This window comes from Phasianus colchicus, chromosome 19 (assembly GCF_987193195.1).
Source record: "Phasianus colchicus chromosome 19, bPhaCol1.hap1.1, whole genome shotgun sequence".
In the NCBI taxonomy this organism is placed as follows: domain Eukaryota; kingdom Metazoa; phylum Chordata; class Aves; order Galliformes; family Phasianidae; genus Phasianus; species Phasianus colchicus.
In genome coordinates, this window is record NC_143454.1 from 12,134,524 (window position 1) to 12,259,516 (window position 124,993).

At 49.9% G+C, this 124,993-nt stretch overlaps 1 protein-coding gene and 3 long non-coding RNA genes across 17 annotated transcripts; 3 read left to right on the forward strand and 1 right to left on the reverse strand.

The window, feature by feature from the left end:
• Positions 1 to 9,046: 9,046 nt before the first annotated feature.
• LOC149915473 (uncharacterized) lies at positions 9,047 to 17,235 on the forward strand. Its single transcript, XR_016458845.1, has 3 exons — positions 9,047 to 9,851; positions 10,763 to 10,898; positions 16,501 to 17,235. It is a non-coding gene; the product is annotated as an uncharacterized LOC149915473 (long non-coding RNA).
• Positions 17,236 to 38,525: 21,290 nt separating this feature from the next.
• MVB12B (multivesicular body subunit 12B) lies at positions 38,526 to 89,016 on the forward strand. 12 transcript variants are annotated; one of them, XM_090121668.1, is made up of 11 exons: positions 38,538 to 38,648; positions 43,166 to 43,249; positions 44,246 to 44,368; positions 48,626 to 48,733; positions 50,753 to 50,849; positions 53,816 to 53,945; positions 54,341 to 54,460; positions 65,691 to 65,788; positions 80,432 to 80,487; positions 82,179 to 82,238; positions 84,723 to 89,016. In XM_090121668.1, the coding sequence occupies exons 3-11, from the start codon at positions 44,258 to 44,260 to the stop codon at positions 84,807 to 84,809; spliced, it is 867 nt and encodes a 288-aa protein (XP_089977794.1). In that variant the 5' UTR covers positions 38,538 to 38,648; positions 43,166 to 43,249; positions 44,246 to 44,257; the 3' UTR covers positions 84,810 to 89,016. The 12 variants fall into 12 exon arrangements, with proteins under 12 accessions (XP_089977798.1, XP_089977794.1, XP_089977797.1 ...); XM_090121667.1 differs by lacking the exon at positions 38,538 to 38,648 and adding an exon at positions 38,830 to 38,893; XM_031602009.2 differs by lacking the exon at positions 38,538 to 38,648 and adding an exon at positions 39,099 to 39,154 and having other exon boundaries at positions 84,723 to 89,015.
• Positions 89,017 to 96,434: 7,418 nt separating this feature from the next.
• Positions 96,435 to 102,038, forward strand: LOC116234405 (uncharacterized). 2 transcript variants are annotated; one of them, XR_004168121.2, is made up of 4 exons: positions 96,596 to 97,905; positions 98,056 to 98,126; positions 98,640 to 98,749; positions 99,330 to 102,038. It is a non-coding gene; the product is annotated as an uncharacterized LOC116234405 (long non-coding RNA). The 2 variants fall into 2 exon arrangements; XR_004168120.2 differs by lacking the exons at positions 96,596 to 97,905; positions 98,056 to 98,126 and adding an exon at positions 96,435 to 96,523.
• A 12,691-nt stretch (positions 102,039 to 114,729) lies between these two features.
• On the reverse strand, positions 114,730 to 121,322 carry LOC149915474 (uncharacterized). 2 transcript variants are annotated; one of them, XR_016458836.1, is made up of 5 exons: positions 120,916 to 121,322; positions 119,637 to 119,688; positions 117,849 to 118,019; positions 117,325 to 117,457; positions 114,730 to 116,051 (listed from the first exon to the last, which is right to left on the reverse strand). It is a non-coding gene; the product is annotated as an uncharacterized LOC149915474 (long non-coding RNA). The 2 variants fall into 2 exon arrangements; XR_016458835.1 differs by lacking the exon at positions 120,916 to 121,322 and having other exon boundaries at positions 119,637 to 120,043.
• Between the last annotated feature and the right edge of the window lie 3,671 nt (positions 121,323 to 124,993).

Sequence of the window (124,993 nt, forward strand, 5' to 3'; positions counted from 1 at the left end):
CTCCATGGGAGGCAGAGCCCTGCTGATGCTGCCAAGCGTGCTGTGCTGCTGTCCCCGCTCCCTTCCCTCTGGACAGGATGGGGCCTTCAGCTGCCCGGGGTGTGCTCTGGGGTAGCCCCACACTGGCAGGGGCTCAGAAGAAATGGGGCCATGCACACGTCCCATCCAGAGGGAGCAGCCAGGGCTGGGCCAGGTGAGCTGCAGATAGTCATTATTAAGATTAATCTTCCCATCACACCTCCTGGAGCATGACAGGGGACTCTCCAGGCAGCCGGGGCTGTGATGGACGTGGCTGCCTCAGCTCTCCGCAGCGCCCGGTGCAGCTGCACCTGCAGCTGTGGGTCAGTGGTGGGGTGAGTGTGGGGGCTGCCCCGTCCTGTAGTAGGTGTCGCGCATGGGCCCCTGGAGGGACTGCGGAGGATGCTACGTGATGGTTGGATTCACTGCTGCCTCTCTGCCAGAGGATGGGGTCTGCCTGCTGAGATCAGTTCTGGCAGCCAGGCAGACTCGGCTGGGCAGGAGTGTCACAATGTCTGAGGCAGTTGTGTGGTGCCTGTGGCCCAGTTTGTGCTCGAGACATCCTGGATACAGGTACCTAGAAGATGATCTGCTGTGGGGTTGGAGCCCCTGCAAACAACCAGACCCGGCAGCTCTTGTCCCAGGGGTGTCAGCAAGTGGGGGTGAAGGGGCTGCTGCTTATGCCCACTGGGTGGGTCTCTGCATGGACAGCTGACTGCCTGTGTTTGGCTTGGGGCCACAGCAGTTTGTTCTTCAGAGCAAGGCTTAGCAAACATGGGAGGTTTTTATTTAATTAAGAGCAAGAGAGGAATTTAAAGATTGGGTTTTCTTCATCCGGTGATAAATTAACCTCCTCCTTGTGCAGAAGGACAGGCAAGCACTTGAGATCAATGATCTCGCTGATGCTTGGCCTCTTCCTTGTTTGGAGGGGAAAAAAGAACAAAGTGTGTCAGCCCCTGCCCCGCTGCTGCCCTGGGGGGCAGTGAGCAGAGTGACTGTGGGTAATGATGATGAATGGCACGATTCATACCGAAACTTGGGCCTAAAGCTGGAATTTTAGACCTATTCATAGAATAGCACAGCTGCTGTTGTGCTGCCTGGTGGAACTCGTGGTGCAGCCAACGGCTCTGGGGTTCTCCAGGCAAACCACCCCGAGGCAGGGCTGGCGTTGTGCTGCTCGCTCATGCCTGCATTCAGAGGACTCAGGGGCTCAGGCTTCTGTGCCAGGCCCACCTCGGAGCCTTGGGCAGGAGCGGCAGCTCCGTGCTGCCTGCATTGTGCAGCAGTGCTGGAGCCACGCGTGATGCTCCGAGCAGAGCCCGGCTCGTGGCTGTCCCTGCTGGCCCGGGGGGCTCCCGCAGGCCGCCCGTGCTGCTGGAGCGCTGTCAGGAGCGTGGTGCCAGGAGGAGGCAGCAGCCGGCACGGGGCTGTGCACCGCAATCCGGAGCAGCTCCAGCTCTGCGGGAACGGCTGGTGTTGTTCCTGCTGGCCACAAGAAAGCCGCTAATTTTATTTTGCACTAGCACTAATCATCAGGAGCGGGATTAGCTAAACTGCATCCAACAAAACACCGCTTTGGAACAGCGTGTAATAATGGCAGTCTGCAAAACACTGATTTGAGCACGAGGGAGCTGGCACGGCTGTGTGCTGCTCCAGTGAGAGCCGCGGATGGGGCAGCAGCCATTGCTGCAGACCTGCTTCCAGGGCGTGCACCCTGAGATCTGCATCCTGAGCCCGACCCCATGGGCACCTTGTGCTGCTCCTGAGTGGGGCTGTGCCTGGCACCGTGCCTTGGGTGCTGGGCAGGATCTGGCACTGCCCTGACACCTGGAGCTCTACGGGTGTGTGTGGAATCTGTGCTGGGCTTGTGTCTGGGCGTGAGACCACTTTGCAGGAGCCATGTCTGCAAAAAACACCCTTACCTCAAATGTGTAAACCATCACATGGCAGTTCTACCCTGCGTCCTTTTGCTAGAGGAAAGCCTGACACAAAGTAAGTCTCTGATTCTCACCTTTAAATTTTTGAGCATTTAAAATAGAATTGCAGTGTTGTAAGTTTCTCAGAAATTGCTACTTGTGTATTGCAACATATGCTGCTGTGTCCAAACAATGTCAGTCCTGAGCTGTAGTTTTTGCTTTTCTGAACTCCTTCTTTAAATGTATTTTTATACAGCAGCGTTGACCTTTTCCGGCAGCCCCTGCGGAGTGAGGTTGTATCTTGTGTAAAAGTCATATCAAATGGGCCACAAAAAATCACTCTCCCCTGATTAAAATGAATAGTCTGGCTGATGTGCGTGTTTTCCTTCTGTGCCATTAGCTTTGCGCAAGAGCTTGCAGCCATCAGGGTGTTTCTGGGAGAAATACAGCTACAGGTACAGGCTGCTTTCGTGGATAATTTGTGGATACACTCCTTGTAAGGACAGATTTGCAAAGAAAATTTCTACTGCCTCAAGGACCAACAGTTGCGCAAATCATATTATTGTGCATAGGGAAACTGGTAACACTTTGTGAAATGGTTCATTTATAAATACTTTACTATTTATTAAATTAAATGGTCCTTATCACTGTCGTTTTCCTAAGTTAAACTACAGTAAGTGGGACGGTTCCTTTTCCTGCTGTTTCCATGTTGTGATGCAGGCTGTGAGGTTTTGGTTTGCACCACCTGTTGGGATTTCATCATCTGTGCGTTCTGTGACGCCGCGCTGTGCTGAAGGCCAGGGCAGCAGCCAGCTTCAGCTTCAGCACGCCTCTCTCTTCCCTTCATATGCTTCTGACATCTGAAAATAGAAAAATTCTGAGCTGCCACCTCTGAGCACGAGGTTTTCATATCCGATGTGGAAATTCCCCCATTCTCTTATTGCTGTTGTGCGTTTTAGCCTGAGAAATCTGGAAAGGAGGATTGCATGTGGGGCATGTGGGGCAGCCGTGCCTGTCCTGAGCTCTGCGGGGACACTGCAGCGTTTGTCCCCTCTCTCAGTAATTGGCACACATTAGTCCCGCTCGTTAACGACGCCGTGGCTGCACTCCCTGTCCGCTCCTGCTCTCAGAACAAGGAATTGACCTTGCCTTCTGAAATTCTCGTCCACTCTGGAAAACAAGCAGACAAGACATCTTTACTGAGCTAGAAATTTCTCTTGAATGTTCCCTCTTTAATTTATGTTCCCTCTCACTTCATTGCCTGCAGCAAAACCCATTAATGGTGGCAGTTTGTGACACAACTGAAGGCTCCTCTAATGGGCAGCTCTCCCGCAATTCCGCTGCTCTCTTGCTTCAGAGGAATTTGCAGGCGTTGTGGTGCACAGCTTCTCCCCCTCCATTTCCCAGGCTCCAGAGACCAATCCTTCCTTCCGTCGGTTTTGCTGCTACTATGGCAATATTTTCTCCCCCATAGTGGTAATCATACAATGGTCTCTGAGAACAGCGGGAGAAGCGGTGCCTGTTAGATGCATAAAAGGTAAGATGAACTACGTGTCATAAAACTTTTAAAAGTTCCTTTTTTGTGTTTGTGCGGGGGTTATTTTATATGGCTTTTGATATGAAGCTAAAATTGCACATCAAAAAGGATAATGCATCTTTAAGCTGTTACAATGACTTCTAAATTTTTCATTTAATGTCAGTGAGGAAAAAACCCCCTCAGTCGGCTGAGCTACGTCGGTGAGATGGCTGTTTCATTCCATAAAGTGTCTGCGGTGGATTTGAACAGTAGGAAATCCAAGGGTGATAAATAGCTATTTCTAAGTAAATTTCATGCAATTGCCCTTTGGTTAAAGTCTTTCCTCTCAGCACTTTCCTGTGCACATAGCCCAACTAATAATATTCAGGAGCAAGTGCTTTCCAGTGTGACAACTGATTGCACTTTGAAGCAGTAAATGGCTGATTTCATAATTGGTATAATTTTTCACAAGTACCTGAATGTCATATACAGAAAGAATAAGCAACCTGGACTTAATACGGGAGCTTTTTCAATTCTCCTAAAAATCAATAATGTATTAAACCCCTCTAACTGATTAAAATAATGTGAACTCTGAGTGGGTTTGTGAGGAAGGCAGGTTTCTTCAAGGGTGGCAGATTTATGGCAAAAGGGTTAATACATGGGGAGAGCAGGGATCAGTTACAGATGGAGGCGGTTTTCCTAATTAAACTTTTATCAAGATTTCCCCGGTCTGAATTGTTTCGCTCAGCGCCGCGGAAAGGAGCGCGGTGCCGCACAGCCCTGCGAGCCCCGCAGCAGTGCTCAGCGCGGCTCCCATGTGCGGGCGCACATGAGGGGCGTTGTGCCCGCGGTGCTCAGCCGCTCCGGACCGCCGGAGTGGGACGTGGCACAGCCATTGCCGCAGCGCTGGGCTGCGGGCCTCTTTGCGTAGGAAAGTTCAGTTGGAGTCAGGGTGACACAGACGTTATTAACACCGCTACAGAAGGAGGAGCCGATCTGCCAGGAGATAGGCAGAAGTTACCGTTACTTCTTTCCCAGGGTTCGGAGATTGCTCGAAGCCCTTCCAGGAGGACTGTAGTGGAAAGATGTTTGAAGATCTCTTGGGAAAACATCTGTCACAAGAAAAGCTGCGCTGGGGTCTGGCAGCGGCAGGGTGAGCCAGGAGGGAGCACAGCCCACCCGGACAGGCGGAGACACACACTGCGATGGAGGGATCCGCTCAGACCTCGCTTCTCAAATCAGACATCTTAACTCTGTTTTATCCGTGTTTGTCTATTGTTTCTAACTCATTTCCTATTTTCCAGCTGAGGAACTCTGCCAGAAGCACTCTTTGCCAGAGATTAAAACAATTTAGGAAGCAGACACCCAATTCCTTTCCTGGTAGGCATGGTAGGCAAATTGGATATCTGTGAGAAGTAACAAATTTTATTATCAACAGATAGTTTGCTACTTAACTACCCTTAAGAATCCCCAAATATTTGCAGGCTGGAGCCCTGTTGCTGGGTTGGGGCTGTGCTGCGGGGACAGCGCTGAGCATGAGGGACTGAAATGGCAGTGAGAGGACGGAGGAAACCATCAGAACCCAGGGCCAAGTCTGATGGGTGGCTGTGAGCTCCTTTTGTGGTGTCTCTGCTCCGCTCGAGGCCCACTGCTCTACGCACAACAGAAGTGCTTTGTTCTGGCTTTGTTGGAGGCGCTGTGCCATTATTCTGATGCAGTTTGTGCTCTGAATCTCCGTGTCTGTTCGTAATGAGGCCAAGGGACACGTGAAATAGCATTTATGTCATTAGCCATGGCTCTCATTGATTTGTATCAAAATAGCTGTTTTAAATGTAATTACCACTAATTTGTGAAAATGCACCATTAGATATGTAAATTCATTGCCTAAGAGATGCATGAGGCAGGCTACAGCAAATGGGATGACGTGGGATAATGACATCAGCATCATTTCTCAGTGTGCTAAGCAGGTTCCTGGGATCTGTGCGCGGCCCTCCCCGCCTGTGGGGCCGGGGCTGTGGGATGCCCCATGGCAGCAGCAGTTCCTTTGGCCCCGCCGTGACTGCGGCACCGGGGCTCAGCCATGGGACCTGCCAGGTTGTGGGAAGACAAAGGGGGATGGCTCTTAACAATTTACACAGAGATCAAAAAAAATCATGGGATCATTCATCAGGATTGCTGTAGTTCTTGACCACATAGTAAATGATTTATTTAATCTTAATATATTCCATAAAGAGTCCCCATATTTCCATAAATATGTCATATCTACCTAATACATAGTAATGAACCTGCTCCAAGGGTAAATAAATAAGATCTAAGCTCAGCAAGCCAATGTTTATCAAAGGGAGATATACAGATATTGAGTCCTTTAAAGTACCATTCTTCACAGCAATCACGGCCAAGTTAGGCAATTTATAACGTGTCACGTCAATTAGAAGTCCCGCGGGCGCAGCGTGGGCTGGGCGTGGAGAGGGGAACCCGCAGGGCGGGCTGCAGTGCCCTGCTGTCCCTCATGTGGGACCTTCTTGTCCTCCTGCATAGGAAAAAGCCTTTGTCTTTTTGAACATGTTTAGCCTAAAACAATTGAGATGATAGTTTCAAGCTAAATTTGATTGTGCTGGTTGTTCTTATGCCATTATTTCACGGAATTATACGTAGCGGTGCATAACACAGCGTAACATACCAGTGGAATCTTTGTTTTTATACAAACGTGGTAAAATACAATTGCAAGTGGAAGCAACTACTAATTTCTAGAAGTTGCACCTTTTAATCTTATTTTCTGTATCAAAGCATTTCCTGTCTGTGTTGTAATTAGTTTGACAAAGTCAATAATAATAGAATATTCTGATTATGTCAATATGACATGTAATATTATGCACTTCTGCTACCATTATGCATATTATGACATGACTTGACATGATATGACAGGTCACATTATGCACTATTACTGATGTCATAAAATAATGTAAAAGTAAGGAAAACAAATTTTGAAATGAAAAATTTTGAAAGGAATTTGTGACTTTTTCTAGGGACAAATCCTGAGCAAATCTTCTTTGTTTCCAGTTCTAAAAACCATTTCTTTTGTTTCCGTTCAGAAGGTGAATGGGCTCAGCCGTGCAGCTCTTCCCACACACAGGGACCCCATGGCTTCTGCCCACAGACCCACTGCAGCCTCAGCACAGAGCTCACCTGTGGTCCTCGCGACCACCCCCAGCCAGCACGTGCTGTGGACCTGTCAGCATGGCCCTGTGAGCACACGATGTGCTCCCCTGTGGTGCTGGCTTTCCATGGGTGAGTTGCTGGGGGTGAATAGCGCTGAAAGGTCTCTGTCCCAGGGCACAGCCACTGGGGTCTGCACGGCCCTTCCTGCCCTGTTGGCTGCCCGCCTGCTCTGTGCAGAAGGCGGCTGTGTCCTGGTGGCCCTGAGATGTGTGATGGAGACTCACTGACATCAGCATGGCAAACGGTTTATCTGTGAGCTTCTTAACGGGAACTGTGCTCCTATTTTTACTGACTGAATTTTTATATTCATTTTTACTGAGATGCAATGATAATTCTCTCCTCCCAGAGACACAAACGAGTTTGGAAAACATTTATAATGAGTTGTTAGCAAGCTGGATGCTTAAGTTCTTAGAACATCCTGATTTTGTGTACACTATGCTTCTGAAGGTGTGGATTCCCTCTGCAAATCATTATGAAGAATTGGCACTTGCTGGCAGGTAGGTGGGAGTCTTAGTGGCCGGGAGATTTAAGCAGGAATCAGATATGGACACTGGGGAGTACAGAGTGTGCTCGGTGTTCTCCTGCTGATGAGCCAGGCAGACACCGCGAGGGCTGGAGTTTGGATTCATTTTTAATGAAACGTGTTTTGCAACAATCCTACAGCAGCCCCAAATGGCGGCAGATCAGAGGGCTGCCAGGTGTGAGCCGCTGCCTCCGCGCCTCTCTGTGCGCAGTGCTGGGGGCTGCAGACCCACCTCCCCGCCACGTCCCGCGGTGCCTGCTGGGCTCTGCCCTTGGTGCGCAGGACGGGCAGCGTGCTGACAACTGCTCCTAGGCGTGAGGAGCCCTGGTGGTAAAGAAAGGTCGTCCAGGGACCTCACCAGTGTCTTTTTCAAATGGAAATGTCATTTATTATTATTTAGTGCTGATAGAGTGCTCAGAATAAAGGCATCGTGGCTGGGGGAGCTCCGGCTCTGACAGGCTCTGCCCTCTGCTCCCAGCCCATCTCCTGCGAGCAGCATGGAGCTCCCCAGAGCCACCCTCTGGCAGCACGGCCTCCCTGAAAGCAGAGCCAACCAGAGAGGGGCTGCACGGTCCCCATGTCACGTCCCTGTGCTGGGGACAGTCGGGGTACTTTGCCAGGTGGGTGCCTGCACACCAGCACCCAGGTGAAGGAGGCCCAGCATCACCGGTGCCCTGCCGAGTCTGCGGGAGGGAGGGACCCAAGAAGGACCCCCAGCATTGGCTGCAGGGGCAGAGGCTCAGCTGTGGTCCCGCGATGCCAGCTTTGTGTCCTGGGGTGCAAGGACAGGGGCTCTGTGGGACACAACTGTGCAGCATCCTCTGTCCCCACAGAGTGGAGGACAGAGCCCAGGTCCCTGCAGTGCAGCAGCGGTTTTGAACACTTCGCCTGCAGTGCCCACGGCTGTAGCTGTGGATCCCGAGGTCGGGCAGGGCTGCATGCACAGCGGCCCATGAGAGCTGCTTGCAGTTCTGTGAGGCGGTGAGGCTCCTTGGAAGCCAGGGGATGCCAGCAGGTGCTGGGGCAGACCAGGTGTTCTGGTCCCAGTGGCCCATAAAGCTGTGCCAGTGGTGAAAGGGCTGAAGCCACAGCAGTGACACCAGGCTGCTGCCAGGCCCAGCTCCATCCTGCATTCTCAAGGCTCTGGGTATGCGGGGATGGGAGTCCTGTGACCGCAGCTCTGCAGCATCCACCTCTGGGTTGGAGGACAGCACTGGCTGCCACACGCAGCAGCGCTCTGCCCTCCCACCTCCTGCACTGCCAGGTGGGAGCTGCGGGTGCTCGCAGGAGTGCCACTGCCACCTCCGTGAAAGCAAATGAAAGGATTTTGATCCAAATTGCGTTTCCCCTCGTAGTCTGGAGGATGTCAGTACATTACAGCCTACAATATTCCACTGCTGCTCTTTTGCATGATTTTTTAATTAAAAAACTATGGAGTGAACAAACATTCTGCTCTGGAGTAGCCCTGCGGAGACCCATCGATAGGCACATTTACATCCCTACACTTTTTCAAGAAAGTTTATATCTTAACAAAAAAAAAAAAAAAAGCAATAATAATATCACCCACCCAAACAGTCAGCATTGGGTAAAAGTTTGAAGTGAAAGGCAGCTGGCAACCTTCTCCAGCCCGTGAAATGATATTAACATTTTATTATTCTAAGGTGAGCTTTTTGAAACGGAATTTTAAATGTTACCCTGCTGTTCCAGAACACAAAAACCTTTAATTTTATGCAAATGAACAGCGAGGAGCTGAGCGCTTAATGTAAACGAACACTTTCTTTGTAGGAGAGGTTGGAAGAGAAAAAAAAATTCCCAGGGATTCTTTAATTGCTGTCTGAAATTATGTAAATCCCACCGCTAGGCAGAACACAATTATCCCGTGCCCCTCTCTGCCAGCATTGCTAATGTCTAACAAAATATCGGTGGGTGACATTTAGTCGAGGTAATGCAAATGAGAATTAATTTTTTTCCAAGACAAAGGGCAGCGAAAAGATCACCTCATCCATATACAGCAGAGGGGTGCGGGGAGGCAGAGCGGGGGTGCGGAGCCGGGCAGTGCTGGCTGCAGGGTGGGACGCAGCCCTGGCCTTCTGGGTGCTTTCTTTTTTGCAGGAGCGAGGCTCGGGCGGGGGCAGGCTGTTTGTTTTTCATTTTAATTCATGGTCATCCTGACAAGGGGGTAGGGTGGGAAATGTGATTGAAACCCCCTAATGGCTCTGCCTTGTGTTGTGTAAAGACTGCTTGTAATTTATCACCTAGTTGTGCTGATAACTAGCAATAATTCTATTAAATATTCAGAGTGAGGCTTTTGCAACACAATTATCAAACGAGATTTGTTAGAGCAGAAATCCTTCACGAGCACAAAAAGGTGCTGTGGTGCAGCGCTGGGTCCTGCAGTGCTGGGGGGCTGCTGTGCTGTGCAGCACCGATCAGCAGAGCTGTGCAGGGATTTTCATTCTCTTCTCTGCTTTCCTTTTTGATTTTTATTTTTGGTGCTTGAGTTTCAGCTATCCTTGCTCCGAGGTCCGCTCTAAGAGCTTACAACTCTGCTTACCTTTGGAAGAGAAAAGGAAGCCCCAGTGGGAGATGGTGCGAGGCAGGGGCAGGTATATGTGAGGAATGATGAAGTACATAGATGCTCAGAAGACTCCAGATCAGGGTAAGGAGTGCTGCTGGAATTATCCTTTGAAATGTACACTCTCTGCAGGGAGACCCCAGGGATCATCCTTGCTGGAGGAGATGGGCTGAGTTGCACCATCTGCTTGGGATTTAGGACAGGCAGATCTGCGAAAATATGAATTAAAAATACAGAGTAGCAGGAAATAATTTCCTCCTGCCCTGTCTTTTGAAATTACACCAAGCAAACCTGGGTGGCTGCTGCCACCTGTGTGCCACGGTGTTCTCGTGGCAAGGCCAGCTCTGCTGCACAGCACTGAGCTTGCGCCTCTGCTGCGAGGGAGCACAGCTCGGTGCCCAACACTGGCTCACAGCTTGTGGTTGGCACTGCTGTGCAGTGACACTGCTGTGCAGGTGACCTGGTGTGTAGTGACTGGATGTGCAGTGACATCGGTGTCCAGAGCTTCCCACAGCCACTCTCCTGCTCCCTGCCTTCCTGCAGCAGTGCTGGGATGGGATGGCAAGGTGTAACAGCAGCGAGAGGCTGCCCCCCATCTGCAGGGCACCTCTGTGCAGACAGGGCTGTCCTTGTCCTCCTAAAATTTATAATCTTTATAATCGAAGGTTTAGACTCCTCAAAGCTTTATGCCTGTCTTTAACCTGTAGCACATGCATAGTCTCAGTGGGATTTCTCATCTGCTAAGAGTTAAGCATGTGCATAAATCTTTGCAGGCCTGGGGCCTAAGGCATTCCTGTTCGCACATGCACACACATTCCTGTGTGCACGAGTCATGGAACGGCCGCCGTGCAAATCCCCACCGCGAGGAGCGACGGGGCAGGAGGCAGCCATTCTCACACCAACCACCAGAGCGTTTCTCGAGCAGTTTGGATGCCCTGGGGGTGCTGAACTTCTGACACCATCTTTAGCAAATCCCTGTTCTCTTCCCTCTCCAGAAGGCTGTCAGGCTGTCAGCAGGCAGTGACTGTGCTGGAGGTGAACACAAGCAAGCAGAAATCAAGTATGGCTGCTGACGGCATTTGGGGCAGATTGGAAACCAGGAATAGCTGAGGAAGAGCACTGGCACTCCAGGTATGTGGGAAGGAAAGGGAAGCATGTGCTCTGGGCTGCACGCTCACAGCCACAGCTGGGGCGGGCTGGCTCTGCCCAGTGCAACCTTTGGCATCAAACTCTGTTGTGAAGATATTTTAGTGGGCTCTATTGCATCAGCTCTGCTTTTATCAATGCAGGATGGCCCAGAGTGAAATCCAGGTAAGAAACCAGCACAGATTGTTTTGGACTGGCAGAAGTGAGCACAGCACAGCACAGTGGCCCTGTGCTCATGGGCTGTTTCCCAGGAGCCTGTATTTGGCAGCACAGCATTTACAGAGGCTGAGATGTCACTGCATGAACCTCTGACCTTTCCTTTCCATGGAGCAGACCTCATCATCAAATTATGAAAAAAGAAGCTATACGCTTCACGTTTAAAATCATGACCATGAAACTCTTCTTTCTGCCCTTGCGCAATGCTGTTTTAGTCAGATAACATGAACTTTGATGAAATCACTCTTTTCACTTCGTATCTTGTGTTGGCAATGTGACTGGATACGGTCTCTTTAATTTAGGGTTAGAAAATGCAGGCAGAGCCATCAGGTGAGAAGTGGCATTTCATAAATGTCGTGTTTCCTGCAGCGTTCAATTTATTAAGGACAAAATCACATTCTTTTCCCTAAAACATCCCCCACGTACTACTCAGTCCCTTCCTTCAGTGCAGGGTGGCAGAGCAGTGTGCAGTGATGGCTGAGCTCTGTGGCTGCAGCCCTCTCCCACTCTGCAGCCCCGCAGTCACTCAGGTCAACTGCTGTTTGTCAGCAGGAGCCACAGCCGCACCCCAGGCACAGTGCTGAGCACACAGCGCCCACTGAGCCGGCCCGGGTGCTCAGCCCTTCCTGCGAAACATTCACAGAAAGGTCAGCAAATGCGTTGTGACAAGATGCCAGCACATCCCTGCCCACTCCCGGCTCAGCCTGGCCCTTGCCTCCTGTTCCAGGGACTGAGCAGTGGAGCAGAGGCCCAACCTCAGCGTCTGACCCCTTCCTCAGTGCTGTGCAAAGACCTCCACATGCCACCAGCACGGGATCAGGGGGCAGTGCCGTGCTGCACCGGACAGGCAGACAGACAGACAGACAGGCATGCAGGCAGGCAGAGAGGCAGGCAGAGCAGCAGGAAACAATCACCCTGAACAGATTTAGCACATAGAAAAGGTCCGTGCAAGAAAACAGAGCTGTGAGGGGCAGCGGTCATGGGGAAGAAGCAGGCTTAGCACTCTGAGCCCCTGCCCTGAGATGGCCCGGGCTGTAAGCAGCTCAGGGGCAAAGCCTCCCACTGCCGGGTAATTCTGCCTCTCCCCTATAAGCCTGTAACCCCATTAGCAGCAAGTCTGGCACAGAGGGAGCAGTGCTGGGAAAGCGCTGCACCTCCGCATGCACAGCAGATTAAAAAGGACTTAATCACAGTGCAGCCAAAAAGTGCACTACATGGCATTATTCCTCTGAAATAAAATTTTACATATGGCCTATCTGAGAGCAGTACAAAATAAATACTTTTAAAATCTATGATTACTTTAGGGTTATTTTTTTTTTTTAATTTTATATTGGTGGCTGAGTTCTGCTCTTGCTCCGAAGGATTAGAGGGATAATTCCATTACAATTTAGTAACAAGATTATAAGAGCCAGTTATCCATTTACGGGGGTCTGTGGAAATGAGCAGTGGCTTCTGGAGGTCTCGGGATCTGGGTAAGTATCACTCACATCTCAGACACGTCCAAATCAGGTTAGGGAGCAGGCAGGACATGCGTGAGGTGAAAAGGTCTTGGGGCCGCCTGTCCTCCCATCGGCACGAGAAGTGCTCGGGGCTCACGGGGCAGAAAGGACACAGGTAAGGAGACCCCTGATGAGAACAGCTGCAGGAGAAAGGCAGGGAGAGCAAGAAGCGCCCTGGAAATAAAACAGCACGATGTGCAGCAGTACTGCTGAGCACCAGTGTGAGGAACCATCCTGTATGAGCGCTGACACCGGGCACCGGGCAGGCAGCACCCACAGCACAGCACAGTGCCCACCGCACAGCACAGCACCCACAGCACAGCACAGCACAGCACAGCACAGCACAGCACCCACAGCACAGCACAGCACAGCACAGCACCCACAGCACAGCACAGCACAGCACAGCACCCACAGCACAGCACAGCGCCCAGAATGGCAGGAGGGACCCCGTGCCCACCCAGCACTGCTCTGAGACCCCCCGGCTGCAGGGCGCTGTGTGATGGCCGTGGGCTCCTGGCCCTGCGGTGCTGCTGAGCACTGAGCTGTGCAGGATGTGGTCTGCTCCTCACTGCTCCCACCTTGCTCAGGAAATAGTGAGGGCACAGCACTGTGTGTGTCTGAACGGCCGTGTCACACTGATGGTCAGTGATGCCATTACAGGGGATTTGAGCACTGGAGTTTGAGATGTGCTTTTCAGGAGCATTACTAATTTTCAGTCGCAAGGACACCAGCTGGAGGTGAGCGCCACAGAAGAGTCCCACATGAGTGGTGGGAAGGAACGGAGTTACTTGGCTCTGCTCATGAGTGCGCGCACAAAGCTCTGTGGTGCACATCACAATGTCAGAAACTCCCTTGCAAAAAGTGACAACAAGTCAAGCTGCACACATGCAAATGGCACAGAACATTCAGAGTTAGAAACTGGCCATCACTGACATCGTTATGTGTATCCTCTGTACTGATTAACTGATTAATTGATATTTAATTGATTGCACGGTCAGAGTAGGACTTTAGCATGTGCTGATTGCACAACTGTTTTCTGACTGTTGCTAGCAGGTCTGCAGAACAGTCGGTGTAAATCCACAGGAGCTGTACATAGGATAGGAACAGAGACTGCTTTGTGGCAGCAGAGAGCAGAGCTCATGGCGCACAGTGCTGCCATCACATACGGCTGGGAAGCTCTTTCTTCTTGTTTTTAAAAATGATGCTTTAGATAAATGTAAATTTGGCTGCTCGTGGGGTAAGAGCTGCCCCAGCAGGCAGCCCCAGACACCCTGTGCCCCCTGCTCGGCTCTGCTGGCCCTGCAGACTCACAGCCCAAAGCGATCTGCGCTCCTCAAACCAACCTCCAAGTTGTTCTCACAAAGTTTGTGGGTTCTTGGGTGAAGCATTAGAAAACCTTGCATCAAAATGTAGAATGCCTTTTGCAGCCTGAGCCGAGGGCTGTGGCAGGTGCTGGCTGCTGAGACACAGCTCTGAGCAGCACTCCCTTCTCAGCACCAGGGTCCATTGGGTGCAGGGCCGCTCACCCCCTGCACTGCACAGACACACAGGGTGTCAGGGACAGCCTTTAAAAGCTGCATAAATAGGTGTGGTGGTAAAGCCCAGAGCTCGGTGGAGAACAAAGCTGGCTGAGAAACAACTCTAAATGTGGTATGAGAATTTGAAACGACCAATAGGTTGCAGATGAGCCACCAGACAATTGTAACCATGTAGTCCTGCTGTATTAGTTTAATGTCCACTTGAATCACTGACCTTAAGGTCTGAAAAGGACTAAATCCAGAAACAGATGATTTTTTCCATGCAACATGACAGGGGGGCTGTGGTCGCTTCTAAATGCAATTTTACGTTCACTTATGGAAATGCATTGTTTCTTGGCTACTTTAAAAAAGAAACCAATATATGTTCTCCTGAAAGGGGTTAGACCTCAATTATTTCAAAGGCATTGTGCGCGCGGCGGTGACAGAGCCGCAGCGCTGTACCAATGCTACCCCCTGGTGACCAGAGCTGACGGCTGGCGTGTGCCGGGCGGCACCGAGCGGGGCTGTGCGGGACAACGAGGGACAGGCACGGGGCAGGTTCTGCAGGACAGGCGCTGCGGTCACAGCCTGCAGAGGGGCAGGGTGCTAGGAGAGCAGTGTCTGTTGGCGCTTCCTCAGAATTCTCATAGCAGTGACAAATTGATTCAGTTTGAATACCATTCCCTGTTATTTCCCGCTGGGCTAGGTGGAGATTCCGAGCACTGCACTGCATGCTGCAGCAGAGCAGGAGAAGCCAGGGCACGCTGCTCTCAGTGCCTTTGGATCCCATGGCAAAGGCATGAGCCGCAGCTGGGCCAGCCCCAGGCACCCCACTACCACGTGCACACAGCAGCGGGGTCCAGTGCTGCCTGACGCTGGCTGCAGTGGGAGCTGTGCCCTGGTAGGGTCATCCCTGGCACCTCCTGCAGCAGCTGCCGTGGGCTCAGCACAGCCGCAGCAGCAATGCAGCCTGGCCTGGTGTTGGCGCAGCCCCAATCGCACATCTCTCTGTGTTATGCTGCTCACTCTTTGCATCTTGTTAATGAAAAGCGTGGATGTAATTTCAATTAAAGATAATTACATATTTAAACTTAACATTAAATTCTAAACAAAATTACATGAAATCTCAGTGTGCAGCCGTGCTGCAAGGCAGCATGTGAAGCAAGCGGAGGAAGGAAATACTATTATGCAAAGTGAGCTGATCCTTCCCACAGGTGTCCCTGCCTGCACAGTACTTCCCTGTCCGGTGAGGTAATTCCCATCCACTCCCACATCACAGCACAGCACCCACAGCCCACCCCCAGCTGCAGCCCTGGCACACTGTGCAGTGCTGTGGCAAAGCAGAGGCACTGCGGCACCAGCGCACCTTACAGAGAGAGGTTTTTGTTTAATAAAACATGAAAATTATTCATTGTGTGATTTAATTTGATAGGAAATTCCTGCTGCTCCTGTAATAATTACTATCATTATTGATTATTGCATGTGGCTGAGTCCCGCAGTGCGCGGTGTGCCGCTCTGTGCGGCCGGAGCGGAGGGCAGCGCGCACGGAGGGGCGGCTCTGTGCAGGAAGTGGGCTGCGCAGTGCAGGGGAGTTTGAGGATCCACAGCGGAGGAGATGCAATGCCCAGAGCAGCACGGGTCACCTCGTGTGACTGTCACCAAGTGCCCCTGCAGAGCTGTCGGCAGCAGCTGTCCCCTGCAGGGCCACAGAGCCGCAGGGCTGTGGGGCTGAGGGTTGTGTGTGGGCACCCAGCACTGCGCGCAGCCCGGACGCTGTGTGCAGCACTGGGGCTGCTCCTGCACGACATGACTGCAGTGATCAAGCACTGACAGGTGGCAGTAACATTTCTGAGCCAGCATAAAGTTTTATTTAAGGGATGGTCAGAGATTTAGTGGGCTCTGTAAGTCCTTGCCTTGCCTGCCCGTGTCCCCTCCAGTGGATGGGCACAGCCCCACGTTGGGGAGGATGGGGGGAGGGAGGTGCAGGGATCCCCAGCTGCTGCCCCCTGATGCCTCTGTCCCCCAGCACTGGCCAGCCCTGCCACAGCACTTCCATTCATCACTGGCGATCGTGAAACATGCTACACACCGGCCTCCCTAATGGCTTGCCATGCACTAAATCCCCTTCATGTTATTCAACTTATAAACGCAAGGAATATCCCAAATCAAAGTGACTTCATGTCACACTCAGCCCATCTCACAGAGCCCAGAATTAACATCCTCGCCTGCTCGGCAGTGCGGCTGCACTGAGCCACCGCTCCGTGCTCATTAATATTTATGATGGGGAGAGAAAGTTGCATAAATCCTGGATGATACTTAATTAAACCCCACTTCTTCTGATTTCTTCTCTTTCAGCTTCGCTTAGTCAGGAGGGTGCAGCGGTCAGACACCCTGCAGCGTGCATGGGGACACGCGGCACTGCCTGCAGCAGCATCACTGCCCTCCTGCGCTCCGCCCCGGGGCCGCCGTGTGCCGCCGGGATGCGGGGACTTCGGGTTTGAGGGCCCAGCAGGGTGATGCAGCTGGGAAAGCATGAACCCCGCTTTGGCTTTTTTGCTCTGTTTATCTGTTCCTTGAGTCTGATCCTCACATGATCCATAAGAGAACAGTTAACACGCGGCTGACAGATCTTTGATACGGCGCTCATTCACAGGAAGCAGTTTGACCCCTGAAGGTTCTGCGTGCGGCAGGATTGACACTTCACATTGACTTTGCTTCAGGCTTATCAACAAATCTCAGCCAATTTTATTAAAGAGCCGCGCGCGGTGTGCGGAGCACACCAGTCAGAGACAACTTCATTTGTGGACCGAGTGCTTGGCTGGTTTTCTTCTCATTCATGTTTTCACTTTGGTGGCAAATTTAACTTTAGAAAAATCCATTGCATGTTCCAGTGAAGGATGGAGAACAGTAAAACCCCTCAGTGTTTCCTGGCCCTGTACTAAGAACAGGAAGAGAGTGAGTAGATTCCTGTTTAAGGGCAATGAGGTCTGTCAATGAGTAAGTGGCAGCTGGGGAGAAATGCAGAGCGCGGCGGCTGCGGTCTGCCCGGGCTGAGCAGGGCTGTAAATCAGCTGAGGCAGCACAGGGGGATCTGAGCCACACGGATCCCTGGGCAGGCGTTGTCCTGGTTTGCTGCCAGCAGATGTTGGCAAAGCCCTTCCTGCATGGCAGTGCAACAGAAGAGTGCTGGGCACACGGCTGGGGTGGGGGCCTGGCCCTGCACCCTGACAGCCCCAGCACCCCCACACCACGGTTACCTGCACCCCAGCACCTGCACTGCACGACAGGCCCGTTCTGCACAGGTCACATGGGCAGCACTGACTGTTCTAAGCAGGTTTACCTATTTTCTGCCTAATATTTTACTCAATTCAACATGCACGTGGTATTTTCAGCACTCTGGGAGGACTGGAGCTGGGTCCCCCAGCATCGGAGTGGGGCAGAGGGCCGCCAACAGGATCCACTGCTCTGAGGCATCCGTTGGTAATTATGTCTCTTTTTACTCATGCAAATTTTATCAATATTATTTATTTATTCAAATCCACTTATAAATAATATATACATTTGTGCTAAGGTAATTGCCTCAACTAGATTATTTGTCCCAGTTTTTATTGTCTATCCAGACACTGAATACAAAACCCTTTTTCTTGCTCGCCCTGTGACCAGGAGTTGGCTGCTGCATCACGGGAGCAGCTCTGCACCCATCCCTGCAGGGAGCGGGGAGGAGCGGAGGGTGGCTCTGGTGGGACCATGGGGCAGGGAGAGGTGCAGGAGGGGGTGGGTTGGGCACAGTGTTGCTGTCCCATCCCAGTGCTGTCACCCCGCTGCAGTGCTGCCATCCAATCCCATTGCAATGCCGGGGCCCTGGGCTCCAGGAGGGGCACAGTGCTGCGTGCGTCCTCCCTCCTTCTCACTTACCAAAACCCGACATCACAATGAAAAAAGATCAGGAGCACTGACAGGCCTGCAAAGGTGACAGCTACAAAGAAATATGGAGCAATCACGTTGTCAGAGTGCCTATTAGGAACCTAAAAAACCTCGGCTCTCCTGCACAGGAAAAACTGATTTATTGCACAGCACAGTTCATGAACTCATCAGTGGTTTTGCATGGAGAAGAGATGGATTTTCTTTCAGATGTTTATGGTGTGAGCAGACTATCCTGAAAGTTATTGTTTGGCTTAATAAGGTCGGTACTGCTTGCTGGGGCAGAATTGCTGCTGCACCTCCACCCAAACCATGCACCAGGTCCTGTCCCACAGCCTGAGCAGCTCCATGCATTCCCAAGGAATTCCTTGGGCATTACCGGTGTTCCTGCTCTTCTCCCCACCTGTGCTGAGGGCTGTGGGCCTTCTCCCAGGAAAGCTGAACTATGTGACTAAACCATGGCTCACCCAAATAAAGTGGAGCTTCCCCCTGCGTCAGTGCAGCATGTGCCATGCCAGCGGGCCTCCCTGCTGCCACAAGTGCAGCTGCAGCCCTGGGGGCTGCGGGATGCTCACAGCGCGGTGCCCACAGCAGCCGCCAGCACTGCTGCTGAAACATTTCTTTGCAGGAGGGAGCTTTAAAGGTGTGTCATGCAGAAGCAGCGTTGGCTTTCTGACAATGTTGTACTGCTGTTAACATGTAAATGTTTCCTTCTCCTGCTTTGGATTATGCTTCAGATGCCCTGGGAACAGCTGTGGTTTATGTAGATTTTAAAGGTGAACTTTCATGCTCAGTGAAACTTTAAAAGCTGCTGATTTACACCTGAACCCATTTCTGCGAGTGTTGGTGTGGCTGTTTCTCTTCCTTAATGGTGTGTGCGTGCAGGGCCGTGCTGGAGCAGGTTTGTGCCAGGAGCCTGCAATGGGCTGGGGGGCACATCCCATGTGTGGCCTAAGGTGCAGACATGGAGTGAGTCCTGCACAGCCCCGCACAGCCCTGCACAGCCCCACACAGCCCCGCACAGCCCCGCACAGCCCCATATAGCCCCGCACAGCCCCGCACAGCCTCACACAGCCCCGCACAGCCCTGCACAGCCCCACACAGCCCCGCACAGCCCCGCACAGCCGCTCTCCCCGCTGGGCCCCAGCCCCTTGGCTACGCCAGCGCCATCTCCATGACCCTTTAAAGATGCTCTCTCTTTTTCCTTTAAAAACACAAAATTTAAATGGCTTTGAATAAAATAAAAGAGAATAACTGAGCTGTGAAGGGTGATGATTGTATTTCTTTCACTTGTAAGAGAGACCTTTATAACTCTCTTGGGAGGAAAAAAACAATAATGGTCCTTCATGGATGAAGTGCGCTAAATATGGTGTATATTTTTTAAAATACCAGTTCTACAGTTATTGAAACAAATTATTGTTAAATGCATTTACAGCATAATAACTGTGCTAATTTGCTGATAAAAAGCATCCAGCGTTAAAGCCCCCATACATTATTTTGTCATTAGCATTTGTTAGCTCCTCTTAGGTACGTTCAGACAGAAGGCTTTGTTCTGTATTTAGCACAGGGCCCCGCATTCCTCACTCTCCCCTCCCTTTGGGATTTGCTTGTGCGCAGAACTGCAGCTTTTTTTTAGAACTTCATGTTTAAAAATGGAAAATTTATTTCATTTCATTAATGGGCAAAGGGAGGGGAAGGAAGTAGGGAGGTGGGTGCGTGACTTGACGAGGGCGTGCCACACACCAGGCAGTGCTCGCAGCAGCTGTGCAGACGTGAGCGGCGCCCAGGGGGCGTGGGGCCGTGCAGACCCCCGGCACCACTCAGCCACAGCTGTGTGCAGACACAACTGCACCGTGCTGGGGAGCCCCGCGCTGCTCCTGCCCACTGGGGCACTGCCAGCGCTGCGGGCATCCCATGAGCAGCACCTGTGCAAGGGGCACGCACAGCTGTGGGAATGGGATGGTGATGGGAATGGAGAACCTGGGCATGGCCATGCCGCACGCGGATGGGGCAGGCAATGGGCCGTGGTGCCGTGGGGTGAACATCCCACCGTGCCCTGCCGCAGCCGGGCTCCATCCCCCCGGGGGGCAGGTGGGCACTGCCGGCCCCGGTCCATTCCCGCAGCCGTGTCCCCATGGGCGGGGTTTTCTGGAGCCGTGGTTGCCATGGCGACCGTGCTGTGATCAGATCATCACCAAAGGGGAAAAAAAAAAGAAAAAAGCAGCTTTATTATCAACACATCTTCCCAAATTAACCCCTCGCACACCCAATGAGCACAACGTGGGCTCAGGCCAGCAGGAACTGATGCTCTCCCCGCGTGCTGCCCAGTCCCCACTCGGTACAAAGCCCCACTCCCACACCCAGCAGTCAGCTGTGGAACTTCTCTCGGGGAAGCCCGTGGCCGGGGCTGCTCAGAGTGACCAGACTGGGACTGGGGCAGCCGCAGGGGCAGCGTGGAGCTGTGCTGTGTGCTGCAGGTCAGGCCTCACTTCGCTCCCTGCTGTTCCGCCAGGTGCTGACACGTGGTGACCCTGTCACCAAATTTCAGTTTGGATGAAAGCCTAGAGAAAAGCTCCGATTGGCACAGGGCACCTCTGGCTGCGAGGTGGGTGCACTGCACATTTGCCTTCCTATCCACAAACGCTCGGGGCCCTCTGCCTTTTGGAACATTCCTGTGCCCACGTCCTTGGGTGCAGTGCAAGCATGTTGGCTGTCCTTCGCAGCCACAACCGCGTGCTGTGCGCCGTGTCACCACCAGGACTGGCTGGAGCAGCATCAATACCAACATAGTGCTGTGAAATATTTCCCTGTGTACTGCAGTGCTCGGGGCCCAGCCCACCTACCCCTCCCAGCTCCACGTACAATTGGAGACACACATTTCCTCCCAAAGCCTGAAATATCATGCTAACTCATGTAATGAATGTTCCTTGACCCTTCCTGCCATCTCCAGGTGCAGCTGTACCACAGATAAATAAAGTGAAGTCATGAGGAGGGATCAGTGCCAGCACAGAGCCATGACAGCGATGGAGCGCAGCACAGCGGTGTAAGGGCCCAGCCTCAGCGTCCTGGCAGCACCGCCCGTCCCCTGTGTCACACGTGTCCCACGAGCCCTGTGCAACCTGTGCATCCCATGCACCATGTCAGTTCCACACGCTGACAACGCCACGCTTCCCCCAGCGCCCCCAGAACTGCTGTGCTGCAGAGTGAAGGCCTCAGACAAATGAATTAAGATAGCTACTGTATATTGATTAATATCCTGAGCTATAAAAATATAATTGATTACTTGAAGAAGAGCAGAGGTAATGTACAGAGAACCTGTCTGAGAAGTGATCAATACTCACATTCAGGAAACTCACCCAGGAGTATAATTGGACAAAGCAGAATTTGGGCCAAGCCAAGCACCAGGAAAATAATTTTGCTAACAACAAGCCATTAGGAAGCGGCTGGACTGACTGCCATCCATCTCAGGCGTGGTTTATGGCCACAACAGCTGCAGTAACATTTTTATTTTCATTCCTTTGGTGAAGAAATTGAGCCCGTGGGACCCAACGCTGCTCCTGATGCCGCAGCTCTGCAGGGCTGTGCCATGGCAGTTTCCCTGCTCCAGGGGATACCAGGAGCCGTGCCCTGCCCTCCCCCCCAGTGGGTGCTGCAGCCCTGGGGGTGCTGCTGGGGGGGGGACGGCTTCAGGACCCCTCTGGTCACCAGCTCAGGCCATGCAGCCACTCAGCACCAGCACTGCATTGGGAAACACCAGGTGTGAGGGTGTGAAGTGGGTGCCAGGTTTGTTTCACTTGCAGCAGGGCAGGGCAATTAGCAAGGCGTGCTGCAAGATTACAGAATGCAATGAAATACTTAAAATCTACTCTCCAGACTAAAGTAAATCAGACATGACTTTGACAAGGTGAAACCAAAGTGATGAAACCAATCCATTGTGCTTGGGGAATCGATCTCCCCGGCAGGACGCGGAGAGGCCATCGATTCACAGCCTCAGCAGTCAGCAGTGTCAAGCTGCCTGATCTAAATTTCTATATGCATCACCCCCGATTAGATGATGGAAGAGCACTGTGTGCAGGCGTCCACCTGCCTGGCCGTGTCCAGGGGCAGTGGGAGGGCTGTGGGGTGCGGCCAGCCCTGAGCAGTGATACACAGGCTGGGCTGACCTGGGCTGGGGGGCCCAACTGGGTGGAGGGCACCCACGGCAGGGTACACGGAGCAGCCAGGTGTCCGTGCCCTGCCCAGCACCAGGAGAGCACGTGAGTTACGGCCTCGCCATGGATCTGAAACCCGCTGTAGTAATTAAGATTTCATTCTTAAAAATTAAATATTTATCTGCAGAGACGAGCTGTGCTGGCAGCAGGAAGGCTGCGGCCGCGCGCAGGACGGGGCAGCAGCCAGGCAGGCCGTGGTCAGGGCGCTTCGCGCGTGGCAGCGCGCTGGTGGGGCAGACGCAATGCGCTGCTTTGTCACTGTCATACCGAGAGAGGCCATTAGTTTTGTCAGTGTGAGAATAAAGAGCCGTCTCTGGGGACAGATGGAAAAACTCGATCCAGCTCCCAGCAGCCCTGAGGGGGTTGTGTTCTACCATTTCTTTATGACTTACCAGCTGGAACAAGAGCAGACTTAGCAGTCACGAGTGGCAGGAGCATTTTCTGCTTCCAGCTCCCACGGGGAGTTTGTGACAGAATAGCAGGGACTTGTGGTGGGAAGCTGAAACGCCGGAGAACAGATTGGGGAAGGGAGGGAAGAGGGAGCTCAGTTGTGCCAGATCTGAGAAGCTTCTGGCGCCTGCTCGGCCCATCCCAGCCCCGACGGGCACTGGGGGATGGGGTGCCGGTGTGGCCCTGCATTGAGACTGCTCTCGTTAAGTGATGGTATCCCGTGATGTGTTTGGCCATTTTGGCACAACGTGACTAACAGAGACGATGAGAGAGCACACAACGAATGGCTGAGGGTGCCCCTGCCCCCTGTCCCCCCGATAAGCTGCAGCACGTCCCGCCGGCCGCCACGCAGTCCCGTCTCTGCTTCTGCCGCTTCTGTTTCGTGCAGCAGACGCCTGGACGCCGAGGGGGGAGAATCGCGGCCCCGGGGGGCACGGAGCCCGCAGCCCTCCGGAGGACCGCGATGTAGGCGGGGAGCCGGGGGGGTCCGTCAGATGATCCCTCGCAGGTGGTGAAAGGATCAGCTGCTGCTGGAGGCGGGCAGGGGTTTCCTGCAGCGGATCTATCGCTGCTGGGGGGCGGCCGTCCCAAATCAAGGGCTCCTTCTGAGCTAACGCGCAGCTCCGTCACCCGCGGCCCCAAAGCCGCCACGCGGAGCTGAGCGCAGCGCTCCTCGCCCCGCATCGCCCCGCATCGCCGCCATCCCGCGTGGCCCCGCGCTCCGCTCCCTCGCAGCTCTGAGCGCGCGGCGCGATGGGAGCAAAGGGAGCGGCGCCGCCGCAGCCCCGCCTGCGGTGCGAGCCTGAGGTCCGCAGGTTGTGCTGCTTCGAGGAACGCGTGAGGGCTCATAATTTATTTGCTTCTTTTTTAACCTCGTAGAACCCGTTTGCAATGATCTGTTGCAATTCCAAGTGAAACAAGCAACCTAAAAAACACCACCGAAGAAAGGGAATGTTCTGCAACCTAACAATTGCTTGTGCAAAACAAACAGTCCCTGCCGATGTTTGGCGTTGGTGTACATCTCTGCTGATAGTACTTCGGTTCCGTTCTCTCTTCTGTATGTGTCACTGTATCTGTATCTGCCGTGGTGGCTACGAAGCACCCCTTGCACCCACGCCCGTCCCACTGCTCCCAGCACAAGCTGTGCAGCTGCCTGAGGTCTGCCTGCAGGATTTCATGGCTGTAGTTACAGGCTAAATAATATTAAATGGTATTAAACTTGAAAGATTTGTTTCTGAGTCGCAAATGGATTTCCCATATTATTCTTTACTGTAAGTAGTTGTTGTTATATCTTATTCATCTGGAAAATAATTTCAAACAGCCATGAAAATAGCGGATTTCTCTCTGTTAAAATGATCGGCGGTGCCCGGGCCGCTGACATGTAGTAACATGATTCACTTGGACAGTTACTGACTGCACATCCAATTCATTTCTTCTCCGGAGCACCAAGTTATTATCTGAAATGCACAAGGTGTCTGGGGGTAACGTATGATCAGCCGGGGACGCTTTTGACGGCTTGAAGAGCAATCAATAAAAATTGTCTCCAGCAGTTTTGTAGAGGATGGAAGTTGGTGGTGAAATGAAGTGATGGAGATTAACTAGTGGAAGTCAGTGCCCCGGTGCTGTGAACCCTGATTTTTAATTAAAGATCCAAAGCGGTTTTTCACTTGAATGGGGCTTTTCCCTCCTCCCAAATTCCGTGCTGAGGACACTACATGTCAGCCTCAGTGAGTGGCAGCTGTGCCTGCAGCCCAGCTCCCCGCTGCCCCGAGCTGCTGAGGACGCTTTGCCACTGTGGGCATCACAGTTTCTCACCCTTTGGAAGTGCACTGGAAGGGTAATCTCGGAAATGCTGATGCCCAAGTTGATGCTCTCACTCCATCACACAGCCATGTGGTCCGTGGACAGCTGATGGTTCGTTCACCAAAAAGGACCTCCTGCATGCCAGTCTTACACAACGATTATTCCATTTAGGTCTCGTGTTCATGAGTCCACATGTATTCTAAAGTCAGTGCAAGTTTTTCAGTGAACATTAATAGTGGGCTGTATTCTCCTTGCAATGATGGACATCTGTTTTGTGGGCGAGCACGCAGTGCGAAGGCTGTTCCTTGCTGCTCATCTGCGTGGCGCGGGGGCTGATGTCACTGCAATGGGGCACGGCAGTGCCAATGGACGCACGTCCCCATCCAGGAACAGCAGTGACCCCATCCCTCAGTGCTGAGGAAACCCATTTGCCTTTATAGCACTTCTTACTGAAGGAGAATTGCCTCTTTTTAGAGCACTTTCTTCCGTGAAATGCAGAACATAGCTATAGGTTTTTCATGGTGACGTACTAACAAACACACAAGGACGTGTTTACAAGAAATAATGAATGTTTGCTAAATAGACTTCATGGAAAGCAGCAGAGCTGCAGGGTTGATGCAGAACCGCAGTGCCCCCAGGGCAGCAGCCTCCAGGCAGTGCGTGCTCTGCTCCTCGCGTATCCATCACCGTATCCTTCACCAGGGCTCAGCACCAACCACAACCATAGCCCTCTTCCATGCGGGGCCGCTGCCGCCTGGCTGCACAGAGCTGTGGGGAGCAGAGCTGCACTGCCCAGCCCCACGCAGCCCCTACCCCGCACGGGACGGCCGTGTGCGTCCCAACTGCGCCGCTCGGCTTAATAAGAAATGTATAAAAATAATAAAAATGGAAAGTCGTGGATATTATTTGTCAAGTGTGTGCCTAGCAACTCCCTGTTATTTCACATATCGTTCTAGTGGGAACATAAGTAAAACACATTAGCAGTAATTTAAAGTTGCTGTGTGCATTGATTATTTATACCCCCACATAAAGCCCCGTCTCTCCGTGCCGCGCACCAGCCTTGATAAACTGTGTATGTTAAATCACAATCTCCAAATATGTGGACAGAATCTCCAGACGAATATTGCAGGTTTTTTTAATATATATAGAGAGAGATAGATCCTCTCTTTGGTAGCGACTTGTTTGGTTCAAGTGCATCTCTAAATCACACCATACATATAAATAATAAATAAGGGAGGCTCATATCCTTAATATTATTCTCATGTCTTATTAAACTAATATTTCAAAAACTTTTATTTTTCTGTTAGTTCGGGTCACTGCTAAAGTTAAAAAAATATTACAATCCGGCTCTGATGCTTCCCAGGAAGAATGCGGGAGTCCCCGGTACGGCTCAGGCATGAATGATTATTCTAATTGCCTGGAGATGCCTTCCGAGAGACGGAATAATTAAGCGCCGCAATGATTGAGACCTTCGGCACCTTTGTCTCAGTTCCCTCCTACCCCCTCTTGGCACCGAGAAGAAAAGGACATTTTCTGGAAGCGTGTTTTATTTTTCACTTCATCACCATGAGCACTTTATTTGATTTCTTGCCACAGAAACCTTTCCCCGCCGTTCCTCACGGCCTTTGTGCGCAGTGTGGCTGCCGGAGGGGAGCGGAGCGGCGGCGCTGGTGGGGACGGCAGGGCCAGGAGAGCCAACAGAGCGTGGTGGGACTGCAGGCTGCCATGCGCCCTCTCCCACCACGTGCCCTCACCCCAACACTGCACTGGGATCGCTCCCGGTGACGCTCCATGCAGCGTTGCCATGCTGGTGAAGCGCTGCACCCACCGGCGTGCCAGGCAGCGGGCAGCAGGCAGACACACACCCCCAGACCTGGGGGGTTCCTGGCGGCAGGATGCGGCTGTGCCAGCAGAGCTGTGAGTTGCTCAGGGCGACGCATGGGGGAACCGGGAGGGATGAGCCCGGCTCTGCAGTCAGACCCGCAGTAAATGCAATGCATCAACATTTGTGAGCAAATCCTGCACCGCCGCAGGGCAGAGGGCGGCCGGCACAGAGCTGCCACCGCAGAGCCTGCAGGGCTGCTGAGCGCCCAGCCCTGCGCTGCACCGCTGGAAAATGCCAGTTGTCAGCAGGAAGATGTTCTGCAGGAATGCGCTGTGCTGCCTCTGACAAAAATTTGTTTCGAAAGAAAAATTGAGGGTGTGGGGGGAAGTTTCCCTGATAAGGTCAAAGCATTCAGCTTCAACCTTTTCAGAGCAGAACGTTTCAATTTGCTACTCCAGACTGATGTTTCATTTCAATTTTGTACCAGAAATGTGAGCAAAATCAAAAGTTGGAATAAACACTCAGATTTTCCTGAAGGAAGCCACTCCTCCTGACTTGAAATCAGGCTTTTTACAAAATGTTTATTTCCTGGGAGAGTGCAAAGCGATGTCACCTGCTGCCATCGGGAAGCAGCTTCCATGCAGCCCAGCTGCAGTTGCTCTCTGCATGGGGAGGTTTGGCTCTCTTCTTCACCGTTTTACTACCTGTAGAAGGAGTCTCCTATTTCCCACAAGGGTTGCAGATTTTATTGTAATATTGGCAACAACACTGACAAAAATCCATGGTAATACTACTGTGAGACACACAAGCTCTGCAGAGGCTGCCAGCCCATCAGTGGTTTGCATGTGGACAGGCCCCTATCATTTTGTGGTAAAAAATCACTAGTTGTTTCTCAGCCAGGAACCCCAGGGAGCGGGAGCCACGTCCACTCCTGAGCAGTTCCACATCCATAAATCTCCACACACAGTGAGAGGAGTTCGCAGCCACCAGAGCCACTGCCTGCCCCGGTGCTGCCACAGGACCACAGGCACAGTGCCTGCCCTCCTGCAGCCTCAGTTCTCAGCCTCTCAGCACTGTGGGGCTGCACTCAGTGCTTCTGGGGCCGTGCACTCCATCATCACCGAGCACTGCCCGCTCCAGCTCCGCTCTCTGCCCTCCTCACGGCTGTCACGGCGCTGACACGAGAACAATACTTTATGTAAATAACTTCCAAGTGCAGTTGCTCATTATTAATACAGACAGTTCTGAAGGCAAAAGCAAACGGCGTTTGGCAGCGAGAACTTTTAATGAGAATGCCATTAAGGAGCTCAGACAGCGAGGCACGGCGACGCTGGAGCTCCTGGCTGAATTCTGCCTTCCTGCTCCTCTGCCATCCACCAAACAGAAAGATGCCGTTTGTTTCTGTAACCCTGGCGTCCCGCTCCCCCTCTCCCTTTATTAACCAATCTATTAGTGGGACAAGCGCAGCCAGCCGGCGTCGGAGGGCATTGGCCTGTGGACCCTTTTTTTGCACCCGCCCCAATTATTTACGGCTATCAGACATCGGCGTTACTATAAATCACGCCCTCTCTTCCCATCGCTGCCCCGTGGGTTTAAATCAATACCGTGCGTCTCACATCATGAACAATAATTAATAAGCAATGGGCTGAGATCACTGCAAGGCGCTGCTCTGCGGGTGGGGCCAGGGGGGCCGACGGGGCTGGGGGCTCAGGGCTGTGTCAGCACCGGGACCAGTGGGAAACTGGGGGCTGCAGGGTGCGGGGCACAGCGCTTCTGGTCTGCGGGGCGTTCCGGCCATCAGAGATACCTTTTCCTCTGGAACTGTACGAATAGTCACCGTAGAACAGGAGGAAAAGAACCATAAACTAAATTTAGAGGCGTCTGAGCCACCTTCTTATGACATCAAGTTGTTTCATTGTGTAGGAAAATGTATTATCAGACACAATGTGCTACCTATTATAATGCTATATAAATATTTAATGTTATATGCAATTTTAAGCAAAAGTAATTGAAGTAAGAAGAGAAAATATTTTTAATATTCTACCTTATCAAATCAAAATTTTCAAACCAAATATAAAAAGGAAAAAAAAATTGTTTAATCTTTCTCACATCAAATGTGTCATAAGAACTGACATCCCGTGGGTATTTCCATCTCTGGGAAAATGCACTCCATAGTGGAAGGAAGGCAAAAGTTGCACTCAGCAGCACTGCCAGCCTCACTCTGCACAGTGCCAACCACTCTCCGCTGCCCACAGCCGCCTTGTCCTGTAGGAACTCAGCGTGTGAGCACGGGGCAGAGACCTGCAAGGCTGACCCTGCAGCCAGGACTGTGCGGCTGCACAGGGAAAGGCATCGCCTGCTGCAGGGGCTGCAGGGGCACCTTCATTCCTCCCTCCCTTCCCCCTTTTCTTTCTTCTTTCCTACATTTTTGTCTTTCTCCTTTTGTCGCCTCCTTTCTATTTCTTCTCTTCTCTTTTTTTTTTCCCTTCAGTTGAGATTAATTAATGGGTCATTTCTTCCAGGGAATCTGAAGGCTCTCTTCCAGCCATCACTTGGGCTGGTGCCAGTGCTTCATTGTGGCCATTCTGTAACTCCCATCTGTAGCATGAGAAAGGAGAGAAAAGCACCGGTTTGAAACACTCTGAGATTTACCCCTGAAATGAATTGCACCGTCTTTTCAAGGACGTCTTCGTGGCCACCGTTATTAGCACAAATACCACATGCAAATGGAGCCGGAGCCTCCCAGCTCCATGGCAGCGCTGCTCTTGCTGTGCAGTGCCATGAGATCACTGCTGGGAGGGCCCCGCATTCAGAGAGCAGTCGGAAAAACAACTTTTTCTTGTTAAAAATAATTATATCTTGTCAAGTACAGTGGCATCTGCAAAATATCTGTTAATCTAAATTACATGATACTTATAGAGCAGAACTAGAAGCTGCACTGATGGTAATTTTTTCCTCCTACACTTTCAGAAATTCAATTAATGTGCTCATATGGTCTGTGCACCACTCAGGAAGTTAGTTACAGGAGCTATAGGAGCTGTAAGAGCCATAGGAGCTATAGGAGTTATAGGGTCTCCCTGGCTCTCTTCCCTTCTGCTGCTGCCAATCAGAGAGAGCCTGTGTGTTTGAGGGAGGCCGGGGCGCCTGGAGCGTGAAGGCACTGATGGGAACAGGGATGGCTGAGATGCCTGGTGCTGAAGCACGGGTCCTGCCAAGCTGGTGCACGTGTGCCAGCAAAGGAGCTGGGAAGGGCCAAATGGAGGAACGCGGCTACGGGCAGCTTAGAAGCACAGAGCTGTACAGCCACCAGCACTGCAGCCCACCAGCAGCAGCACGTCCCAGCAGCACAATGGGCACTGCTGTGGGAGCCTGGAGCCCCGCGCCCCGGCTCTGTGCTCACACACGTCGGTGCTGACTGGGGACAGCCACGGCTCACAGCTGCTGCCCTGCTCTGCCCGCTGCCAGCAGCAGGGACAGGAAGGAGCTCTGCCCAGACTGATGGTGAGGAGCTCTCAGTGCCGGATGGCTCTCGGCACAGCGCTCAGGCAGAGCTGTGCAGTGCCAGAGCCGGAGAGGTGCGGGCAGCAGGGGCCTTGGCTGCAGCACAGCTCTCATTATCAAAACCTGTGAGACATTTGTTAGCTCATTAGCACTCCCAGCTCTGGATGGCTGCTTGTGGGCTGGCAGAGGCTGTGCTGAGCACCACGGGGCCGGGCACCCGCAGGCCTGTGCTCCAGGGGCAGCCCACGGCAGCTTGAATCCCCACCTCTGCGCTCTGACACTCAGCACCCCCTGCTTCATGGAAAGGACACTGCAGAGTTTGGGTCCTTGCCCTGAGGGTGCACAGCACAAAGCAGACTCTGCGTGCTGCTGCCCACAGGGCCTTATGCCCACCTGGTGCCACCTCATCCTTTCTCCGTCTTTGTGCAGCCTTGAGGCAGGCTGCCCTCGGGGCACAAACCAAGGTGCCAGCAGCTGAAAGGGATACAGAAGCCAAACTCGCAGGCGTGATGCAAACGTCCTGAGGTAAAGGCATCTGTGGTTACAGAACCACAGAGCGCTCTCCGGTGCTGCTGTCAGTGTGCATTGCAGGGCAGCCGTGGCCACGCCATCTCCAGCAGCACCCAGCGGCACCGCCACCCTCAGCCCGCATGAGAGAGCACGCAGGGCAGCGGAGCAGAGGCAGGGCGCGTTCCCAGCAGTGCTGGCAGCCAGGTTCAGAGTGGGGCAGGACAAGGAGCGCGGCAGGGCACAGGAGGGCTGGCGGGCGCAGGGCCGGCTGTGCGGGAGCCCCGCTGCGCTCTGCCATGCACTGCTGCTTCGCCCCGCGCCCGCAAGACGTGAGTGACAGCGCGAGGCCGCGCACAGCGCCAGGCAGAGCAGCCCCTGACAAACACTCACTGGAAAATAATAAAGTGGCAAAATAATTCTGCATCGGACACACTTACCAGAGCATAAAGAGTCTGAAAAGGAGACAACATCTTGTATCATCTATCTTCCTTAAATACCCAAGCTGTGACAAAGTGGAAAGCAAAATTATGATGAATGATCGGACATATTTAGTCTGTACCTGTGCTCTTTAACTAGGCCTGGTGAAATGGGTGCTAATGAAAAGCAGAACACCTACCAAAAAGAGGAGATTTCATTGAAAACAAGTCTTTATTACAAATTGGCACTTCGTTTTCATAAAGTGCATAATGAAGGTGCATATTGTGACATAAATTAAAACAGGCAAGTGATGGGTCAGCACTGCAAAACATTACACAAAGACAAATCACCAGTGAGCCCTCGACAATGGCTGTATCTCATTTACAATTTTTCGAGTACATTTTCAGATTGTGCGGGAACATGGCGAGGTTTTGTTCATAAGCGGCATGCCATCATTTATTTTACTGCCTCATTTGAATATGATGAATACTGTAGCCCTTTATTTGTTCACAACAACCAAATAATTGTAGATCCGTGGGTTTCTGGGCAATTAATCACATTTTTTTCCTCCAACAATCCACTATAAACATGACATTGAACAATAAAGTACATTAACCTCTGCTTTGCACAAAAACTTTCCTGATTTAAGCAGCGCAAGAGTATTGCTCCCACTCTCCTCCAGGACACAGTGGATGTGCTGCATGCACAGAGCCACTACCTGCCATGCTCCAGCACTGCTCCCATTGCTGCATGGCCGGTGCAGCTCCTTGGCATGGTGTAGTGACTGGGCTGCTGCTGGAGGGATGCAGAGAGTCCCTGAGAGCCCCCACAGTGTGCTTCCCCAGCAGCGGGACAGCCACTGCCACTGCAGGTATGGCACGGCACAGCACAGTTTGACACATCACGGCACCGCAGGCTTAGAATGGCTCAGCACGGCTTGGCACGGCACAGCTCGGTTCAGCACAGCTCAGCACAGCTGCACGTGGCTCAGCTCAGCTCGTCTTGGCACACGTGGCACAGCACAGCTCAGCTCAGCGCGGCTTGGCACAGCTCAGCACAGCAGTGGTGGTGTGATTCTTCTCTGCTAGAGTGATGAAGACAGTTCCTTCAGCTGTGATGTTAATTATGGGCAGGACCACTTCAGTGAATTTCCTGACTCCAAAGGAGGTGGCCAAAAGTTAGTCAGTGATTCAGATCCTCAGTTTTCCAGTGGAAAATGTTCCTGAAAGGAACCCTCTTGGTGCACACCACGGCTCCTGCAGCCCCAGCTGCGAGGTGGAGGCCAATGTATTTTTCCTCCATGTTTGCTGTTAGTCTGAACATTTTGAAAAATCTTTCTGTGTTTTTTTAAAATCTTCAAGCAGGGATAGAGCCTACCTGGAAAAATGTGAGTGCAGCCACTGCTAAGTCATGTGAAACAGCGACCGGACCGCTATCTAACACTGTTGTAAGGTTACTATTTATCTAGAGCAACTGAAGTTGGCACTCACATCTGGCGCCTGGTACTTAGTGCAATTATTTATGATTTCCACCAAGATTTAAAAGCTCATCGCCGGCCTTGTAATGCAGTAACTGATTGCACTGCTAATGTAATTAAGAAAAGATTATGATGTCCACGTGGCACACCAGATGGTGGCATTCATAGCAATCGGCACACACAACTGGCAGACAACTGCACAAGGGCAGTGCGGCTCAGGCAGCTGGAGCACTGTGCTCCGTGCCACGCTCTGAGGAGGGGTTCTGGCCATGGCCCCAGGCCCATCTCCACAACCCCACTGTGGGTGGCTCCGAGCCTGGCACCACAGGGCTGCATGGGGCTCACTCGTCTCCTGACCCCTGCAGGTGCTGTGTGCCCACCCCATGTCAGGCAGAATGCGGGTGGTGGGCAGGGACACCAGGAGCTGCACCCCCTCAGTGCTGCGGGTGACCCCTGGGGTGAGCAGTGCCTGGCACAAGGACTCCGTTCAGCTCCGTAAGCACCGTGCACCCTTAGTGGGACTCTGTGTGCCCATAGGCACTGGGCACGATGCCCAGGATTGATGCCTGCACAAGTGCTGGAGCTTCAGTTGTGCAAATACTGCTGCAGTTCTGAGATGCTCCCAGCAGGCTGGTGGAGGAAGCAGGGCCGTGCTCAGATGGAGCACCATGGTTTGCTCCCGGAAGCAGCAGAGTAGCACTGCGCTGCATCCCATAACTCCCACGCAGCACCATAGAGCGCCTGTCCTTGCAACCACACATGGATTTAACAACACAACTCTGACTCCTTCTCCCTCAGTGCTGCAGCTGACAAAAGTAAAAGTGCAGGCTGCAACCTCGCTGGAGATTTTATACCATCTGTATTTACAACATGAATATTTCAGTGAATGTGACATTTTGGAGACTTCTGTCCTCCAGGTTTGGTGATGACACATATCTGGGTCAGGAGAGCCGCAGGTCCGCCAGCAGCATCCTGTCAATAACTCACTGCTCTGAGTGCTGAGCGGCGCTCGCAGGACACGCTCCGGCACTGCGGGGTTTGTTGGCTCATTGAGCTGACACCATTCTGAAGCAACATAAAAACAGGTTTTGATCTCTGGCTGCTAGCCTCTGTCTGAAAAACACAGAGCAGGAGGCAGCCCCGTGGTGGCCATTCCACTAATGTCACTGTAATGCAGGCACTGTTTTACTGTCACTTATCAAAGGCAAACAGGAACAGGGCAGGGTGAGCGGAGGCCCTTCTCAGCCTCTCTGCCAGGTGCCCTGGGCACCACCCACAGCACCTCCTGCTGAGAGTAGTGCAGCCCGTCACACCTGTGGGACCACAGCACCTGCTGCTGTCAGCCCTGGCCAGCCCCACCTGCCCCACACCGCCCACAGAGCGCATTTAAGCACAGCTCTGGGTCCCCCTCTGTTCCTGCTGAGCTCTGCTATGGGTCTCTGCTCACCTGGCCTCTGCCCTGTGGGTTGGTGGCTTGGCCTCTGTTCTGTCGCATCCTGAGTTGTTGCACTGAAGAGACAGAGAACAGCATCCTCCAAGCAAGCCTTTGAAGAAGTTTTGGGAATGGGTGTTTCTGTTAAACCAGGTGAGATTTTTCTTTCCTTTTATGAAACGTCACTCTTAAAATATTTTCATTGCAAAAATGCTCCACTTTGCCTACAAAAGCTGTGCTTGGCATGAGCCTCCTTCCACCAGGAAGGTGCTGAGGAGCCCTTCTTCCCCTGGTGCTAGGCACTATCATGCTGTTGGGGCCCGGTGCTGTGTGTCCTGGCGGTGGCTCTGTATGTGGCAGCTTCAAAGTGGGGTGTGAGGGCCTCCACCACTCCTGCTGGCAGCTTAGTGAGAAGCCCTTCCTGCTCTCTCAGTGATGCTGTCACTGTCTGGTTACGGCGGCTGCTGGCATTGCTCTGCCCTGAATGCTGTCAGGCAGCCGAGCAGCGCGCTGGGGTGCTAAGCGGCACAAGCTGCAGCAGCCAAGGAGCCGGGCAGCAGTGCAGTGCTGCCAGCTGGCCTGGGAGCTGTGACGGGGAGCCAGCCTGCCCTGAGCGGGGGGATGGCCCTTGGTGGCACACAGCACCGCTGTGCTCCTGCACACAAAGGCGTGAGGCTGGAGGCAGCTCGGGGCTGCACCAGGGGGCAGCAATCCTTTGGCTGCAGCGCTGATGGCAATGTGCGTGCATTATTTTGTTGGTTTTAGGAAGAACAAAGAATACTGAGACTGCTCTGGTGAATCTGAAACTCACAGCTGTAGTTTCTGGGGCCTTGTGAAGTGGAATGAAGAGGGGGCTGCACCTAGGGAATGCCTCACAGAGCCAGCTGGACTGTGAGCAATGCCAGCGCTGTCAAATGGTCACTGCATGAATTATTGACAATGTTCCTCTGTGCAAACACCAGGTCACCTGTGCGCCGCTGCCTGGCAGCGTGTTCCTGGGGCAGCAGTGCTACATCCATAACTGCTGTCGACTGTGCTGCACGCCTTCCCAGGGAGAACATGCAGCAGCGCAGTGCATGTGGGGCACCTCAGCCTGTGTGGGTGGGCCCTGGGCAGTGTGCAGCAGTGCCTGACAGCAGATGGAGGGCAGGGCAGTGTGTGCTGCACGGGGAGCCCCACGGTGCCCATCCTCAGCAGGAAAGTGAGGTGAGCACCACCCCTTCACCACAGGGCTTGCAGAGAAAACGTTATTTCCCCAAATGTGTTCATCATTCAAAATCATTCAAGCAAAAGTCTCCATCTTACTGTAGCTATTACTCATAATCGGAGATCCTGGGTATGCGCAGCCCTGGGTAATTAAGCATGTGCTTTTTCTGCCCTCTGTTTGGGTAGAAGGGCAGCTACAGTTCAGCTCCAGGCTGTCCTGCAGAACAGACAGGGTTGCTCCCGGTGGGGCATGGATGACCCCTCTCCACTGCAGAGCTGTGGCAGCACCTTGGGCAAGCTGCTCCCTTCCACCTTGTGATGCTTTGAGCCTGGCTTGCAGGGGGGGCTGATGGGAGCCCTGGGCTGCCCCTTCCTGTGAGGAATGCCTCCACCTGTTCTGCAGCACGAGCGCGGTTGGCTGTTGGCTGTGGCTGTCTCTCTTGGTGCTCTGTGACTCACAGCTGTCATCAGCAGCGCTGCTGTATGCTGGTGTTCCTTACGCCATAACTGAACTGGGCTACAATATGTAGGCTGTTCTGGAAGTAATGCCTCCTATTTTTTCCATGGAAACTATAATACATAGGCCAGCTGTGCAGCTCTGAGCCCGACCTTAGGCACAGGCATTGCCCCAGCCCTGGACCTGCACCCCGAGGGCTTTGCACACTGTGTGTGGGCTGTGCCGCTGCGATGAGCAGAACTGCTGTCCCTGCGGGGCTGCACAGAGTAACTGACCTCACAGCCTTTCCTTTAGTTCAGTGAACTGTTTAAGCATGTGCTTAAAATGGTACATACGTTTTAGTGCTTTGCTGACCTGGGGCTAAGTGAGGAACTGATAACACAAGCATAGTGTTTCCTTTTGTGTTCAGGCTCCTGCATGAACTGCAGCTTTGCCTGGGGAGTTGCAAAACCAGCACAAATGTGCAGGATGACTTCGAGCTGCTCACTGCTATGCTGTGGCACAGCACCCAGTGTGAGGCTGTGGGCTGTGGCCAGGCGGGCAGGGACTGGCTCTGTGGTGCTGCTGGGGCTGGTGGTGAGCAGGACTGGCTGCCCCACCGTGATCCAGTCCAAGGAACCCTGGTGAGTGGGCAGCAGCAGCATGCAGGCAGCTCAGTGCAGCATTACCACCTTTGTCCTTGTGTTCTGCCCTTGATTTGTTCAGTAAAGGTTAATGTTGCTCATGGCTGTAGGCAGTTTCCAGCTGGAGGGCACAGCACATTCCTTTGCCTTTCCCACCTATCAGTGCTCTCACCTTGAGACCCTAGAGAGCTGTCCTCCCACTCAGTGTGCAGGAGGTGCCGTGTGTTCAAGGTAAGACACCATTGGCCTGGTCTGCCCAGCTGTGTGCTCCCCAGCAGAGGGGATGGCTCTGGTCCCTGTCCCCACACAGTGCCCAGCGCCAGGCCTCAGGGAGCAGCGCCACAGTTGTGCTGTTGAGAAATTCATGGACAATTCATAAATGTGTTTTACAGACAGCTGTTAGCATGTGCTGAGCAGAGCTCATTTTGTCAAGGAAAGCCTGTTACAGGATTATAGCAGGGCTGCTTAAATATTATGATCCATAACATATAAATAGTGGGCTGAGCGCTGCGCACACAGCACCGTGCGCTCTGCCCAGGCTCTCACAGGAAGATCAAACTTGCAGTAAAATGAAATGCAAAAAGTGCTGTGGGACCTGGTGGGCGGTCTGGAGGTTTTGACTCCCAAAATATCACTGCTGTTCAAGATCGTGTCACTACCTGAAGAGCTCCGGGATCCCCCCATTGAAGAGCAACCCACGCACATTCTGGGAGGCAGCAGGTGGTGCCCCGCAGCAACTCGAGAGCCTGTCCGCAGTGCTGCTTTGCTGTAGCTCAGACACTTTTAAGAAATGGTGTTTAGCTGCTGATCTGCCAGGGCAGTGCAGTGCCCAAGCCTGTGCTGCCCTGAGGATGGGGATATGTGGGAACTGCCTCAGCTTCTGAGAAGGAGTACCTGGAGCCCTTTGGGGCGCACTCAGCCCATGCACATCCCTCCTTCTGCCCACTGCAGTCTGCCTGTGTGTCTGTGCCTGGGACGTGTGCTGGCAGCTGCACTCTTCCCATGCCTGGACTGAAACCTCCACAGAGATACCAGGATATTTCTACTTTTAGAAAGCTATCCTGGGAGCCAGAGCCCAGCTGATGTGGACAGTGCATGTGGCAGGAGAACTTGTGAGAAAAGGCACTGTCTGAATAAAAAACAAATGTACCCTTGGAAAAGAAATACATGCAAAGTATTCAGGGGATAACATTGTACTTGCAAATAGTTATGCTTTTGAGGAACTTTATCTGGTAGATGGACCAACTGCAGTATGGTTAGTCACGTACTTAGTGCTATGGGAATAAGTATGTGCTGATTCAGAGCCTGTGCTCGTGCCCTGTGGAGGAGCAGCACTGTGCCCATCTCAGCCCTGCGTACAGCAGCTCTGTGTGCCCTGAGCAGTGCCAGCACCGGGCAGCTCCTCCAGGGGCAGAGCAGCAGCAGCTGAGCTGTGCTGGGAGCGATGGCAGCTCATGCCAGGCACACAGGGGTGTATGTTTGCAGTGTATGGTGGAATGTTTTGTGGATGCTAAGCAGCAATTAAAGTCTTCCTTTGGAATAGATTCATTTCACACTGCCATGGTAGCAGGGAGGATCTTATTGAAACTGTAGGATTTTTAATATTATTACGCTAAAGACTCTCTCAGTATTGGTGTCTCCGTAGAGGGTCATTAGTGCACTGTAATGGGTAACAACTTCTCCAGTTCAGGAAATCTTGTTGTATTTGTAATGGGACGTCTGGGGCATATATTATGTATGGGACATATATTTCTCATTTCCACCAGGCATCATCTTTCCTTTTCTCTAAATTATTCTCTGAATCAAAATATATATATATATCTTTCCCCTCAAAAAAAGACGTATTCCTTATCTCTCTATTTTATTTTAATCTTTGAACCCAGAAACCACTACGACCAGGGCTGTACATGCTGTACAGAGGAGTGCTCAGCCATGCAGTGAGGGAAGGCCATGGGGCCCAGCTGTGCTGGAGCCAGAGTGCCATGTTGTGGGGTACACAGCACAGCCCCAGAACACTGCTGCCTGCCTTGTTATAAAGGTTCTCACTACATCTTCACAGAACTTTTCTTACTGCACTTCATACCCACTGCTCCCAGACCAGACTGAGGACAAGAACCGGTTGCTGCCCTCCTCTTTGATTCTCCTCCAGCTTAATGCTTTCCTCTGTACTGCACTTTGCTTCTCACCTCTGCTTGTTTTTGTTTCATTCTTTCTTTCCTCTAATTTTTTCATTGCTGTACTAAAGGCTGTAGATGTTGGCCTTACACTGGCGTTCTACTCTGTGGGTTATTACCCCCGCAAGCACGGCGCCCAAACCTGGGTGCAGGACAGCTGCAGCGTTACCCTATGGCTGCCGGTGTAAGCTGTGCCGTGGTTTGCATCAGCCGCTAACTCGGTGCGTTCTCAGTGCCATCGCCGGAACGTGACAGCACGGAGCCCGGCGGAGCTCCGCGGCAGCTCAGGTCAGGGTGTCTCCGCGCTGCGGGGCCGCGTGCCCCGTTCGGTTGCAGGCGGCGGCGGGCGCCGGGCGGATCGCTGAGGTCGGATCGGCCCGCAGCTGTTCGCAACGCCGCCATCGGCCCGGCGAAGCACGAGGGCACCGCGCACCTCAGCGCCGCTCCTCCCGGCAGCAGCCGCGCGCGGAGCCCGAAGGCTGCATCCCGTGTCGGGGTGAGGACGTGGGCGAAGCGATTCTGAGACCCCGACCCGAGCGGCAGTCAGCGGCCGCATCGTTCTCTTTAGAAAGTTTATTTTTGGGCACCGCTGAACTCCCGGCTTCCCGGGCCGGCGGAGCACGGCCCCCAGCCGGGCCGCAGCGGACCCCACGCGCCAGGGTTCCTGTGGGTGGGGCGGCCGTCGTTTCGGCGGCGCGCCGGTCCGGCTCCGCGCGGGGGAAGCAGCGCCGCACGGCCGCGGTGAGTGCGGGCGGCTGGAGCGGGCGCGGGGCCGGGGCGGGGGGCGCGGATCGGGGCGCGCCGGAGCCGCGCGGCGCGGAGGAGCCGCTCCCAGGGCCGGCCCGGGCCGCCGGTGTGGCCCTGCCCGCCGCCCCCCGCGCTAGGCCGCTCCCCCGCCCCGCCGCTCCTCCCGCCGCGCCGCCCCCGCCCCGCCGGGCGATGAGGAGCTGCTTCTGCCTGCGCCGAGGGAGCCGCGAGCCGCCGCCCGCCGCGCGGGGAACAGTTAAGTGTCCCCGGCCCCGCCGCCCTCGGCCGGCCGCGCTCCGCGAGGGAAGGAAGGAGGGTAGGAGGGCCGGGCCTGCGAACGCTCGCGGCTCCGCGCGAGGCCGGGCCGGGGCACGGGGGAGCGGAGCCGAGCCGAGCCGAGCCGTCCGCGGCCCTCGGGGAGGCGCGGCCCGGGGCCGCAACCGCAGCCGCGGCGCCCCCCGCGCGGGGCCGGGCCCGCGGGACGCCGCCGTGCTGCTCGGCGCCGGGCGCGGCCTGCTGCGAGGCTCGGCCCGAGCCGGGCTGCCGCTGCGCGGAGCGGGGCTGCGGGTGGGACGCCGGCCCGGCGTGCTGGGGAGTTCGCTGCGAATTTTGTTCTCGGCCGCTTAGAGAGAATTGCAGCAGCGCTGCATTATGTGGTCTTTCGCTGCAAGCGTTTACGGCACGGATTTGCTTGACTGTTGTTTTTTTTTTTCACCTGTTCGCAGAGGTTTCTGCACAGCTGGAGGTGATCAGCGCGTGGTGTCTCCTTGCCGTCCCAGCCGGGACGGGGTGCTGAGCTGCCCACGCTCTGTTTGCTCCCCTCCTGCATTCCCAGCACTCAGCGTCTCCCTGTGGTGCCCAGGAAGGGTCACAAGGACCCTCTGAGCTTCACCCCCTCCCATGCGTCCTCAGAGCCAGGACAGTCACAGCTGGGTTATGATAGTGCAGGTCCTAGGAGGTGTTCAGTGCCCGGGCCGACAGCCGTGTACCTGCGTCCTGTATTTATCAGGCATCGCTGTGCCCAGCTTTGTGGTTCAATGTTGTGCCTGCAGCTCCTGGCTGAGGTGGCCTTACCCATGAGGTGTTCTGGGATGAAGCCTCAGTTTGAGCTCTTGAAGGTGTAAGATAAATACAAAATGTTCCGGTTTGTGACATGTGCTTCCCTAAGTGAGTCCCAGGCTTCAGGCCTTGCAGCCCCCAGGTGCAGAGATGGAAATAAATGACCCAAGTGTCACTGGAACCCTGGGGAAGGTCATCTGTGTGTGGAAATCTATTTTGGGTTGAAACAGGATACTTCACAAATGGGTGTCCCCAGTTAGAACTGCCGCGCAGCAACTCAAGAGCTCTGTTTTGATCAGTCCTGGACTTCTGTTCCATTCAGGTCCATCGCAGCGAATGGGGCTCTCGCAGCTGGTGCAGGGACGGCTGTGTGGAGAGTGGGTGTGCGGGTGACTGCTGGCGAACCTTTGTTTGCAAGAAAGATGACCTTGAATCTGTCTGCTTGTAACTAATGTGTGACCAGGTCCCTAGCCATGTGTTCTGCTGTTGGCTCCTAATTTCTTTGACCCAAATGTCAGTTGTCTGTGCAAGCAGCCATGCTGTGCCTTGTGATCAGAGTGATGGAGCAGAACTGTGGACGAGTTTCCAGCAGCACCTGCTCTGGTTTGTTGGACTCTCTCCTGCGCAGTACAGGAACATACTGAGATAGGTGGTGTTTTGTTTGTTTTTTCCAGTTTTGCCTTAGCTCATGCTTTTGATGCCAGCAAGCTGACTTGTGCAGTTGACACAATAGAAGGGAGGGATGCCATCCAGAGGGTCCTGGACACGCTCATAAAGTGGGCATACAAGAATCTAATGAATTTTAACAAGGCCAAGTGCAAGGTGTTGCATTTGAGTCAGGACAATCCCAGATACGAGTACTGACTGAGAGAAAAGCTCCTTGAGAGCAGTCCTGTGGAGGAGGAGTTGTGGTTCTGGTGGAATAAAAGCTGACATGAGCCAAGTGTGTGTGTGTGCGGCCCAGAAGGCCAGCAGTATCCTGAGCTGCATCAGCAGAGGGGTGGCAGTTGGGTAAGGGAGGCGATTGTCCCTCTCTGCTCTGCTCTTGTGAGGCCCCATCTGGAGTACTGCATCCAGGCCTGTGACCCTCCGTACAGGAGGGATGCAGAGCTGTTGGAGCGAGTCCAGAGGAGGGCCACAGAGATGATCAGAGGGCTGGAGTACCTCTCCTATGACGACGGGTTGAGAAAGTTGGGCTTGTTTAGCTTTGAGAAAAGAAGGCTCCAGGGAGACCTCATTGTGATCTCACCAACTTTCTACAGTCTGATCATGATAGGACAAAGGGGAATGGCCTTGAACTAAAATAAGATAGGTTTAGGTTAGATGTTAGGAAGGAATGTTTTTACTCAGTGAGCTTCTGGAACAGTTTGCTCAGAAAAGTTATAGATGCCCCACCTCTGGGAGCATTCGAGGCCAAGGTGGATGGGATCCTGTGCAGTCTGATCTAATGGTTGGCAACCCTGCCCATGGCAGGAGAGTTGGAATTAGATGATCTTTAAGGTCTCCGTTCTGTGATTTTCTTCTCTGTAGGACAAGCAGGTTGGTGCCAAAGCACAGGGCTTACAGTTGTGGGAAGAACCAATGAGCTGCTTCTTTCTCCTGACTCCCTCTATTTAGCCACAGAATCTGGCCTGCCTCCCTGCAGTGTGAGGCTTCTACAGCACATACATCAGGCACTGGCTACTCACCTGCCACCCACTCTTGGTCTTGGTTCTTGAAAAAGAGCACTGAGAAGGAGAGCACTCCGTGAGTTCAGCGTAATGTGTGGATTTCTGGAGCTGCACTTCTGTGTGTGTCCCAGCCGTGATGCAGCAGTGCGGGCGGTTGGGTCACCGGGGCACAGTGCTCCACTCCAAGTAGATAGTGAGGCCAGCAGGAAAGCATGCCTGGGATCATCAGAGATGAGCAAGCAAGGAAACAATTGAGAGAGAGCACAAAGTAGATGTAAAGGGAGAGCTCAGGCACTACGGCACAGTGAGCCCTGGCTCCGAGTACAGACTGTGCTGGGGGCTTCCTGTATTACATGGCGCTGTGCCTGCAGGTCATGGCCTCCAGTCTGTGACTGTGGGGCTGGGCAGGAAGCCGCCATGGGTGCATGCAGCAGTCTTTGTTCTGTGGCTGGAGTGGAGCATCCTTGCACACAGACTGCAGGGAGCTGGGGTGGCTGCCCCATGTGGAGCCTGCCTGATGTGGGCTGCCTGTGGAGCCATGGTTGAAGCTTTTGGGGTTGAAGCTTTGCTGCTGAGGAGCTAGGGGTGTTTTGCTGCTTTTCAGGAAGGTCAGCTTCTGGTGTTCCTGAGGCCACTCCAGAGCAGGAATCTCTCTGTGCCCCAGGCCAGTACTGCACTGAGTGAGTGGGGCTGAGCTGGGCCTCTTCCTGTCCAGGACTGCGTCCGACTTCCCCAGGCTGGGAGCAGGAAGTGCCCTGCTGCTGGGAACAGCCTCCAGGGAATGTGCTTCGAGCAGTGCAAAAAATGCTGTGATTGTTTGGTTCCCAGATTTACCCTGCAGGGGGGTGGTGGGGCTTTGGGGAGCACCAGGCCGTCCTTGGTCATCAGCCGAGTCCTCAGGCACTGCCACACTGTAGGCAGGTCAGCGGTGTGGTGTTTGAAGAGAACTTCTCTGAAACAACAAGCTATCTAATGGATGTATTTATAGAATCTTGTTCCTTAATTTAATCTGCTCTTTCACTGTTTGTTTTTTATTTTTAAGTTCAAAGGTGTGATAGCAAAGAAACTAAACTTTGCAGGCGCCCGAGGGGGAGTTGAAATGTAACTCCTGGTCTGCATCAGCCCGAAGCTCTGCTCTGACCTGTTCCGAGTTCAGAAAAACATTTACCAAGCACGCAGGCCAGTTCTGCTGCTCTGCACCAGCTCCAGCTCATCCCAGTGCCCCGCGGGTGAGAGCTGCCCCGCCGTGCCGCACAGCCTGGGGTCAGCCGGGTGCCATCCTGCAGGGTGCCATGCTGGGTGGTAGCACCACCAGCAGGAGGCTTCGTGTGGGCCCTGACCAAGTGTGTGTTGGTGTGTGTGTTGGTGCGCGTGCTGGGTGCTCACCCAGGTGCTGGGGTAGAGCTCTGTTGGTGGTGGTCTTTTTACCACGCGCTTGTTCCCGCTGCTTTGTAGGCTTTAGGCAGTCTGGTTTGGTTGTTTGTGTGGCATTGTTATTTACATAGGCCCCAGATTTGCTCTTTTTTGTTGCCTGCAGCACCGTGTTGGTTCAGACTGGGCACTGTGAAGTGTAACCCTGGTCCTGCTGGCACCAGCACTCACCTCTGCCTTTTTAGAAGCAGTAAGTAACCTGCCATCTCTGCAGCCTCAGTGCTGGGCTTGGTCCCCCTGAGGAGACCCTGCCTGCAGTTTGTCTGCCTGCCCGCCTACAGCAGCGCTTGTGCCAGGTGCTGCCGTTGGATCTGCAGTGCTGGGGTGTCCTGGGGCAGTCCTGTCTGAGCCAAGGGCCCTGCCCTGCTGCCGCTGCAGGAAGATGTGCCAGGGCAGGGGCACCTCTCCTCTCCCATGAGCTCTTTGGACAGCTTTCCTCTCCTCCTGCTTCCAGCAACAGCATCTCTCCAAGATGGGTTGGTTTCACCTGCTTCTCTCCCTCTTTGTGTCATTCTCTGCCCTAAAGTATTCGGTGCTGTTCTGCCTTGCTCATGGGAGATGCTTGGGCTCCTTGAAGGCCTCTGTCTGCTTTGCATCAGACCATCCTGTGCTGCTTCGTCTGTGTTCCCCTGGCACTCCGCCACAGGCACAGTTTTGCATACAGACACATTTGTGCTGCTATGTGGCCGTGGCTTGGTTCAGGGGTGTGTGGTGGGGCTGAAGCCTCGCAAGAGTCCTCATCGTGCCCAGTGCCTGTCATGGGTGGGAGCCTTAAGCTGAAGCCATGGGGAGCAGATTTCTTGCCGCTTAAAATAGCAGAACAGCTTCAGCCAGCCTTAGTCAAGGATGGAATTTGTTCTTATTTGGGAGGGAAAGGATGAGTTTGGGTTTTCCCATCGTTGCTAGATGGAGACCAGCCCATGCAAAATATGCTGGAAATGATAAAATTAATCTCAGAAGAGGCTGTTGACCCAAATTCCAAACCTGTTGGGCATTGCACAAGTGTGTTGTCTGATCAAAAACAAACAAAAGCACAGAAGGTGTGTCTACCTGATCCTGCATTTGACTTGGCAGCCCATGGTTTTCGGGCACAGGCTCTGTGGCATGCATGTGGGCTTCCAGTGCTCTGTTCCTCCAGGGAGTGCATGCTCCCAGGCAGCCCCTTAACTCTGCTGCTTTCTTTCAGGATCAGTCCACAATGCCTGAAGTGCGAGATCTCTCCGATGCCTTGCCTGATGTGCCAATGGATCCCATCACAGGGGTTGGCGTGGTTGCGTCCCGGAGCCGCGCACCGACAGGCTATGATGTAGTAAGTAGAGCTAGTTCAGCTGCTGTTGCAAATGCTTTGGTTCTGCATTAATGAAACTTTGCTGGGAATAGTATCTCTTCCAGCCAGGATTTGCCATCAGACATTGTTGTAAGAAGTAATTTGGTGTCTGTATGCCCACCTTGCAGCCCAGGGCACTCAGCAGTGCTTTCCCTGGATGGAGGTCTGTAGGTGCAGTTGCGCAACTTTGTGCTTCTCCTCCAGAGCATAATTACCTGGAGGAGGGGCTCTGAGAAACAGCTGGCTGCTGTGGCATGCAAATTTAATAATCCTAGTAACTGCCATCCTGAAGGATTCCTAAGTATCGCACAAATTACATCTCCAAATAAATGGATCCCACATCAGCTGTTTAATCCCACATATCAGCACTGCATAATAATGATGAGAAGCTCCAGATTGGGAAGCAAAGAGTTTCACAACCAGCTGAAATTGTAAGGGCGATTTTGATGGACAGAATGCAAACCTCTAAATTAAGCTTTGGCAGGAGGCTGGGCAGCAGGAAAAGGCAGCTGGATCCAGTGGAGATGAATATGTGAATGGATAGATGGAGGTCTTTGTTTAACAGCTGCTTGTTCCCTGGATTAGTTGCTGTATAACCAACAAGGTGATTTTATTTGCCTATAGATGAGTGAGTGTCCTAGGTAGCAGAACGTCACGAAGTACTGACTTTGCAGAGCAGTGTAGGGAAGGTTTGGCCTATAGCTCATCTTTCTGTGTGTCCTGCGCCAACTATGCTGCATTGCATCTTGGGTTTCAGTCACACAGCTCGTGTAGCTCACATCCTCACAGCCCTGGGTTGCAGTGTGCCCCGTGCTGCTGTGTGAGAAGGAAGGAAATGGGTCGGGCTGCAGTAGGGAGGGGTGAATTGTGAAAAGGCTTCTGAAAGGCAGAAGGTTTTTTGCATTTACTGCATTTTTCTGAGCACTGATTGCCTGTGTGAGCCAGGCTGTGTAATTAGCTGCTTGCCCTGATAAAGGAGCATGGGGCAGTGTGAGAGACATGATAACAGAATAGCATTCAGCCTAAATGACTGGGCAGAGACCTCACTTGCCCCAGATAGCATGTGTGGAGTTTAATGGGGGCTGCAGCCCTAACACTGTTTAAACTAAACAAGATAAAAGATTTTTCCTGGGGCTTAATCCAATTATAGTAGTGTTGCAATAATGCTTGAGAATGTGGGTCGCTCTCTCCTAGGGGGCATGGGGAGGAGTCTGCCGTGCTTCTGATTTTTGTCTCACTTTGTGTTTACAAGAAGCTCTCCTCTGACTCTGGGGCCAACAGCTTCTGCTGTAGGCACTGAGGTGTCTGCTGCCTGCAGCAGCTCTGCCCATGGTCTGTGCATGCAGCAGGGTACCTCTGCACAGGGTCACAGCTGGTGTCCCACTATGCAGTACCTGTGGTGGTGTGGCCTTATCCACCATGGATGGGTGCACTCAGGGCAGCACTTCCCTCAACCTCCAGAATCCGGGCTGTAGTGTCTCAAAGCAGGAAGCCAAGCACGCCCTGACCGCAGGTAGCTTTGGGATGGTTTTGCAGCTCCCTGGGGGATGGATCTCTTTGCCCCTTGCCACAGCATCCTGTAGCACTCTGTTCCAACACTGGGCTCAGCACTGTGGGAATGCTTTTCCTCTTAGCAGTAATGAATTGGTCATTGTGTCATTTTGTTGGTGGGTTTGAATTCTGTGATGGCATAATAACCAGTTCTTTTTTTCTGAGCCAGATGTATTATATGTAGGCTTTATCTAGTTTTCCCTTCATCTGTGCACTGTTCACAACACGCAGCCATCTACTTCCCCCTCTTCTGCCCAATGGAGGGCAGTGCCTGGGGTGCTGCCCGCCCAGGTGGCGGTGGCAGGGACTGGGGGGATCTGAGATATTTTTTTTCATCCTTTATTTTTTTTTCTTTCAGTAGTTTTCTTAATTATTCAAACAACTCATTTCCCTTTCTGTCTGCTTAGGAAACAGCTGCTGGCACTTTGGCCAGATCTTTTAGTAGCTGGAGCACTAAAGAACGCATTTTGCCATAACATACAGAGTGTGTCTGAACTCAAATTTCTGAAAATCCACCCCAACTGGCACTGCTGAGTGCAGAGGTGGGCAGGAAGGGTGAGTGGGGAGCTTTGCAGCATGGCACAGGCTGCAAGCAGCACAGACTGTGCTTTGCTGCTGCCTCTCTGGGTGTCTATAGAGCTGTGAGTGGGAGTCCCTCCTGTTGGGTTTCAGTCCATTCTGGGGTGGGAAGGCATGAAGAGCAGCTGAGCTGACCCATGCCCCTGCCCCCTCGGTAAGGTCAAGGTGGGTGTGCTGGGCACCCATTACCAGGCACCTGCTCTTGTCCCCTGTGTTCAGCCTGGACAGGGGGACATGGCTGGGGCTGCTTGGGGCCACAGCCCTTCCTCATCCCTTCTCCTCAGTGCAGCCCCCACGGCCATGCCCTCGTGCACAGTGCTGCTTGGGTGCAGCTCCACTCCAAGGTGCTGGGATCCTCCCCACCTGCTGGTGCCCAGAAGATGATGCAAGAACTTTCTCATTTGTGTTACTCTGTTTTCTTTCCCTGTGAGTTTTCTGACAAGTTAATGCATGCTTATATCTAAGCTTAGAAAAAGGATTCACCAGGACGATGTGAAGCCACAGCACTCAGGATTAATTGCTGGGGATGGTGCCTGCAACTGCTGCATTTCAGCAGAAACAAGAAGGGTTCTCTTGGCTTGCCCTGCCCATGGGCACTGGGAGCCAGTAAGACCTGGTTTCCTGCTCTCAGTTCTGCAGCGCTATGGGAGGCGGTTGGGCTGTGAGGGGCGATGGGGGCATCGAGGCAGTGCAGGAGGGAAGTGGAGCCTGATGGGCCAAGAGCTTGTCTTGATGACTCGCTGGTAAACTAGCTTCAGCTGCTGCATGTGGTAACTGTGGAGTTAGAATTGCAGGGTACTTCCCTAAAAGGGTTTGTGGTGTGGCTTTGCTGTTGTTTTATTGTTGCTTTTTGAGGGCTTTTTTTCATCGCTGAGTCAGGGTGGGACACTGCTGGGCTCTGCTGCTTGGGGCAGGCGCTGGTGGCAGCTCACAGTCCGCAGTGGGAGCTGTTACCATGTCCTGTACCTAGGAATGAGCTCAGCAGGGATTTGTGAGCAGAAGATGCTGAAATGTGAAGAGCAACCCATGCACTGTGTTGCCTTTATGTTAGACGCACATTTCTCTCCTGCTCTTTGGATAATGGGAGGGTGAGCATGCACCTTGCCTCCTGCACTCTGCACAGAGCCTCTGCCCTACAAAATATGGGTGCAGACAGTACCAAAAGATACCAGCTTCTTTGTTTTCAGGCTGCACAGGAGCCAAGGTCTTGCTTAGTTCGGTGTGATCATGGCTTAAGAAACTGCAGAGGGGAGGTTTGCTCCTTCTGCTGTGCTTACTGTCCTGTGCGACTCCTGGTGGGAGCTGTCAGTGGGATGTTAGGGGAGTGTATGACTTGTTTGCTGTCCCCTCTGCTTAGTGAGCATGCCCTCTGGGCAGGGCTTTCTGCCCCCCCGCTGCTGGCACAGGCCTGCTCTGGCCCCCAGTGCCCCTTATGCTGTGCCCTGAGCCACTGCGAATGACATCTGCTGCTGCCTGCCTTCCTGTGTGCATTTGTCTCTTCCATGCAGAACCTGTGGTGTTTCCCTCACCCTCCAGTTTGCTACTGATTGTACTGAATGCAGTCACTGTCACAGCTCCACAACTCATTTGATGTGATGCTTTAATCTGGTTGAAATCATGTGTAAAATCACAAGGAAAGACAATGATTTTTGCAGGAGTGCTGTTCTTCCAGCTTCGTTCTGTCAGAAGTGGCCCCATGGCTCCAGGGCAGCCTTGGAGCTGTCACTTTGCGGATAGCTCTCCAGTGCTTTGTCAAAATGGACCCCCCCTTGCAGCTTGCACAGTGTGTGTATAGTGTAATGAATGCCTCAGTATGCTGACTTGTCCAAACTATTGTTTGGAGACTGCACCAGAGTTGCTGTTTCCTCATTAGAATAGTTTTTGTCAGAGTGTCTTTAATCAATGGACTCCCCAGAGACAGCATTTTTAGAACTTTATAATACCTCTTCTTGGAAGTTCTCTGCACTGCACCTTCTGAAGAAACTAACGAGATGCTGTGAGAGTTTGGACTACCGTTAATTAGAAGAGATCTGAGGAAGAGGTACTGCACACACATTAATGTTATCTTGGCTTACACATCTCCTCTATCCCTCTGTCTCTTCTTTCCAGGTTGCACAAACAGCAGATGGCCTGGATGCTGACCTCTGGAAGGATGGCCTATTTAAATCCAAGGTCACACGATACCTGTGCTTCACAAGATCATTTTCAAAAGAAAATGTAAGTCTGTTTGCTAAGTGTCTGCATGATTTGCATTTGTGCCTGGTGTGTTCTTACCTATATAATGATTAAGGTTGTGGAGCCCATTATAATTCAAGCAAGTGTTTAGCTGAACTGAGGTGACCAAGAAGGCAAACTGCAATGGCCAGATACTTTATGCTTTGTCTGTATTCTTTGGGGAAGGAAATCACTGGCAAAATCTGTAATAAAGGCAGTGAAAAAGTGCATGTTTGCATTTCAGCAGCTCCTTTCCGCGAGCATTTTCTCTTAAAATGGGAGCTGCATGCTCCAAGTGATGATGAACCTCTAGCTCTGATCACTTGGAGAATTATGTAATAGTAACAAAGTAAATGCTAGTTGCTGAATCCAGGGGCAGCATACATGTTTTCTTCCAGGATTACCTTTTTTTCTTTTCTTTTTTTTTTTTTTTTTTTGGTGCCAATTCTTCAAAATCTGCCCACACTGTGCATACACTGCCCTGTACTTGTAATCTTCCAGTATGGCTATGAAACACTAGGCTTATTGTCGATTGGTGGCAGCTGTGTGCTCACATCTCCCGTGGAAGGGAGGAGGCCATATGCAGTGAGAGCCTGATGCCTTCTGCTGTGTTCACTTAATTTTTCAGCTGAGGGTAGTGTGAAAACTTTCTGCTTTCCAGAAGAAACTGTTCAATTGTACAATGAATGCACTCCATCTAGTGGGTAATTTTGCTTTTCTTGGTGTTTTAGATATTCTCAGGGACTGAATTCTCAAGGGTATAGTGATATCATTTTGTACTTGAGTCTTTCCTAATAATAGAAAAGCAACTGTGACTTTGGAGGTTGGTTGATCACAGATCTTGAAATGAAAACCAAGGGCCTGTCAATTCCCAGCTTTTGACCTTTATTCCGTCCACTTTCCTGCTGTCCTCCAGATTAAAATAAAGCTCTAAAGCTATGCTTCCTGGGGTCGACAGACAATAATTGTGCAATACATCCTTGAGTAGCTGCAGTAGCAGGAATAATAGCCCAGAATAGGTAGGGAGGATACTAAACAGAAAGATTTGTGATTATTTGGTATTAAGTTTATCTGTGGCTACCTTAAATGCAAGGTTGTCAGAAATAATTACAGGATAGTAGCAACTACTGGCTATCAGAGACAGTGTAAATCCCCTCAGTCAGTGTCTGTTGGGCTTTGGCATGATTCATCTGCTCAGCATGGTTTGGGAATGCATTCCTCATATTTATGAGGAATGAATTAAAGCAAATGTAGCAGGAGGGCTGCGGGGGTCTCAGCTGTGCAGCAGACGGAGGTGCGAGGAGCAGCACAGGCACGGTGCCCCACGCTGGGGCTGTGAGGCAGCCTGTTGGGGTGCTGGGCTGGGGCACCGCTGGGCAGCTGCTGCACTGAGCCGTGCTCCCACGCCTGATGGCTGGCGAGGAGCTCCCTCTCTTTGGAGGCCCGATTTCCCGAGGGTGGTCAGCCTGCTCGCACCTGCAGGGATTCCCTCCTGAGGCTGCTCCTCCGTCCAAGCTGAACAGAAGGTGCAGAAGATGGCTTAGGATGAAATTTTACTTTTTTCTGTATTGTCTTCATGTTTATAAAGACTGCATAGTAACTAAAGTATAGAGTGGGTTTTTTTTACATACATGAGTGTAGATTGCTGGCAGCAGTGTTGGCTTTAATGAGAACAGCAAAGAAAATCTGGTCTCAATTGTGGAGGTTGTCATTCTGAATTGTGTTTTTAGCTCTTCAAGCCTTGATTAATAGGACAAGGCATCAGTTCAGAATTCATATGGACTCAAATGAAGTTCTTTGTTCCAGATGGCCTGCTTTTCTGGAGCACAGCTTTGTTTGGAGCTAGAACTGTCTTTATTCAGTACTAATTAGCTAACGCATGTAATAACTTTGGCTGTGTCTGCGTGAACCATTTTCTTGTAATGCTTTCTGCCATTGTTGTCACAGAAGCGTTGTGTTGTTCTTTTAGAAGCAGTGAGGGCACTAAGGTTACCTGATTAACTGTTTATTTTCTCTCTTCAGAGTCACTTAGGAAACGTCTTGGTTGACATGAAGCTCATTGACATCAAGGACACTTTACCTGTGGGCTTCATCCCCATTCAAGAGACTGTTGACACACGTAAGTTGAGGCTGTTTCTTCAGTCCCGTGCCCTGGTGCCTGTTGGTAGGCCATGTCCTGGGCAGAGGGATGCTCTGAGTGTGTCTGCTCTGTGAGGCACAGGCACATTTCAGGGCAGCTCTTCCTGTATTCCCCAAACTCATTAGTACTGCCTGGCTGCCATTGGCCTGCTTGCATGAGTGGAAAGGAAGAACTTGTCCTTCAATCTTGCAGGGTTGGACTGGGCCAGTAAGGGACAGAGCTGCCATGCTGGGAGATATTCACAGGCATGTGCTGAAAGCACAGGGTTTGTGCACAGTGCTGTGTACCACCTGTACACAGCTTTGTACCACCTGCACAAACACAGGCACAGGCCTCAGCACAGAGTGCTGAGATGTTTGAGCTTGCTGAGAGAATCCAGGAAAAATATTGTCCTCACTTCTGCAAGGCATTAGTGACTTTCTCACAGTGTTTAAGAGAGCAGTTCCTAAGCAGTGTCTTCTGATCCCCTGAGCCTTGTGGCAGCTGCTGATGCTGTGCTGGGTTGAGACAGCCTGGCCTGCAGCAGGCACCGAGTGCTCCTTGCTTCCAGTGCAAAGGGACCAGGGGAGCAGCCCAGGGCAGAAGGCTGGAAGGGTTGCAGGGCACGGGGTGTGACTACACAGGGACTACACTGGGTGCACACTGCTGGCACCTGTCCATGTCAGTAATGAGATCCAGACCTGTTATAGACAGGAAGGAGGCATGTGAACCTGCTCTGCAGGGAATCATTCATTCAGGTCTGCAGCAAATTATGACTTTTTTAGTCCCTGCTGAACTGGTTCTGATTTGAACACGTAACCTAGAAGTGAAAAGTTCTGCAACCTGGTACTGGGTGCCTGAGCTGTCCCCCTTCCCTGGAGAATTCCCAGTGATTCCTGTGCACCCCTGGGAGTGTGGGGTAATTGTCGGCTGCTGGTGCAGCATTTGTAGCAGTGCTGGTAGAAAGGTGAGAGGAGAATTTGTCCTTAATTTAAAATGCATTGGATTTGCAGCCCATATAGAGGCACTGTCTGTATTAATGAAGTGGTGCATATCCCTGTCTCCATTAGCATGACTGAACACATTTCGATTGACTGTTTATAATATGTTTACTTAAAATTAACTCAGGTTAAGCATGAGTAATTAATGGATTCTGCTCCTAAACCAAGTTTGCTGCAGACTCTAGCCAAGTGTGGAAGAGATTGAAGATGAAAGCAAACACTTGGCTTTGTACTTGCTGTAAAAGTCGAATAACAAGCATGAGTTTTCTTTAAAACTGAATGTTTTAGTTACGTGAGTTTCTGTGTTCTCCTCTAAGGGACACTTGACTTACAGTAAATAGGTATAATATTCCCTAGTGGTCTTGACAAAATTTTCAGATGTGAAAGCCTTAAACCCTGAAACAGTATCCTAAAATCATTTTTAGACATGCCAAATAAAGGCCTTATTTTTTCAAAGCAGGAGTGGACTAGAATTTAGGGATATAGATACTGAACATCTATAAAAAGCAGCACTGTGAATGCAAAGGTGAGTGCACAGCTGCTGTACTGTGACACACCTCACTGCCTGTACACTTGTTGGTACTGGACAGCAGGTTTCCAAGGCCAGAATGGATTGCTTTCTCTGAGATACAGATTATGAAACAGGAGGAGCCTACACAGATAGGACTGCTTGCCATCTGGTAAAGTGAGGGCATATTTTTATTCTGGAGGATATTTATTCATATTAAATGGGAGAGGTTTTATTTTCCAGGTGCTTTCAGATTTTTCATTCATTGTCTGCACTTTCCATTTTTCACTTTATCTGTAAACTTCTGTCATGTCTTTTAAGTGTCTGCATGCACAAATGGATACCTCACCTTGCTGACATTGAGGCCCGCAGATTATTTAGGAAGAGGTGGAGCAGATCTGTATCTGTGTACCAGTACCATGTATTATCCTGCAACTGACCCATAACTGGATGTGGATTATCTGCATGCAGACAGACAGCAGCCTTATTATACATCATGTCATGCTACAGATAAACCTGAACTTTGATGGGCTTGACTTATTCATAGTGGATAACATGGAAACAAGTAAAATTTCCCTCTGATGCAGCATATGGAAGGGCTTGCAGGAGACGCTTCTATCCTTTGCATACAGCTCAGCCCAGTTCTCCTGTTGGGGTCCCAGCAGTTACTGCTTTGCAAATCTGATTTTAACCTTACAAAGATGCCACAGCATTTGCAGTGGGAGTATCACTTCAGTGCTAACTGACAGTCAGGCCAGGTTGTAAGCACTTAAAATGTGTGAGAGTTGGACAGGTGAGGTTTATTACTAGCTACTGTACATGGCAGCATGTTTTCTGCTGCTCCTCAGTGTAGTTTGATTGGCTGTCTGGAAGCACTTGGCAAAACAAACTGCCTGGTTGCTTCAGCAGATACTGAGTCTGCTGAGTCAAATCCTACCTTAGAAAGAGGAACTGAATATGAGAATTATATCATAGAATGGCTTTGGTTGGAAAGGACCATAACGATCACCCAGTTCCAACCCCCTGCCATGAGCTAGTTCCCACCCAATGGATCAGAGTGCCCAGAGGTCCATCTAGCCGGGGCTTGGTATAGAGAAGTATAAAAACCACTTGCCACTTCTTTTCTGGGTGCAGTGTGCTATTCTATGTGTGATGTCTTGTCTTCTCTGCAGAGGGAAGTAGGAAGTGTTGGTTTATCACAGTGCCCAGTAACAAATCTCACATAGTATACAGAGAATTCCTGATAGAAAATTTCCTCAGTCATCACATGGCACTGTACTGGTTTGCTGACATACATCTGTTTTTTGGCTCCATTTCCTGCTGTGATGATCTGCCTAATATCTGGAGAGACAATAAATAACATTTGTACACTGATCTTGCATTAAAAAAACAAAACAAAAAACAAAACAAAACAAAAAAAAACAACCAAACACCTCTGTCCTGGATTGTTTTTGCAGAAGAAATAGCTTTCAGAAAGAAGAGGCTGTGCATTAAATTTATCCCTCGAGATTCTACAGAGGCAGCCATCTGTGATATCCGAATCCTGGGAAGATCTAAGCAAGCCCCTCCTCAGTACACGTTCATAGGGTAAGTAGCACTACTCCTGAAGCTGATCCCATATTTTCAGTTGTAGCAAGGCTAAGTGCCTTGTCTTCCTGTAATTACTAAGTGGGTGTTTGTAAGAACTGGGAAGGTCCGTGTGATTACAAGTGTTACTGATTGTGATGTGTGACCTGGAGTCACTGAGCCTGGAGGAACGTTTAGACATTATATTGAAGGACATGGTTTGGTGAGAGCTATTGGTGATAGGTGGATGGTTGGACTGGATGATCTTGTAGGTCTTTTCTAGCCTTGGTGATTCTATGATTTTGTTGTTACTTTTTCAATAAGACTAGAACTTGGCAGAGCTGTTTATGAAATTTAACCATGCTTGATAGTTGTGCATGTATGTGGCATTAATGTCTTCTGTGTTGACTACCCAGGGAGTTGAACAACATGGGCATTTGGTATCGGATGGGCAGAGTTCCCCGCAACCATGAATCTTCACAGCCTGCTGCTCCTTCCCAAGCTCCATCTCCAACACCAGCTCCCAACCTGCCAAGGTGAGTTTTCTGCTTTCCAGCTCTTTCTGCTTTGTGCAACATGGCATGGTGGAATCAAGACCAGGGGCACTGCCTCACTATGAATAACTGTGTGGTATATTTTGTAGTTTCAGTGTACGTGTGAGTTACCCTGGAGGAGGGGCCAGAACTGTAGTCAAGCTGATTTGTCCTTGACTAAAGAGAAGTATGCATACAATCTTTAATGGGTAGGGAGACAAGTTCTGCTCTTTCTTCAAAATCAGTCCACTCATGCTTTGAAGTAGTAGCCCTTTTTTGGTTGTTTTTTGGACCCAACGACTGTGCTTCAGGTTTTCAGTTGACATTGTGTATGCAGAGCAGACTGTTCACTTTGCAGTGAATGACAAAAGCAGCAATTTCAGGCAGACACTGGCATGGCGTCTGTCCAGGTTGTTTTCCCTGTTATATGGTGTCTGTGTGTGTACAAATGTATGCACAAGTATATTTAACGTATAATAGTAGTCCTGTAATGACAGCTTACTTGCTGCATTTCTCTGGAGAAAACAGTGTTGTTAAGCAACAAACCAACCTAGACAGATGTTAAACTGAGCGATTTATACTCCTAGATTTGATGCAAAAGCACAGCCATGTAAGATAGACTTCAGCAAGGCCTTTGACACTGTCTCCCACAGTATTCTCCTGCAGAAGCTGGCAGCCCGTGGCTTGGACAGGTACACTCTTGGCTGGGTAAGGAACTGGCTGGAGGGTCGAGCCCAGAGAGTGGTGGTCAATGGAGCTAAATCCAGCTGGCGACCGGTCACGAGTGGTGTTCCCCAGGGGTCGGTGCTGGGGCCTGTCCTTTTCAATATCTTTATTGATGACCTGGATGAGGGCATTGAGTGCACCCTCAGTAAGTTTGCAGATGACACCAAGTTGGCTGGAAGTGTCGATCTGCCTGGGGGTAGCGAGGCCCTACAGAGAGATCTGGACAGGCTGGAGAGCTGGGCTGAAGCCAATGGGATGAGGTTTAATAAGACCAAATGCCGGGTTCTACACTTTGGCCACAGCAACCCCAAGCAACGCTACAGGCTTGGGGTGGAATGGCTTGAAGACTGTGTAGAGGAAATGGACCTGGGGGTGTTGGTTGACGCTCGGCTAAACATGAGCCAGCAGTGTGCCCGGGTGGCCAAGAAGGCCAATGGCATTCTGGCTTGTATCAGAAGCAGTGTGACCAGCAGGAGTAGGGAAGTAATTGTTCCCCTGTACTCAGCTCTGGTGAGGCCGCACCTTGAGTATTGTGTCCAGTTCTGGGCCCCTCACTGCAAGAAAGACATTGAGGCCCTGGAGCGTGTTCAAAGAAGGGCAACAAAGCTGGTGAGGGGTCTGGAGCACAGGCCTTATGAGGAGCGGCTGAGGGAGCTGGGATTGTTCAGTCTGGAGAAGAGGAGGCTCAGGGGAGACCTTATTGCTCTCTATAACTACCTGAAGGGAGGTTGTAACGAGCTGGGGGTCGGCCTCTTCTCTCGTGTAACTGGTGATAGGACTAGAGGGAATGGTTTCAAGCTTCGCCAGGGAAGATTCAGGCTGGATATTAGGAAATACTACTTCTCTGAAAGGGTGGTCAGGCACTGGAATGGGCTGCCCAGGGAGGTGGTGGAGTCACCGACCCTGGAGGTGTTCAAAGAACGTTTGGATGTTGTGTTGAGGGATATGGTTTAATGAGAACCATTGGTGACAGGTGGATGGTTGGACTGGATGATCTTATAGGTCTTTTCCAACCTTAGTGATTCTGTGATTCTGTGATTCTACTGGTGAGTCTGGTCACACCCAGCCATTGCCAAGGGTCAGCATGTTTTCAACAGATCCCTTTGTTTTTTTGCTTAGTAGAGCAAAATACATATTTTTGCATTAGGCATTTGGTGTACTGCAAGTATATTTACAGTATGACAGTAACTGTTGAAAGCTGAAACATCAAAGGAGTCAACAAAGAGTAATTCCAGAGAAGTTGTATACCAAGGTCACAATCATTCCAGAGAATGATGCTTTTAAACTGCTTTGAACTGTCCCTGAAAAACCTATTGAGTATATTTATAAAGCAGGTGTGTATATTAGAGCCCTCACCTGCACCCCAGACTTAAATCTGCTGTCTTATGGTATCTCTTTGACTTCTCCAAAGAGTTTGGGTGCTTTTTTTCACCAAGACGTTTGCTCAGTCACCGGCTGTGCCTCGGCCCCCTGCTTGCTGTCCTTCCTTGCCAGGTGCTGTGCATGCAGAGGTGCTGTGCAAGCAGAGGTGCTTCCATGTTTCTTGAACAGAAATGGAGGCAGAAGAGGTGAAAAGTCATCAGGCTTCTGAAAGCGTTTTCCTGTGTCACCAGGAGTTATTGCATTGTTTTGAAACACCACTGGCCATAAGGTGTGTGTTGGTGAGGGCCTTGCATGATCAGAGGGAGAGATGTTCTGATTTTAGAGCACAGCTCTTCATTTTCTGCCTGCAGAAAATTCCAGCCTGGGCAAATTTCCACAATAAAGAGAAAAATTATCATAGAGAGAGAACGTCAATGGCAGTCCTTAATCACCAAGTGTGGAAGGGTCACTTTATAGCTGAGCAGGGAAGGCTGCAGAACAGCTTCAGAGCTATTGGGAACAGGGCCAAAATTAGAGCTCAGAGCATCAGCAACAGTCTGAAAAGAAGTGTTTACAAGGCTTATATATTTTATAACCTCTTGTTGTACAGTTTATGGTTTACAATGGCTGCAAGGAAATTGGATCGGTTTTGTTTTACTTGCCAAATAAAGCAAATGTCAAAATAGTCAATATAAAATGTATTCTAATTTGGCTGAGTTAAAACAGCCAGTATGCAGTGGAATAATTGAATGTTACATTAATGCCTCCTAGTAAAAACCACCTGTCTGTTGCCAGCTCTGTTCCCATGCCCACCATGTGATTTAGAGATAACTTTTACATCACCAGCCTGATCATTCAAAGAATCTTTCACGTCTGTTTTTTACTCTGATTATTTATTATTCAATATATTTTTTAAGAAATAGAAATATATATAAGAGTGCACCCTGGAAATATTTCATTATTACGGGAAATGCATGCTACTCGAGAAGCCTTTTCTAATACTATATCAGCAATGTAGTAAGTTACTCAAGTATAATGTTTGTGGAAGACTGTAGTCACAAGTAACCTCTTATTTTTACATCACCGTAGAGAGATGCGATTACAGCTGTAGCCAGTTTGCCATTTTATTCTGTGTGGATGAATTCTGACAGGAGCAGCAATGAGTTGCTCTGCTGCTGTGAGTGCTAAGATCAAACTGGTGAGCAGTGCAGAATGGAGCTCTGTGGAGATCTGGCTCTTAGGCTGGTCAGGTATTTATGCTGTTCTCTTCAGTTGCTGGCTAGCTTTATAAAACAACTTTAAATCAAAATGTTGTGCTTGAGTCCTTCTGAGCAATTGTTAACTCTGAATGTAAACTAAACATGTGTAAACTAAACATGAAAAACACGGCACTGAGCTTCTGTACAGCAAATGTGTCTGCTGGGGAGAGCTCCTTACAGCAGGAGGTTTTAGTTTTTATACCGGCAGTGTTTGCTCTGCTGGTCCTTGATGCAGATTGCTGATGGCCGTCAATGGAGGCTCATCAGAGCTTTGTTCTTTGTCAGAAGTTTGACCTCTGCAGCTTGTTACTTGGCAGAACATTGCTTCCTTTCTGTGCTGAGGGATATTATGGCTCACATCAGAGCTGCACAAGGGGGGGCTTTGTTTGATATTCTTACTAGACTGCATGCATTACTTTCTGGCCACTTTTTGGTGTTCCATTCTGCAGGCATCTGTCTTATTGGTCCCTAATGGCTGCAGCAGCGCATCCCAGCAAGGGTGGCACACTGTGCTGTTTTGAGAGGCATCGAGCTCCCTTACTGCCTTTTCTGTCCAAATCCTGTGACAGGCCCTTGGCATTAATGGCAGCCTGGAGAAATGCCTTTGCGGACTTCTGTCCTGGAAAGCTGCTTCTAAAGAGCCATTCCTGTTTACTTAAGTCAGCAGTGAGTACTCAGTGCGAGTACCCTCAGTTCCTCGCACTGTGATGCCTGCAGCCTCCAGTACTAATAGTGCCAGTTCTGCATGTGACTGCATTTTGGTACAGTGGGTAATGCTCCCACAGGAGAGGTGCCAATTCAGCTGGCCTTTGGCATGCTTCTGTTTCATCCAGCCTGCAAGTCAGTGACTGCAGTGTGCGTGTTGGGGCACTGCAGGAATGCACATCAGCAGCATGTAAGCAGTGTCTCAGGGCTCAGACCCTCTCTGGCTCGGGCTCTGCCTGGACTGGCAGGGGCTGCTGTGCAATATCCCCTTCTTCTCCAGTCCACTTGCAGCTGGGTCACTCCTGTGAGCCCGGCGCTGACCTCCCCTTGCTTTGCCCCACGACTCCCGTGGCAGCTGCAGCTCCTGCGCCGTGTGCAGCCCTCCGGGAGCTGCTGAGCACCACCAGCACCGCCGGGCTGCGGCCGTTTGTCAGCTGCGAGCAGATGTCAGTCAGCGCTGCTGAAGGGTGCTTTGCAGTGACAGACATAATTGCACTTAACTTCGTGTGTGGATGTTATCAATCTGTGACAAATACTTTGGGAAATGGAGCACTGTGATTGCGGATGATGTGTCACAGGCGTTCAATCTTCCTCTTGGAGAGACTGGGATTCAGTCACAACTTTTGCTTGTTGATGTCAGGTTTTGAAGATGTCGATTGTCACTGACCCTGGAGCCGCTCCATCACGCCGAGCGCAGGGCTGTCAGCTGCGGCTGGGAGGAGGGAGAGGCGTCTTTGTGCCGGGTGGCCATGGCGGGGCCTGGGCTGCTCCTGGCCTGCAGGGTGAGCCCGCAGCGAGGGGCTGGGCAGCTGCTGCTGGGGCCCAAAGTCTCCATCACCAAGCAGAGAAGTCAGATTTTCAAATTGATTTATTCATGGTGTTTGAACTTTGTCCTGCGGGCTTGGAAAGCGATCAGCGTGTGGCTGCCTGCTGCAGGATGATGATGTGCAAGAGGCGGCAGCTAATAAAGCAGCCGTGTGCCCTGGCTTAGTGGCGCAGCAGCCCCGCTCTGTGCAGTGGGGGAACTGCAGGCAAGGAAGCCTCTGCTTTCCCTGGTTTGTAAGTAGCAACAATAATATTTAGAAGTAACAGTGTTAACTTTTTCTTGAAGCCATTTAGAAGGGTTTTCTTGGAGACTCTGTAGAGAAGAAGGTTCTGAGGTTTCAGCGCTTGCCTGTTCCAGTGAGGAGCACAGCCAGGACTTCAGGAAGCTGCCATTGAGCAAGGACAGCCCCCGCTGGCAGCCTGGTAGCCGGGGTCTGCCTCCGATCCCTCATCTGAATGAAGCACTGCCGCACACAGAGCGCTCTGGGGTAGATGGCTTCGATTTGACTGGAAGCCATTCAGAAACTGCCTGAGAGCTCTGTCAGTCCAGGCCCTCTACAAAGTCTTTCTTTCTGGGTGGAGGTACATTTTTCTGTCAAGTTCTACTCTAGAGCTCTTTTGATGAAACTAATTTGCAGTTAATAAAATATGTTCTTTGATTTGAATGCTCAGATCACTTGAATCATGAAATGGAGACAAATATTCTCATTTTTAAATTATTTACCCTGTTACAGACCAAGGATGGCATCGCAGGCTGTGGATAAAAAGCAGTGAGGCAGGTGTTCAGTTGAACCTTGGAGGAAGTGCCTTGCACAGACCCGCTGCCATAGCAGCAGTGAGAAGCAAACTTGAAGGCAGAAGTGTGTGATGTGTGTATGCTGTGCCTCGTTTGACTGGGTGAGCAGCACTGGCATACACTGATCCAATGTCTGCTCCCCATAAGGAATTTGCTGTGAAGCTACGCTGACCATATGGCTTGCATCCAACTCAGCTGGATGAAGATGTGCAAAAATTGGTTGCAGTCCAATATGTTTTAGTGGCAGAAAACGATGATTAGGAAAAAATGTTTAAACAATATGAGTGGTTTCCAGGCACAAGATTCCCTTGCAGCACTTGAGAAAGAAGAACATGTTCTGCAGTTGGGAGAAGTATGATTAATTTAGCTGATTTTGAGGATGCATTGAAAAATTTTGGGGAGTGCTCTGGGTGAAGAGGCTTCAATATCCTTAGAATCATTTTTCTTTATAAAGCTCTGCTCCTGGTATAGTAATATTCCTGAAGGCATGTTTTCTTTAGGGTGTAGCGTAGGGTCATTAAATATGAACCAAAGGTATTCATTCAAAGAAGCTGTGTTCTCAGTTGTTAAATAACCCCAATGGGGGAAGTGAGCATTTTTTTCCCCTAAAACTTGTATGTTGTTTCCTATTTAATATGATCTCTGCCACTGTTGATTTGTAATCTGTGCTTTCACCCCGAAGTGCATGTGGTTGTGTTCAGATATTTCCTTCTTTAAATCAATCACTTTCACCATTTTCAAAAACATTTTTCGAGTTTATTGCTTTTAGGAAAGTGTTTGGACTGTCATTATTTATTACTGGCAAAGTGCTGACAATGTGCTCTTCCCAGACGAGTCTTTACAAGGGTATTTGCTGGGCACAATGCGGGGCTGCATGCTGGTGGTGCGGGGCAGCGTGGGATTGGCTTGGCGCGGTCCCGGGCTCCGCTCTGATTAATTTGGTGGAATTTCAAGCCCTAGCCCGGAAAACCTGTGCTGCACATAATGTATCTTTTTGGAGAATTTCTGCTGCTTTGCAATTCTACCCTACTGCTTCATTACCAAAGAGCTCATGGCCCTGGGGAGCACGGTGAGGGCTGCAGAAGGCTGTGCTGCTCTGCCCGGAGCGCCGCTGCATGAGCTGCAGCTGGAGGGCTGAGAGCTTGGTGCCGTCCTCTGCCGTAACAGTTTAATGGGCTACAGATCAGACTTTCAAGCAGCATAAATTAAACTTGTTGGTCTTTTTCTATTGTTTGGCAGCTGTTCCATCCTGGTTGCTTATATTCTCTGATCTAAGTTAATCTCCGTGCAGAGGAGCTGCAGCAGCTTCATTCTGTCGAGCCGTACATCCTGGCTGCTGGTCTGCAGGTCGCGCTCCGGTGCGGCTCCATGCAGCCCTGGGGCTGTGGCTGTGGCTGTGGCTGTGGCTGTGGCAGGGCACGGGGCGCCGAGCCCTGCAGTCCCAGGGTGCGGGCATGCAGTGTGCAGCGCTGCCTTGGGCAGGGCAGGACGGGCCTCCTCCTCACTGCTGAGAAAATGAAGTGCTTGAATGTGAAAGTGGAAAGAATCGCTTGCTCCCTTTTTCATTCTCTCACGCGCTCGGGCTTTTATAAAATTTTAATCTGGCTCCACCAGTTCTCATTGATTTTTGGGAAACAGGATATTTTAGTAGTTTGGAATGAGATGAAATGCTTGCAAAGCCCATATGGTGCTTGTTTGAGGCAAAGGGTCAGCAAGGTTTTAGAAAGTATTTAAATATTTGGTTTACACGATTAGAATAGATTGTCTGGAATGGAGTCCATTACCCGAGGTGGTTCCTGCCGCACAGTTTTGTTTTTCACTGCAGTTCTTTGGGGTATGAGGTAGGTGTTCTGGCAGTGCAGGGCCTGAGCACAGTAAAAGTTAAGGGCTGTGAAGAAATGCTGTAGATGGGGTTCTGGACACTGCCAGAGCCATAGGTGTCTGTTGTGGTGGTTTTTGTGAGGCACAGTTTGGAAAATCCATTCTGGTCAAGTGAGCAGTGGTGCAGATGGCCTCCGACCCTGCAGTGAAGCACCCACAGTGCGTTGCGTAGAGGTGGGCTTTTCCTCTACCCACAGGCAGGGCTTTCAAATGGGATTGTGTGTCTTGAGAAGTACAGCCCGACACTAATCACTTGTAGGTGTGTTTTTGTCTTCAGCTTTGTATGTACTTAATCTTTCTGTCCTCGATTTTTCTTGATCTTTGCATAATCCATCCGTTAGGGAAGATGAGCTTTTTAATTTGGGCTATTCCTGTGGGGCTTTGCAGTCCCTGCAGCGCCGTTCTCAGGTTCGCCCAGAAGGCCTTGCCTGAGAGATGGGCATCAGCACGCAGTGCAGATCCGGGTCTGGGGCTGCAGCGTGTGCTCTGTGCAGGTGATGCGGGGCGGCTTCCGAGCTGCTGCCTGATGCCTCTGCTTCATCTCGTCCGGTTGGAGACCAAACGCCTACCACTGTTCTTTTGCTACGTGTTGTCGATATTTTTATACGAATTATGGAGCATCCTTTGATATCTGGAATTTCCCTTTATGCTCTTTTGTTACTTTTTATGAGTACTTTCTCCCTAACTTCAAAAGCCGTTCATCACCTCCGCGCAGACAGTCCCTGATCGCTGGTTTGGAGCTGTTGGCCATTCCTGGGCCTGTTTTATGTGTTTCTCCCTAGAAACATTAAAAAAGGGCCATGATGTATGCAGACCTCAGACCTCCTCTGCTTGCATCCAAGGAGCCTCTCATCGTGTGCTGCTTCTGGTGCTGCTGCATGTAGTTGCTTTCTATTGGTTTAAAAAATAAAAGAAAAACTAAAAGTAAGAGAGCAGTTAAATCTAACCTGGCCTGAATTGTGGTGGTGTGGCTGTTTCTTCCTAAATAATCTGGAAATTATACACAGTGGGAAGGACACATATTTTTAATCCCTCTCTTAACCTGTGCAGGAGCACTGTGCATTCCTGCAGCAGGCACTGCCTGCCCTCCTCTCCTCCTCCTCCTGCTGCTGTGGGACAGCAGCTCCGCTCCCCCTGCTTTTGTGCAAGGGGAGGGCAGAAATCACTTTTTTGGTAGTCCAAAACAAAAAGTAATTGGCACTGGGGTAGTTCACGTGAGTTGCCATTCCTTGACATCAGAGATTCCACTGAAGTACTCATAATTGCTGTTAATATCTTTCAGTGGAAACTTTCTCAGGGAGCGAGCACTGGCGAAGCAGTATTTAACGGCGTGCTGCTGGCATGATAAGAATGCAAATAAGCGTTATTAGCCTAATGATTCTGCTGTCACCATGGCTGTGCAGCAGCAGTGTTGTGAATATGTCATGCAGCACCCGTGAATTTGGAAAGTGTGTCAAAACACAACTTCAATTAGTTTGCTCTAATTATGGCTCTAGAGAGTTCATAACTATATTGCTTCTCATTAAAAGGGGTTTTCTTATATGGACACACACAGCACGTGAAGGGCCGGTGTGGGAGGCAGGAGGGAGCCGGGGCTCCAGGAGCATCCCGGCACCCCGCAGCGCACAGCCCTGCCAGGGGCTCTGGGCACAGCCTTCCAAGAAACCGCCTTGGAGCATCCCTTGGTGCTGAGATGGAGAGCTGGGGAAGGTTTGCTCCGACAAAGGAGCACGGTGGGTGGAGCCCTGCGGTGCACAGGGGCAGCCATGGTGCCGTGGGCTCTGTCCCTGTGTGGCGTGAGCGCGATCCGGCTCTGCAGCACTGGGGAGATGCTCTTGTGCTCGTAGGTGAGCAGCTGGTGAGGGGTTAAAGCAGTAATTGTTTAAATCTTTCAGGCTTTCCTCCCAGTTCTGTGGTAATTTGATGAAGAACTTCACCCTAATTAAATATTCAAATTAGGAATAAGTGTCAATATGGCTTCCCATTGCCTGGAATGATGATTAATTGTATTCAAAACTCTAGTGGCCGCTGTAATCTAAACCAAACCGTTGTTCTTGATTATTTCTGCAACGCATTTACCATGTTTTTGTTTTAAAATTTAAACTAGTAATTGATTTGCCATATGCCGCAGAGCTGCACATACTTTCACAATATGTGTTTAGGAACTTGGGGACTCTGTAATTGGGATTTTCTTGCTTTTCAATGGCAGCCTCTCCTTTTCCTTTTTTTTTTTTTTTTTTTGTCTTCTACAATGCAAAATGATTTGGCTTTCACAGTGCATAAGGAAAATGCATTATGCAGTCAACTTACTGGGTAGTAGAAGTTATATCGATCTTGGCCAAAGTTTGCATTAATTTAAAATAAATTAGATTTTGTTTCCCGTTTTTTCCCTACAATGTCATGCTTTTACAGAAGAGGAGAGGGAGAAAACGAATCTCATTGCAGCAGTCCTTACCTCTGTCTCTCGGCCATGGCCCCACAAGCACAGCCAGGGAGAGGCAATGAAACACCGCAGTGCTGCCTCGGCTCGGAGCGCAGCACTGCAGCTGAGCACCCACACGGTGCTCACATGGTTGTGGCTCTGGGCCGGCAGCAGTGCTGGGCTCGGCACTCGGAGCTGGTTGGCCAGCAGGAGCTGCACATGCAGAAGGGTGGAGCCTCTTGCAGCAGGTGCTGGGATGAACTTCTAAAATACTCTGCTCAGAAATTGACCTTTTCCAAATAGATCTGCTTTGCTTACGTACAGAGTGTTTCCTACTGCTTTGTTTAGTTATGACGAAACCCATCCTCAGTACCAGCAAGAGAATTTCAGAAGATCTTTCTGTTGGCTGTTCTGATGCCTCAGAAAGTGTTTTTGGATACTGCTATTAAAAGAAAAACAAAACGAACAAAAAACCCGAACAAATGAGGAGCCTGCAGTGCCCGCAGGCAGCACTCTTCTGGTTTATAGCACGTCCATGACAAACTGCCTCTGCTGGCAGAGCCCCGTACGGATTCTGTTTTAACAGAATACTGTTAGCCAAATTTGAAAATATTTTCACACCATCTTTTTTGTTAGAATTAGTTCTGGGAAGAACAGCAAATTCAAACTGATCTTTGCTTTTTCTTATTTAATCCACGCTGTTCACCGTCAGCCACATAAAGATCTAAAAATATGTGGTTCTTCACAAAATCTGCTTTCTTAGTAAGGCAGACAGTTTCCAGATGATTTGCTCAAAAGATAAAACCCGCTGACTGAGAACATGGGTCTGATTCCTCCTGGACAATATCCAGAGCTCCTGCAGCTGCGGCACAGAGAGCGGGGTTCCCTGGCAGTGGGCAGTGCTGGGCACCCTGCAGGTGGGCAGCTCTGCTGGTGAGGTGATGGCCACTGCCTTTGCATTTGTGCCAGACTGAGCCCTGCTATGAGCATTGTCATTGCCTGTGGCAATGTGATCCAGAAGATGAATGATAATGTTTTATAAAAATTCACGTGGACCTGAGATCAGTATTAGAAAAATACAGGTTTGAGTTTCAGGGCACACTCGCTGCTGCCTTCAGTAAGGGTGATGGGTAGCATCTGGCCGCTCTGCAGAGGGACAGGGAGAAGGCAGCCCACCTGGGGCACCTTGGGAGCCATGTCGGCCAATGGGGGCATCTTCTGCTCTGCAGTAATTTTGTCTCCCTTTCTCTTCTTCAGGCATATCTCACTGACGCTTCCTGCTAGCTTTCGAGGCAAAAGTCACAGCAGCCGCCTGGACTTGGAGCACCAGCACTCAAACCTGTATGCCATATCAGGTAAGCTGGCGCACGCTGTGGTTTCTCTGCTTCTCAGTAACCAGAAGGTTAACCAAGTTAAAGCAGACTTGTTTGCATGAATGGCAGGTGGGTGGTGTCTGTGAAATGCACCCCAGATCTGTGCAGGTGCCATTTAAGCATTGAGCACCAGGAATGCAGAGAGACCACAAAACACCTGGGCAGGAGTGTTGTTAGTAGTGAGCATTACAGACTGAGGAGATGGCAGCCATCAGGGAGGGATGCAGCTGCCCAAGGTGGCTCCAGGTGAGAGCGCTGGTGAAAGCAGCACTGGCTCAAACCTTGCTTCTCAGCTTTTTCATGACCTTCACTGGTGAGTTGTGTCAGACATCTCAGCACATGTCCTGGGAGGCTCATCCTGCATTGCAAGGATGAGTTTTCATTCATGCAGTTCTTTGCTATGTGCAGCATACTTGTTAAAAACAAGTGATGTTAGGGCAAATTTGAAATCAGATGTGGAGATGAAGTTTGATGAAACTAGAATGAAATTAGAATACAGGTTGTTCTACTTTACTTTTAAGAACTATGTGCTCTCTCTAGCTGTGACACTCTCCATTTGCTAATCCAGGCTGGTATGCTAATGCTGGAGCTGGTGATAGCTTCCAGATGCTGATGTGGAACTGCCTATGAATATTCTTGCTGGTTTTTATTTTTACGTAGTCTGTAGGGAAGATGTGTGTTTAAATAGCGTGCTGAGGCTCAAGCCCAAACCTCTGCGTATGTGGATGTAGGTAATTTTTTACTGTGCTTCAGGACCACATGGTGGGTTTGTTTTGGAACTAAGGTCCCCTTTGAGCTGTCCCTGACAGCTCTGCTCTTCTGAAAAGGTTCTGCCTTGAAGTGCATGATTCCTTGGAAGATGAGAATGCTGAGAAGGACTGCAGCATGCTGCTGGGGCCCAGCACAAAAAGGCAGGGATACTCTACAGAGCTGCACTTCAGAGTCTCTCACTCCTGCAAGTGCTGAGAGCTCTGCACTCTGGAAGCTATTCACAAAGCGCAGCAAAAGGACTTTGGGCTCTGCAGACTAAAGAAGAGTGTTACGTGCAGCTGTTGCACAGGAGTACGTTTCACCTGCCTGTCCTCTTATGGGGCAATCTTTTACTCTAGTTCAGCTCAGCAGTGCAGGAGATTTTTCCTCAAAATTCATTATTTTTGAGGACTGTTACACCTGAACAAATATTGTTATAGCCACAGTAGAAACACACTTAGTAGCAGTTTTCTCTTTGTTACAACATTTTGCAAGGGGAGAAAAATACTTGCTTTAGACCTGACTGTCAAAATCTAATGAAAGCGAGCTCCATTCACCTGGCTGGAGTGGATTCTCAGGAAAGCTTGGAAACCTAGAAGCAGCAGCAGTGGATTTGGTGGGCTGTACAGTAAGTACTGCTTGTGCGTGATCATAGAAGAGATGGTGGCAAAAATGTTCCATTCACAGGTCCTTTCCATTAATAGTGAGTGACACTTCTTACATGGGAACATGGCACTAATTCATGTACCATAATCAAAGGGTTATTTAAGAGGTAATCTCTGACTGAAACTGCAGCTTCAGGTTCCTAAATAGACAGAATGTAACAGTGGCATAATTCTTGTCAGTACTAGTTTTTCTTGTTACTTTCCTGCCCTAATAGATTTAGAAATGTAAGGGTAAGCACGTTCTGTTCTCATGCTCACGAGGCCATCCTGCACAGAGGATGGCAGAGCTGTGTTTTGTCTTCTGATACAGCATCAAAAGCACTGGTGGAGGCAGCACTTCCGCTTGAGAGTTGCTGGGCATGACTCTGCCTCTGGGACTGCCTCTGCTTGCAGATGAGCAGCCTGGAAAAACAACCCGTTCTGCAAATATCCGGAATGTCTTACAGGATGGTTACAGGCAAAGCATAAAAAAGACCTACAAAACTAGGCATGGCAACAGTGCTCTGGATTTGCAAAGACATTTCACTCAAAGTGTATGGCTGGGTGTGTTCCCCCACACTGCACTTCTCCCCGGGCGTGCTGTTACACAGGTTGTTGTGCATACCGTGGTGTAATGGCTATTGCAGCTGGGGGACAATTCTGAAGAAACGCTTTTGTCATGCGAAACATCCTTTGTGTTGGCAGGGATCTTAGTTTGCACCTCCTGATCGCTGCAGCCTTGTCAGCAGCTGTGATGAGGTGCTGGGACAATTCCCTCTGCGGACTTAAACCATACCGAGGCAGATTAACCCCAAGGCATGTAGTGGAAACCATTCAGAAGTTTCCTGTTGTGTAGGAGCAGTTCTCAGCCAGTCCCTTTTATCCGTGCTGCAGTGTTGGTGTCTCACTGCAGTGCCATGGCAACAGGAAATTGATGAGCACTTCCACACTGCTGCCCTGAGTGCTGCCAGGCCAGGGTTTGGGGGCTACCTGGCGTGCAGGGAGGTGGTGGGGGGAGTGGTGGGGAGCAGACCTTGCTGATGTGCACCCGAGCTGCTGGCTCCCCCTCTTGGCTCCTGGCAAAATGGAAGGCTCCTGGTTCTGGCTGAAGGAAACAAAAGCCTTTATGGGCAGCCTTTTATCTCCTAGTTCTGGTGTTGCCTTGGTCTGAATTGTGCTAAGAAGGGGATAGGATATCTAGAGAAAGAGCTGCAGAGGAGCTGAAGGTCTGTGCTGTGGGCTCAGCATTGTCCTGGCATGTGACACTGGAGAGGACTCGGCCTGTTGTGGTGAGTGAGGGGAGCAGCCTGTCCTGTGTCTCAACATACGTGTTGGTAGAAATTGCCATATCCCCACTGGAACCGTCCTGTGCTCCTCTGTGCATGTAATGTGATTACTATTGCAAAGTTGGAGTCAAGGAAATAATGGTCCTGAAAGCAGTAATTACAGCTTTTGGCCATCCCGGTGTCATTTCCAGTCTTGGCAACTGGGTGACCAGGGGATGTCCTGACTGCACCGCAGATGATGAGCCTGCCCTTGGCAGGATGCTGAGGCGAGACCCACACCTCCAAGCCTGCAATGCAGAACTGCTGCAGGAGGAGCTGCAATAGACCTGATGCTGCTGGGATCGTGGTGCTGCAAGAGCGCAGTGCTGAGGGCTGACAGGTGTAATATGCATGTTCCAATGGGCAGCAACTGGAAGAAGAATATCCTGCTCTAGGCAGTCCTATCAGCAGGCATTGCTTGGTATTTCACAGGACAGACTTTCTTCATGGCCTTCAGCTTAATTAAGATGTTGTTGTGACTACATACTGCCTTCATTTCAGGCTGCTTGCTGCTTTGCCTTATTGGAGCCACAAGGATGAAGGGAGAAGGGAGCACTCACAGGCAGCTGCTGATGTTAACACATAGGGAAAATTCCTGAATGAAGTGAAAAATTATTTATAATAATGGTACTCAAATAGAAGGGAAATAAGTCACTTTAAGGGTATATAAATTTTTATGATAGTATATAAACAGCCATAGCTTGCCTTGTCTCCCATCTATCCCTGCAGAGAATGAGGGCAACATCTAGCATAAAGAAAAATATAATAAGAAAACAAAGAAATGAATGGGAAGAGCTAGAGGATTGATTGCTTGGTGTATTTGTATATCCTGATGTAAGAGGTGCTGCTGACAGGTGGCCAGGTTTCTTCTGTACAGAACCATGTGTGCGCTGTCAGGGCGGTGCGAGCAGCCTTGTTCCGATTGATGAATTGCCTGCTTTCTTGATTAAACCTTCCGTCACTTAAGAAACAAAAAGGCTGTGTTTGGATGGCAGAGTGGGACACGTCAAAAAAATCTGTCTGCTTTACCTTTGTGCAGATGTTGGGCACAGACTGTAACATGTATTATTAAAATGAATGTGGCATTTACTGTGCATTATTTCTTTCCTGGGAGAAAGGACCTGTAAATTATATGCTAATAATCAGCTTTAACCCTTTCAGAAACCAAGAGATGGCAGTGTGAATATTCTTGCAGGCCTTGCTAATTGGATGGTCCTTAGTGCCAGTGCAGCTCTCTGAAGTTAATCACAGTGTGTGTCAGGGCAGGATGCCACTGCATTGTGAGTCTCACCTGCAGGAAGTGCTGTGCTGTGTGAGTGCCAGCGAGCAAAGCCTGGCGGTGGATGTTGAGCTGCCAGGGCTGTGCTGGGGGCAGCGATGCAGGCCTGCTGGCGGGGCAGGCTGTGACTGCAGCTCCCAACTTCCTGCACCACTCCAGGTTTGGTTTTACTTGAGTTGCTCTGACCTGCAAGCTGGGCATACGTGACCAAGTTGCCATCTCGAGAAAAGAATTAGGGATGGAGCAAGGCCTTAGCATTCCTTTTGGAGCACGTGGCAGGATGTTGTTGGACAACTAGTTGCTGAGCTTGCAGAATGAGGTTTCCACCTGCTCAGCCATGGGCTCTGTCTGGCACCGTGCCTCCTGCTCTGCAGTTCCTTGCTCATGGGGGGATGAGGCCCCTGCTGGCACCACGCATGCCCTGCTGGCAGCGCCCCGGCTCTGCTGTGAGGCTTTCTGCTGCTGGCTCCTGAGTCCTGCTGCAGGAGGGTGTCTGTGGGTACTGCTGCCTGTTCTGACTGCCTCGTATACGAAGTCTGTGTGTACCTTCTGGATTCTGATGCTCTCAGACTGTCAAGACAGAAATTGCATTGCATGAACTGCCCCCATCAGAATATGTGTATACAAAATAATTAGAGCCTCTTTGACCAATCTTGTATTTGAAACAAGTGCACAAATGTCTGAATGCTGCTCCACCTGTCACCTTCTGGGCAGGAACCTGACTTCCATCATGTCACCCTCTGACTCTGCAGGTTTCTGCTCTGGCATTGCCTGGAGATAACAAGGTGATCTGCTCCCCTTGGATGTGACCAAATTTCATTTATTTTGAGCATTTAAATATGGAAGCTGCACTGAAAAAAGACGACACAGAGTATGCTTTGCTGCCTGTTAGTGTACAGTGTTTCAAATGACCCTTGCTGCTTTGTGGCTTCTAGCCATGTCACTACTGCAGCCCCTCATGTGTGGCTCCTGGAGGTGCTGAGCTGTGCAACGGGCAGGGCTGCATCATGGAGCTGCTGGGACTGGGGACCCCAACCCCTGCAACACATGGAGGGTTTGGGAACATGCTGTGATGTGTAATGCAGAGCTCCGAAGGCAGCGGAGAATGGAAACTGCTGATAATGAGCTGGAAAAACATGAAAGCTAGTGAATTCCTGGAGGGAAGGAAGTTACTTTCCTGTGTTGGATAATACCGATGTTAGAAAGAGGACTTGTCATTTTTTTATAGGTAGATTTCTTTGCAGAATTTATTTTACATGTTGCTCTTATGCAGCATGATCCCCTCCTTTCTGAGCTGCATCTCTTACAGCAGGCCCAGTTCTGATGCCCTGTTCCAGATCGGCCCACAGCCCAGCCCCAGAGCACCGCATGGCACACGGCACATAGAGGAAAAGTGAGGAACAGTGGTCTATCTACATCAAGAAGTGGGAGAAAAGTTACAGGCTTTGCTACATTTCTGTGCCCATGTGTCAACTTCTTTCTGGTTGCAAAATATCAGGTTATCTATGCTACAACTGCCACTTACTTCTCTTCAATGTGCATTTTCTTTTAAAAGATACTGTATCTTTTATCTGGATGTAATGAGGACAGACGTTTTAATCAGAGGTTAGTCATTTATTTTTGCAAACTATTGTTTTCCTTCATCATTTTTGTAGATAATTAAATGGTTCGCTTGGCACAGTGTGTCTGCTTTATTAAAACAGGTAATTTTGAAAAAAAAGAAAGATGGTATTTTTTGGTTCACTGCACAAGAATTGCTTTTATCTTCATCTTCCTGTGTAGTTTCTGGTGGCTCTGCAATCCCCTCCTATGTTGGAGCACGTTGGTACGCCCAGCTCTGCTCTGCAGAGGGGAGGCCCTGTGCTACATTTTGCTGTCGATCCAGATTCCCAGTGCATTCGTTGCACTTCTTAAGAATCAAAGCAGAACTAAATTTATTTTTTGTGGCACTGAATTTTAATCAGAACGGTCCAAAAGCAGACAAGTTGTGACACAAGCTTTATTCTGCACTGAAACCTCTTTGCTGGGCTGGGATTAAAGTCAGCCCGTTCTCCTGCCCTGCAATTCCCAGTCTCTGGACTTAGAGAGCTGGATAATCATCAAAACACAAAAGGCTCTATTAATAACCAGCCGTGCGGGGAAACTGAAGGCTGATGTGAAGTGCTGCAGCTGCGTCTTCCAGGCAGGGAGATGTGGTGCTTAATGCTGTGTTTAATGGGATTCAGAGGAGTGTTTGTGGTGGGCTCAGCTCGGCTGTGCCTGTTGTGGTGGGACAGGCGCTGGGCTCGGCCCGCATGCTGTGTTCTGCTTAACCTGGTCTGGTCCAGAGCCGCATCCTTTATCTTCCCCATCCCATCTATGCATAGTGGTACGGGTGCAGGAGGTGTCGGCTGCAGCACTGCTCTTTTCCATGCCCGTGTGCCATCACCGACCGCTGCGGGAAGCGCTGCGCCTTCGTTCTCTTCTGTCCTGGGCTCCGCTGCGTACCAGGGCCATGCGCCTGCTCCCAGGGATGCTGGGGGGGTCTGGCAGCTGCAGGATGGCAGTGGTGGTGCTGGGGGTCCCGTGGTGATGCAGAATGGCAGTGGTGGTGTTGGGGGTCCCGTGGTGATGCAAGATGGCAGTGGTGGTGCTGGGGGTCCCGAGGTGATGCAGGATGGCAGTGGTGGTGCTGGGGGTCCCGTGGTGATGCAGGTACCCCATGGCAGCGCAGCTCACAGTGGTTTCTGTGCAGTGCGACCTCCAGGCGCTGCGCCGTGTTTGTTTTGCTTTTCTGAGTGCCGTAGTTCCATTTTTTTAAAATAGGAAGCTGCTCTGTGGTTTGGATATTTAAACAGTTATTAACCGAATGACAATTAACAGATTGCACCGACAGATTTTCTTTTCAGAACCTCTGAAATCGAGTACAGTTTGCAAAACTATCGCGGCACAGTAATGACAATGAATTTTGATTTCCCGGAACTGATATTAGACTCCTTATTAAACTATGTGCATCTGCTTTTAATTTACTCCAAATAATTGGAAAATGCAATGAAGCTTTCCAATTAAAGCATGGCTTTATGCTGTTTAATAATACCCCCATAATATTATAGCTTACGAAGTGACAGGTGAGTTGGTGTATGAATAAAACATAAAGGCGGCAATAAGGGACAGAAAACCGGAGACAGTTGTTGGGGATTTTAAATGCTGGATGTAATTTGCATATATTAATCTCTTCTTTTCAGCCTTATCAGGCGTTCTTCAGTATTTGAAGTTAAAATAGCGCTGACAGGCGGGAGTACGCTTAGTTTTTTCAAGGATTTATTACTTGTATAATTTCTGATCTTTAATAAGCAGATATGACTGATCCTCATAGTTCTATAGAAATCGGTTAATTGTTCCAGATGGCGTGTACTGATTATGCAAAATTACTTTTCACACCATTTTTTTTTTTTCTGATGGAGTTTGGAGTAAAATTAAATTTTTTATAGCTTTCTTATCATGCTGTTTTACAGTGGTTTTCGCACAGAAGTTGAATTTAATCTACTATATTACATTGACCAGCAGAGTTATTCTAATGTAGCATTTTCTGATTTGACAAAGAATAATAGAACACATCGCTCATTGTTCGCTACTGTGCTGCTAATAAAAAGGCGTTCTAGTGCAGAAAACCAGGCTGTTATTTATGAAGAATGCTTAATTTGCACCGTTAAAAATGCAGAATTGTTACAGTGAGATGTTCTCTCTTTTGGATAGAAGACGCAGGCAGAACAAATAAAAACAGTCTCGTCGCTGCAGATTCCCTGACGCTGGAGGATCTCTCAGGGCCGACTGCAGGCAGCGCTGGGAGGTGTGTCCCCATCATCCGGGGATGGATCTCAGTGGCGTCATTTCGTAATCCCTGAGGTGGGCCATCCCTGTGTCAGAGCCATCCCAGCACTACCCCTGGTGCCCTGCAGGCCGTGGCGGAGGGCTGAGGTGCAGACCCAGCCTGGGCCATCCTGTCCTGCTGCTGCTCCTCGCAAACAGAGCAGCCGCTGATGAAGACGCAGCCTTGTGGTGAACGGAATTAAAATCTGCTGTTAAGTTAGGAAAGTGGGGATACAGCAAACGGACTTTTGGAAAGAGTGCTTATTTCTAACTCTGTAGAAGGAAGACGAGTAATTAACTCAGCCATTAGAAATCCCAGGATTTCTCTCATCTCCTGCGGAACAAGAAAATTGTCTGCGTATACTTTTATATGTGTACAAATAATATATAGGAAAGCAAGTAATGGCATAAATCAGGAATGATTAGAAAATATTTGTTCTAATGAAGTAATAATTTGGTAGTAATGCTTTTCATCAGCATAGCTTAAGGCTACATTAAGTGGACAGACTTTATATGGATTCTCTAATTTTAATCTCCAAAATGCTATCTAATGTCTCATTAAGACTCGCATATAATGTATCTTAAGTACAGTCATTAAATATAGTTTAGGGAGATTTATGTTCAGATATTGCTTAAAGATGTTTTAATAGGCCCATTTACTCTGATGATATTAATGAGCTCTTAACACATATTAAGCTTCTAAAACTGGGAGCATTCCTCTCGCAGTGACAAAACAGCGTGCACTGGGGCCCGGTGGCACAGCCGCGTTGCGGGGCTGCAGTCGCCCCAGGGCTGTGCTGCTGTGGGCGGTGGGGCTGGGAGGTGCCACGGGTCTGTGTGTGTACTGCAGTAAATAACGAGGGCTTTTAAGGACTGAGCCAGGCACGGCCGTGATTCATACAGCCCGCAGTTTTGATCGTTTCAAGTCGGTGCAGGAATTGTAATTACGTTTAATACAAACTGCTTGTTCCCATATTGTCGCTTTAGTTCCAACTCCACAAGTTATTGCAAACAAAATTCTCCGGTTTCATCACTCGGCTCTTCTTAAAGAATCCTTCTGAGTTCAGAGACTCTTCTAATTACTAAATTGGTTTGTTAGGAGGAGATAATAGCAAATTTCTTCTTTTCGTAATTGGACACTTCTTCCCTGTAGGCTAATGTATGCTCAGCACTCGCATGCACAATAAGCCGTGCTTTTGAGAAGCCATAACTAGCTAATAAGTGCCGCGGTGTCATCAGAGAGTAATGGTTTGCTGATTAGCATAATTAATGACAAATGGTGGTGTGGAGCTGGCGGATTGGTTTAGCAGATGATGAATGTGTTGCAGCCGCCACTGAATCCTGCCAAAGTCCCCTGGCTGCCAGCCGCCCGCTGCCGGCGGGCAGAGCCCTATGGCTGGGGCTGGCACAGGGCATGGGCACAGCTCTGAGCACGGCTGCCCCACTGCAGCAGTGCTGAGCACACAGGGGCAGCTGAGGCACTGCAGTGAGCTGTGTCAGGCACCCTGTGGAGGGCGGGAGGGAGCTGCCCAGGTCTGTCTGTGCTACGAGATGGGTGCGTTTTTCTGTGACTTGATTAATCAGCGCTGATTTGCATTCGCACATGAGACTGATAAAAATGGAGTTACCTTTTCACCTTTAAAGGGGAGGAGGGATTATTTCTAGGTTGTGTCTTTTTTAAGTGATAAGCAACTCTTTTACCAGTAAGGATGAAAATACTTAATTTGCATTAGCAAAAGAAGCTAATTATTATATAGTTAATTAGCATCTGGAAATGAGGATTATCTTAATTACAAAGCACAATTTCCTTAATAGCTACAAAACTGTAAGTTTGATCTGTGTGGAGATTGGTGACTATTATTATGTAATTAGTGATCATATTAATGGTGCAGTGTATTTAGATATAATTTGCATATGCAAATGAAATTCACCCGATAGAAATATGTGGCTCGGCTAATGGCTCCAAGCACTCAAAAACTGAATTACATCAGGAGGTGAGGTCCCGGCCAGCTGCATGGCACCACTGTGCCCCCAGCCCCAGCTCAGCCGCACTGCAGCTGCCGACAGCTGGGCACCGCCTCGTGCAGCACCGCTCTGCGCCTCCCTGCAGCGCCCTGCTGCACGCAGTGCTGGGTGCAGGACTGGTGCCTCCTGCAGTAGCAGCCCCTCCCCTCTGTTTTTACAAAAAGCCATACATATGTCAGCTAAGGGGAATCAAAGCTTGCAGGGCCAGAGCCCCTAACAAAAGGTATTGTGTTCCTTTACTGTGCCCTGGCCCCAACCTGCAGTACTGCAAATGGCTGAGGTGCCAAGAACATGAGTGCTGGAGGAAGCAGTCTGCCCCAGGCAGGATGTTTCTCTCATCAAGGGGGGAAATTTACAGCCACAGCCAGGGAATACTGCAGCCATTGTGGGTGCCTCCTCTGATGCTTTTTGCAACTGTTGACCCCAACCTGAGTTGTGCACGCTGGCACGGCTGTCAGCCTGCTGCGGCCCCACAGGCTCTGCTGCCTTCAGTGAGTGCTGGAGGTGATGGAGCAGTGTCTGTGTTTTCTTCAGAGCACGGCCCCGCTGTGCTGCTCAGAGCTGTGTGAGCGCCCCACGCTGTATCAGCTCTGCTCTAATTAATTAAGGGCTGTTGCTTGGGAGCAGCACATGCTTAGGTGTAAGCTTTGAAGTTCAGTATGTTGCAGAGACTTCAAAGGAGACATTTTATTAAAAAATAATAAAATCAAGAGCTCCCAAACACTCGCGATCCGAAGAGCTTGTTTGAAGTTGCTCCATGCTGGCGGTGTGGGGCAGCCGCAGCACCCAGGTACCATTCGCTATTACTGTGCAGTGCTTAACCTTCGTGTTATTTAAAGAGAGAAAATAATCAAAGCCAGGAGTATTGCTCAAGTGTTTTCAGGGCTTGATCTAGCAGTACAGAACTAATTGTGTTGTGTCGTGAGTTATGCAGGAAATAGAGAAAATCAAGGCTGACAATCAAATTAGCAAAAATGTAAATTTATTCCAGGTCTGTTTTTGAATCAATGTCATTCAGGATGAACAGAAAAGCCGGGGCTGTTTCCATTGCCAGGACTCCTCTCCGTGGTGAGCCTGACCCTCCTCGGGAGCTCCGGGCAGCTCCAGGCTGCGCTGTGGCCTGAGGTGCCTCGTGCTGGAGCCATTCCCCTGGGCCACAAACCAAGCTGGAGACGCTCCTGGAGGAGGGTGGTGAGCTGCTCGGTGCTGTTGTTTCTCCCCTGAGGTTTGGCTGTCACAGTGCTCTGGAGATGAGTAGCGGCGCTGCTCCATCTGGCGCGTGGCGCGCATGCTGTACTGTTCAGGCTGCTCTTTACTTGGCTGCGTACAGAAGAGCAGAAGTAGGAGGCTTAGCTGTACATCGTGGAGGGAGCAGCTCGTTCTGGAAGGCTCGCGCCCTCCTTCTGTCGCCTTGCAGGCTGCTTTTCTCCGCACTTGTGAACAACTTTCCTTGGGGCTGAGACCACAGCGTTCCTCAGCTTTCAGCATCCTGCACAGTTCTGCACATGGGTGCAGGCTCCGAGCTGTGCTGTAGTGACAGTGCATTCAGGGCCGTGTGTTTTCCTGTGGGTTGTGGGAACGGTTATTAATGTTTAATTTTCAGTGCAATGCAGGAAAGTATTGTTATTCAGTTATTTTAATATTTTTAAGATCAGCAAGTGAAAATTCAAGTGTAAAAGACCATGCAGAAACAGCAGTGAAGAGCATGGAGAGGATGCGAGGAGGGGTTGGAGGCTGTGCCGTGTCCCCATGGCTGGGCTGTGAGGAACCGGCGCTGCCGCAGTGTGCACACCCAGCAGCACGGCAGCTATTTGTCTGCACCCAGGAGCTAAATATGACAATGTTAGCATTTTTCATTTCCCTGACGTTACCATTAATAAAGCAATGATCCAAAAGAAGCTTTGCTGAGTCTGTTCTTTATGCTTCCATCACTCACGACTAGATAATTTCACACAGGATCGTTTTTAAATTAAATGACGATAAAAGCGCTCCGCTGTCCTGTGTTCACTAGTTCATAGAAGTCTATCAAGTCATTAATGTGTCATGACAAACTGCTAGTTGGATTCAAGAGTAATTAATTATTTGCATAAATAACAGGTTGGACTTGGTGCCTTGCACGGGGCGTTGGGCGCTGGGACGGCTGCGGGAGGACGGAGCTCCGCCGCTCGTTGTGCTCCACGGCCTTCGGCAGCGGCTGCTTCAAGAAGCCATCTGATCATTGGAGATTTCAGTGAACAATGATACAGATTTTCATAATCACCATTAATCACCACATATTTTTCAAGATAATTATAGCAATTATTATTTAGATTCCTCTTTTATGTGCACATTGTAGAAAAGAACAAGTGCTTATTACGCCGGGTAGTGTAGAGAACTACAGTCTGAAGTTCTTTGTCATCCAGAAACTCATTATGTTAACTGATGCTGTCTGTGAAAGTTCGTCAGCATGTTTAAATGAGGGTAGCATTGGCAGGTCTGATTATTTAAATCTGGTAGCTTTGCTAAAAATATAGTTATTCTAGAAAGATGAATTACTAATTTGACAACTGCGATTTAGTTGGAGTCTGCAGCACAGAAGGCAGCATCTATCGTGTGCTCGGAGTGGGTGACGGTGCTCCTCGTGGCATAGGGAGAGTTTCTAAGTCAGCTAACAGCTCGTGTCTGCAGCCAGGAGGGGCTGTGGGTGCGTGGCCCCGCGGTGGGCTGGTGGACTTCTCTGGAGTTCGGGCTCAGCACTTCTGGCCGTGGGCCCTTTGGGCACTCTTCTGATTCCAGCAGACGAGCTAATTGGTTGTGACCTTCAGGGAGTAGCTGTTCCTCAGAGACAGTAAACGGCGCTGACATTCTTCTTTCTGAGATCCCTGTCTGTTTTTTTCTGGTTTTGAGAGTGGTGCAGGCAGCTCCCTGATCTGTTGCAGATGTAATTCCATGGAGGGGAGAAGCATCCAGGCGCGGTGCCGCGGTTCTCGGCTGCCTGCCCCAGCATAGCAGTGCATGGCCGGGCGCTGCCCAGCTGTGGGCACTCTGCAGCACCAGCCATCACTGCCCGCTGCAGCACGGCATGTGTAGGTGCCGTGAGTCCTGCCTGGCTGCGCAGAGCTGCTGGGCGAGCTGCTTGCCTTCTGCTTTTTCCTTGTAGTGTGATGGGTCTGCCATGCCTGCTCCTGTGCAACTCCCTGCGCTTTGGGACTGCGGCATTAATAACACGCTTCCATGCATCATGCCATTTTTAAGCATGATCGTTAGGATAAAGGGCATATACTTAATTACAGGCCTGCTTAATTACAGCTCTGTTGAAGCTCGTTTGTTTGGGAGAGTGCTAATTGTGCTGCTGGGCCCTTGGCACGCCCTGCATTCAGCTGCTCCTGGCAGGGCGGGCGCAGGGCAGCGCGGCTCATCCTGCAGATCGCCGTACAAACGCCGGCGTGAGCGATCAAAGCAGCTTCTGTTGGGGGAATGGATGCAGATGGTCTTTCAGGTTCAGAACTTTCCAGGGTTTTGTGACGCTGCTTTTCATCTGTTTCCTTTTGTTTCATGAAACACTGTGGCTGCCACATAACACCTTTGATAATGAAATGATCTCAGTGGAGTGGGTTTTTTTTGTTTTCATTTGGTTTGGTTCTTTAAGTCAAAAATAGACAGAGTGTGAGATGCTAAGTATTCTTAAATGACTCATTAAATCACTAACGTAATAACTTGCTGGTGCTGATGGCAGTTAGGAAACAGCAAGTGGGGAGATGCGGGCTTCAGGGGTGCAGATGCTTTGTGAAAGAAAACCCTATTTGAGGATTACTGGAGGGCGTTTCAGGGGTTAAACTTGGTCTGGCTGAAGTTTTTATTTCCTTAAGAGCTGAAACTTAAAGGTGTAACTGACACAAAGCGTGTGTGCCTGGGGCTGCACTCTGCCTTAGAAATGTGCCCTTTTCAGTCTTGTGTGGAAATTGCTGAGATGCATGCTTCAGAAGTAAGTGGCTCACTTGTACTGACACATCTTGTGGGAGGATTTCTGTGAAGTTTCCAAGGTGGCGATAACAAGACAGGAACACTGAGCGTCATTGCGTTATCAGAGAAGAACATACAAGACACTAAAATAGAAGAAATCCTCTTAATATCATTAAGGTGGTGCTGCAGAGGGTGCCTGGCACAGTGACGTGTCCGCGTGCCTGTCCTCTACTTCACTGATTTCTGTCCCCCAGAAGCCATTTGCGTTTTGTTTCAGCTCTGTTTCTTGCTGCTGAATCTCGAGCGATGACAGCTGGGCAAGGGAAGGGGCTGGCAGTAGTTCTGCCCAGGTAGCAGTATTTACAGCTTTGCATTTGAAAGGTGAAAGTTACCTGAACGAGGTATTTTCCTTTTCCTCTTGCTAGGACATCAAGTTAGCTCAGATGGATCGCTGTGGTAGTGGTAAAAAAAAATCTGTCCTTTTAGAGTGTTTGTTCTGCGTTGCAAACACCATCCTGTTTTGGCATCTGGCCCAAGTTGGAACCAAACTTAAAAGTGAGACCATGAAATTACGTGTGGGTAGAGCAGGGAGGGTTCATCGAGCTCCTGACTTTGTACGGACTAACCCAGCTGTGTCTTGAATGGAGAGAAACCGCTGGGAGATTGGAGGGAGAAATGATTGGCAGTAACTTCCATGCAGCATCAGTCAGGTGTCATTGCCATGTACACTTGGTATGTTTTTGTGAGTGTGAAGTCGCACACCAGAAGTGAGCTGGAAAAGTAACATCTCTGCTTGTTTTGTCCCTTACAGCAATGGATGGAGTGCCTTTCATGATCTCAGAGAAGTTTGCCTGTGCTCCTGAAGGGGTGAGTTGTCTTCATTCTTATTCCCATGTCCATAGTTCGTCTGTTCGTGGGGAGTGTTCACAAGGCATCGACACAAACTGCCTGCTTCTGGGAGCTGATCTCTGGGAACCCATATCTTGCTGAGCTGTAGGGCAGGAGCAGCCTGGGGCCAGGTCTGCACAGGAGCTGACTTCTCCCAGGAGAGGAAGGTTTAACACCATTAAAATGGGAGTGGCAGCGTGGCTTTGGGCACTGGAAACACCTTTTATTTTTTACTAGAGATTTTAAAGAAAGCTGCAAATATTCACGTCTACCACATTTATATTGCCACTGATGCAGCATCGCAGAAGTCAGCCTCACAGGTTCCACTGTGCACCCTGAAGCTCAGGTCAGCGGTAGCAGTGCGATGCCAGGTCAGGCGCTGTGCCCGTGGCTGGGCTCTTTCCTCCCACTGCCTCACCTGCGGCGTGATGCCAGGAGCACCACCGCTTCTTCTGCCCTAAAACCAAGTGCTGTTGGCATCGCCCGGGCCTTCCAGAGCTGTTGAATCACTGTGAGCACTGGTGGCTGCACGTGGAGCTGAGGAGCTGCGGCTGACCCGAGATAGCAGGGTTGCCATGGCTACATTGGAGGAAATCCAATTCCGACGTGAAAATGTGCCATCGTGTTTACCAATTCCAGCCTGGAAAGTTTAGAGAGGTGCTTGAGTCCTAATGACACCACAGCTGGACCTCTGCGGGGCGCCAGGAGCAGGAACAGCGATAGAAAAATGATTCTAGTGTTCCTGTTGCCCTCTAGCTCGAGAGATTATTTAAGTCAGAGCATCTCTGGTGCAGCGGCAGAGCAGAGAGGTCCCCAGACACAGCACGGCGGCACAGCCAGGGCATCCCCACACACAGCACATCTGGGCCCTGTGGGAGCTGCTCAGCACTGTGTCCTGCAGGTCAAGGCAGTCCCACAGCACTGACCAGAGTTGGTGGGCTGGAACTCAGAAGCCCTGAGAGCCTAATGCATCCCATTACCAGTTCTTTAATCCATCTAATCACTGAAACAGTATCTCTTTTAAAGTCAATTTATGAGAAGCTGTTACAGCAAATGCAGTGCTGTCAGCTGTGTCTGATTTTTCCCACCATGCTCCTGCTTCGTACGTCCTTCTTCTCGCTGACACAACCTGTGTGTGCAGCCGGATGCAGTTTTTCACATCCACTGCTCTCTGCAAGGGTTGTTTATGGGCCATTATTCCCAGAAAGCTGGGTCCCCTGTTGCAAGGACAAGTGCAGAAAGATTAGGCTGGGCTAATCCTCCCTTCAGATCCTTTAGACACCATTGCCACCATACGGTCACTTTGGTCGCGGCTTTCCCCGCCCGTGCCACTCGCACCTGCGTGCTGCGGCCAAACAAAGTCTGTGGGCAGTGCAGGGTATGTGCTGAGGGCAGCGAGGTGGCTGAAGATTGGCCTGTCTGAAGTGACGCAGTGATGAGTGTCAGCTGTCCCCACTTAGGGAGAAAGGCATTAGAGCTGTTATCCCTAAACCAGCTTCTGCTTCTTCACTCTTGTGCTGCACCAAGAAATAGGATTATGCATGCGTTTACAGATGGTGCCTCTAAATCTCTGGTGATAGAATCTTTGCTGACTTTAAACAAAATGAAAACAAAACAATAGAAAAAACAACAAACTAAATTGGACATTTGTTTCTTTTTTTTCCCCACAGATGCAGCCAGTTGATCTCTTGGGCATCACAATCAAAACCCTTGCAGAAATTGAAAAGGAGGTAGGTACCCAGCCATGCACTGAGCAAAAGCTGTATGAGATCTGTGCTTATTTGGTTGCAAGATCCTCTGCCCTGTGGCAAAGCTCTCATCTTTCCCAAGCCACTGTTTGTGGGTGAAGTCAGTGTTGAGTCAAATAGTTAATATGGAATTAGAAACGTCTGTGATTTGTGCCTACTGAATCTTTAGGTATTGAATCTAGTGGCAAAGTCTGCTGCCCTTCATTTAGTTCCAGATGTCTCTCTTATTTAACCTTTCTTTCTTATTATCAGAATGCATTGCCTTTGTGCATCCTTGCTTACAAACACCTCTGTCGTGCACACCGTCAGGGTTAAAGGCTGTGCTGGGAGGCCGTGAGCACTGGGGCTGGCACCTGCTGGCTTTCCTCACATCCCCCTGATCCATTGCAGGCTATGTATTTTTCAGAGTAATGAAAAGTCTAATTATGCAGCCCATATTCCTTGATGAAGTATCTTGTCTGCACATAGATAGCTGCAAATATAAATATTGCGAATTTCTGCATGACTTTATTTCCCTTGCAAGCAATAGCACCATTACAGCAAATCTTCTGGATTTCCAAAGCAGCAAGAATGTTTTCCCTGGAGCTAGATGCCTTGCAAAAAGTATTCCCAGAGAATTCCAAGAGTTATTGTTCTCTGTCGCCACATTTATAGATGTATGCACCCATCCTCCAAGCTGCACAGTGAGCCAAATGAAAGGACCCCACCCTTTCAGGAGAATCAGGAAAAGAGGTGCCCGTTCTGTTCTGCACACTCAGGCTGTGTCTGGGGCCAGGCTCTCGCTGCACCAGGCCCAGGAACTGCACGGCTGTGTGCTGGGGAGCGTGTGAGCAAATGGTGAAACCCAGCAAGAGCAGAGGGTGAAGATGCTTGGTTTTACGATGAGGGCACAGCTTGCCCGCAGCCAGTTCAGTGCATGCATGGCAGTGAGGAGCAGAGGCCCCCGCAGCATTGCTGCCGTCTCCGTGCAGAACTGCAGCGAGTTGTGCTGGCTGGTCCTCATGCTCCGGGCAGGGAAGCTTCCCGGTGTGAGTGTCAGGGAGGCCAGGCGGGCTGCACGTGGTGCAGCAGCAGGGCTGTGCTGTGTGTGCAGCTCCAGCAGGTTGGGCTGTGTGGGCCTGAGCTGCTCGGCTGCTGAGGCCTCTGCGCTCTGAGTGAGGCGTCCTTGTTAGCTCAGCGTTGAGCCGAAAGTCTGGAGTCTAATTAGTGAAGTGTGCATCTAATATTAATCATTCTTTTTAAACTGACAAGGAAGGCTGTCCGTTTAACCACTTAATCGCTACGAGTTCTCTTAGGCTGCTTTTTGCAAATATATTTAATGAAGAAGTTGTAAATCTAAGGGAGCTTAAAATTTTAATTTTATACTGAAATATTTTTCCTTGTTCTCATGTTTGTAGTCAATTCTCCGGAGTGCAGTCACATGAAATGTTCTTTAAATGAACATATTTGCTAACTGGCATGATTTCAGTTTTTAAAACATCGGTTCCAGCAATTAGGCATTTTTTTCAGTTCCCAAATGACTAGAGAAATTCGTCTTGATTATAATTGCTCTTAGCCACGCATATCTAATTTGTGTCTTTTTAAGTGTTAATTAGTAAACAGTTTGAGCTGACATCTTTATGTGTTTGTGTGTTGAAAAATGAGGCTTATTGCTTCTGTAGCTCGGGGTGGTGCTGCTGGCTGTGACATCGTGACATTGAGGTGCAATTAATGAAGACATGCCTGCCAATTAAAAGGCGGTCTGGAAGCACGGCTCGCTGACACGCCGCCCCGCAGCTGGCAGCGCTGGGTGCCGCGCGGACAAAATGGAAGCCCCGCGCGGTGCCGCGGTTGCCGTGGCAGCGCCGATTCCCGTCGCGCCGCGCGTACGCCGTGACGCGGAGGAAGGCGGGAGGCGACTGCGGCGCAGCCCGGGAGCGGTCGCCGAGCACCCCCTAGTGCCGCACCGCCTCCCTGCACCGCGCCGCTCGGCTCCCGCTCCGCCCGCAGACGAGGCCGGGCGCTCGGGGTCCCGGTGCGGCTCTCCTCGGCCCCGCCCGGCGCTGTGCCGCGGTGCCGCCGTGCGGCGGAGCGGGGCGGAGCGGAGCGGGGCGGGGCCGGCGGTGGCGCCGCTCCCGGGCTGACTGCCGCCAGGTGGCGCTGCGGCGGCGGCGGCCCCGCGCCTCGGAGGTCGGCGGTGCCGCCCGGGGTGAGCGGTCCGGGTTAGCCGAAACCTGCAGGCTTAGGGACTTCCGCCCAGATTACAGTTACGGTTGTCGTTACGGCGGCAGAGCTTGCGTAACCGAGGCGTACGGCGGGGAGTCTTGCTGCCCGGCTGCCCGCTTGGAGGGCAGCGCGGTGGGCACGCCGGGTTAACCTGGGACTGCTGGAGAGGGGCGATTCTCCCACTCGGGTCGCTCCCGCCGGGGCCGCGCCGGGGAGCCCGCGGCCGGGTGTCCCACGGCGCCTCTGTCTCGTTTCCCGCAGTACGACTACAGCTTCAGGACGGAGCAGAGCGCGGCAGCCCGCCTGCCGCCCAGCCCCACGCGCTGCCCGCCGGTCCCACCGTCCTGAGCGCCGCCGGCGCCGGAGCGGCCGCGTGCAGCACTACTGAGCGGGACGCGGCTCCAGGCCCCACGGCCCCGCCGCTCCGGCCTCGCCCCGCCCCGCACCACCTCCGTACGCCCCGCTCCGCGCCTCGGACCTCGCGACCCTCCGGCAGCTGCCGCGGATGCGCCTCCACGTGAGTATGCTGCTCGGAGAGCGACCGGCGGCCTCCCGGCTGCTCCTGTTCCCGTATCCCCTGCTGCAGGACGGTCACAAAACGGCCGACCGTAGCGAAGCGCCGCGCACGGCCGGCCGCCAGCTCGCAGAGATCAGGAACGCGCGGCAGCGAGCCCTGCGAAAGAGAAGGACTCAGCCGGCGGCGGACCCGGGCCCAGCCCGCGGCGCTCGCTGGTGGCACCGCCGACGTGGAGCTCACGGCGGCTCCGCCGCAGCCGCGATCAGCCCGGGCTGACACCTTCGCTCTTGCCGCGGGCGCGCGGTCCCGGGGCCTCTCGCTCCGGCCTGCGGTGCGCCTCTCCCCGGCAGCTGGCGGACGGAGGTCGCGCAGAGCGCGGCGGCGCTGCGGTTCCTCTGCTGTGCGCGGCGACCTCGGGCGACGGACTCCCGGCTGGACGCCGACCGCGGTCCGGCCGGCCCCTGCACCGCGCCGAGCCGTGCCCTGCTGACGGGTGGATGCCGCTGCCCGCCTGCGGCGTGGAGCAGGTCTCTCATTTTTGCCTCATAGCTGCTAAAACAAGAGGCGTGCCCGTTCCCTTCGGCACTCTAGAGGGAAGCACTGAACTCTGGCGTGGCGCAGGATGAGAGCTGATGCGTAAAGCTGACCTCAGCCTCCTTGTGAGCTCGCTCCGGAGTTGAATGCATGTCTTGGAAAAGTCTGTTGCTGTAATAAGTTATTGAGAAATGCCTATCTGACTCTGTGCTGCTTTTTCAAGTTTCTGCTGTAGAACAAAGCTACATCATGGCAGCAAAATGGCAATTTTTAAGTAAGTGTTAAAATGTACGACTTTTTGTATTGTAAAATAATGATTACCTAACCCCATTGAAATGCAATTGCCATAGTAACAAGTAACAGTATTGCCGCTCTCTGTCTGGGTCACATGTATGCCCCGACCTGCTTTGCACTGCATTTGATGGATCTTGTATTTTCTAGTTGGATGGAATGGTGACTAACGGTAGGTTTTGTACTGTCAGCTTGTATTTTTTATTTGTACATATGTAAAGTATTTCTTGTCCAAAGACTCATTTCTGGTTTTAAGGCACCATATCGTATTGCTGAGATAATGAGCACAAAATACCTTAATGTTCAGGATAGTCTGATTCCAGTTCTTTGCTTCAACTTCTTCAGTCAGGTAATCATTTTCTAAAACCGCCTCTGTAAAGCAAGGCTGTGTGATTTGAAAGCACAGGCAGATTCAGTTGCAGGTGTGTCATAATTTGGTGAAAAGAATTAAAGCTATTTCATTTGCATCAGCTCTGGAGGTTTGAGTGACCCCCTGGAAGTGCTCATTTACTTGAAGGTTGCAGCACCATTTGTAGTTCTTATTTATCCTCCAGGAAAGCAAAGCCAGACCTCACTGCCAAGCTTCACAAAGGCTAGATTGATGATGCCGACATCGACAAATGAACACACCATGGCAGCCTGGTCATTTGGCTCAGGTTCACTTGAAGTTCAAATCCACTCTATGCTGTAGTAGTATGCCTGTATCATCCATCTTTTGTCGTTCTATGTTTCTGCTTGTAATTTGTCCTGTAGTTTTCTGTGGCATCCATTCATAGCTTCTGTAGTACAGTGGGTGCTGCAGGCAGGTGGAAGCTGTCTGTGGCAGTGCGCTCCTCATCGCTTTGGGACAGCGGGGCTACAGATAGCCAGCATGCCCCATTGCTGGTGGCAGGGCAGCGAGGGCTGTGGAGATGGTGCTAAGCTTGAGGGTCAGCTTTTGCTACCAGGAGATGGGGACGTATCTGGAGGAGCACCTTGCCCACCACCTCTCCATGTGCCAAGGGCAGCACCGACCGCACAGCGGTGAGGAGCAGCTTTGGGCACTGCCAGGCTCTGATCTGCGGGAGCTCTCCCTGAGGATGTCTCAGGGAAACAGGCATGCAGCACTGAGTCCCTTCCCGTGAGATGTAGCTTAGAGCAGATGAAACTTGTGCTTTTGTATAGCTTAACCTTAATAAATAGTAAGTTCAGCTTTCTCCTCAGTGACCTACAAGAAACACTGGATGGCTCAAAATGCTGACAGGACAGGCAGCTGGCACAAGCATCTAAGAAATCTTCAGGATATATTTGTATAGTTGGTTCTCCTTCTCTCTTCTCTTACACTAGCCTAGCAAATCTACTTAAGGGATGGATCTGCAAATAAATTTGGAAGATAGAATAGTTTGGGTCTTTGCAGTGTTTCTGCACTGTGGCACTGCAAAGATAGCTGTTCCTGAAAGTACGAAAAGTGCAACTGCAGTTCTCTGTATGAGCACAGTAGGGATGTCCTGAGCACTGAAGGCCAGTTGTGCTCTCAACCATGCTAACTAGTCTAACAAACTGTTGGCATTTCCAAAGGGAGAGCTCAGAGTCTCTCCTTAGAAGCGTGGTGTGATACAGCACAGCTTGGCTAATTTTGTGTGTCATTTTCGTGATGCACTGATTTTTGGAAGCTTTCTTGCTGCACCTCTGCATCCCTGGACTGTGGGTACCAGATCAGTATTTCCACAGGCAGATTTTTACTGTTCTGTAACTTTTGTACTCTCAGTAGCTCATTGCAAGGCTGGTCCTTGCATCCTTGCAGCGATATGCTGGAGCCCGCACAAGCATCTCTGCATCTTCCTCCCTCCTGGTCCAACATGCAGTGTGCTAGCATTGCCCAGGGAGTCAGTGTTCAGGCAGCCTGATACTGGTGTTTTCTGGCTGAAGAGAAACATCCAGGGAGGGGATGTGTCAGCAGATGGCAACAGAAGTGGATTTGCAGAGCTTTGCCAGATGTGTTTGGCTACCTTGTCTCTCTTTCTAGAACAAAACTAGATACCAGCTAGCTTAATGTTGTGGCTAATGGAGAAATTGGTTTGCTGAATTATCCACCAGATTTGTATCTCTGCAAGAAATAGAAAAGCAGCAGAGGTTTACTTACTGTACAGTATACCTTCTGATGTGAATTAGTAGTGGTGTGCTGCCTCCTGGATTTCCCTCAGCAAAGAGCATACTGAGGTGACTTGTCCAGGACAGACAGTGATGTCTAATGTGTTAATTATGCAGAGGCAAGATATTAGTGCAGAAAGTCATGTAGAGTGTGAACTTTGTGATCAAGTGTGGACAGACCTAGCAGATGTCTTCCTGTGGGAGTGTTTCATAGCTGTAGTTTGTAGAAATAAGCTTTCTCAGACTTTTCTCCTATGACTGTCACTGCGGTTATCCCGATGTTTGTAGGACAGGGTCCCCTGGGCGCCTCCTATGTAGTAGGACGTTTTGTTAGTCTGGAACCTTGGGTTTTTTGGTGTGCTCACCTGGTGGCACCTGGCAGGGCTGCTGCAGCTCTCCTTGCCCCTTCCCCAGGAGCGGCACAAACAGCTGCATAAAATGGAGTCTGCAGCACGTGGCTTACTGAAGTCTTTAAAAAAGGAAGAAGATGATGTCCCTGCTGTGCTCACCCCACAGCAAAGCAGCGATGCTGGCTGAGCGAGGCCCTGGCGATGGAGTCCCAGCCCCACGGCCGCTGTGCCCCACTGCCCTCCTCCCACAGCATCGAGCATTAACTCAGCCCCAGCCTTGGCCAGCCAAGATCCCGGCGCTGGGGCACCGCGCGGGGTCGGTGTTCGCTGTTCTGAGCCATAACGCCAGCAGCAGTGCTGCAGGTAGGGAGGGTGCTGCCTGCTAAAGGAGAGGCTCGGTGAGGTGCTGCTCAGTACAGGGAACCCAAACAGTTTGGATGTTTTGGTCAGTTATTGTAAAATTGTTTCTGAACAGCAACAGTTTTAAATGCCACCATGCAAATGGAGGAGAGAAACCTTTTATGCAGTTGGAAAGTGTTGTTTTGAGATGCTATGCATTGTGTTGGGTTATTGAAAACAAATTTACTGTGCATTAATCTAATGAATGTTACTACCTTTTATATTTATTTTAGATGACTCTCCTGTATTTTACAAAGGGAAGTTTCATTGTGTGATAACAGTCTGTACTCTTAATATAATTTGTTAAATAAAATCTGTTTTAATTGGTTTATTCTCTGTTTTGTATATGTGTTAATTTTGGAGCTTAAGAAGCTTACAGTGCCACAACTCCTGCTCATGGGAGCAGAAGCATTCGGCCCTGGGACCAGTCTACTGGTTTTGGCTCCTCACCATCACTGCATTGGCCTCTTTGGATCCCAAATCTGGAGTTAGAATGTGTCAGGAGGAATAAACATCAGTCAGTGCTATTCTGAACTCTGCTGCAATGCAGTGGTTTTAACTGTAGCACCTGGAACTATTTCTATTTCTTGGTAAGATTACAGGTTAGTTTGATACAAGTAATGTTTTCTTACAGTAGACTCTGACTTCAGTGCAGCATTTGGCTTGATACCACGATGAATACTTGTTCAGGAGTTAGAACAGGGCACAGGGTTAGCATACTAAGTGAATAAGGAGCTGGGTTTGTGGCCAGGTGGATGTTTCCAGCAACATCCCACAGTGGTGAGTTTTCTCACCTCCCCATCCCATGATTTTGAGGAAGTTGAAGAAAATAGAAGATCCTCATGAAGGTAATTTGCTTTTGTTTGTGTTGGTTTTTATCCTTGTAAACCAATCTGAAATGTCTGCTAAATTTAATACTGCAAAGTCAAAAATATCAGAAGTCAGAATGTCTTGACTTCAGCATTTTCTGGAGGGGAAAGGACCACACATGGCAAATACACTGCTGCACAGGCAGCGTTCCAAGTGTGCGTGGCAGTGAGTTCAGTACAATAGATGCAGGCAGAGTCAGTGGAACAACTCATTTATCCTCTATGAAGCGCTCAGGCAGGGCCAGGAGTGGCTGGCATTGCAGCAGTGTGCAGCAGGTGACAGCAGCGTGCAGCCTGAGCGCAGCATGCAGCCTGTGGGACTGCAGGGCACCTTGCCACTCCAGCCACAGTCCTCATCTGCAGTGACCTGACAGCGGGGAGGGCCCTGGGCCTCGAGGCAGGGCCTTGTCTTGGAGGTGCTCAGCAGTGGCTCCCCGTAGCTTTGGGGCTTGGTGCTGGCGCAGCATTGGGGCTTGGTGCTGGTGCAGAGGTTCTGGTAGCTGTGCGTGGGCTCAGAGCAGCCCTGCTGGGCTCAGGGCTCCACGGTCTCATTTTTTACAAATATTATAAACTGTGATTCTGCAGAAATAAACAGGGTTTTATAATCAGCTCTGAAATACGGCTGTATTTTAAGAGAGGCAGTTAAGGGTGGATGTGTGAGTTACAGGGAAGGTGCCATGCTTTTACGATCCGTGCTCTGCACTGTGTGGCCCTGCTTTGTGCTCTTTGTCAAGTGCTGCTGCTGGCGAGCGATTTAACAGCAGCAGGGGAATGTGACTGGGAAGGCTGCAGCTCCAGTAGCACTGTCAGCATGGTCTGCAGGGCAGAGCTGCTCCCACAGCGGGGAAGAGGCTCAGTGCGAGGCAGGATGGGGACAGGGTGATGCCCAGCATGGGGACGGTGCAGGCAGCAGCGCAGGCGGTACACAGCAGGGGCAGAGCTGCTCTGTTGGTTGGGCGGGGGGTCCTGGCCCCATAGGTCCCAGCCCAGGTGGTCCTGGCAGCTATCTCCCTTTTGCAGGCACCCCTAGGGGCAAAATGGACTTCTCGATGGGGGAGAGGTTCGTGTCACACCATTAGAACTCAAGTTTGTTATTCATTCTGCTGTTATTTTTCCAAACTTGACTCAACGGTGGTGCACACTGTGACCTCTGGCATCTTCTCTCACCCCAGCCAATATCCCCATCTCACATACTTTGAGTGCCCTTTGAATTAAAGGAGATTAATTCCCAAGTTCCCGACATGCTCTTCAGGCACATGTTTTTATAACCTCCTAAAGCAAGTGCCCTGGTTCCACCAAACCAGCTCAGCCTTGTGCTGCAGGCACTGGGAGCTACCACTGGTCCCCAGCAGGAGAGCACCCCGCTGCACCCACCCATGGCCTTCCTGCTGGCTGGGATGCAGCAGGCATAGGCTGGCAGCAGCCGTGAGGTGTGATGTCACAGGCTGCTGGGCTTTGTGCTGCTGTGGCTTTTGTTGTTGTTTGTTTTCTTTGCCTCTTCTCCCTCCTACAGCTTCAAGAATTAACTCACCCTGGGAATTTCTCCAAATCCTTTCCCTTCTTCGAAGTGATGGATCAGCCATGTAACTGATTGCCGTGGCCTCGGAGAGGGTAAACATCTTCTGCAGCTCAACATGAAACTTTCTCACTCCTTGGTTAATGAGTGTTGAAAGAAGCATAAATAGAAATAACACAGGATTTCCATGACTAACAGGATGACCGCATCAGTGAATGTTGTCGGGGTTAAAAATGACTCAGCTTTTGCTTCCCCAGGGTATGATGTTTTATCCTGCGGCAGGAAGGGCTGCCAGCAGCACTTTGAAGGTCTGGCAGAGCCGCCACGGCTTGGATCGTGAACTGGGAAGTGTTTGAATGCACTGGGAAAAAAAGGAAAGTCTTGAACTCTGCTCCATGTGTGCAGATTTCGCGAAGATAAAGGAGCCCACAGCTTTATCCAGCCATGCTGACTCTTTTCTTTTCCAAAGCCTTTTCAGATGTTTTCACTTTTCTGCTTGCTTTGTTGAAAGATGTAAAAATTTAAGACAACCACAAAGTAAACATTTCAAAACTTTCTATTCTGAAAATTAGCGACATTTTCAAAATCCCCCAAATTCCGTTTCTGCATGATCCGAAATGAAGATGTTTGGCATTTCTTTGGTTGGCGGCAGACTTTTGTTTGTTGATAACCTTTCTTCTATTTTTCCAAGAAAACGGATCGGTTATTCAGTAGTAACACCAGATAAGTCGATGTCTTGTCAAAATAAAGCAGGTTTTCCTTATTAGAGTGAAATAGTAATGAACTCATCTGCTTCCAATATTTATAAAGAGTAGAGAAGCCCATTAATTCTACTGCTTGTGAATAAAACCATCTGTGATTTCTTTCCATTTGATGTGTTTTGGTTTTAATATACATTTTTCACAAATAAGTGTAGGGATTTTTTGTGAAAATGTCACATTCAGAATCTCATAAAGAAGGAACGCAAAGAGGGGGAAACGAAATGTTTTGTTAGCTAAGTAATTTCTCACCTTGTGCAGAGAATAAAATTCATGCCAACTTTAACACATTAGGCGACAGAATTACATGTTCGGCTCTAATGCAATCCATGACATGTAACGAGGCAAATAGAGCATGTTTGGAAGTTTGTTTTCCTTTGGGAATCACACAGTACATCTAACCTAATCTGCCCTGACACTTGAATTATAACATTATGAGCTTCTTCAGGGAAGCAAAATGGTAGATGCCTCTTTTTAAAGCCAAGCAGAAATTAATACAGCGGGCGACGCGTGGGGAAGAAAGGCGATGGCATCGCGGCGCTCTGCGGCCGTGGGTCCCGGCTGCAGCTCTCGGGTGTCTCACGACATTCTTCTACCAGAGGCGAAATCTGACCTCTAGAATTATGCTCCATTAAACCAAAACGTGAGAACGCCCCGCGTGGGACCACTTTGTAGTTTGACTCGTGAGTGTCGGATCTTAAATTAAAATGAGTATTCATCCAGCTGCTCTGCCCTGGTTTTTTACAGCCTTCCCCCCAGCCCGTGCTGCAGAGGCAGCTCCGTGTCACGGTTTCCAGAAGAACTCCCGCGGTGCAGAGCAGTGCCGTGCAGCTCACTCGGCCCTGCCAGCCGCCCCCACCCCACGCAGCCCCGCGGGGCCACTCCATGTCCTGGCCGTGGGACCCTCAGCGCTGCTCTGATGGCGCTGGGGTGAGCGCGGTGTGATGCCGTGAGGCTGCGCTGCAGGGGGTGCAGCGATCAGAGTGCTTGTGGGCAGAGCAGCGCTGTGAGTCCCCGTGTGTTACCTCTCCTGCTGCTGAAAAAATCACATCTTCTTGGTTGTTTTTTTCTCTCCTTTTATTTATTTATTTATTTTTTTCCCAATCATCAATAACATCTTACTTTGGATAAGCTAAATAAAGCTTTTATTGGAAGGTGAGGCCACAGCAGTGCTGGGTGCAGCTTCTAAGTGGTGCTTTCAGCTGCAGCCAGGGGGACACGGCGCTGCCAACCTGCATGGCTGATCCCATGCACACGGGGATGTGTGCACTGGCACACACAGAAGATGCTGTCCCGGCTGCCGTGCAGCCCTCGTGCTGCACCTCTGCCCGGCCTGCACTGCTCTCTGCTGTTTCCACAGCTGTTGGTTCCTCGGTGTGGCAAAGGCCAACCACAGGTAAGAGGAGTGTTTGTCTCTTGGGGGAGTTTTCATACTATGTGCAGCGGCTGAGCCTGCCACTCTCCTTCGTGGAGTTTGTGCTTTTACTGTTTAAATGAAGCTTTCAGCTGCCTGGACTTCAACTTTACTAAAATTCAGTGTACTAATGGAAGGTTCTTGATGTGTTTTATTAGATATCTTTCATTCCGGTTTGGATACAGGGACAGCGTTTTGCCAGAGCTGCAGCCGCTGCCGGCCGTGGGCGCTTCCTCCCCCCACGGCCCCCCGCTCAGCCCCATCCGTGCAGGACTGGCAGAGCCACTGGGAGCGCCTCGTGAGCGCTGCGCCGCTGCACTGCGGCCATTGAGGGCTCTGCCGCGTCTGAGCCGGCGCGGTGCCACCGCCCCCAGCCGTGCGGCACACAGGAGTGGCTCTTCTGAGGTGGTGCTGGAGGGTGGGCACAGTGCCCACAGGGGCGATGAAGCATGAAGGAAATGGAGGCGGGGGGCTGAGGCACCACGAGGTCACGTTAGGTCGCCTTCCTGCCAGGGGAGCGCTCCCAGCAGGAGTGCCTGGAAAGGCAGCGCCCAGACAGCAGCCAGGAGCCCCGCGCTGCAACGTGCTGCAGCCCTGTGGCAGCAGCTATGGGCTCACTTGGGCGGACGGATGGACGGACAGCCGCAGTGCTCCCTGCAAGACCTGAGGAAGGCCAGTATAAGGCTGTGCTCGGTCCAGCTAAGCACTGAGGGCGTGGGGACGTTTCCTGTGACTGAGCTGTACCTGAATTGCTCAAAGGTTTTATGCCCTCCCACAACCCCTGGCAGCTGCAGACAGGAGCCAGCTGATGGACTCAAAGATCTCAATGCAAACTTTTTGCCTGTTCTACCTCTGAATTCCATTTTCTGCCCAAATGCCTACTTGTATGAAACTTGTAGGAACTTAATTATCCTTGAGACTTCTGCTTCTCTATGAAATCTGGTTCAAATCAGTTTAAAAAAAGAGTTCAAAGTGGTTGGGCAGGCTGGGCAGACAGACAAGCACGCAGGGATCACAGGAGCCTTGTTTTTGTAGGAAACGAGATTAAAAAGATCCCACGGCAGCACGGAGCTCCGTCGGTGCACCCCCGGCAGCGCTGGGTGCGGGGCTCAGCTCGGCACAGCCGCACAGCCGCACTCAGACCGGGAGCATCGGCCTCAGCCTGACTGCTGCTCCCAGCTGGACACAGACGCGGAGCATCCCTGCTCTCCCTGCAATGCAGACCTGTACCTAATTTCTTCTGAAAAGGGCCCTGAGGAAGTCAGCAGATGTTATTATTAAAGCACTGAGTATCAGCAGCTCCCGAGATATTGTCAGTTCGTTAATGAGCTGATCAAACCGTGGAAAACAAGGGGTTTCCCAGCCTCCTATTAAGGAAAATAAGACCTCCAAGGTTAAAAGACTTCTTTTAAACTGCACCAGGTTTATAGGTTGCCAAACGCTCTTTAATCAGTTTGCTCTTAGAAGGCCCTTGCTGTCCAGGCGCAGGAATGGGCGTTATCCCAACCGATCCCCAGAAGGAAACTCAGCCGCTCCGTGCTGGGAGCGTTTGCTGACATTTTGCTTGCCAATATCTTCTTAACCATTCCCTGCAGTTATTGCAAATATTTGGTGAATTCTCTGCATTTCCCTGCCAACAGCTCTGCCTGCAGACTTCTGCTGATTTGTGAATTACTGTTCCCCCATTTGAAAGTTAAGCTCATTTGCCTATCAACACATTTGTATTCTGTTTGGCAACCGCCGCATCTCAGAGGTTTCCCAGGGCTGCAGAAGACACAAAACACGTGAGTGAGAAATGGCCTTGAACCAGAGACTGCCTGCATCTCTTCTCTGCACCATCTCACTCCTGAACCATTCCTGTGTTGGGAGATGCACCAGCCCAGCTCAGACAAAAGCAATGGGAAATGGGAGCCCACTCCATTGGGTCTTTTGCTTCATGCTACATTATCTGGAAACTCCCTTGGGGTTGTTCAGCTGCAGGGATATTTAGGATTTAGGCAGTGGTGCTGATGAGATTAGAGTAGCTGGGAGCGTAGGAGAACCATTTGTTACTTCTGTAGTTCAACATAAGATCACAACTTGCCTTGAAGGCATATTACCACTACTGCCATGTGAGTCTGGTCCAAGGCCTGGCCAGGACAAACCCTCATCGCGGGGAGCTTCATTGTATCTGAAAAGTAATGAGGTAAGTGGCTACGGAGAAATGCTCAGACAAAGAGAACACAGAGAAGGCTCATTTTTATCCCCTCCATCTACTCACTGATGTGAGGAATAAAAAAAGAAAAAACCAAACCTCCATGCAGGCAGTGTGTGTGCAGCAGTGCCGGTGTGGCCCCGGCCCGGGGAGCGCCTCCACGCGGGGCAGCAGCGCACAGCACTGCAGCTCAGTGAGCAGCAGGGACAGTTATTTCTGCGCAGATGGATTTATGCCATCAGATAGGCTGTGACTGCTGTAAATATGTCCTTTGCTATGCAACACTGAGGAAGGGACACGCAGATAAATTAACCCTGAAATAGAGCGTATGATTTTAAAGATGGAAAGGGTTGTGCGTCCCTGCTGTGTTTCAGTCAGTTATGTCTAAGGGTATCTCCTGAGCTGCAGTTCCATGGAACATTTCTGACATTACCAGTCATTTTAATCATAACCTGTGTCATTCACTGAAACTTTACAGTCAATAGACAAACAGCTGCCAGATTATGCCTCAGCATCCAAGAAATACCACTCGCATCCCACCTGCCCAGCCCCGCGCCTTCCCCTGCTCTGCCCCAGGTGGGCTCCTCCGTGCTGCACAGCGCAGGACCCCCTGGCAGTGCTGGGGAGCAGAGCCTGGAGCCCAGCAGCGGTTCCTCAGCCCTCACTCTGAGGCCACCACAGAACCAATGGGCCCCAGCTGAACTAGGAGCATTGAGTCTGTGCTGATGGCCAGCAGGTGTCCTTCAGTGTTCTGGATCATTTGTGATGGCTTCAAACTATAACATGCAATAAAGAAACAAAAAACCTCAAAGAACATGTGGGAAAACAACCCGAAGAGCTGAGCTCCAGGCCTGCTCGTGGCAGAGGGCACTGACACGCGTGCCAGGATTGCTGCCAGCTGTGGTGCCAGCACACACAAGGCCCACAGGTGTGCATGGCCAGGCTGGGTTCTTTAAGTGAAAACTGAAAAAAAGCTGTCCTCTGGGTGGGAGGGTGGATAGTTCATTTGCCCTCATCTATTTCAGGTGTGGAGCCAATTAGCAGCCATTTGCAGGATGGTTGTGTTAGAGCTGCTGCTTCCTTCCAAACTGTGAGTATCAGTTCTATTTTTTCATCTTTAAAAGTGACTTTGTGATTAGCCTGGAATTCTTCAGGAAGAGGCAAAGGCCGTGCTGGTTTGGGTTAGATTGTTTTGTTAAATCTCAAAAAACCTGTTTTTCATTAAAGGAAGTGCATTGGCTTCTGGGGAAATGGCCGAAGACCTTTCCCCTTCCTGGCGTTCAGAGCATTGTGCGGGTTTGAATTTGATTTTGTTTTCCATTTAAGCATTTGAAGCTTGGCTGCCTTCTTGCTTCTCTGAAGCTTGGAGTGCGTGGAGGAGATGGATGTTTGCTGCAGGCTGTGGGAGCCCTGGCTCTGTGGGCACTTAGGAGCTGCCTGCCCAACAGCTGACCAGCCCAAGAGTGTTGAGCAAATGGGCGTGGGGGGGAAGGCTGTTTTTCTGGGGAATTTGAAAAGTTGCTGGTGGAGCAGAAACCTTGCTGTGTGGGTTAAAGGTAGAGTGAGTTTTACTGCTTAGTGTTTGATTGGCTGCCTTTTCCCCCTCAGTACAGTAGCTTGCGTTTGGTTTGCGCTTGCACTGTTTTTGAGTAGTGATGCTGCTGGGTGCCCATGGTCAAATCTATGAACTCTTCTAGAAGCAAACGTTCATCTTGCTGTGTGAATCCCCCTCAGTGCCAGTGGCATTCCTGTTGTGTTTCACCTGGGCTGAAGAAGTCATTTTGGCTCTTTAAATATCTGGAGGCCAAATGAGCTGTGTGTGCTTGAATGTACGTGCAGCAGTCTGGCTGTACTGGTATTGACTTGCGTAAACGAAGCCAAAGACAGCGATTCTTCACGGAGCTTTCATTGTGCCGTGGGGCTCCGGACCGTGGGCTGTTCCAGGAGGTGGAAGCAAGGAGCCCTGCCAGGCACAGGGCTGCCTCAGGGCAGGAATTCCTTCCTTGTGGGCTCTGAGTAGGACTGGTGGATGCACCATTCTGTGCTCTTGCTGTTCTTTGGGCATTGGCTCTTGGCTGGGTCAGAGCCTCAGTTGGACAACTTTGTTCTTTGACCTCTCTTAGGCACTTTCATTTGCAAGTAATGGATTTAATGTGGAATGTTCTCCTACAGAATTTCTGTTATGAGAGATGCAGAGCAGGAGAGGGAAGCGGGAACTGAGCATAGCAAAGCTCTCCTTGTGCTCAGCTGGGAGCAATGCAGGGGCTGCTGCTGATGTCCTCCTGGTTGCTGTGCTGCAGCCCCACGTGTTGTTATGGTTCTGTGTAACTGTTATGGGACTAAAAGCTTAGAAAACACAAAGGCGCTTCAGGGAACTGAAAAGGGCACAAGGTGTGGGGAAATCTGTTCTCGGAGAGCTACTTTGGGAGAGGGAATGCTACAACTGGAAAGAGAAGATGCCTCTGTGCTGAGGTAGCTTGGTTTTTGTTGGACTTTTCGGTCCTTCGGGGGCTGCTTTCTTTGGTTGCTGTGTTGGATGTTGTCTGGGTTGTGTGTTCTTGTAGGGCTTTTTTGTTGGATCTCTTTTTTTTTTTTTTTTTTTTGTCTTATGATAACACCAAGAGGAAACCAGTGCAACTTCTGGCAAATTGGAAACAGGCCTGAGTATTGGACTTTACATTGATGGTACTCAGGTATTAATCCATTAAAGTAATCAAAAGAGCTTAAATAAGAATCTGAAGGCTGCAATATATATGTCAATGAACAAGCTGTAAAACTTCCTGAAAAGGTGATTTCAAAGCCATATTGCCCAAGCTTGGCAAATTGCATATTTAATTATTTTGTCAGTCCCTCTTTCTACTCTAATCTTCTGGTGAAATACCTTTAGACATATGAAATCAGTTAAGATAATTAGGGTATGATGGAATTAGGTGTGACTTGATTTTTAAGAAAGATACCATCCTCTGCCTCAGTATAAAATGTGTGCAGACCCCAAAAGCGAGACTGTATTGTGATGTTTTCTTTTCTATAAAGATCAAAGGTCTCCAGCCCCTTTCAAGATGCTTGCAGAATTTGTTTCCTAATTATCTCACATTTACTTATGTGTGTGCTGGGACATCAGAGTTAACTCTTTGATTGTAAAGATGAGATGGGGCCATCATCCAGATGACGGCAGCTGAGGCCTCCATCTCCAAATTGTTTTTCAGATTACCCGGCTCCGCTAATTCTCACGTCCCGTTTTAAAACACGGCGATGAGGTGTTGTGTTTGCTTTATTTAATACCCGCTCCTCTACAGCAAAGATTTGTTTTTCCTCGGTAAGAGTTTACACCTTCATTAATATCCTTTACGAGTTTACGTGCTCTTCACAAGCAATAGTAAACTATTGGGGCTTTGATTTGTCTGCGGGTTGGAGCTGTTTTCGCCAAACCTTTATGATCTTTCCATGATGTGGTGCCTGAGTTTCTTCAGGAGAAATTTCTATAAAAGTTTTGAAATTAGAATTTTTTGGCTCACTTCATTGACTTTACTTTCCCCCCATCTAGAGAGGAATAAAAGAGCGACAGACGCACAGAAATGTGAAAACAGGCTGTAAGGTTTGCAGTTCCAGTTGTGAAGTTACAAAAATAAAGTTGATTAGAATAGCATGAAATCTATAAAATAAAGAGTAAAAGGTTTATAGGGGAAGTCTAATATGAAACATTTTTAAACAATGTGTTTTATTTACTTTTTATACATTTCCTTTCTCATATTCTTTTGAACTTTTTTGAATCTTCTCATATGTTTCCTAATTACATTTGCCTCTCCGACTCCTGTCGGTGTTTTTTGCCGTTGTACTGATGGGGCTGATGGTTATTTTTCTTTTTTTTTTTTTTTTCCCTCTGTTGAAAAACAAAGATGCTGTCCTGGGCTTATCCGGGGGAATGTTCAGGGGGAAAAAAGCGAGGACAACGCACAGCAGAACTCAGAGATGACGAATACCGGAGCGGCCCCGCGCTGGGCTGACGGTGACCCGTCCGCTCGGAGCTCCGAGCCGGGCGGAGCCGCGGTGCCGTTCTGGAGCCGCCCGCCGCCCCGTGGAGGCCGCAGCGCGGAGCCGCTCGGCTCCGCCCGCACTGCGTGCCGCGATCCCACAAAACCGCTCCTCTGCGCCCGGAGCCGCGGCACGCCGGGGAGCCGCCCCACGTGGAGCGGCGGGCGATGCTCGGCGGCCCCGCAGAGGTTTCTAAGGACGCCGGCTGTCTCGCGCTGCCCTCCGAAAGAGCGCCTCGAAGCGCGGCTCCGTCCGTTCCCCGCGCACAGCCGTGCCCGCGCTGCTCGCCCCGCCGTGGCCGTGAGCGCTGCCCGGCGCGGCCGCGCGTCCCTCCGTGCGGTGCGGAGAGCGGCCGCACAGCGGCACATCGCGTTCCAACGCTGCATTTCGCGGCGCTGTTTTTCTTTCCGCAGGGCGTTTCTCCACAACTCACCGTTTTAATCCTTGCTCTCCGTTTCTTTGTTCGGCTGGAACGCTTTTGTTCTCTGAGCGTTTAGTGACACGGGAACCTACAATTCTCTTCGCCCTCTGCATTAGGGACGGTTTTATTTACTCGGTACTGAGGTACATACTTTTGTTCCCACCCCATGGAGTTGAGTCGTTCCGTGATGTTGGCCATTATCTGTGATTCTGGTGGCATCCCTGGTGGGTTTTTACACGACGTGCCCATCCGGAAGGTGTCAGCCAAATGTTGTGGGTGTAAATCTAACTTACAAACAAAACAAAATCCAAAACTTCTCGGATGCTCACAGACTTTTTCTGAGCTTAAATGTTTCAGTAGTGTTCAGTGTTTAGTACTTCAGCGTTAGTAAATCTCTCAGATAGTGCTGTAAATGATCACCTGTACATCCTGGAGGTAGTCAGAGCATTGAAGATAACAATCTCATGTATGTTTTTGAAAACTGTAACCATATAAATCCAAAATGGAAAAGGTCTTTTAGAGATGGTCCCAGCAGAGGTCAAAAATCTCTCCTAAGCATTTTGGGATGGGTTTTAAGTGCACTCAGGAGCTGTGGAAGGCGATCTCCTGGTATGCGGCAGACAGGTTGGTGCCTGGCTGTGCTGCTGCCCCTCAGCAAAGTGCTTCTGGGCCGTGGGAAATGATGGCAGGGCAGCTTCAGAGAGAGGCATTCGATCTCATCCTCAATCAAAGGCTTTTCCAATCCGAGGTGCTGAGATCTGCAGGGCCATTTATCCGACTGCTGCCCTTCGCTGGGAAGCAGGTGCTCTATTGATGAACTTCTGTAAATTCTGAAGCAAACTTAGAATTCTTCAGATGCAAAATATTCATTATTGCCTCAAGTGGTGATACAGAGCATCCAACCTTTAGTTCTCTGCATTTTTCCTTCAGATGTACCCATCTGTCCTGCAGGAGAGGGCAGCTCCCTGCTGGTGGCATCCTGAGAGTCCCGGCAGAACGAGCAGAGCCAGAAAAGAGAGTGCTGCAGCCTGGGTGCACCATAGTGCTGTTAGATTGGGGTTCTCTTGATATCCCTTTAATTACTGTGCTAATTAAAAAATAGCGATTTTCAATAAGCTTCTGTAAAAACTGTGGAAGCATCTTTGTTCAAATGCTTTTTAAAAATAATCAGCTCTCAAAATTGGAGCTCCCAGAGCAAAGGTATCCTCATTGTGATACCTCAGGTCTGTCAGTACTGGTAACAATTGTTAGACTTTACATTTAATTCTAAACAGGTTAATAAAATACATTAATTCCACGTTGAGTCTTACACAGATAACTTCCAGTGAAAGAAAAGGAGGAATTCCATGCCTTATTTTGCTCATATCTCAGTGTTTAAGTGATGGAGCACGCAGCAGTCAGAGTATTTGGGTACGGATCCCCCACACCTGTCTGTCACAGTGCTGAGGTGCAGCTCTGTGGGGTTGGGGCGGTGCGCAGGGCTGCAGACAGGTGCACAAACACTGCCCCTTTGAGGTGCTACCTGCTCTTTACTGGACATTTATTGCAAGTCGATGCAATTTCACAAAGCACCTGCATGCAATAAAAACCTATTACATGTGTGAGGCCTTAAGGAAATTAACGGTTCCTCCCTAGGGATGCATATTTTGTTAAGATGTTTATTACAGATGAAGTGGTCCTGGGGTAAAACATTAACAAGTTGTAGAGTGATAAAAGGAATTTTATCATTTCTCAGTGACATAAATAGGAAGAAACCTTTAACTAAATCTATAAAATTCCTGATTCCTAATGAATTTGCTTTAACTATTTATTAACTGGCTGGGCCCATTCACGCTGCAATTTGCTTTTCTTCTTTCTGTCCCCTTTTTCCCCCGGCGCTGTCTGGGATCTGCTCTGAGCTCCGCTACACAGAAAAGAAACTTCACCTCTGTATCAGCTTAAAAATAATAATAATTCTCCCTTGTGAGTTTAAGGCAGAGCAATAAAACTCTGTAATCAGTGTGATACTGATTTTCATCATTGAATGTGACCTTAACATTCTGTACTGTTGTCGTAATGTCAGCTCATACCACTTAAGTCATGCGTTATATTTTTAGGTTCAGAATGGTAACTTATTTTTTTAGTTACTTTTAGAAATGCAAATTCTTTTTCAATGCCATATTAACGGAGTTTGTCTGTATGCCATTATTAGAGATGAAAGCAGAGAACACTGGCTTTGGACTAAGAATGCTCAATCTAATTGAATTATATGAATGTAGTTAAATGTCTACTTCAGAAAGGCTATATTCACTTTCAAGATTAGTTACTCCAAGAGTTAATGGGCTATTTAAACAACATAGTCCAAGAGCCAAACACAGGTGGGCTGTGTTAATAACTTTATTTAAACCGTTTTTTCCCCTTTTGAGAGGCACAAGCCATCCATTAATGCATTCATTAGAGTTTATGGCATAGTTCTGCTTTTCTCCTAATGACACTATCCAGACTCAAACTTGCTCAGCTAATTTAGCCCAGCTGCCCTTTGCCTCTCAGCAACAGGTCTCCTGTTCTTTGGTCAAATGTGCTGAAGTGTCACGATGATTGGTTTTTGGTCATTGCTGCTCTTTGCAACATTCTTTTGTGTATTCTCTGCACCACAATTTACTTTTTCTTCCATGTATTTTTGCTGAAAAGTTTGTGTAAAGCAGCTGTTGGAGGGGGCAGTGCAGAGCCATCCCCTGCTTGCTGCAGCGTTGCATTCCAATGTGATTGAACATTGCGCTTTATTGCCTTACTCTGACCAAACAAGCTCACGGGTTTTAATATCCAGTTCTGCCAAGGGTATTTGTAGCAGTTCCTTGCAACTGCAGCATCTAAGCTTTGCCTTGACTTTTCAGTTCTAAATCCAATCTAAAAATGCTTTTTACTGATGTCATTACCGCTGTAAAATATATAACTGAGGACAGCAGTGCCTGTTTCTCACAGTAGCTGTGGCGCAGGTAACCTGTATATGTTTAGCAACGAATTCCCCAGGTGCCAATGAACATCACAGTGAATAAGAATGGCCAGTGTGTCACTCCGAAATTAGCAGACAGGAACTACGTGGGTGGATTAGAATCTGCACGGTCAGCTGCTGACATTAGCAGGGCTTTTTGGAGCACTTTTTTCAGTTTGGGGCTGGCATGCACAAAGTTCTGAGGATTCTGTGCTAGCTGTGGGCTTCCAGCCTGAAACGCCACTGCTGAGTTGTGCAAATTGGGAGAGCTGTCTGCACCACTACTGGGTGAAGTGCTGGATGAGCGTCATGCTAAACCACTGCCTTAAGGTTCACCTGGCTGTGTCACTGCAGCGTGGCACAGGGCATTCAGTTCACGTTTGAATTCATCTGTTAAAATTGAAGCTAAAGTGTAGTGCAGAAAGGCAGTCTGGAGAGAAGCGTGCCAGGTCGCTGAGGTGCTCTGCCCAGGTCCTGTCCGCCTCTCTCCATCCACTGCAGCACCAAACCCCTCTCTGAGGCAGAGAAGCAGTACCTGGATGCCAGGCTTCTCCTGCCACGAGTAAGTTGAAATGGCTGGGGGAATGGGGGGCTCCCCAGAGCGGGGAAGATGGCAATGAAGAGAACCAGGAGCCTCGAGCCTCTCACTAATGCTCCTGTTCACATTCGTGCAGTTCCAGGGAGTTTTGTGCCCAGGACCAGGTTTTTTCTGCTGTGCAAAATGGAAATAGTTCATTAGAGAGCTGCTGCTAAGGCTCTGGAGGAGAGGCAGAGCCTGAATGTACGCAGGTCTCACCACCTGTAAACCTGCTGGGGAGGGAATCTTCACCTTCAGTGTCGATGAACCGAACATTTCCATACACCTTCATTTTGGGTGGTCTCAATTTTGTCTTTGATTTACACAATTTTTACATTTTATTCTGGAAAACTGTTTTGTGCTGCTCATAACTCACTCAAAGTCCCTTTTCATCCCTTGTCCTGGGGTTCCATCTGCATGGAGGAATGCCCATGTGGGTGTCAAATGTTTGGAGGAAGAGTTTTGGAGCAGGAGCTCTCTGGTTGTGTTGTGGTTAGAAACGTGCACAGTGATCGCTGTGGGATGGGCAGGGCAGGCACGCGCAGCTCCCACTGCACATAGGAGCCAGATAGCACCATGGTGCTGTAGTGACCTCCTAGAATGGATGCAGGGAACCCTATGAGAGCAGATCTGTCATCCATGAGTTCTTCTGCATAATTTCTGCTAAACATTTGAAGGCATTTTCTCCTTTTTGGTACTTTGTTGTGAACTGCTTTATTACTCTGAGGAGCTTGTCTGGCACCGGGAGCAGACAGCCATACTGCTGATGCTGCTCTGATGCAAAGCATCTGAAAGCCATTGCAGCACAAGTTAGGTTTTGTCACTCTGCCCAGTTAATGGGTTCCTCCTCCCTGTGCCAAGATCCTTATTTCTAGCAGTGAGAGAGATGGTATAATTGTGCTCCCTTTGTTGTACCAGCACAGGTGATGCTCTCAGCTGGAGGACCAGGTGAGAAGTGTGAGATTGCACAGCAGCACCAGTCCAGCCTCAGTGAAATCCCAAGGCACTGCTTCTAAGACTGCGATACTCAGAAATTGGAAAGTGCTTTATAATTAACACCTGGGACGGACACTGAGCTGGGAACCATTGTTCATGGTGCAGCAATCCCTGTTGGGCATTAGGGCAGCCCTGTAGGAGCTGTAGCTCTGTATGAGCTGGCTGGGGGGCCTCATGCTGCACAGAGCAGTGAGCGCACATCTTCCTGCTGCATCCGCCCTGCAGCACAGAGCTACGGCATCCCCATTGTCTGCAGATTGGTGTACACAGAGACTGAAATGAGAAATAAATGCCGTGGGAGGATTACTTGCTTTTCTCAGCTGCAAGGCAGGGCAGAGGCAGTTGGTACCAGAGGGTCTGTTTCTCGCTAAATTCTGTTTGTAAATGTTTGTGGTCCATGAAAATGTTGTTTATTGTTGTCGTTATGCCACTGCAATATTTAGTGTATGTCCTGCTGTATTTACTGGTGTTGTGTGCGTGTGCTGCAAGTGAGCTGCGTGGGGCTGGGAGGAGGCGGCTGCAGCCTCTGCTGTGTGCAGCGGTGCTCTGGGCCCTCCCTCCCTCCCTCGGGAGAAGGGCACGCTGCAGGATGCAGGCAGTGTTACCAGGGGTTACCTGCAATCTTTTCCTATTCTTTGTAACTCCTTCCGTTGACATTTGGCAGGCTTCATATAGGCGAGTGAATTCCCTATGCGCTCTGCAATAATGTAACGATTAGTGAATGCTCTCAGCGGGTTTGGATGTGAAAACTGGCTCCGCAGAAAGGAGAGCAGATTGGACAGACATCAACAATGTGTCTGGGCGAATTGGAGCAGGATGGCAGGGTGGAAACATCGCGTGACCCTGATGCTTTCATCTGCAGTAGCAGTGAAAGAGTTAATACATTAGTTAAAATGATTTTTAGCATGAGTCTGAGCTGGGGCTGACAATCCATTATTCATAACTCTTTGGAAACCTGTAGCTTAATTCTTTTCTTTTTATTTCATGATTTACAGAATATTACACCAACTGCAAGCACTTTGCAGTCAGGCTTTTATTGTACGTTCCGAAGTGAAGAATTATGGTTCAGGATTCACAGCGAGTAAATGCGCTCTGGTGTTTATGCATCCTTTTTATCTTCTGCCCCATCCAGAGCTTGTCCCCTGCTTGCAGCAGGAACTCCTGCCAGGTACAGCAGCAAGCAGTGCTGCAGCAGCTTTGCTGTTGCACTTGAGATGTGGAATGCTGGGCAGAAAGGAGGAGGTGCTGCACTCCATGCAGAGCAGCTGTTCCTGTGCTCCCTGCGCATCGGCCAGCGGGTGCGTTGTGGGCATCTCCATAGTGCTGGGGTGAGGACCAGCACCACACTGGGTGCAGGCCAGCACTGGAGCTGGTTGGAGCTTGAGGTGAACGTCCTGCTCCCATCAAGGAGTGGGCTGCTGGAAGGAGCATGTTTTGGGCTGGCTGGAGGCTGAGGAGCTCCCTCGTGCAGCACCCTGCTGGTCGGCTCCAGGGACGGATCCCTCTGCGGCACTGCAGGTCGCCGTTCCAAGAAGGTTGTTAGGGGTGGTCCATTCTCCAAAGAGCGCTCAGGTGCCTCTAGGGCAGCTCTCCTCAGTTCTGGAAGAACAACGGCAACGAGGGATAATTTTTCATTATGGACAAAAGAATTATGAGGTACAAACGAGCGTGCCCAAGAAGATTAATAAATTACTTGGGATTAGCATCAGTGATGGGTAGCTCTGTGTGCGCCGCACTGGCCTGGCAGGACAGAGGGATCCTGCGCAGTGTTTGTCGTAGATCAGAAACGCTATAACCCCTTGACAGATGCCACGTAGATCTTCATTTCCAAATTCGCCCATCTGAGAAACATCTGTGCGCTTAGGCTGGCAAATCTCAAGGAATGCTCTGCCAAGCAGCCGGCTTCCGCTTTTATAGCTCTGTAATCCTCGCTTGGGATTCCTCCTTTAAAAAGAATGGAAGCGTGCGCAGCTCTCTGGGAAAGCTGCGTAGGTCCGGGAGAAGTCTGTGAAGAAAAGATTCATGGCATGATCAAAAAGAACCCAGGCTTTTACAGACAGGGCTCACCGGGTGCTTTGAGCGGTTGTAAATAATAGTAAGGAGGAGGGAAGGAATTAAAGAGCCAAGCACGAGGGCTGCGTGAGGCACCGCCGCGTGTCGCTGCTCCTCACTGCACGACAGCAGTGGGGTCACAGCCGTGGGCTCCGTGGTGCGGGGCTGTCAGTGTGCTGCAGGCCGGGCCTGGAGCAATGTGGGGTCAGTTTGGGATCTGATGTGAAGGGATTGTCAACTGCAAAATGAGCTCTTCTGAGGAGTTTGCAGTGGTTTGGTCATCTCATGTGACACAACTGCAGAGCTGTTGGTGTCCACCCCCCCCGGCCTGCAAAACCCAGCAGCCACCTGAAGCACTCACACCGCAGGGATCTGCGTCTCAGGGGCATCAGATCCTCCTCCCAGCAAATGCTGTTTGCTCCTCCCAGCACTGTGACATCCCAGGTAGTGCAGCTACCAGCAGGTGCACGTTCCTGCAGCCTCTGCTGGCTGCACCCACATTTGCACTGTTTGCAGGTTGCTGCTCTATTACTTCAGGGGTAAATATTCCTGCTTCTTTTGTGGAAAAGAGCCCTCTTCTCCCAACCTCCCTCTACTTTTGGCACATAGTGGTCCAGGAGTCCAGAAGTTCTTTTTGGAACCTAGCTGCAGTTATGCTGACAGCCCTGCAGCAGCTCAGAGACAGCTGTTGGCATTTGAGCACTGGAAGCCAGCGCTGTTACCAGAGCCAGGCAGCTACATGTGCTGGCGTGGGGCAGGCCTGGCTGGGAGCTCCATCCCCGAGAGCTGCAGGGACAGTGTCCACACGGAGGAGTGGCCATGGCCTGCCGTGTGCTGCTGAGGAGCTTTGCCATCGTTTCCATGTCCCCACTTTGCTTCCTCCCCTTGGCAGCCTGCGGCTGAATTCTCTCCGTACCACATTGTTCTGTGGCCTTTGTGTGCGCGCCTCCACCTCCTCCGTAGTCACGGGTTCCTGAGCTGGTTATAAAACAGGGCCTGGTTCCCCTGGGGATTTTGATTTTGGAGCAATTCTGGGAAGGGAGGAGACTGGATTTCCCATACCCAATCCCCAGCAGTCACCAGGGGGTTTATGCTATTGGTTTTTGTTTTATTTGGAGAAGTATCAATGGCCTAAGGGCTGCCCCAATTTTTTCCATTTGTGCAGGCAAAAAAATATTGATGAGGAGAAGCAGAAACACCCACAGCACCCTCAGGGCTGAAGATCTTTCATAGGAAATTGTTGTTTTCAGACAGATGAAAGCAAATCCCTTTCATTTTTTTGTAAGCGCATGCAAGGAAACAAAAATAGCAGCTCAGGTGCACTGATGTTTTCCCCTTAGACCCAAGCTCTGTCTTGGTGGAGCTTACTCTCATCTAGTTGAAGTGAGAGCCTAAAAAAGACCAGGAACACGTTCTGTCTTTCTAAACGCTCCCCAGCTGCTCCCAGAGCACAGTGGGGCTCAGCAGAGCTGCTTCTGCCCATCGAGGTGGCGGCTGCAGCCACTGCCCTGCGCCTGGCAGACCCTCCCATCGTCCCTTGGTCGAGTCTGAGCACCCACTCTGCGCTGGTTTCCCTCCTGCTGATGAGGAAGGCAGTGTGTTTTCTTAACATTTGAGGGCATGGTTTATAAACAACCACTAATGCGCCTTTAACCTCTTTTTTCGTTGTTTAAATTTCAAATTTTTGGATGCAAACTCCTTAAATCAGTTCAATATGCTCTGAAGGGCTTTGCTAGAATTTGGTTGAATTGCTTCCAAATGGAAATATAACACACGCACACACAAAAAAAGCATGTCAGTAATTTTAATTGAATCTACTGTGTGTATGCTCTTAAATAATTGAAGTGTTTCCAATACTTGCTGGATGCTTCGGTTTGGCAGTGATTTGGGTGCAAGCATAGAAATGGCAGAATATAGAGAACTGTGCGTAGTGTTTCATGAGGGATTTACTTGTGACTTAATTGGGATTCCTGTAAAGCCATGCAGAACTTTGGCAGTGAAACTGGAACTCAGGTGAGCTGTGCAGGGCATTGCTGTGAGGTTTGGTGCTACATAGGAGGCACTGAGGTTCTGGGTGAGAACTGGGCAAAGTTCCCTGATTTCACGGATTCTGCTTTTGAATGTTGGTGTTGATTTCCAGCTTGATGCACACAACCGAATCTGAGGGCACTGAGCACAACCCCAGCATCACACAAAACTTTCCATACTTGAAGAGCAACGTGTTATATTCATGCAAATTTGTGTTTAATTTTTGTCACGGGGTTTTAATACTAAAATTTGTATTCAGAATTAATCTCACTTTAAAAGCAGTAAGAAAACTTCATCCTTCCACTGTATATTTCCTTGTTTTTCCCTTCTTCAATTCTTAGTAGGGGAAGAGAAACTGTTTTCTTTCTTTTTAATCTGAGGATTGATCTCTGCATCTGATTTATGTTCCAACGTTTAGATGAAGAAAGACAAGTAGTTGGAAGTTGTTCTTAGGAATCTTAAAATCTCAGTGCAGGAAAGGCGTCTGCAGTGTTAACCAGTGAGGAAGGAAACATTACTTTCAAACTTGGTTAAACGTGAACGTAGCCCTGGGTCAGGGTGCCGCCTTCCCACCAGCACCGACTGTGGCAGCTTTCCTGGGACGAGAGTGGAAGTCTGAGTCACTGGTAAGAGGCTGCTGCTGTGTTGCTGTACCTATTCCTTTGATTTTAACAACCTCAGATGTGAAATCCAGATTTCAGGCCGAATTCTGCTTGTCTCAACATATTTCATACCATGTTCTTTTCAGTAGGTTTCCAGTATGCACAAAATAAGAGAAGCTTGGTTCCAATGGTGTGTTTGCTATGCAAAGCTACAGAAAAACAATGACATGGTTATTTCTCATCTTACTGCAGCACTTTGTATTGCTATCCATGCTCAGCATCCCACAATTACACTGTTCAGATTTCCAGCAGATGTACCAATGTTTCCAGAACCCCTGTGACACTACAGTAAAGGAACTGGAGGCACCATAACGAATTATAATGTTGCTTTCTGGGACATGGAGTAGATCTGCTCTTTGGACAGCAGACAACATCCATTTCTAGAGTGTGCATTGTCTGCATGGTGGCATGCATGCTAAATTACATAAATAAAGGCATCCCATCAGTTCTTCCATTGTTTCTGGCTAGAAAGAAGGCACGAGGCATGCTGTATACCACAGTGAAACACACACATACATCCATTTTCCACACCAACTTTAGGAATACCACCTGTTCTTGCAACAGTTAATTCATTAGATTTCATGGCACATCAGCACATGTGTTATTCAATCTTTTCATGTCTGTAAGGAGTCTGCAATCCAAACAATCAGCAAAGCATGCAAACTATGTGCGTGGGGAAGATGTGGAGGAAAGAGGAAAAAAAACTGGAATTTCCACTGGCTGCACCTCTCATATCCAGAGCACATTGCACAGGAAAAGGGTCTAACGAAGTGCAGGGCATGCAGCCTTACTCTCAGCAGCTCATGCTGTGGCTCTGTCCTCTTATCCACATGGCTGCAGCAAGTCATCAGACAGCATTGTCAGAGCTTCCGAGGCTGTAAAAATCGGGGTTTGTGCTCTTTTTATTTCCAGTTGTTGGTGCATTTCCTCCCTCCCCAACCTTGAGGTCAGATCCTAACAAGGTCTAGAAAGGATAAAGGGCACAGTTCAGGCTGGCTGGGGCAGCAGCAGTCAAGCTAGTTAAAGACAGAAACCTTCCTGCGGATGCAGCAGGGCAAACTGTAGACAAAGAACTTTCCTTTAGCTTCAGAAAGGAATTGCATTTGAAGCTGGAGAGCATCCCGCAGGCACATGTATGGCAGTGCTCCTGCACAGCCTCAGCACTGCTCTCAGCTGCTCTGGGTGTTCGTGTCCCAGCTCCAGCCCTGCCTTAGCACATTGCATTTGCTCTTATGCATGCTGCACTGAGTGGACGCAACTGCCTCAGTGTGTCTTCCTGTGTCCTGAGCTTCAGGAACAGAGGAACAGTCCGGATTTGGCCAGGATTTACTGGTGTGGGAACACTTCTTGGGTTGTTGATATGTTTTCAACCTGGAATAATTAGGAGATATCCAGTGTCCAGGAGAGCATTTGGCTCCTTTTATAATTCCAGACTGATCTCTGAGCCAAAGGAATCAGATAAAATGTGGTGACGCTGGGGAATGCTTATAAAAACCAGACTTTCCCTTCTTACATGCTGAACGTACAACTGCATTACAAGCACGGACGGTGTGGTGGTCTTTCAAAAGACATCTCAGTAAGTAGCCCTGAACAGAAAATAATGAAATCCTGTTCATCTCTCTGTTAAATCCTTCCTGCCTTTATCTGCTTTGTGCCCAGCTGCCTCCCTGGGCTGGTAGCAGTTTCTGAGTGACTGCAGTCCCGTGCGTGGTGTGGGAATGGCTGTCCCCGTGTGACCCCCGTGTGCTGGAGTCACCAATCCATGAGGCAGTGCAGCCCACAGCTCCACCGCTCCGCGGGGCTGTGCGCTTCGTGCTCAGCCGCAGCAGTAGCACAGCACAACGAGCACGAAGGTCATTTGCCACGTTCTAGGTGATGCTGGTCGTCAGCTCGCACTGCAGCTGCTGGGCTGCAAGAAGCTTCTTGTGCCATTCCATTAGGTGGTGGGGCCATTACAGTGCTGGACCAATGCTCGGCGTGGGGTGGAGCAGTGACTGCTGCGGTGCCCTGAGCTCAGGCTGGCTGTCGCTTCTTTTCTCTCACTGTGTGTCCAAAGGTGCAGAAACACGGAGGCAGCTCCGCCCAGTGCCTGAAGGCACCCATCCTGCCTCACAGCTTCTGGGTTTTTCTGTCTCAGACACGCAGGACATTTGCTTCACATAATTGATTGTCCCTGCGGTGCAAACATCCAAGAGGAAATAAATAGCTTAAAAGGTGCATAATGTCTGGGAAGCGTTTGCTGCGCTCTGATCTCTGGGGAGCAGCCTGATTTCCTGAGCGTGCTCTGCGTGTACCACTTCTGACAGCTCGCAGTGTTTCTCCAAGCCATTTGCCCATTGCATACAGAACCCACTTCAAGCCTGAAATAAAGTTACCAATGTTTTCTAGTATTTTTTTTATTAACCACCTCTACCGTCTTATAATTTAAAGCACCTGTCCATTTAGATTTTTTCCTTCTGACCTACTAAATAACCTTGCATGATACATACAATGAAACTAATGGCTTTTGGATGATGTTGTTGAAAACTAGCTTATGAAAAGTGAGTTGAATGAACCACACTGCAGGAAATCCTTTCATACCCCTTGGAAAACCAAGCTGGAACACCTTTCTGCTTTGGCATGTAGAGCCGAATTCTTAAATAATTATCACTCACTTTGCACTTGAAAAATGAGGACTGTCTTGTGATCTCTCAGCACTGCTGGTGTCACTGCCCTCCCTTCCCATGGCATTCTGTGAGGAATGCCAGAGCCTTTGCACACACAGGTGCTTAGTGAAGCCAGGAACGCTCGCCTACCAAATACCGATCTGTGCAAAGAGGCTGTCCGTCTCCTTCTGCTCCACTTACTCTTATTCTTACACAAATACAGATCTTTGTTGTGGTGTAGGGTTTTTTTTTTTTTTCCTGTCTGTTTTTCAAAGAGAAATGAATAATTTCTTCTCAGCTACAGCAAAAGCAGCTTTGTTTTCACTGGTTATTTCTTATCTCTTTGTGAATCCTTCAGTCACGAGGTTGGCAACCTAACGAGAAGGGCTGGGTGGAGTTACGTTGTTGTGGTGGTTTGTGGTGTTTTCAGTGGAGGTTTCCAGAGGGGTGGGCTCCTGCAGGTGGGAATGCAGTGGGAGCTGTTGCCACCAAGATGCCTCAGCTCTGCACAGTTCTCTGCTGGATGGGGCAACTGCAGCAGCCCAGGGCTGAATGGGGCTGCATGGGTTCATCTGTCCCTGTGTTGCTTCATGAGGGACAGAAGTGCTGGAATGACCCTTCCCAGCCATGCTGGAGCAGCTGTGTGCTGCTGAGTGCTACGAGTGCTGCTGCATTGGCTTCCCTGGGTGCAGAACAGCCCAGAGCTGCTATGAGGGCAAGTGGTGACAGCCTCAGTGGTGACCAATTTACAGAGGTGAAATTCCCCTGTATGGCTACAGAGAGCACATCTTACTTCCAAAATGAAATGTGCAAATAGTCTGTTGGCAACCCAAAGTTATGTGACACTTCACTGCTGTCAGGCAGTTACCCTGAGGGATCTCCTGCAGCTTCCCCACAGCAGCACTGAGCTCTGGGCATAGGGACTGGAAATGGGCACTGGTGGGCACAGAGTGTGGCAGGCTTTCCATTAGCTGTCATCTGCCCTGGGCTCCTCTGTCACACAGACACTGCTGGTTCTTGTCCATGGGACACAACTACAGACAGGGGTTTGTTTGCAAAATATTCTGTCGTTGTTTTCTATGATTGGACATTGCATTTGCAATAAAACTTCTGAAAATAGGAAATACCAGAAATGTTGGTTTGGTTTGGTATCGTTTTTGTTTTTGTTTTTTTTTTTTCAGAAGAAACTGTTAGTGAAACTAATTATGTTGTGGAAGATGTCAGTTCTGATTGGGTTTTTGTGATTTCCTTTAGAAAAAGGACATTCACTGCCCACAAGTGATACTTCTGGAAACTGTGCCCATAGTCCCACAGAGCCCCCCGTGAGCTCAGGGGTGGCTGCCAGAGGGGCTGCCACTGCTGGGAGGAGATGGTCTGCATCAGCGGGCCGGAGGGGCTTACATACATGGGAGCTATTCTTAGTAACGGTGTAGGATAGCACAGCCCATAGTGGGTTACAGGTTGAGGTTATGTACAGCTCTGTGATTCTGTCGGTGCATCATTGGTGACATCCATTTCTGGATTAAATGCAGCGTGAAGTGCAGATAAGTCAGACATTACGGTGGCCATACGTAGCACGCTCTGCTGGAAAACAGTCAGAAGGAGAAGAGCTGGGGATAAAGTAACTATGAATGCTCGCAGGCTGGCCAAAACAGAGACCTCAAAGAAATGCTTGTGCTCAGAGAGAGCTCCCGAGGCTGTAAGAAATACCCTACTCAGTACAGGACAGTGGTTGATTATTTCCCCCCCCTTTTTAAGCAAGGCCTTTGCCTGTCTGAAGGGTCAGTGCCACCCTTCAGCTGTGCGCTTTCCCTCACGATGCGTGGAGCTGCCCTGAGCACTGCATCCGAGAGCAGGACAGAGCCGGGGGGAGCCCTGCTGCTGTCCCAGGGCAGAGGTTGGTGGGAGCAGCAGTTTCTGTGCTTCAGCCCCAGCAGAGATCCACTCGAGGTTGGCAGAGCCTGGTGCTCAAGCAGTGCCCAACAGGAGAGGGAGTAGGCAGGCACCCATGGCCAGAACTGAGCTCACATTAGCGAGGAGGTTTTGGCTGTTTGTGGAAAACCACCTCTGCTGCAAGCTAGCTGGGGGTTGTTAGCTACATCCTGGCAAGGGCCTGCCACAGGCCTCTGAGATTTGTCACAGCGAGTAAGGAAAAGATGGTTCGAGAGTTAGGTAATGATGTGCGCTGAGAATTGGAGACTGCAGAGATAAAAGGCAACTGGTAGCAAAGCACAAAGACTGACACCACTTAAAAGGGCAGGAGAAGTAAAATGGCTAGACACATCATAGCTTTAATAGGAAACACATGAGAGATGTTGATCAGAGAATGCTGGCAAACAGATGAGGTCTCTGAAAAGAAAAAAAAAAGAGGAAACAGAAAACAAGATGGAAAGATAAAATTTCAAAGCAAGCCCTAAATGGGTAGCAGTTCCAGCTAATAGGAAGACCTGTAGTGATTTTGCCGAGTAGTACACAGAGAAGCTGATGATCATTAACATATTGATAAATTTATTATCAGACAATTCAGTCCTGTCAATTTCAATTTCTTCTGAGAGAGCGGGGTCGTTTCATAAAATTACTAAAATTATGTGAATCCCTAAAACAACAAATCCTCACTGTTTGCTTTGTGCACAGCAACTCTTCAGGAGCTGAGGGTGACAGTCAGAGAACCACGAGCCCCATTGCCGGGAGCCGCAGCCCCACAAGCAATGCAGGGTGATGGCTGCGCTGCATTGGGCCCCGCTCAGGACCGGGGAAGCCCTCAGCTCAGGACCACTGCACCATAAGAGCGAAGAAAAGCTGAATTTCACCAATCCTATCTGCTCCTGCCACCACCTGGAGAGCTGCTCTTGCATTTCCCAGTTGCATTGAGAGGGATTTCCAGGCTCTAAAGCTGAAGCAGAGTTGTTCACAGGGCGGGGAGTTACAAATTTGCAACTTGGTGCCAGAAAGACGCACACAAAAAGCAGAAACTGCAGTGAAAAGGGGAGAGCTGCAGAGGAGGCTGCACATGCACATGGGCATAGCGCAGCCCAGGCAGCACCACGGGAGGGCTGGCACGTTTGCTTTATGGTGTTTGATATACCTTGAATTTTTTTGTCATTAATTATTCATGCCTCGCGCTATGTTTTACAGTGAAGCTCTGCCACATCCTAAAACTAAAAATAATCCTCTTACATTTTTAATCAGGCTTCATTATGAATGGCAGATGCTGGAAGCTGAAGTGAAAATCATCATCAGTTGTGTTTATTGGCTAAATTCCTGCTACACTCAAAGCTTGAGAAAAATCAAACGGGTTTGACAGCTGGTGGAATGAAAGGGGAGGATAAATCTTACCCTGGCAACATCATTACCATGAGCCCTTGAGCTCAGAGAGGCATCTCTTTCACCCAGAGTGCTGCTGTGCTGTAAGGGGCCACAGCCGTGGCACCCACTGGGCAGCAGGTGCTGCAGATGCTGTGCATGCCTGCACTCCTCGTGCTGCCGCATGGGCAGAGCTCTCATGTTCTGCTCCCAGAGCGGCTGCCAGGTCCCCCTGCAGCCACATGGAGCTCCAGAGGTGCAAAGAGCCCTTAAGCTGCTCGCTCACTCCTTGCTTTGCAACAAGCTGCTCTCACTGCCTGTAGGGAACGCCTAGCAAATGTGCCCACGTGGCGCTGGGTAGAGGTGCTTGGCCATGCTGGTCCACATGTGCAGGGCAGAACGTGCCGCGCTGTGCAGTGCCGGGCTGTAGCCGGCCCCAGGTGAGGACAGCCATGCCCTCAGCCTCATGCTCAGCTCCTGCACCCTCCCGAAGGCAGTGGCGGTCCATATCTCCGCCATCGGGGCAGCAGGACGATTTCCCAGTAATTCAAGTACAGAAAGATAAAGTTTCAGCTAACTTGTTAACCTGATTGGTGAGCACTAACTCCGGTGTCGCATTTCACCCCCACATAATTGGGGAATTATGATTTGCATTCATTCCCTCTTCACCTGCGGGTCAGAGGTCCGCGGCGTGTCCTGCAGCATTTGCACAGCTGTTTCGAGGTAACGTTAATGCGTCGGGTCCCCGGGAGCCGTTGGGGCGCAGCGCTTCACCGCGTCGCACCCGGACAGCGCCGCGCCGCCGGAGCGCGTTCCTTATCGCAGCGGTTGTGACGCTGGGACGCTTTTGCCGACTTTTTGTGATGTGTATTTCGTGGGTTTGTACTGCTTGAAGGCGGTCTCTCTGTGAATCGCATTCCTGAAAAGAACACTGAATAAAAAAAATATGTCTGAGTTCAAAATGCAGAGTTACAGAAAAATCCTGTTTCACTACCAGAGGTTTATTATAGGGGTCTGTTTTCACTTGATTTCACACCATACGGATTTACTATGTTACAATGAAATACCGGGGTAAAATAATTCTGCAAATGAGTAATGTAATTTGTTTATAACGTGATGTTCTGCATCTATAGCAATTAGCATGCAGCAATTAAGATATTAGATTTATCTTTTTAACTGTAATGTAACCCAAATTCTGGCATTTTTTCGCAAAAAGAGATTTGCCCACAAAAGGCAGTAGGAAGCACAGTGTTCTGCTCCTGTCTGTTGGCCCATGCGGCCAGCAGTGCCACAGGAGGGGCCGAAGATCTTCTCAGGCTCAGCCCTCACTGCATCTGCACTTCTCAGTGCCGGCTAGGAAAATGCTGTGCCTCATTGCCGACAGTGCCAAGAGCTTTTGGCTTTGTGACAGAACATTTAGAGGAGCAGAGAAGAGCCAGCCTATCAACTCACAGCTCTGACATTTATGTTTATAGGTTAACAAAGGAAACCGATCTTTTTGCTCATACCACAACCAAGCATTTCACCAGCAGCATTCAGCACAGCAGCAGTGTTCCCCAGACTTGGTTCCCTCAGGTTTAGGCCCTCTTGGCTTTGCCCTGGAATGGCCCGGCACTCTGGCTGTAGCCCTCACTCCAACACACATGGCTGCCCCTGCTCGGGCTGTGGGGACTCCAGGGCCCCAAACCACAGGAATCAGCACCCAAAGAAGACTGGCTTTCTGAAACCAAAGGTATTCCCATGTCTTTTCTCCTGCATGTATGTTTCCCATTCACTCAGTTTCCTTCTCAGTCATGTCTGAGCCCTGAGCAGTTTTTAGCTGGTGTTTCCTGCTCAAATGGTGCTCCTTGCTTTCCAAGAGGCATTTTAGCTGAGCTTTGCATTCCCTTGCTTTGGGATGCAGATGAGGAGTCCCACAGGTTAGATTGGCCCTGACGTACCATCACTGCAGCATAAGCCCTGCCGCCTCCTGAGCATGAACTCCTGCCATCCCTCCCAGCCCTTATGGTAATGGCTCAAAGACAGAGTGAAAACTCTTCCTGGACGATGTGGACACGAGATGCCCCCTGCCTACACGCTGCCAAATGCTTTGGTGCTGAGCAGCCTGTGCTGGAAATGGACTTCAGCCAGGTGAATGGAGATGAGGTTGGCAGAGAAATAACTGTATTTGCAAACTTGAGTATTTTGCTAACGATGAGAAGTACCAGAGCTCCATGCTGGGAGCAGCCCGGGCTGCCCATGGTGTGGGAGGTCACGAAGCCCTGCAGTGAGCAGCCACGTGGGTCCTCTGTTTGCAATGGGGCTCTGCACTGAGTCACGGTGTAGACAATGTGTAAACTGTTGGGAAAGAAGAAAATGATTTCGGGTTGAGCGCTTTGTCTGAACTTTGTCCTTTTCTCAAGCAAAAGAAAATATTATTTCACCCTTTAAAGAGCCACACATAATAAGAGGCAAAATGTCAAGACCAGTGTTGATATAAACCCCCAAGGAAAACAAACATCTATGTGGCTTCTCCAAAAGGTCTCACTTCCTCACCCCTCTCCCTTAGTTTAAACAGATTCAGTAACAGAGGAGGAAGGGAGCGCAGGCTCCTCCCTCCTGGCTGGGGGTCCCATGCACAGACCTGGCCCTGCTGCCCCCAGGCACACAGTGGGGTGGGCACAGAGCCCCCCCACCAAGGACCCCGAGCTGCACCGTGCACAGGACAGAGCCCCGGGCCCCACCTCACCTCCGAGTGCAGCGCAGATCACTGCAGGAGCGCGAGTGCGCTTTGCTGCTCAGCAGCACAGGTGTTTACTGGGGTGCCGATGTAAAACATCCTCAGATGTTCTGGAGTCTCCCCAACCAGCGCAGTGGGCATGCCAAAATCAACAAGTTCTCACCAATTTGCATCTGTTGACTTTTTCAGAGAGTTATATAGGATTAGAGTTGGCTGTCTGCTAGCATCAGAAGCTGAACATGTGATTCTATGTAGAATCCCTTTTTTCTTATATTGTCTTTAATAAGAGGTAGCACTGAAGTCTGAGGCAATCAGGAAGGTGTGCTGCAAGCAAGGAGGATCTGGACTTGTTCACCAGGACCTGCAGCAGAACAGAGCAGCCCTGCAGCTGGAGGTGTCTCCATCCTGCAGACAGGAACAGCTGGAAGGATACAGGGCAATGGGCCCTGAGCATAGTTACGGGGGGACAATCACATCCACACCCACACTGTCTAAGCCTGCTGCAGAGACAAAGCTGCTGGCTGTGAGAGCAGGGATTGGCCTTGTGGGAGAAGGCTGAGGTAAAATGAGAGCACAACAGGACCGAGGTACACACAGGGGAATACCCCCTTGTGATGCTGAGTGTGCACAGGCAGGAAGCAGCTTGGAACTGGGGTATTCTTTGATGTTTCAGCTAGCATGTAGAACTTCAGGTCTATGGAATCAAGGATTGACATCTTCCATTGCCAGGTCTGAGCTATAGCCTGTCTTTATTAAACAGGTGTCTCTGAATAGGAGTAACTGTGCCAGTAATAGAGGCATTGGCTCCCTGAGCTGCAGGTTGGTTTGCCCAGCAGCATGGGCACAGCCCTGCTTCCCACTGCAGGTCTTCACTGCTCCTTTTGGCCTCATCCCTCCCTTTCAGCCTTGCTCTGTTTGGTGCATTGGTGTTGCAGAGGGCCTGCATTTAAATGACACTTATGTCATCAATGAGGACAAGTTCAAACCATCCCAAAGCTATTCAGTATTTAGCCTGAAATGTAAAATTTCCAACCATGGTGCTGTTAGCAGCAAGCACAGGCACAGTAATTCCCACCCATAGCAGCAATAACTGTCACATGGTGCCTCACAAAGTACAGAAATTAATAATTAAAAACCTTGAACAGGCTTTGGAAGAGCTGCATTATTATGTGCATCAGAAGCAGGATAAATCACAAGTAATTCAGAAGTATATTCCCAGGTTCACTCATAACCATCATGGTATTTGGAGTCCCTTTGGGAGCAATAAACGACATAGAGACCATACTATAAAAATAAACATGAACTTAAGTGGCAAGGATTCATTTAAACCAAAAGGGAAAAGACTTTGCTATTCATGCTATCAGTTTAACATAAGTAGAGCAAGTTTCACCTTGGAGCACGTGCCCAGTGCTTGGAGAAGGGGACGGCGGCAGAGGAACTGGCTGCCAGTGGCTGTTTCTGTTCAAAGCTCTGTGCCCTGAGAACAACTGTGTGTGACTCAGGTCCCCATGCTTACAGCTAGTACTGCTAGTACTGCAAGGGCAGGAGGCAAACTTCAGCCTTTATGCTGATCTCACTGGTTTTAAGCCAGCTTTTAGAAGCCTGGTCTTGAACCTTTTTTTTTTTTTTTTTTTCCCAAATAAGAGCTGCATCATTTTGCTCCCAAAATCTTGCTCCGGTTTAAATGAGGACAGGTTTTCCAATCTAACATAGAAAAAATAAAGTTAGAATATTCTGCAGCACAGATCAACCAAATAATAATTTAATAATAATGAATAAAATGTAAAATTCTATCACCTGTTTGATTGGTTCACACGGGAGGGGCACACCTTGGATCCACGTTTAGGTCCTTAGCAAAAAGGAGAATTAACTCAGAGGAATGGAGGGGAAGGCAGTGCCAGAACGTGTGAGAGCAGACCTGCATGTGCATCATGGGAGAATCACGCAGAGCTGGAGCCAACAAGCCTCACAAGCCTCCCTCTGGCAAATCACCGAGCAGCGCTCAGTTCAGTGCGGATTCTGGCTGGCCGAGGGCTCGGTGCCGGCTCTGGCCTCGTGTGCACTCTTTGCTGTTTCTGCCCTCAAAACTGCCTTTCCTCAGATCTTAACTGCATCTTGCCTCTGATCTCAGGCTCCTCCTTACAGGCTCCATTTCAATTGGCTTTATAAATAAATACAATTCCAATGTGTGGTCTCATGGTGGATTATTGAACTGGCTCCAAAATGCTTTTCAGCAGTATGAAGCTAACTTTCCTCTGGGTTACCAGTCTCACCTCACACTTGTTTTACTTGATGTAAAACCCCGCAGGGTAAACACACACAAGCACTTGTCTTTCCCTTGATAGAACCTTTTTCTAATCTCTTGAAGAAGTAACATTGAAATTATTATTGATGTAAGGCAGAGCACGCCTGGTACGCCCAGCGCGGCAGCTACGTGCAGTCTGCTGTAAGAACAGTAGATGGAGCTAAGGGAGAAAAGAAAGAGCAGTGCGTGCTCCTCCCGTGGTAAAGGTTCAGCTCTTGTTTTGACCTGACTGGGAAAAAGAATTCCTCATTTCGTTTTTTAAGCTTTGAATGTAGTATAGGAAGTAGTTCTGTGCAGCCCTGCTGGCTCTATGACCGATGGCAAACAGTGGCTTCTGGAACAGGAAAGACTCGTAGCCAGCCCAGCCTGCAGGGCGAGGAATGCAGAATATGGCAATAGGACAGTTGTATTGTTTTTCTGGGAAGTGAAAGATGGGGAGAGCAATCTGTGAGGACAGCAGTAGCGCTGTGAGCCGAAGTAGCTGTTCCCCATCAGTGGGCCCTACGAGGTTATTCAGCTGGGCTTTTGTGACCCTTGAGTTTGCTGTGACCAACTCAGGATGCAGACAGCAGATCCAGAATCAATGCCATCATTGACAGTCACAGTGCCTCCCTGAAGAAGGTAACTTCTTGAGAGCGATAGCAGCAGGTACAGCAGAGCTGAGGATTATCCTCTTAGAATGCACATATTTGCAATGGAGACAATCAATATGAACAAACTGAACCATCTGAGGTAACTCAAAATTAACTAATCCTGGGCTGCAGAATTTACCAAGCTGTGTTGTGCAGGAAGTGTCCTCAGCAAGTTCCTGTTTCAAAAGGCTTGGAGTAGAAGAATATGAAGCTGAAAATTCTTAATACTGCTCACACTGGTGAAGATGTTCACATGCAAATTTATACTCCAAAGTCATCCATCATCTCTGTCAGCTTTTCTGATGTCTGATAACCTTTTCTAACATTAGGGCTGTGGTTTAATTTGACTGTGCCTTTAAAACAGTGTTATTTTTTTAATATATTAACCGTACAAAAACATCAGACAAGAACCCAGAATGAGCAGACGGTACCAGCATTCAATATGGGCAGTACAGGGATTAAAAGCAGAAAAAGTACAGCTGTGATGCCCAACTGCTCATACGCCTATTTCCCAGTCTCCCCCTCTTAGCTCCAGGCCCTGGGATTCCCGAGAGGCAGTCTTTGTAGTAATGACAGAAGCAAAGCATTCTGTATCCCTGCCTCCTCAGCAACCCCTGTTACCGCGGCACCCACCTCACTGAGCAGCAGACCCATATTCTCCATAGTTTTCTTTTTACTGTTGACATATGTAAAAAAAACTTTTCTTGTTATATTTTACCTCCTTTGCCAGATTAAATTCCAGGTAGGCTTTAGCCTTCCTCACTGCATCCCTACAGGCCCTGACAACATTCCTACATTCTTCCCAAGTGAACAGGCCCTTTCCCCACATTTCTTGGACCTTCTTCTTCCCTTTGAGTTTATCCGTGAGCTCCTTGCTCACCCATGCAGCTCTTCTGCCTACTTTCCCTGATTTCTCACTCTTAGGGATGCATCAATCTGCAGCTTGGAAGCTGCAGGGCACTGGGAATCTCACTGCAGTTTGTTAAAGGCACTGTTATTGGTGCTGAAATGGTAAAGGACGAAAGAGACAGTGTTAAATCCTGCCTGTGATTCAAGGAAGCTGAGAATCTCTCTTTGTTTGATGTCTCTAGCTACTTTTAGCTCTTGCTGAAAGTAGTTCTTACAAGTCTGTTCACTTCGTGCGGTGCTGCTTTCTCGTGGTCAGCGAGGAGTCTCCTCCCTGCATGTCCCCGAGCCATTCTGCATGCCATGTGGTGAATGATGACAAAGCAAAGCAAGGTGTAGCTTGGTGTGGTCCTTATTCTGTCTGTACTCGTTTTATTTTCAGCATCTGAAACTTAAAATCTTACCAGGAACATTTTGGATTTAAAAATACAGAAAGACTATCATGGGTGATAAGGGCAACATCACTCAGTGGCTTGGAAATTTGAGGCACAGGCTGGTGAGCACGTCCTCATCACAGGGCTTGTGACAATTTTTACACTGTTACTATATGATTTCTGGTACAAGCAGATGTTTTATGGAGGTTTTGGAGAATATTCCATCTATGGGATTAAATGAATAGTTCCTATTGAATCTACTAGGGCAGATGCATTGGGCCCTTTTGCTGCGTGCATTCTGGTGGTGGAAGAGTAACACCCAGGTAGGAAGAAACTTGTCCTTCCCTTTTGTTGTTCCTCAATGGCCTCTGCTGAGCTGAGCGCCCCACTCTTATCAGATTCTTGTCTGTATGCTGGAGATGACTGCTGAAACAATCCTAACCTACCGATGCAAATAGGGTGCAATGCAAACGTTCTATTTCTCTGAAAACTTTAGGCAGCAAACAAAAGCAGAGTAGAAGGGTGTTTTTTAAAAGTCCTCTAAAATTTCAGCCTGTTTCACAGTCTTTTACTGCAAACAATCGATGTTCATAGTGCTCAAATGCAAGTGGTGCTTTACAGTTGTAATTATCCAAATGTTCTACACTAAACGTATAAGTATTAAATCCTCGTAAATAGTGCTGTCAGGTCTGCTTGATTTTAATTGTTTTGTTGTTAAACAAAACAAGCATTGTATTTAAATTGATTTCCCTGGCTTTCTGTTGTTCAGCTTTTCTTTTTCTTTTTATATTTTAACGACAAAGAGAAAAGTACATCCATCCTGTACAGCAGGCAACAGCCAAAATAAAAGCACATCAAATGAGCTTATTTAAACAGACATACTCATAAAAAGTTAATGAGATATCAAATAATTACAGGAAAAGGCTAAAGTCCAGCTCTGTGTGGAGTCTAAAGGTCTGAACTGTATTTAAGACCGATCAAATAAAATGTGCATTGATGGTATAACGCCAAGGCTCTATCATCAGCGACACATCCATTTTTTTCAAGGACAATAAACTTTAATGGGCTAGAGGAGTTGCATCCAAATCCCATAAAATGCCCTGTCGTTGGACGTGCAGAAGAGACTAAAATTGGTTTTATGGTTCAAAATATTACCCTACTGTGGTTTTGCTCATCACACTTCTATTTTGACACAGGAGCTAAGTAACATATTACATTATAGTGTTTTAAATGAGTGTTTCTACTACAGGGGCAAACACATCCTTGTCATCTGCAAACAAATGTTTTTTGTTCAGCTAAGTGGGGCTGTGGTGGTGCTGGTGGATCCGTGTCCCAGGGCTTTCTCAGCAGCTCTCCTTGACATGAGAGGTGACCACCAGCAGCAGCAGGGAGAGGGCTGAAAGGGGAGGGGATGGCAGTCACTGCAGGGTTTGGGCTGCTTCTGCCCCGTTATCCTTCCTGGGCAGTAATGCAGTCTGTAGGCTGGTGAAAGCTTAAGGGATAAAGGGCTTTGGTGCACCCAAGGTGCATCTCAAGATGCGGATGCTCTGCGGATGGAGCACAGCAGAGCTGTGCGCTCTTCAAGGCACGGACAGGAGAGACCTGCTCTGCCTGTGCTTGTGGGTACACACAGACACGGGGCGTCCCAGGCTGGGAGGAGGCAGAGTATTCCTGTACAGCATGGAGGGATCTGGCTCGGGCACCAGGCCAACCATGAGTGCGAGTGCCAATGTTTGTGCTGGCTCTGTGGCTGGGGGTGCCCTTTCCTTCTCTTTTGGGCTGCACTAATTCCATATGGGATGTTAAGCAGAGAAATTGGGCTTTTCTCTGGCTCTGTGCACACCCTGAAGTAATATTTTATTCCAGAGGTTCAGAAGGTACTTCTGGCAGCAAAGGAAAGCAGACAAATGGCACCAGATGGTACCCTCTGCTTTAGCAGCTAGGAATAAAAACAGAGAGCGGTTTAAGATCTCTAAACTGCTCTTGTGATGATGTTAAAGATACACGGAGGATTTTTAACAAGTTGCTTTAGCGGTGGGAAAATGGATTTCCTTTTGCTGATTTTAAACACTCTGGTCAGCATTCTTGTCTCCACCTGCTGGTAAAGAGAAGCCCATCTGCAGCTCTCGACCATGCGGTGCTGCAGGCGCTGGGTTGCCATTTCAGATTTCATTCCACGTTAAGGGTCTGGCTGATGTTATTTGCACACAGCAAACTCTGTAGATATTCAAGGTGTACTGGGATTGTAATGGTGCCTGGAATGTATATGTTGGCAGAAGCTCCTTTGTGAGTATTTCACTGTAGTGAAACCAATGCTGTAATGCAGTCCTCTTTTTTCTTAAAGATGCCTGTATCATTTTAGAATATATAAACAACTCTTAAATTGTTTTCCCTGAGCACCAACAGGATTAGAACAGCAGTTTCAGAGGTGAAAGGCCTGTAATTAATACAGCATGCCAATCAAATCTCATCAGTGAAACATATTTCATTAATATTTGTTTTTTCTCTGTTAAATCACGTTCTAAACACTATAACAGTTCACATCTGTCTTTCATAGAACAATTGTAATTGAAATTAAAATTTTCGTTTTTCTAAGGTAATTCTATTTTAGGAGTGTACATTCTTGCTGGTGGGTGCATGATGTCTTCAGCTGTATATCTCAAAGCACTGAAAGCTCTATTTGATCAATAGCAACTGCTTAGTTTGTCTTTCACCTGATAAAAGGAAACAAAATGTTTCCCTGAAAATTCCTCTCCACCTTTACCATGTTTGGACTCCTGTCTCCTGCCTCTTCCCAGCCCTTTCCCAGTATTTAAACATAGGCAACTTCAGCCCATCTCCATCACACCCTCTCCATCTCTTTGCTGGGTTCTGAGGCTGGATTCAGGCTGTGTGTGTGGCAAATAATAATACCATCCCCTCCAGACGAGTCCTGGT

Excerpts from the sequence above, each read along its gene's own strand:
- MVB12B (XM_031602005.2), top strand. The coding sequence starts at position 39,092 with ATGAGGAGCTGCTTCTGCCTGCGCCGAGGGAGCCGCGAGCCGCCGCCC. Across the intron at positions 48,734-50,752 it reads GATCATTTTCAAAAGAAAAT|AGTCACTTAGGAAACGTCTT; the intron begins GTAAGTCTGTTT and ends TTCTCTCTTCAG. Across the intron at positions 80,488-82,178 it reads TTGCCTGTGCTCCTGAAGGG|ATGCAGCCAGTTGATCTCTT; the intron begins GTGAGTTGTCTT and ends TTTTCCCCACAG.